The following is a 144,179-nucleotide window of genomic DNA, read 5'->3' on the forward strand; positions in this document are numbered from 1 at the left end:
AATTATTTCCCTCTCTTTCAGTATTGCACTAAATAACCTGCAGAGGGTGGCAAATTAATGCCTCAGAAACATTTTTAATATAACTTTCTTTGAAGGGAAGCAAGAATTCTGTTCATATACTGTAAGCACTGCTTGGTTATCAAAAAATACACCTCTTCCTTTCTGCCAGCTTGTTACCGTTGCTTGATTCACATTTGAGAAAGCAGAGTGAAGATATCAAAGTAGGGCTTTAAGATGTGCTGAAAGTGCAAGTCTCTACAGAGTACATAATGGATAGATCTTTGTGGTAGAAACTCCCCAAGCTTTTGTCATAACAAAATTAATTCCCCAGAACTGTAAAGGGTTTCAATTCTAGAACATATTATTTTCCCCACTTCCACATTGAAATATTAAGGTGGTGAGTTGCAGGAGCATGTCCCACTTTGGGTTATTAAATCTATTGACCTTGGTTCCCTCTTTTCGGGATTGCTGTTTCTGTTGAACTGTATTTTTTTTTTCTGTCAAAAAGAAAAGAGATATTATATATGCCACTGCATGTCCTGAGTGTTTCTCTGGTGCCATTTTGTGGTATTTGCAGCCCTCCTTGACATTATCAAATGGATTGACATTTCAAATATTTGCGGTGCTCAGCGGGCACTAATTCAATGAAGGTGAACCCTGGGCTCCTCACGTTGTGGCACAGCAAGTGGTGTGTGTCTTTGTAATCACAGCTGCTGAAATAAGATCAAAAGGCAATGTGTTGCGAAACCCCTAAAGCTGCTGTCACAGCAGAGAGATGGGGAGAGAGAATTGGAGGGGACCACTGCAGGAGACAGAGTGATGGAGAGCACACCAGAACCAGAAGGCACCTTTATGCTTCTTTTACTCTAGTTAGTGCCCCAATGTGCGTACGTTGTTGCATGTAGATGTTCATGGGAAAGGCTACTCGAGTGTAAACAGTCCTTGCTGTATGGCTTCCAAATAATGAGTATGTATCACCTAGCCAGCACTGCTGTTCCATCCACATCAATAAATTGAATGAATACCTATGAACTGAAACAAACGGAGGTCATGCAGCAGTCATTCCCATGGATTGCACGCCATAAGAATGAAAGAATGGAAGGTCATCTAGTGGTTTAGGAGGATGTAAGCTTTGGATGTGTCCCAAATGTAACTGGAAAGGTTCTCATCTGATTAAATATCGAAGACTGTAACCAAATTGACTCTCCGTGGCTATCCTAATTCAGTCCAGCCAGCCTGAGGTCACAAAATCACTGTGAAACATTTAGCCCTATTCAGGTGTGCAACTCCTTGTGTGTAGGGCTAAATTGGGTAGGGGAAAGTGGGTGTGTACCCATGCCTTGCCCCCATGCCCCCAAATTTTGAAGAGGGTTCTGGAAGAGCATTCAGGTGAATTAAATTACAGAGTTTCTGCAGTCATAAACCCTAAGATGGCAGAGTTCACAATTACAGGAACATTCAGCTGAATATGCTTCCAAAGCTTTCTTTAGAGCTTTGTGCTCAATAAGCAAAGGTCTATACAGAATCTGGGTATGTGGGGACACTGGAGAAAGGACATATGCACACTCTGTCTAACGTGCACGCCTATGGCCCCATACCCAGTTTAGCCCTACACACAAACAGGCCCATAAAGCTGATAAATATGTCTTGGATTCCATCTGATTTCAGCCCTTTGTACATTTGTGTGTGTAGTGGGAAATTGGACCATACCTGCTGACTCAAGTCCCAACATTGCACATCCTCCCAACCTCATCCACCTGTGACATCCATGTAATCAGATCTATAAAGTAGACCCTCCATGCATCCTCCCGCTCACACATAGGGTCCCCTTTAGGGATGGGTGGCCAGAGGGCGCAGACCATCTCCCTCTCTAACTGTAGTCAACACATGGATGACATGACAACCATGTGGCAACAGGGCTTTAGGTGTCACCATTTCAGCTGCCAGAGTCTGATCCAGAGATACCAAAGGCTTCTGCTTTCTGAGGGATATGGCATGATGCTATGGGAAAGGTGGGTGATCACCTGCAGCCTTAACCCCATTCCATCATGGTTGGTAACACATCTTGAGACATAATAGGACCATTTTTGTTGAGACCATGATTGCTTCACTGAGGGCAGGTAAACTGCCATCCTTTTAAAGAGATGGTACCCTGATAACTGTTCTAAACTGAGGGCGATCTTTACTTCATATAGATTTAATAAAGTATTTGTACTCCACACAGCTCCTGGATAAGATATCAGTACTTAAAACTTTTCATCTTTTGTAGTCCTGGTTGGTGATACTAATTTAGATATTGGTATGCTGATGTTGCACAACCCTGTTCCATTAAGTGCTTAAAGAGGGTTATAAACAATGAGCTCATGCAGTACTAAATGATATAGGGTGCAATCCTATGCATGTTTAGACTTTAAAAAGTCCTACAACTCCCAGCATTCCTCAGGCAAAATAGCTAGTTTGGGGTAGCTGGGAGTTGTAGGACTTATCTCTGTCTAAGCATGCATAGGATTGCACCCTCAAGTCCCAGGCTTAAGAAATAAGATTCTTAGTTAAATCTCTAGAATCCCTTTTCTACATAACTGTTAAACTTGCAGATGCCCTATTGCATGTGATAACCTGTAATGTCTGCCAACACAAGGATGGCATAATGACTAGCAGAAAGAGAAGTCAATGAGAGAAATCTTTGGGGTCCGTTTGAATGCAGCTTTGTCTTGCAAAATGAAGGCTTTTGAAGTCCTAGAACTATGAAGAACCCTGTTATGTCAGATAATACTGAGAACAGTGATTGTATGTGCCTTTGTGCAAATCTGAGATTTATGGCATCATCCTGGTTCCACCACATCTTTTCATGACGGGACATTACTTTTTAAACAACAAACAAGGCCCTGGCATATTTTACAAACATATAACCAAAAACACAAGGTTCACGTTTGAAGGAAATATAGTTATGTCAACATAAATCAGAACCACCTCACTTCATTTCCCTGATATAGTCTGGTATGTCTGAGGGCAAAACTTGGCTCTTAAATCACATCCCCATATCTCAAAGAACAGACACTGATTATAATAAGAGAAGGGAGCAAGAGACGCTCTAATCAAAAAGCACTTTGTCTCCATCCACCCTAGCCTGTGTTTCCTGATTGTCTTTATTTTTGTTCCTTGCAATCTAGGAGTCAATTATTGTCATAGTACGACATTTAGCCTTTCTCACATATTATCTGCCAACCAAGAGTCCTGTGGCACATTAACAGATTTATTGTCTTTAAGGTGCCACAGGACTCTTTGGTGTTTTTGCTACAAATGATGAGCCTTCTGGTATCTGCCAACAGTACCTTTTATAACCACCTAACACTTAAAACACCGGAGAGGCTTACATAAGCGATTTCTCTTGGAAATTTCACCCACTGTGTGCATTAGCATAGAAAAAGGAAAACAAGCAAGCAGGAGAGCATCAGGTTCAGGAGCTGAGTGTGCTGCTGGTTGAGTGCTTTGGCACCTACAAAGACGCCTATCAGTGTGGAAACAGGTGCTGCAGCCCTGCTGCTAGAGTACCAGAGGGCATCCTTATTAAAACTAGAGGTAACAAAAGACCTGTTGTAAAGTAAGCAGAATAAGAGGCACACATGCTCACATTGGGGTTAGCACATGAGAAAGAGCGTATTGGAAAACCCACCAGATTTCCTCCATTGGTAAGGAAACAAAGATGTTACTGTGAGAGTGCATAGCAACAGCCATTCTGCACCATGGGGACATGATCCTCAACAACACATTTCACATTTTCTCTTGTGAGGATGGGAGCAACAAGGGCTGTTTAAATCAACTTGGTCAAACTGAAAGGCCTATAGAAGAAGAGCTGGAGGCCTGCAGTGAATTTGCATCAACTTGCATGTCAGTAATATCTCATTTGGATATGATTCTCCTAACCCAGGTAGGATGCTAGAGTTAGCAGGCATGACACACATATTTTATACCTCTGGAGTTCTGAAATTGGTAAGTTCAAATATGAAAAGCTTTGAAGGAACTTTCACAAAATCTTCACATATACTTGGTCTTAGAATTTGGATTTCTTTCTTTTTTTACTTGCTTCATTATTTCGAATCCTTTGGCAAGTTTTTTGGCATGTTGTCTCTTTGTCACAAACCAAATGTGCATTTCTCTCTTTCTCTTTCTCATAATCACCCTCAAAATTTGAGTTAGGGAATGAAAGTCATGTTCCTAGTATTAAAGTGTTTTGTTTTTTTGTTTTTTCACCAGGTGTTTCTACCCATGGTGTTTCTGTGAAGGAGTTTTACTTCTCATACGTTTGCATTTAATTGTTTAAAAATTCTACCCCAGTGTTCTTTATTAAGAAAAAAAAAATATCAAAACAGCCTACAAGGTTTCCAGAATACATAAAACACAAATAAATGCAAGAATCCAATTTACTAAAACCAGTGTCATATAATAAAACCAAGATCAAGATTAAAAAAAAACAATTCATTATAACAGCAGGGAGATAAAACTTTAATCCATGCTAAAATGCTTAGTGGAATAAAGAAGCAGCCTGCTAATAAGTTAGAAAAACAGCAAGTTTTCTATAGCTACAACCCTAAACCCATTTACCTGAGAATAATCTACATTGAGTGCAACAGTACTTGCTTTGGAGTAAATATGCATAAGATTCCACAGTAAATTATTCAGTTCTATCCCTTTTGACATTTGGACAACTCAACTTGAACATGTCATTCCTTGTCTTTTCAATAGATTTATATACTGTATATGCAGGGATTACCATATCTCACTGACTCTTGCCCTATGAGGCTTCAGATAGGACCACTCTTTTAGCATGAAGCACTCCAGCTCCTACATCTTGGCTTGGAGGCTTTTAGCATTAGTATATGAGCAAACATATTGTGACACTCTCCAAATGTGTAATTTCAAGTGTGATTTCATTTATGACCCTTTAGCCTACTTCAATAGCTTCGTTTTCTCTCTCCCAGAAAGCTTGTTGTAAAGCTCTACCATATCTCCACCTTAAGGATCTGAAACATTAACTCCATCGTCCCTTTGGGATGAGTAGTTCTAAACTGAATTCTCTTCAGCTCCTGCTAGCTTTTCCCCAGAAATCAGTGTAAAAGTTACTTGGAGAGCTTTTATGTTCAGCAGTCTGGTTCCACTGGTATTCAAGTGGAGCAGATCTCATCTGTTAACCTTAACACATCCCAAAATGTTCCCCAGTGCCTAACAGATCTAACTCCTTCCTCCTCAAACCTCTGGCCATGCTTATAGAACTGGCAGTAATTTGAAAAGCACTGCCATGAAGGTCCTGGACTTCAACATTCCACTAGGGATGGATGTGAATTTTTCTTCACTTCGTTTTTGATAAGGACTAATCAAAATATGCACAATATCCAGGATGGAAAGAACTTGAGATTTAAGAAATCCAAATTTGGGAGAAGCCCAAACTGACAGATCCATCCATTTTCATCATAGGGTTTTCAGGGCTTAGCTCTTACAAGTCTAAATTTGAATCCCTGTGTATTCAGTCATGTTAGTGCTGAGGGTTGTCACCTCTTTTTTTCTGACAGGCTCCTCATCTTTAATAGCCACGTGGCTTGCAGGTACAATACAGTCCTCTCCATGCTGGGAAGAGTTGTGCCTGATGAATTGGGCTGTTGCAGATCGGCAAGAATTTCTGTTCAGTTTGATTTTGATAAGAACTCCTCAAACATGGCAAATTTCCTCCTATTCAGGATTTTTTTAAAACTTGAGGATTTTTTAAAAAATCAAATGTGATATATCATGGAACTGACAGATTTATCCACCATTATATCCCACTTAGCAAATTCTTCTTCTTCTTCCAGAAGCTCCTGGTGATTATATTTCCCAGTGTTGGTGGAGCTGATGTGATCCACAACCCTTGTCTCCTCCCTGGCACTGAATATCTACTACCCTATCTATGTAACACATGATGTCTCCATCCTTTGCACCAGATTGTCATGGGCTCAGTATTCCTGCCACAAATCAATGAAGACCACTACCAGGTCTCCCCAACCCCACCTGTAGTGATAAAGATTAATGAGAATTTAATTTTTGCTCACAAACCATGCAAGCACACCCCATCCAATGCTCCAAATGTGAGCACAAGCACGTGTCTGCTAATAACATTCACAAGTTGCCAAACACATGCTCACATTCATCTCATTCCCTATTCCCAGTTTGATTTGTACAAATTTCCTATTTTGCAGAAATCCCCTCAGTAGACTGAATCCGACCTGCTTTAATCTGGGGAAAATTCACACAAATGAGAAAATTTGCACAAATTTGGGGAGACCAGCACAAGTTACAGAAGAGTCCCACAAATCTCTCATTTGATCACCACTCAGTTTATACAATTCTCCTGTTTGCGCAAAGCAAGAAATGAATGCAAATGCTAATGGGAATTGGGCACAAGACAAGCAGCAAAATGATGTTCAAAGAACCTTGGCAAACTTGAACATTGCTTGTTTGCCCATCCCTATCTAGAGGTATAATGGGATATCCGGGGCAGAATGAACATGATGTTAATTCCATTCATGCAATTAAAGTACATATTTTAAAAATATATCAATAGCAGCCACAGATAGACAGAGACACAGACTCACTGCTCTTTGCATCAAAAGGGGACGGCTGCATTGATTTTTATGTAATACTTGAAACAGTTAAAAAGGGGGGGGGAAGGTGTGTGGGTGTTCTTAAAGGAGGGTTGTGAGGGGAAATTCACTTATGCAGCTGCCGTACAGAAGATTAAGTGTATTTTCATCCGCAGTCTAGATAAAATTAACATGCATTTTGCTTTTCTTTATCACACTGCAGAATTCCATTTCTTTATTTCGTGGAATGAATAGCCATTGACCTATTTTTATCCTTTCCTTATCATACGGAGGAAGAAGCCGTATATTGCGTGATCAAGCATTGTTCTGTTCAGCGTGGTGGCTCTCCGCCATCTGACTAGGCTGTCTGTGCCTTAATAATGAGCGCCGAGGTCACACACGGAGGATAGATTAACTCTGGGAGGAAGTGACAGAAAAAGTGAAGTGATATAGTGGAGAATGCGCGAGAATGCTGGAGGCAGAGCAGGGTGCCTCCCAGCACAAACACTCAGATGTCATGGTGATGAGCGTGACATAATCAGATGGATGGAGTCAAGGCAGAGGCATATTGCTGGGCAAGCTTAGAAACACCTGTGGCAAGTTAGCCTAACTTTTTCAGAGTTGCACGCCACTGATTATTTTTATTTTACAACCCGTTGCTTACGGGAAAATGACAAAATGTGTCATCACCCAACTCCCTTCACAGTCGCTGCCTGCTTCCTCTGTTCCTTTTGTCCTGTTTCAGGGTGGTTATAGGTGGTAAACAAAATCTTCTTAAATAGAATGATTTCCCCCTGTGCATAAGAAAAATGTGTTTATATGACTGGAGATAAGTGTCCATGGAATCCTGGCTAGGAAGAAGAGATCAACTGGCCTGGCATTCAAGCTTGAAGTCTTCACTGGCCTTGTTCACTGAGCCTGAAGAGTTCCCATAGATGTAGCGTTGGATTCAGTGGTATAATTCCTCTGATGGAACTGCTTCCAACATCAGGACTGGGAGTGGGCTGATGCCCCCTCCACCCACCCACCCACAGCCTGCTCCTCAAAATCTGCTCCAAAGCTGGGAAATCCTTCAGAGCAGCTTTTCAGGTAGCATAGAGTGCTGCAGGGGTGGGTGGAGGAGGACAGAAAGAGAAAAGCCTACTTGCAGACCCTCAGCCCTAGCCATTGTATCTAATGATGAAGGTTGAAGAGAGCTACATTCCAACAACCTATGGAGAGACATTTGTTTTCTATCTCTGTGCTTTAACAGACGTTAGCTTTAACTAGTGTGGCATAGTGGTAAGAGTGTTGGTCTGGGACTCGTAAGATCCAAGATCTAATCCCCACTTGGCCATGGAAGCTGACTGGGTTACTTTGGGCCAGTCACAGACTCTCAGGGTCACTGTGAGGATAAAATAGAGAGGAGGAGGAGGAGGAGGAGGAGGAGGAGGAGGAGGAGGAGGAGGAGAATTATCTAAGCCATCTTGGGTTCTTGGCAGGAAAAAAAGTAGGATATAAATATTATTATTTTTTACAGAGTGTTACTGTTATCTCTCTTTTTTTTAGTATATCTATGTCTGAAAACTACGGCAGCCATAAAGGTCCATATCCCCTTTATAAGAGTCCCCATGATAACTTTGCATCATAGGCTTCAGCTCTCAGGAGGAGGATGCGTTTCAGGTATGTCTCCAAAGGCAGGGAATTTGATAAGAATGGGGTGACCACAATTAGGGTGACCATATTTTGGAAACCGAAAAGGAGGACAATGTGGCCACCCCCAAGGGGGCGTGCCCACCAACATGCCCATCACCCTAGGGGGCGTGCCCACCCAAACATGCCCTTGGTCACAGGTCTGATTTCACAGCACACAATTAAGATAAACCTGTTGTACATAACATCTTAATTAACACAATTATCAGCCGTTGTTACAAAATATACATCCTGCCAATTATAGCAAACAAATTGGAGAGGAAGTCTATGGGTCAAAATGCATTATTTAATAGCAATATCACCTCCAAATCATCCCCCCCAACTCACACAGAAAACTACAGCCCTCCTTCCCCACACATTGCACACATGTACATGTATTCATTCATAGTCAAGCACCCCATGCATCCCATTCAGACAACAATACGCACTGCCAGAACGAGCGAGCGCTCTCTCACACAGTCAGGATTACCCACTCCAAAACACATGCTGGTGCCAGTGTACAAGGGAAGCCTAGATCGGCGCCGGGGATAAGAGCTGGAAGACGCATTCCGGACTTCTAGGAATGCGCCTCCTAGCCCCCGCCCCCAGCGCCGCTCTAGGACAGCTCTGGGAGGGCTGCCACATGCATTCCCAGAAGTCCGGGAATGCGTATAGCAGCCCCCGCCCCCACATTTTGCCCAGACATAATGGGGGAAATGGGGATTTCCCTCCGGATCAGGTTTGCCCCACCCAATTCCAGACCTGTCTGGGCAAAACCAGATGTATAGTCACCCTACCACACTGCAGGTTCTTCTGGTGGACTCCAATCGGACCATAGGTCCATGTGGAACCACCTGGAGCATGCCCTGCAATGACCTCAGTGACTGGGCAGGTTGATAGGGAACTCTCTCAGGTATCCTGGTCCCAAATTGTTTAGGGCTTTGTACGGCAGTACTAGAACCTTACATCTGACCCGGTAGCAAATAGGCAGCCACTGCAGTTCCCTCAGCAAAGGAGTTGCATGCTAGAAAGGCACAGCTCCCAACAACAGCAAAGCTGCTGCACTCTGCACTAGCTCCAGCTGCCAGAGCAGCTTTCTTGTCTGTGTGCATGTGTTACGTTTTTATAAGGTGTAATGTAAATACATTTCATTTGTACCTTGTATAATGTGTTTTAATGGTTTTTAATTTTTAAATGAAAGGAAATGCCTGTCAACCCCCAGCCATCAGAGCCAATGATAGGGAAGTCTGGGAGTTGTAGTCCAAAACATCTGGAGGGCATCAGGTTGCAGGAGGTTGAATTAATTCAATATACGGAACATTGGAGCCTAAGGCACATTTCTGAAAGGGGCTGTTGACCTTCCTTATTTCTTTTAATCATCCCTAAGATTACCTGAGAGTGCTCTCTCAGCAATACCATCTGTGCACCACATTTGAAAAACATGGGTACATCTTGGATTGCAGAAGTAAATCCATTCTGGATTTCCAAAGAGGGATGCATCAAGTAAGAGCTACATTTCTCAGCTTTAAACCTCATATGTACTGAACAGTAATTGAAGGCTTGTGAGCAGCACATACTTTTATTTCTACTGGGCAATGATACATTCTGGGCTAATCTACACCTGCAGGCATTTCGGCACGGAAGAGGGATGCTTCTGAATGTTTCCCAATTCTGCGATTGGCACTCACGGGGCACATGGCACTGATGTGTACTGCAATTTCAAGAGTGCTGTTGCAGGAGCACGTGTGCCCTGTTACGTGGCTTGCGGATATGGATTGGCAGAAGTGGATGGTGCTGGGCAGATGACGTGGCTACTGAGCAGAGTTTTTTTAATGACTCATGAGTCATGCACACATGCTCAGACGTGTAGCAACACATGGGAAGGGATAGGAATTCTGTCAAATATGTGCTCCTGAGCAGAGATATGTTTGTATTAAACAAAAAAACCTAAACCCACTCGTTGGTAAAACGCGCCGATACCTATCCAAAACATGTGTCAGAAATGGCAGACAGGCCACTCCCACACACCTCTACTACCCATGCATACACCCCTCATAGCTGATTGGTTGTTCGCTGAGCCTAGAACTCGCAGCAAACAGCAACAACCTTGCAAAGTGGGGTGGGGAGCACTGCAAACATTCTTCAGAATGGAAGCAAGAGAACCGGAAAAAATGTGTCAAAAGCAATCAGGGATATTCCGGGAAAACTGAGAGGTGGAGCCGAAATCACCATGGGAGCCGGTGAATGTCATGGGTCCCATTAGTGATGACTGCGATTCAATCCTGCAATAAATGGCTGGTTTAGACTCCCCCTCTGATTCTTTTCCAAATTAAAAATGGAGGGGGAATTACTCCTGCATGTACAGAAACTTCTCCATAGCAGCAATATGCTGGTGTGGCTTTCCACGTTCCTAAATAACCCTCATCATGAATCTGCAACCGATTATGAGCAGAGATTTTCTTCCCAATCTCTTGGGTTTCCCGTTTCATTTCAGTGGAAAGTGTGTTTCCACATCTGTAACCATCTTATTATTCTTCATCATTTCCTATGGGGCATTTCAGTATATATATTTTCCCCCCTCTCCAGTGGCCAGCCTCACCGTGCAGCATGTTGTGTTTATTGTAGAGGTAAATGAAGCATGCAGAGCAGCATCTGAAAACAATTAAAACTAATTGAAATGAGCCGTGGCCTCTAGTACTTCCATTAAGGGTTTTCCCCCCTTCTTCTTCCATGAGCAACCTTAGCTGGGAATTAAAAAGAGAAACTTCACACTTCTCTCCTAGTCGGTGGCTGGCTGATGAGTTCAGCCCCTTTCCTGAGCCTCAGACGAACCGATTTTTTTTTAAGGGACAAGGCAAGGTGAAAATGTTGCTAAAAACAGGCCATGGTGGTGCAGGGGCAGGAAATGGAGGTTGGCTGGGAAAGGAATTCATCTAATCCAGGGAGGAGAGCACGGCTTCCTCTCTCTCTTTGCTGTTGCAGCAGCAGCTGATGCTGCTTTATGAATTAATAAAGAGACATCAGCATGATTATGCACACAAGGTCCTTTCATTCATAATTCATACGACCATCCATCAGGCAGCTGCACGTTCAACACAGGAAATCAAGGTTAGGCCTATTTTGCTCTGCTCTTTGAATCACAACTGAAAAGCAAGGCAGGAGGGGTAGAAATGGGAGACAGAATGTTTATCGAAGGAGGAAGAATGAGGAGAGAATGCCTGAGGATCGGAAGGAATGGCTGAAGATAGGTTGCTGATTTATTTATTTATTTTTATTTATTTATTTGCCTGGGTGGGAAAGTGGGAACAATTAAATTCCAAGTGCATGGGTCTTAATGTTGTTTGGTTCAGACGGCATATTTAGGGTGACCATATTTGGGAAACCAAAAAAGAGGACACCTAGTGTGTGTGTGGGGAAGCAGCTTTCTGAGTCCTGCAGAAAGTACGTTATTCCCCCGCCACCTTAAAGAACCCGATTTAAGTGGAGGAGGGGAAAGGATTTCATTCTGCACCACCACCATCCACTCCAATTGGGGCCTTTTCTATAATGTCCACGAATGACCCACTTTCCCCTTTAAGACCTCAATTGGAGCTCAGGGTGGGGGAATAATGTGCCTCAAGAAAGCATGTCATTCCCTCCTGCCATGCTAATGGCAGCCTTAAAGAGGAAGGTGTGTCATTCCAGGACATTATTGAAAATTATAGAAAATCCCCCCTGACACCATGGAAAGAACAAAAACCAGGACAAATCCGGGGAAATCCTGACAGTTGGTCACCCTAGGCATATTGTTTTACAATGCAAGAAGTTTTCATAGAATCATAGAGTTGGAAGGGGCCTATAAGGCCATCGAGTCCATCCCCTTGCTTTATTCCCTAATAGCATGAATACTTCAGAAAGACCTATCAGACCACAGAACAGGGATTTATGTTTTTCCCCTTCCCCACAAAAAGAACACATGTGCTGACGGACACTTGTTCCTGTTAACTACTCTATATTCATAATTACTGAACAGGAATAATGACTTAACTGGATTAGTCACTGTTTGTGACATGGGAAAAAACTTTGTTCAGCCCCCAGGGGGTGAACGGATGTGACTGTGGTCAGGCCGGCAGTATGTCTGTCATTAAAAGTTGTGTCAACAGCTCAGATTCAATCAAGCACACAACTCCAGGCATGTTTTTCACACAAGGGGAGATTTGCTTTCTGAAACACTCCACAGTAGGATCCTCTTCATCCAAGTGAATTTATGATAGCTGCTAATTCAGTTTGTAGGCCATCTTGGATTGGCAAGTTCTGAACCTCTGTCAAAGGCTCAGAATCCCATGTATTGAATATGTGTTAGTTCGTTTACATGATGAATGGGGGGAAAACACCTACACCTGGGAGACAAATGAGGCTGTGAACACCTGTTGCGCCCATAGACTGCATTATGTCACTAAGAATTTTTCCAGGTCTCTGGAAAAGTATTTATTTATTTAATGCATTTCTATACCGCCCAATAGCTGAAGCTCTCTGGGCGGTTTACAAAATTAAGACAATTCAAAGTATAAAACAACAGTATAAAACCATAATATAAAATACAATATAAAAGCACAACCAAGATAAAAACAGCAGCAATTCAAAAATACAAATTTAAAATATAAAGTTAAAACAGCAAAGTTAAAATTAATTTATAGACTGTTAAAATACTGGGAAAATAAAAAGGTCTTCACCTGGCATCTAAAAGAATATAATGTAGCACTTTTTTTCTGTCTAAGGTTTGCACCCTTAATGCACAATCGTTTTCATCACTATTTAACTTGCTATAGGTGTGGCAATGTTTGTCAGATTGGTCTGAAACTAAATCAAGTCATAGACTTCATCAACAAGATCATGGATGCTTAGTTACAAATTATTAGCTCAACAGTTGTCATTTTTTAAAAGGATAAGGATATTTGTGAGGCTCATAATAGCAGAAGATATTTGTAGTGGCAGGGTGTGTGGCTCACTTTAACTTTTCCACCCCTTTAAAAAATAGATATGTGTGCTCTAGGTCCATTCAAGTGGATAAGAGAGAGAGACTGTTTTAAGTAGTTCTCCATTTAAGATTTTGATTTCTCTGGGTCTCACGAATGTTCACTAGGTCCCTCAAAGCTGCACTAAACCTGCCAGTTAATTTCTATGATAAAACCATTATGCCAAGTGAAGCCAATTCATGATGACCCAATCAATAGGACAGTGCAGAATAGAAAACTACAACAACAACACGCCTCCCTTCTTACAGTCAATATAGGATGAAACTCACAGGCAACCAGCTAACCCGACATTACCAGAACGCATGTGGTTTGTGTGTTCCCTTTTAACAGGAACTGCAGCCTGAAAGAAAGCGTCCATCTTGAACTGGTGTGCCCAGACCCATTGCTAATAGGGAGTGTTGTCAAAGAAGGGCAGCTGGTCAACCACTTATTAATTAATTAATTACATTTATATTCTGCCTTTCTTCCTCTTTCGAAGACCCCAAGATGGGATACATGGTCCTCTTCCTCTCCTTTTTAGCCTCTCAACAGCCCTGTGAGATAGGTTAGGCTGAAAGTCAATGATTGGCCCAAAGTCACCTGGTGAGCTTAATGACGAAATAAGGACTATGTCCCCTGAGCCCCTGTCCAACACTCTAACCACTATACTACACTGATTCTCTCCTTGTGCTCCATTCCTTTGAGTGGCAAAGGCAAAATTGCCTCCATCCATGGATGAGACAGGCAGAGAAGCTCTTTAATATTCTTGCATGAAGGTTTGATTCAACTGTTGGCTTTTATATTTTTCCTCAAATTACATTATTTTGATTGGAGACAAACTGTTTGTTCACATTAATAAAGTTCCAAAGAGTAATTGAAATATGTAAATATTCTGCTCCGCAGTGGAGAATGAACTTATAAATTAAAACAGCATGTGCGGTGCGGGGGCGGGGGGCAGGAATCAAAGCTAACCAAATATGCCAGCCATTTTGCTACAACCTTATAGACAACACTAACCCTGTTTGGTGTTACTTCATTTTTATGACTGAGTATTCCAAACTTTGTGAACAAGGCCACTATCATAACTAAAGTGAATGAGTCTTATAGCTATCCGTGGTCTCTATAACTGAAATGTAACTTCTTTTCCACTCTGCCTCCTGTACAATTGTCTGTATCTGAAAGAGCTTCCACCTGATCTGTTTTGTATTATTGATTATAATAGTCTCAGACTATAGCCATTGTCAAGTGCTCACCAGCGAATTGGCATTTTGCTCTGCTTTCACAGACTATAAATAGCACAGTATCACTTCCAGACTGCCCCATGCTGAGGTGGCCCAGGGCTGATTTCAGCTGTGTCACCATACCCTTTGACTCCATTAATCTGTCTTATGCACATACGCACGCGCACGCGCGCACACACACACACACACAAACCCAGCTGGAATTTTCAGTTGTTGATTTAAGGAGCTTTCTGCCCACTGAGTGCTGAAATTGGGATCTGACTGTTACAATGCTTTCCCCTTTTTACAAAATAGAAACATTATAATACTTTGGATAGGAGTATCAGTTTTAATGGTTGAAACCACTAAAAAGTACAAGTTACCAGACTTCTGATATTAATCCAAATATGAAGGCAGATCTATAACTTTGAGCCAGGGTAGTTATTGGGCACTTGCTGCCCAAAACCAAAGACCCACAATTAACATACAGCTCCCCCCTTTGTAACATCTAGTAGAAGTTACCTACATCCTTATCTCATGACATTCTGCCTTTCCTGCCCCTATTCCATATCATTGCTTATCAAAAATGCCACTTGGAGTGGGACAGGGAAATGCAGAAGGTGAGGATGTTGGTAAGTGTTAAGTTTGATTTGTTGTTATGGATGAACTAAATACATGGAAGCTGTTTGACAACTTCTCTGTGCTTTGGATGAATGTTCCAATGGAGCAGGAGGAGGGAGCGACATCATGGTGGTAGACTCTGCCACATGGCTGCATGGTTTCAACATGCATAGCACTTGTCTTCATGATTAAGAATTCATCAAAGGCAGGGTTCTGGAACACATAGAGACCTGCCTAATTACCTTCAGGACTGTGTGTCTAGGCATGTTGTAGATGGTCAGCAGAATATGCATACAGAATATGCATATTCTGGTTGGCAAAATATGCGTACAGAGTCTGCAGTCCCTTGCCACATTAATTCAGTGTGTCCAAACATCTGCACATGGCTCATAGGTATAGCCTGACATGTAGTTCAGCTCTGTGTTTACTCTGTTATGGACTAATTTACAGTACTTTGAGTCTCCTATGTGTGGTCCTTGAGAATATGCCAATGTGCAGAAGGATGCATGCAGAAACACCATTTTGTGTACCGCCTCATAAAGACCACTGCAATTTCCACAGTCACAGACCTGATGTTTTGAACTGCAACTATTATACAAATCTTAGAAGCCTTGTGTACCTCCCCATATAGAGCTGGGTGGCTGTTCAACTTCACACATACCTAGGGTGACCATATGAAAAGGAGGACAGGTCTTCTGTATCTTTAACAGTTGTACTGAAAAGGGAATTTCAGCAGGTGTCATTTGTATACATGCCGCACCTGGTGAAATTCCCTCTTCATTACAACAGCTAAAGCTGCAAGAGCCCTGCCTAGCATGACTGGATACAAAACAGTTGTCCCTGAAAGAGTTGTTTTCCTCTTAAGAGCATAAATGCTCACATTTTTAGCAGATGCATGAGCTACGAAAACAATGGATAGAGCCTGCTGCCTTGCTAACTGAACAAAAGAGAAAGATACACCTCTAATTGTCAGTCCAACTATGTTTGTTCAACTCTACTGTGGAGGCATCAAAGTTCTGTTCTTATCAAGCCCTGTCTCACCTATAATTTGTACAGTGGTTCATTTTCCAACCACAGAAAGAAAAGAAGAAAAAACCTAGCAAAAGCAAAAGTCTTTCCTTTTGATTTGGTAAGAGACCCTTGCTGAGCAGCCTGTAAGAGGCAGTTATTGCTTTTGACAGAGGAGAGGGAGTCAGGAGAGCGTGCTGTAATATCTTTGGCCTGAGAAACTGCTGAGAACTAATTCTCCCCATTTAAATGACCTTACATGGTTCAGTAACAATCTGCTGCAGGAATCACTGACATGCATGATCATTCTATGACTCTTAACCCCAAGGTAATAGAGATTAAGCACTAGTCGGATGAAGACAATGTTGTCTAGTATTGCCACTTTAATAACTACACTATATTATATAGTGAGAGATGATGGGGCTTACAGCACTAAGCTGCCTTTTTGTTATATAGCCGGGATGCCTGCGTATAAAGCTGAGCCTAGAATTTCAATAAACTAATACTAACACACATTGTGTTTTATTTCCATTTTAGTATATCCCACAGAAATTAAATAGTGCCGCAGCAGTATTATACAATATTATTTCAGCACAAGTATATTAAGCAGGGCACATTTAATATATCCCAGTGATATTAAATAGTAGTGGAACAGTATTATACAAGGCCATATCATCGCTGCAATTATAATAGGAATTAGCCACATATAACAACAGCATAGATGACAATTGGAGCACAGGGCAATGTCTGTGGTTAAATATGGGCAGAAATGTAATCTGCCTTTGATAATTTAGTGCCCATTACTGTCATGTTTGGATATAATTTGCCAATCCAATCCTCAAAATTTGCTAAGTGGAAGCACTAAACTTCAAGATGCCTCCATAATGTGAATGTGACCTTCATCATATGTTCCTGACCACTTGAAAAACAGTGGGCCTGTTCAGACAACACACTAAGCCATGGTTCGGCAACTAACCCTTTTGCAGAAAATGGTTAGTGTGCTTGTTTAAACCATGGTTATGTAGCCACCATGGTTAGGAAAGGTTCAAAGCATAATGTTTAGCTCAAAATGCTTAACCACCATGGTTTAGCATATCATCTGAACAGGGTCACTGAGGGAGAGTTTAAAGATGCACAAAAAATGAGGGGCAAATGCAGTCACTCTGTAAGGATCTTATTTTAAGTTATAACATTTTTCATTGCTGCATGTATTCCCAGACACTTATAGAACAATCCGATACTAGTCCACTCAGAAAATTCACCTACTGATTTTCAGTGAGGCTTACACTCAGGTAAGTGAGCATAGAATTGCAGCATTAGAGAATCTGGAATAAGTTATCAGATATTCAGTATCTTTGGAGGGCAGCAATGAGACACTGAAGTAGTGCGAGACACCCAAATTTCCTGCCCTCACACAGCTGGCTTTGGATTCACTGCATCATATGATTTACATAGAAATAAGCTTTCCAAATGGAGTATTTGATATTACTATACTGTTGCCAAGTTTCAGAAAACCCTTCTTACTATAAATATGGTGGTGATGGTCATCATACAATTGCCCCTTCAGATATCCCAATTTCAAGTAGATGTCAACACATACTATGGCAAAATTCAGTGTTGCACAAGCGGACTTTCCACTTGGAGAACATGACTTCATCCTCTCCTCTCCCTAAAGCCCCTTTCACATAACCCCCCAAATCTGCTCCAGAAGGTCTACCCTTCAGAGCAGGTTTTAAAGGTGCACTGAGACTGCAGGGTGGAGGGGGAAATCCTCCTTCTCCCTATTCCACTGAAAGAAACCATTCTATCAGCAGAATGAATTAATTAGATACTCAGCCTATATCAACTGGCATTTTACTTCAAAATATGGCAGCCAGGCTGGTCACCGGTACACCTAGGGGTGACCACATTACACCAGTTTTAAAATATCTTCACTGGCTGCCAATTAGTTTCCGAGTGAAGTATAAAGTGTTGGCTATCACCTTTAAAGCCCTACATCGTTTGGGTCCAGGCTACCTGTGGGATTGCCTTCTCCTGTACAATCCGCCCCACACACTCAGGTCCTCTGGGAAGAATTTCCTTCAGCCAACCAAAACTAGGCTGGCAACTGTTACCCAGAGGACCTTCCCTTCTGCTGCTCCCAGACTGTGGAATGGCCTGCCAGAGAAGATTCATCAACTTAACAGTCTTTTAGCATTTAAGAAAGCTATAAAGACCGATCACTCTGGAAGGCCTATCCAGTGGATTTTTAGGATGCTTTTAGGATGCTTTTAGGATTTTTTAAGGATATTTTAACAATGTATACTATGTTTTTAATCAGTATTTTATGTATTTTATACTTACTGCTGTTCCCTGCCTCAATCAAAATGGAGAGGCGGCTAAGAAATAAAATTATTATTATTATTATTATTATTATTATTATTATTATTATTATTATTATTATTTTCTACAACATATTTTCACCACACATCTGAAGCTGACGTGTGATTAAAAACAAAACCTGGCTAATACTTAGCAGGATGATACAGCTGATCAAGCTATCCTGGAGTGAGAGAATTCAGCTTGGGTGGTGTAGTCATAGGTAGAGTCTCAATGACTAAACAAATGGAATATAGAAAGAGGATACTGGATCCACTGTGTATTTCATATCATACCTGCATTTCATTGTATACTTGGCACTGCAACAATTAGCCATCAAATGATTCCCTGTCATAAAAAAAACACAAAAAAATTGAAAACTTTTCTTTTATGTCTGTCCATTCATTTCCTGTTCTGTACATTTTAACTTAATTGCAACGCTTTTTATGGGAGTTAAGTGCTTTGCTATCTGTCTGCTTATCCATGGTGTACTTTGCATCATTCATAATTCTATATGCCCATGAACTGTGTGTCCTTTTTGCTGAAGGGGGCAAGGTAAAGCTTGATGTTTAGTAGCTATTTAAAAATCTGTGGAATGTTTTGATGTTCTCGAAATAGGCTGCTCCAATATTTCCTTTCTGTGGTTTTATGTTACCTGCTGAAGTATGCACCATGTGCTTCTTATTTTACAGTGTCCCCTGCAATAGGTTTCATATATAATTCATCATCAGTTGCTTTTATCCAATGGTTGCTTAAATGAAGTTTTCACCAATATTTTAAAGGTTTTCAATGTTCCCTACCAAAGTAGCAAGTCATCCAATGGCACCGTGAATCCAATCTCTTTTCAAGACCCATCCAGGTATATTTTTTAGGATTTGCTTCATCCCTGATGTGCTTCCCAAGTGTATTTAATTATATTTTTAACTTTTGTATATTTCTATTTATAGGTTTTAATTGTATATGTTTTAATTTTGTAAAGCCGCCTTGAGGCCCAGTACTGGGCACAAAGCAGGATACAAATAAATAACAACAACAATAATAATAATGAGAAACAGCAGCAGCAGCTTTCTGCTTTTTGTACCTAACTAATCTACTTGTGGCACTTTTTTTTCATTTCCAAGAATACATTCCATTACTCACAGTTATCTCACAACACAGACAGAATTAATCATATCTATTACTAATCACTTACAGTCAACATAGTGTAGGAGCACTCCTATGAAATCCAATGGGTTCTTATCAACACTGCACATTACATTCATACTGTGTGACAGTACTGCACTAATCACTTGGGGTGTGGTTCTTGAAGTTGTATTTCCTACCACTGTCATGAGTGATGATGTTGCCAGTAATGAAGAAAAATGTTAAAGGAAGTTTTTTTTAGGGGAAATACACCTGTCTCAAAATTTTAATAGGTATCAAGAAAAGGTACATAATGGTAGTGTGGGAAACATATTGATTTTGAGCAGGAAGGATCAGAACCATGTTGGATAGGTAGGCCATACAGAAAGTTGCTTCATTTTCCTGCAAATAATCAGTGCAGATGCATCTACTTCCCATATGATTCCATTATTTAAACATTACTAGAAATAGCTTGTATATTTCTAGTAATATACAAGTAAAGGACTGCAGTGTATAAACTGAGACTAAGATTTCTCTATAAAAGGGTCTGCACAGCATTATAGAGCTAGTTGATTGCTTTGATCACACCCACACCCACACACCCACACCCACACACAGAGAGAGTTTTCTTCTATAAAAACAGCATTCAGAGTACAACCACAGTAAAAGCAATAAAACACCCATCATAAAGCACTATACAATCTGAAAGCACAATTTTAAAGCCAGTCACAGCCAGAATAATAATAACAACAACAAAACCCAATAAAAATATTTCAATAGAAGTCTCAGCAGAGAATACCAATGCCAACCAACAATTGTCAGTGTGGGAGACCCTTTCCAGAACAGCAAACTCCAGTAACATCACACTAGTCTGCAGGAGAGATTCCCATCACAAGCCAGTAGGTGCTCTACAAGGCCCTGAGATACATTTACTTGGATTTTCATGTTTAGGAGAATATGAAGGCATACATACATACATAATCAAACATTGGTCCTATTGTGGCCAAGCAATGGGTATTTTAGTGAGGGTATGTTCATCCATTTGAAAGCCAGAATGGTATAGTGCAATCTTCTTCAACATGGTGCCATTCAAATGTTATTGACTGCAAACTGCATCAGCCCTAGCCACAAACATCAAAGCCAAATGTTAGGGATAATGGGGTTGTAGTCCAAAACATCTGGATGGCACCATGTTGGCAAAGGCTGGTGTCATGAACACAGTGCTGGACAGTGGGGAGACCTCAGTTCAATTCCTCATTCTGCCAAGAATTTGGGTGACCTTGGGCCAGTTGCTCTTAGGCTAGTTTACCTCCCAGGCTAGGGAAGGGTGGGATAAAAATGTAATAAATAAGTGTCTCTCTCCTCTACAGTCCATCAATATCGTAGCAAAAAGGGGGCTCTCCTAAACAAAAAGGATTACATTTCTGGTGTCAGTGTTTTTCAAGCAATGCCAGTCTATTGTGACACTATGAATTCTGACTCTCCCTCCTCCTGAAATGGAACAGAGAACACACCTCCTCCACCACCACCTCCTAAATCCACTATTAGTTCATTTCAAATTCATGATGCACAAAATTTTCTGTTCCACATTGCTGACCTCGGGTGAAATCTGGCCCAGGAAGATTAACTTAACTTATCTTGACTGTATGTAGTCTCGTACTGCAGAACAGTGCGTGGCATTATCTCATGTTGCCATTTCTCCTCACCCTCATTCCGGAACATAAAGGGCAGGTAGCACTGCAAAATGTTAAAAGACAAATTATTAGGATCTGATACCTGCTCTTCCCCTATCACTCATATACTGAAGATTCAGTTCTCTGGAGGATGAACTGGACTACATAGGAAATCATCTTTGGTATCAGCCAATCAGCAGAAGACACACTTCACTACCCTGCCTGCTCATTTCCCAGGTTAACATCCTTTTTGATCCATAAATCTCTGCTCTGTTAGATAGGCCAAAGGAAAGGTGGAGCAGTGAAAATGCAAAGGGTTTCTGCCATGCAGAGATCCGTGTGCTTGGAACCCATCTTCGGAGCTCAGTTCCGAGCACATAGTAAAGAATATCAACAGTACATTATAGTAAATACCCTGCTAATGCTATCAAAAGTCTGGTGAATGAAGTGTGTGTGTGTGTGTGTGTGTGTGTGTGTGTGTGAGTGTGTGTGTGTGTGTGTGTGTGTGTGTGTGTGTGTGTGTGAGAGAGAGAGAGAGAGAGAGAGAGAGAAATACCATTTCTGCATGGTGTGTAAAAATAGAATTGTCCTTCTTGTCTAAAAAAAAAAAAATAACCTCACTGACCAACTTTGATGTCCTGAGAGGCAATAATGAAAGAAATAAATCAATGGTGTAAAGCAAGACAAGAAAGGATGAGCCCATAAAACAATGGATTTTCCCCGATCTCAGCCCAGAGAGACACTAAAATCATGGCTCAGAGAGGAAATAAAATTACTTTTGCTTGCCTAAGTGAGAGGAGGAAAGTTTATCGCCAGCTCTGGAAATACAGGAATATTTGCTGACTCCCCAAAATAAGGTGTGGTAGCTGTAGATTCAGATTCACTTGTGGATTGAATACAGATAATCTGGGATGGAGACTACATGTGAAATATTTTTCTAATTTCCCCTTTCCCCCCATGTGGACAGATGTTATTGATCTGCTGAAACTTCCACAGCAGATTAAAAATGCCATCTGCATTAATGTGCAATGCAAGCTCTGGTAATTTCAGTGAAATCCAACCCTGCTAAATGTTACGTTGACATAATGTCCACTAACACACAGTCAAGGTAGAGAAGTTCAGGGAAAATACCATACTTGTACAGACCTTCACTATACAAAATGAAAGGCAATAAAAAGGGACATAATAGTGCTAAACCAAGAAACCTTTGCTTCTTCCTCCTTTTAAATTCTGTCGCACACTTTAAAGATCAGCAATTACAGGCAATTTGTCCTGAGGTCACATCGTGAAGAAGAAAATAGTAGAAAAGAACATTTTTTTATTATCATTTGGCACAGACCTTCAGCTTCATTGCTCCAGATTGAGTGCTTTTTCAACTTTGTAATTTTTCACGTATGTAGCAACAAGCAGCCACAAAGATATTGGAAGGAATGCCTTTCATTAAATATCGGGCATCCATAGCAATCTCAATTTAAGTATTTATACCCCAATCCCACATCTCCTAAATGTTTGTAATGTATATGTTCATGTTCTGGAATCTTGCTTATAAGACTGGAAGAGACCTGGAACTATTTGGCTGTTTATTGCTGTTGTTGTTGTTGTTGTTGTTATTATTACTACTATTATTATTATTATTTCTTTTTAATTGTATTTATACTAACTTAGCTATATGTTGTAAAACACTTTGTGAAGGTGTTTTGCCTTGAAAGTTAGCAAATAAAATACTTAAATAACTCCCTTCATAATTGATTCTTCCATAAACAACACTGAGATTGCAACATTGTCGACTTAACTGCCAGTAACTCCCAATGAACTCAATGGGGCTTGCTTTTAAGTAGGAATGCATAGGGCAACACCGACAGACCAATAAATGTTCCAGGCAGAGCAATCTAAGGAAGTTATGGGAGAGGAAGTCATGGCAGAGAAATGGCCCATTCCAAAGCCCAACAGTGGTGGGGAGAGGTCTACACAGAAAACATCTCCTCCCACATGGAAGTGTGTTGGGGAAACAAGAAAGCTTTGAACCCTGCAGATCTGAAGCCTACCTGGTACTGACCCATCATGCCCTATTTTTGCCCAATGTGGTGCACAGAGGACAGTGGCAGTTTCCACTGTAAGGAGGAGCGCTTACAAGCGTGGGTCTCCCTCTCTCTGTGTGCAGTCCTCCCTCTCTGTAGATAGGGAGGGAAATCTGCACCATCCTATCACTTCTGACCTGCCATCTCAGGCAGCATAAAAATTGCACCCTTAATAGAACCTTGGCTGGGTTGGGTGTGCAATAATGGTGTGGGGTGAGACATGTTTATGAAACAGATTGTCCCCACAGTACAATTTTGCAAGTGCCTTGAAAATATCAAGAATATTTCTGAAATTCCCCCTCACCATATTCCTTCCTGGCATTTGGAGTTTGGAATAACCAAACCCCGTTTCCAAGGTGAAAACTATTAGGAAGATTCCAAATTTTATTCAGAATGCTGTGCATGTGTAGTTTGCCAGAGTTTTCATTCCTTGAATTTATTTATTTTAAAATAATAATAATTATTATTATTATTATTATTATTATTATTATTATTATTATTATTTCTTGCCTCTACATTATCAATGTGCATCATCCAATGAGCATTTTATAGCATGCTCATTACTGGCCACTTACAGATGTTTGCAGGTCCCTTTGATGACGACGTCCACCTCCCATGGCTCTCCCTCTCCTTCTGGTCTTTTTTTCCATAACAAAAGAAGACCCGGGAAATCCAACATTTGGGGGTTGAAGCAAAACGTGGCACCATTTCCTGCTGTGTGCAGGACAAGCAGTGCAATAAAAACAGCCACTGAATGGGCCACGTGGTTTACATTGTTTACTTCCCCTTTCTTCCCCGTGTGAACATAAGGAAGTATTGGGGGACAGAAGCAGGGGAAAGCAACAATAGGGAAATGTGATTCTCCCCCTTCTGATGACACCTAATGTAAGTTCGATGTGATTGTGCACACTGTTTACCTAAAAAAAAAAGAAAAAAAGAAAAGAAACTAAATAAAAAAACTTATTTTTTGCTTGATCTTTTACCAGTGTGGAACCCAGGCAAGTGTAGTGGCAGATGTGTGATCATCTCTTAAAATTTTATTTGTAATGCTGCTTTATAGGGCCGAGTGGAATTAGTGGTGGGGAGAAATTCTTTTCGTTTGCATTTTAATGTGAACTGACCTATTTCATGCTTCCCAAATGAATATGTGAACCAGAACACAATAACATGCAGTTTCTGCACTTCCCTGACTGTATGATGCAGTTCTCTGTTCAAAATAAACAAATAAAATGCATGCATGAAGAAAAATGCATGCAAAAATATGTGCATGTTTGTACACACTCTTTCCTACAGTATACATTGTATAGCATTTCGCCAACTACATGCATTTTTGTACACAGTGCCAGCTCCAGGTTTCTGAGGGCACTTGGACAAGGCTCCCTCCATGAGCCCAATCCCTCGATGAGTCTACCTTCTTACCAGCTGCTACTGCTCCTCATTCTCTGGGCTCATCTACACCAAGCAGAATACAGTATTCCACTATGGAAGCGGTATAAAATTGGTATATAAAAGGCAGGAGCCACACTGCTGCTTTATAATGATACTGAAGTGCACTGACATCTGTTGGGGCCCATGACACATCTACACCAAGCAGGATATAGCACTATGAAAGTGGTATGAAAGGGGTATATGGTATGTGTCATGGGTCCCAACAGTTGTCAGTGCACTTCAACTCCACTATAAAGCACTTTACCACAGCCAATGGTGGGGGAACATGGGAGTGATTGGTCAAAACATCTGGAGGGCCACAACTTGCCCACCTTGCAGGGTTTATCCCGTGCCATTTTATTCTGAGCGTTCTGTTTTTATTTTCTGTTTTTAATCTATTTCTGTTGCACCCGGAGAACTGCAGTTATTGGGCAGTTTAAAGGCAATAAATAAATAAATACAATCAATAACTTCTCGTATAGCTTTTGGGGAGAAATACTGTTGTGTGTGTCAGTTTGAAAGAGCACAGAATTCCTTCCCAACTTTTGTGGTTCCCAATTATTTCAGTGCCATTTTGGTTAATTATCTACATTGTAGATATTTCCCCAAAGCCCAAGAGTTAAATGTTAATGGGATTTGTTTGTCCTGCACTTTCCTGTCTTTCTTTGAGCTTTCGCTACCAGGCATAAGCCATTGTTTTAGTCTGTTTAAATGGTTACTTAATGTATGTGAAGGAAGAGCTTTTGAAAGGTAATATATCATGGAGAAGTAGATCGAGCTACTGTGTACTTCCCAAGGGATCTCAGGCTGCTCTCACATTACATTGAAAACTGTGGCTCTACTCAACAGAAAAGAATGAATGCCTTATTTTATCAAGTCGAAGAGTTAACTCCGGCTGGGAAAAGTTGATGTCTTCACAGGATTGTAAAGCTTGCCTCAGAATCCACATTGTATCAGAAAAGAATGTTATTATTTATAAAGTGATGATGGCAAATAGCCTTGTGCCGTACCATATGAGAACGCACACGCGCACACACACACACACACACACACACACACACACACACACACCACACAAGGATTAGAAAGATTTAGACCCTGTCTGAATCTGGGCCAGAAATCCTAGTTTCAGATGGCATAGAATGGAGACCTCAATCTGATAGGTTCTGGGTCGGTTTCAGAAGATAGTACCCAGGTTACAGTCTGGCACAGCCCAGGCACGTGCCTAGGCACGGTCAGCATCCCTCAGGCGACTTCTGGGGCCAAAACACTCCAGCAGGGCCCATCAGCGCTGATGCCTGTCTTGGCTCCAACAGCACTGATGCCTGCTCGGATCACCCACCCAGCTGTTCCACTAGCCCAGAAAGGATTTGCATCCCTGCCAAAATCAGAGCCACCACCTTCTACTGGTGTATATTTTGAAATAGCTCTAATGAGGAACTGAAGGTAAAGCATAGGAAGCAACCCACCTGGATTGGTACTTCTCCTTCCCCTCCCCTATTTGCTTCCAATTGTCAGATTGTTTGTACATCTAACCCATTATCTTTTGGCAATGCTTTACTAGGATCTCATCCGTCTGTTTCTCACATCAGCTGCTCCCTGATCCTTTTAACTGGAAACACCAGAGATTGAACCGGAGACCTTCTCCATGCAAAGCAGGTGCTGTAGCCCACAACTGTGCCCCCCCCCCCAAATTCACCTAGTGGGATACAAATGTGATAAAGAAATGGCAACATGAAATGAAAGCCAGCAAGCAACTGTTTTACCTGGCAATTTGATTCATCATTGTCTTCTCTCTCTTGATCTGGAAACAGCAATGCTTTACTTTAAGAGTGGCCTACAAATGAGTTATAAAGAATTAATAACATACAAGCAGATAGAGATAGTGTACAGCACTGCATAAAATACCTTAGAAATTATTTATGGTATATTTACAGGGCAGAATAGTTATAACACATCTGCATTACTGGACTGACTTTATTTTAAGGAGGTACATTTCATTACGAATGTCTTGTTAAATAATTATAGAGTGCTGATATCTGCATGGTTACTAGGAATGGTTTACAAAAGAGTTATAACTGGTCTGGAACTATTGCAAATGCATTTACTGTATTTTAAGAGGTGGTGTATTTGATTATAAAATGCTTACTGAACATAAATACGCCATTTGGAATGAAATGTGAATCCCGCTTTTAACAGTAAGTGCATTTTAGACTGGAACTCTGGCTTGTGCTGTGGGGCGGGCGGGGTGAGGAATGTATAAAGCAAATGACCAGTCATTGCCAGCCACATTTTCTGGAATGCCCACAAGAGGAGTGTAGAGGCAATACCCTTTTCTTGTTGCCCCTGGTGGCTTCTTCCAGGTCCACTGTTGACATCTAATAGCTTCATCCCAAGTTCCTGTTTCCCTCGAATTAGCCCCTACAGTGCTAAGCTGTCATCATCATTGTTGTTGTTGCTAGCTAAATTACACCCCGGGTGGCAGTGCTGCTAAAATCATTTGCATACCAGGGAAAGCGTTTAAGGGGGGAAATGTAAAAAAAAAATTAAAAATCAATGGATAACCCAATCCAATTCAAATTTGGTATGCTTAAAGCTCTCCTTAATATCTATTACTATGCCAATTTTGATGTCTTTATCTTTAAAACTTACGCAGATGTAAGCATTTGTTTAATTTGAAGCTTGAGTATCAAATTCTGCTCCTGCGCCCCCAGTGGCCACTCGGAAAACAACAAATGATTCACTCCAAAGCTAGTAGCAAAATAGGTCGGGTCGTTTGCCTTTGAAGAACAATTAATGCACGATGCATGGGAGTACTTCACAGTCAAAGTAAATTATAAACTGGAAAACTTCGGAGTCCTTTGCATGCAATTCACAGTGACTGCACAGTATAACTCTGGTGTGATAAAGCTCTAAGAGTTAGGAAAGACTTTTGAGGTCTGGAAGCCCAGGCATATAAAGATCTATGTGTTGATGCTTCCCCATGACCTGGAACCCTTATTGTGCACACAGGTTTGCTCAACTGAGACGTGTGAATGGGGCCATCGGTGCTGCCCCCTTGTATGTGTGTCGGCTTTTCATGCAGGGAAATAGAGGGGGCTAGAGACAGACTAGAAATCTAGAGTTCCTGCACAAAGCTCTTCACATTGGCTTGTGGCTATGGAGCAGAGTTTTGATGTCAGGTTAGACAAGAGCAAGTAGTAGACCAGGAATGGGCAACTTGTGGCCTCCCAAACATCGATGGACTGCAACTCCCATCTGCCCTAGCCAGCATCACCAATGTCTGGAGGAGCAACATGTTCTCCACTTCCGTAGCACAGGAAGTTCAGAAAGAGGAGCAAATTAAATTAAATTTAAAAATACTGCTCTGAGGATGTAAGTTCCTTCTTGGTTCCAGGCTGCAGAAGTATCTGCACATGATTTCATTAGGGTGAAATCATGGATGTCCTCTGGCTGTTCTTTTATCTGAAGAGCTGTCAGAGGCCTGACCTCTATTTCAAGGGCTGTCCTATCCAATTTCCTTTTAAAGATAAAGAATAATAAAAACTGTTGCTGATCAAGACTTGAAACTTGGGCTAAATCTACACTATTTCTTTATAGCAGTATTGAAGTGCACTGAACTGTTGGCGCACATACCACTGTCATAGTATAATATCCTGCTTTTTATTCACATTCATAATGATTTGACACAAGGTTTAGATCTGGCCCTGGACAGCAGACTGAACAGTCAGGCACACAGGTCACAGTCTCTTCCCCAATCTGGTGAGATGTAGCATATTTCCATTTCATTTAAAAATATATTTCTAAATTTGAATCTATACATATAAATTAGTGCATGCAAATTTATCGTAGAATCATAGAATAGTAGAGTTGGAAGGGGCCTATGAGGCCATTGAGTCCAATCCCATGCTCAATGCAGGAATCCAGTGTTGTCTTTTGTCCTCTTTTTTTGGTGATGCGTTAGTGGTTTCTGGGTGATTCATAAGTTGCCACCCTATATGTTGCACAAGCAGTATGTACTGGTGGATCCATATGCCTACATTTAAGAATTGGGAAGATATATATTCAACTCTCAGTCTGCCTTCCTGAGGTTCTTGTAAATGGGTTTTCCCCTCTAGCATGATACCATTGCACGTGAAATCAGAAGTGCAGAACATCAGGTATAAATAACTTGCAGGAAATATATATATATATATATATATATATATATATATATATATCCAGCAGCTACTTACAGAAAAGACAGAAAATGCTGTTAGCAGTGACAGATTAGTCTGTCAGAAGTGTGTGTGATTCACTCCAGACAGAATTGTTTTTGTCTCGGTCACAATTCACTGAAAATTGACTCTGACAAGTCTGAAACATTCTGAGAACTGTTTAACTCAACGCCCCAGACCTCCTTATTTAAAAACCTATGTTAAGGTGTCTTTTCTAGGGCCTTCCAAATTCATCTGCTCTGTACATTGCCTAGTATAAATATTTCTTTGAGCAAGGCCTGGTTCTTTTAAGAACTCACAATTTTTTTTCCATTTTTATTTTTGTTTTAAATGTAATCATCATTTTTCTAAGTTCTGCAGTCCCATGTAAGTGCCAGGTCATGAATCACTCCATTGCAAAAAAATCACTGAACATCTTGGTCTTTTAACTTCATGTACTTTTGTTTTTATTATTATTATTATTAATAATAATAATAATAATAATAATAATATTTATTTATAAAGCGCCATCGATTTTCATGGCGCTGTACAGAATAAAACAAAAAAAGACAATCTGCCATATGGCTTACAATCTAAAATCACCATAACAGACAGGGGAGGGAGGGGAAAAACCAATAGGGGTAGGGACATTAAAACTAAATATAGACTAGTATGGCCACGCTACGGTTAAAAAGCTTTCGAGAAAAGAAATTCAAGTGAGATTTAAAAACAGAAATTGACGTTGTGGTCCGCAAATGCACTGGAAGAGAATTCCAGGCATAGGGGGCAGCGAGCGAGAATGGGCGAAGACGAGCGAGAGATGTGGAAACTCTTGGGCAGGTAAGAGACATGGTGTTATTGGAGTGGAGGGCACCAGCAGGGCGATGAAGTGAAATGAGGGACGAAAGGTAGGGAGGAGCCAGATCATGACATGCTTTAAAAGTGAGAAGAAGAAGCTTGTATTGGATTCTATAAGAGATAGGAAGCCAGTGGAGGGATTTACTTTATGTGCTTTACTTTTAAAGCTCCATCCGATGAGCATTTTATTGCACGCTCGTTGCTGGCACTCTCGGATGACATCGTCTGCCTCTCGCGTGCCTTCTGCCCCTTCTGGTCTTCCTTGTGCTGTAAGAAGAACCAGAAAAACACCGAAATATTTTTTAAACTGAAATTGCTGCTCTCTCCTGCTGTGTGCAGGAGAAGCAGCGTGTTCACAATGAGGAACTGAATGGCCCTCGGTCACCTTGCTTACTTCCTGTTTGAAAACAGGAAGTAACTGAGTGTCCATGGAGAAGGGACGGTACCCAGCTTTAGCCAGCGTTTCTTCCAAGGTGTGATAAAGCTTTTAGTTTAGCCTGGATAGCAAACAGCCTGGCTATATGGAGTGTGCCTGCTGTGACAATAAGACACAAGGAACACAGAAAGTATCAGAGACTTATAGTAACTCTGTAATATTTGTTTATATGCAAATATGAATGTGGAGCAAGAAGGAAGTAACCACACACCAAATCCTGGATCACATTCCTAAAGAGCAACAGCTGTATTCCAGTTTCAGCCAACTCCAGGTAAAACACTCAGTTGTCTGGATGACTGTCAATAGCCTAGTTCAGATGAAAGTTAAGGGAGAATGACTATTCTGCCACGCCCAGCATAGCCTGGGTGTGGGGAGGAAATTGCGGGCAGGGTAAGGGGAGAGACGTGCCCAATTCCCATTGGGCGAATAGTTTTGACATCATTGGGCTGGGAGGGGTTAATGATAGGCCAAGAATTTACTCAGAAAGGTCTAGAAGCAGGCCAGACTGGATGCCCGATAGGTTACCCCCTTTGCAGATCTTGAATAAAATGTGGCCGTGTTTAAACCCAAAGTTCTGTGTGTCATCTCTTTATTTCTTACATCTGCCTCACAATGAACACGTGGAGAATAAGGAAATTAGGACCGGGTTGCTGCCCTCTCTACCAAATCAAATCAAAGTTTATTGAGGCAGCCAAAATAGGTTTTAGCCAAAGTACACAATTACATCTTGCAGTACAAGCTATACATAATAGAGCAGAAAAGAAGACATATACATGACCAAAGTAATTTATGGGATTATAAACCTCCAAACATTCGTTCAAAAATCTAACAGAGACTATGTGCACACAAAGGATTAGTATGGAGCGGAGTGGGGAGGGAATCCTTTCATGAAAAACTTTTCATGGAAATTTCTTGAATCATACAGGATGAATTTTGAGACATTCATCAAAATGGCTGGATCTGTAGTAGATCCTTTATGGAAGTATGGCTTAGCATGGCAGTGAGGTTAGGTGAAAATCTTGTGGATAGAGGAAGAAGAGAGGAAATAACTCAGACACCAGAGCTTGGGTAAACTAGGGCTTCTTTATTTAAGTTTGGGTAAATCACCCCTCCCAGGACCTGCACGCTCTGTCTCCAGGCAACTAGCCTGCATTATGGGTGAGCCATTCGGCCAAGCCAGGAATTGGGTAAAACCCGGCTCCTTTCTTACACTACACATCTGTGCTTGAGGGAAATCACCCCATTTCACCTCTGCTCAAGCCACTCAAATCCAAGTAGGTGAGACAGTGAGGTCCCCAAAGGCAGGCCGTATCCTGGGTCAAGAGCCGCTCAGCCCCCAGAGGATCAGGCCTCAGAACCTGCCAATCACCATAAAGGTGCCCAACGAGTACTCACCAACGTCATCTGACATCCTAAAATTCCCGCACAACCCTGCCGCAATCTAATTGACCTATTTACCCACCCTCTGCTAAGTTTAAATTCCAGTATGGAGTAGGCAAAAAAAAAATGTACACTAAAGCCAATTTGTGTCAGGCAAAATTCCTACTCAGCCACAAAGAGGGTGAGTGGTCAGTCCCATACCAGGTATAGGGAGGGAGGGAGAGAGGGAGCCAGAAACGAAAGAGGCCTGGGATACATGCATATGCAGGGCTTACTTTTAAAGGCAAGCACCATCCACGTCTCAACTTGTTCAGGTGGAAAAACAGGTAGGTCATCCTCCCTCCCTCTTCCCACCCACAAAAGCCTGCCCCTACCCTAGCCGTGCTGGCATGATGGGAAAGGGACAAGTTCAGAGAATCAGGCACAGCAGTGCCGGGACCCTCAGCAAGCCATCATTTTGTGTAAATACTCATTTAAGCAAATGGCAGCTGTAAAGTGACTATTTACCACATAATATTGCATAAGTACCCTCCTACATCCTTGCCACCATTGCTGGAGCCGTAGCCATAGCCAGGTAATTGCTTGAAGGGAATAGGAGGAGGAGTGTGGAGGATCATGGGTAGGAATAAGAGGGGAGAAGTGGAATTCAGAGGTCATAAAGGTGAGCACTGGAAACCCCAAAGAATTAGGCCATGGCTTGACAAGGAAGTCGGAGGATGATGATCTCATGATTTTATAATCATGAGATCTTCGCGGCCGCCATTTTTTTTAAAAGGAGAAGGAGCACATGAGTACTCATCTGAAAACCGGTGAGGTTTTTAAAAAAATAAAAAATAAAAATCTTTGCCCTCCCCCCACCCCATTCCCATAGGCCAGGTCCCAGCTCCTCACAGTTACTCAAAAGGAACCAGGGCAACCCACGACGCCTGCCCACACGTTCTGCAGTCTCAGGATCATCCTGAGACTGCAGAAAAAGTGGGATAAAAGGGTAGGGTGAAATCCCAGGCCAAGGGAAAGATCATCCCTCCCTGCTCCCGGGATCCCAAGTGCATCATGTGGATGCACAGGGATGATCCCGGGTTATAGGCCTGGTCTAGCCATGGCCTTAGATTTTTGTGTCTGAAAATATGAGTTTTGGTCACATATCTACTTGTTCAAGATCAGTATAATCTATTCCATACTCTTTGTTCTGAAGGTCTCCAGCTATCATATGCCTATGTTTCAGTTCCCCTCTAATCAATGATACTCCTCTGCTGAGGAGGAAGCATTTCATGATCCTTGCAATCAGGAAAAGCATGATAACAGAGTATGATGAAATGTTTACCCATTCAATTACCTCCAGTGGAATGGAGACTCTTCAGTTCTTTCTTCTAAAGTGCCTGGAAATATTTCACTGCAATACAACTGTAGTGTGTTCACATCATACAGAATAAATAAGCAAGCACTTCAAAAGAGAATAAAGGTGTCTGCAACATACAAGGAAGAAATGATTATTGAGGATTATTTACAGAATAAATGACATTTCCTTTATACAGGCACATTACTGAAGACAAACAGTACTCTTACTGCATGTTGTGAAGGAAGAGTAGGATCAAGGTAGTAGGATGGAAATCAAGGATAGATTTTTATTTAGATCAGGCTTTTTATGCCCCTGAATAGATGTCAGAAAACTGGACAGGGAATTTCTCAATGTCACACAAGTTGGAGCAAGAATCCATTCTTTCTCTCAACCTGAAAGGAACATATTTGGGCATCTTACAGAGTTGACTGTTGCTCATGCTGGACAGTCTGCTGTTATGAGTACATCCTCTCTAGATTATAGGTTAGATCCAGAGACCCACCATCAGAAGGACTTTGCCATTCTCTCCTATATCTGCCAGTCCCCAGAGTCCATTAAAATGTCCATCTAGTCCAGTATAGCTTTTCCAGTAGCAGCCAGTCAAATGCCCCGGGCAGTCACAAATTGGGTATAAACAAAATAACTTTTCTACATTACTTGTCCCCAGCATTCAGTATTCATAAGAACATAGGAAGCTTCCTAATTGGTCCATTCCTGCTCATTGGTCCATCTTACTCTGTATTGCCTTCAACAGTCTTCTCCATCTTGAACTCCAAGATAGTTTGAACTTGAGCTCCCATCAGCTCCAGCCAACATGACTAATGGTCAGGAATACTGGGGGGTTGTTGTTCAAAAACAAATAGAAGGCACTGGCAGAGGGTCACTAGGGTTTCAGACAGTCTCTCCCAACCCTAGCTGAACATGCCAGTGATTGAACCCAGGACTGTCTGTACACGAAGCATATGCTACTGAGATACAGCTGGTCACCTTCCCACTATTTTTGAATTGGACCATGGTTCTTTGTTCCAATTCACACCTTTCACCTTTCACAGAAGTATGGAGTAGAAGAAGTGAAAGTTACTCAAACTTCTGCACTTCTGCATTCTGGAAAGAGATGAAGACTAGGATCCACTTGAATGACATTTTTGTGCTTGGCAGCCTAAGGACTCTTTAACAGACATACACACACCCTATTGCTTTTTAACCCTTTCCCTTGTTGTTTTCTGTAATCTAAGTTAACATTTGCAGAAGTGCAATTTTGTATGTGGGTCCCTTGGAAGTGGCTGAAGTGGTTGATTTCCTTTCAGGGAGATAGGCAGGGCATTCAGGATTAAAAGCCTATGTTCTATTATTTCTTGATAACGAGTTACTGATCATGCCTGTCTTTTTTTTCTTTCAAGTATACATTGTTTCTAACAGAGCTCCATTATGATTTCACATGCAGAGTTCAACACAAAACTCCATTTTGAATTTCTCTCACAATGCAATACAGACTCCACCTTAGATTTCTTCTAAGTACAACACAGACTCCATTTTCAAGTTTTCACCCACACTACACATACAGACACACTAGAGAGAGAGATAAGGAGAGAAAGACCAGACAAGCAAAATTGCATCAACCAAACAAAGGGATTTTTATGTGCATGCACTGAATATTTCTGTAAAAGTGCAAATTAACATATACTGCAGAGGAAGCCAGGCGCTATGTGGAAACTTCCTAATAAAATAGTTGAGAAAAGTAGAGCAACGTGAATTATTCATAACCAAGTGCAATCCCCAGAGTGCTGTCGAATGGCACAGAATCTGCCTGTGCTACTAGCATATATACGAAGGGATGTTTGTCTACTGGCTAGTATGGGAGGGAAGTGGCAGATATTTCCTTGAATGTTCTCCTTAGAAGAACGGGTCACCATTGTAGTAAATATTATCCCAGGCGTTTTAACACTGCTGAGGAGTATAGGAATTTACAACTGAACCCAGTGTATCCTGAACTTCACCTTATTGATTCTGGATTTTTTCCCCCCATTCAAGAGGAGTGACAGGCCAGGCTCCCGTTGGGCTGGAACCTTATAGTCCCAATACACACTGAAGCTCCGGGGGTAGGAGGCAGATATTCTAGCCCCTCTATTATCATTGAGTGCCTTTATTTTTATACTTCTGAGAAGAGGTAGTACAAAAGATGAAACTGTAGATGACTTCAGTTCTGTTAGGTTAAAAAAAAACTGATGCTGAAGGGATCTGATGCCTAGTGTGAACTGGAAAGAAGACATACCTGTTAACTTGACAGCAATGTCTTGGCAATGTTTAGTTCACCAGTGACACACAACCTCCTAGCAACATTTCAGTAGCCTGTGGACTTTGGTCAGAATTCTCTACGTCTATGATTTTCATTCATCTTTATAATAGGTTTCCAGGGCTAGATCTACACTAAGCAGGATATAACACTATGAAAGTGGTTTTAAAATGGTATATGGAATGTGTTATTACACTTCAATACCTTTAAGCAGTAGTGTAGATCCTGCCCAGCTCTCACGATTTCTAACCCTCATGGTCTGAAAATGTGACTATGGCTCTTTCTACACCTAAGGATTATCCCAGGAAAATGGAGGGATCATCCCTGCCTGCTCCTAGGATCCCCTGTGTGTCATTTGCATGCACAGGGATGATCCCGGGATGAGCTCTAGAAAAATGGCTGTTGTAGAAAGGGCCCGTGTGTCTATAAAAATGCCAGATAATGGAGGGAAAGAAAGATGATGATGACGATGACACAACTGTCCTAATGTAAATCCATTGTAATCAATATTTATCAATATTTTTCAAGGCTTTTCTAAGATTCATAATGTAACTAAGGGCACATTCAATAAATGGATACTGTATTTTCTTAGGCCCATTAAAGCTCTTTGTCCTCTCTCCTTTTGACTTCTGAGTTTCCCCCTTGACCTCTGTCCTCAGCAGGTATGCAGAAAACAAAAACATTTCACCTGCTCTGCTTTCTCTTGATGGCTTTTGCTGCTTTGCTCTGATGTGCAGCTTGGGCAGTCCATGGCAGGCAGTTGAATGCTAAGAAGGACTTGTCAGTCCTTCAGATTGGAACTCCAAGGTCCATGACCAAATTGTGTTGAATTGATCCATGTCACCAGTGCCTCAATATCACGGATGTTTGAATGACACCATACCACTGTGTTTGACCTATGAAGAGTCATAAGTATAGTGGTGTAGTGGAGCCAGAGTTTGCAGGGATGCAACACTTCCCAATCAGCAGGGACCCTGGTGTCATCTGCTGCCACCATGCCACGTTCCCTCTGATTTTAGCTGCAATCCTCACAGTAGCTGCAGGGAGATTTTTAACACAAAGTACGGCCAGATCTACACCAAGCAGGATACAACACTATGAAAGTGGATTGAAACTGTATATGGAATGTGTCATGGGCCCCAACAGTTGCCAGTGCACTTCAATACCATTATAAAGTAGTAGTGTAGGTCCTACTTTATCTTGACTGGGCAATTACAATCCATTAGGTTTACAAAAGGTCTGGTCCTGGTGGAAATTAAACTGCTAGAACTGGTTTGTTGATATTTATTTATTTATTTATTTATTTATTTGTATCCCTCCCTATAGCACTAGGCTCTCAGGGCAGCATACAGCTGCCTGCAGTTTGGGATTCTCCTTGGTAGTGTCGCTATGGGGACTATCAGTCATGATGATTGCCTGTATCACAAAATTACCACTACACCATTGTATAAAATAGAGGGGTACGGAAGGTCAGTTTCACTCCCACTGCCCACCTCTTTTTGTACCGGAGGTCCTGTCTGCACTAGGTGGAACCTATGTACACATATCCCAACAATACACATAGAATCTGCACGTATAGTATGAATGTATGTATGTCACTCCAAACTGGAAGAAATAGATCATGCATACAAAGGATGTGCATGTTGGGATGTTTATGCACATGCTGCTGTGCAGATAGGAAGACCTCAATAGATAGATGGGCAAATGGGAGCAATCCTGCTCCCATTACACATACATCTCTATAGCTATGCACAGGAGCCATATTAATAAGGAGTATGGATTGGCTGAAGACCAGCAAGAGCGTATCCAATCAATATGAATGAAGCAGTAAATGTGATCAATAATCAAGTGCAAATGCATACTGCATAAAGAAATTCACTGTATTTCCAGCTGTATTCAGCTCTTCTTCAGGGGATATTAAAATTCAAAGACAGTCTCAGTTACATTTAGCTCTTGTGATGTGCATGGACTATCAACTACTTATACGTCACTGAAATTGCTTCAGATTTGTCTTGGAACACATTATAATAAATCTGAATGTATACCCAATTATTGAGCTAGAGGTTTTTATTTGCTTCACCTGGATCAGTTGAGAAGATGTTGAGCCTTTTAGGAAAGTGGTTGGATGACATTTGCTGCTCATCTATGTGATTAGAATTTGGCATGGCACATGCTACATTCATGAAAATGATATGGAAATTCTGTCAATTTCATGTAGCCAACACATCCAAATTAACCACAGCCTTCTAACTCTTGATACACTTCTAAAGTGCTGAGCAACTGGATGATGATGATGATGATGATGATGATGATGATGATGATGGTGATGATATTAAGGGTTTTTTCATTGTTTTCAGAAAAGCCAAGCTGCCACAAAAGAGTGAAGAAGCAAATTATTCTACCTGATGCCTTTCTCACATGAAGTTTCATTGTCAAATCCTTAGACCTGATTTACTCATCCCTTTAGCTTACTTAAATAATCTTCACAAAAAGCAACTCTCAGACCACTGTAAATTTCCAAACTCCTGCTTCAGGGTGTGTTTCATCTTTTGTAAACCTGCAGCTTTACATAGGTGAGTAATCATCCATGCCCTAATAAAGTGGGTAATATAATTCCGAATAAAATGTGATTCTTCTTCTGATGAAAAATGAGCAAAATAATTTTATGATGATTATGACACAACCACAACCACAAGAACAGAATAGCACATTTGTTGGGCTCTTCTTCCCACCCTGAATCACACACACACACACAGAGGGAGAGGGAGAGGGAGAGAGAGAGAGAGAGAGAGAGAGAGAGAGAGAGAGAGAGCGCAAAACAGTAGCCAATATTGCTTTTCTATAGAGGAATATCACTTGGTAATTGCTTGAGAAAATGGCAATCCTGATTTTGTTATGTGGCATTAGCAAGCAGATGGTGTTCTTGAAAACTCTCTCCTGGCAAAAGTAAAATTTGAAAATTACATTTCATAGGATTTTTAACTTGACAGCTCTATAAGCTGAAGAGTAAATACATATTTAACATGTTGGTTAGGGCCAGTAGTGCACAATAGATATGCCTATATAATAAGATGTTTCATTGTCAATGGACTCACACAAAATAATGAATTCTACTATCTGGTATCAGCAAGAATGAATTAAGATATGCATTCATTTCTTGTTTTTTGGGATGTGTGTGTGTGTGTGTGTGTTTAATTCTAATTATTTTTGTTCCTATTTTTAAATCAGAGATGGCCAAGCTGGCAACTTCTGAGCTGGATCTAATCTCTGAAAAACTTTTCTTTGTCTCCAGAACAGATTGTAATCAGCTGCAAACTTCCTACATGAATTGGCAACTTCCTGTTCCCACCCCACTTCATGCTAATTACAGGACAGAGAAAACCCATACTGGGGATGAGGAATGGGTGACCTTTCAGATGCTGAACTTCAACTCTGAACATCCCTTACCATTGTCTGTTGCTTAGGGCTGATGGGAACTGCAGTCCAACAATATGTAGAGCCAAACATTCAGCCTTATCTATGCTGGAAAGACTATAGACTACCCTGATATTCTGACATAGGTGAAGTGTGCTGGGATGGCTTGGCATCATTGGAGTTGTCACTCAGTATGTGGATCAAGCCCTCCTTGACTTTGTAAAGCCAACCTAGTATCTTTATAAATACAATTATCCACCAAGGATTTTGACTAATATGAGGCAGGATTTTATATATACATATATTTGAATAAAGTTTCAGACTGTTCAGCATTGAGGACCCCTAAAATCAAAACCTGTTATCAACCCAAGTGCCAAATAAGGCTTTGCAACTACATCCTTTGATAGAGGCATAGTGACAGTGAATTATTTAGCCCTACTTAGAGCTATAAGAAGAAGAGAGACAATGGAGTTCTCTAATGAAACTGGCGTGATTATTTCCAAGAAACTTGTTTATGGAGGCTGAATGTCTGATATAGCTTAAGGCAGATACAGACTGTCTTCAAATGCATTCTTAAACATATTAATATAAAACACTCTGATATGCCTACACTTGACAGAAGTAAAAGCTAGGTCTTCTGAATCTTGCCATGCATTTCAGAGTGTCTTCAGAATTCTTTGACTAATTTGATATTATGCCCCAAGACATTCATGCCAGTAAAGAAATACTCTATCATCTGATTAAAATTTAAGATATCCCATGAATGGTTAAGACAGGTTTTTTTAAAAAGGAAGACATAAAAGGGGAAAAAATCCATACATAGAATGATATTACTTTCCCTACAGGATGCTTTTGGCCAACAAACTCTTAGAGCTCTTTCCAAAAATGTGGGACATCTTCATGAAGCTTGAGCTGCAATCCAATACACCAGGAATAAACAACCTGGCTCCCGCCAAATGTTTTGATTCCCATAATCTTTTACCATTGACCATACTGGCTGTGGCTCATGGAAGTTGTAGTCCAAAACATCTGTGGGGTACCAGGTTCCCTACCCCTGTTATACACGCTTAAGAAGGAGTAAATCACATAGAACATAATGTGATTTATTCTTTAGTAATCATCTGCAAGATTCCACTGCCTATCAGGTTTATGTATCAACTGATCGCCAAGGAAAATGGAAATTCTACATTAGCCAGAATATATATATTTTCTCTTTTTTGATAAAGCCAATTTATGTTAATTTGAATTTTAAAAATACATAACAATTTAAATCCGCACCAATATAATGCAAAACCTATTACACATTTTAAAACTAAGATATGATTATCAGTAATTTAGATCAATATTATTAACAACACATTTCCTATATATATATATATATATATATATATATCTCACATATTTCGTGAGTAAATCAAAACATAAATATTTACAAGGTTGTTAAAATGTACTATGTGAATCCTTAAAGATCTGTGTGCTATTCTTTTGAATTGAGTTCAAATTATTCTTTCATTACATTATTTCAAATTAGCTTTATCTATTAATGGATCCATTTCAGTCAGGTTTCAGGCCTGGTTTTTCACGGAAACAACCTTGCTCATCCTGTATGATGACCTATGTTGGGAAAAAGACAGGGGGACTATGAATCTGTTGATTCTCCTTGATCTCTCAGCAGCTTTCGATACCATCAACCATGGTATCCTTCTGGAGGGTCTGACTGCTTTGGGAGTGAGAGGTACTGCATTGCAGTGGTTCCACTCTTACTTGGCAGGTCAGCTCCAGAAGGTGGTGCTTGGGGAACATTGTTTGGCTCCATGGATTCTCTAGTATGGGGTTACACAGGGGTCAGACTTCTCCCCCATGCTGTTTAACATTTACGTGAAACTGCTGGGTGTGGTCTTCTGGAGTTTTGGAGTGTGTTGTCATCATAGCTCTATATCTCTAACTCATCTTCAACAGGTGAGGCTGTGGATGTGCTGAACCAGTGCCTGGCTGCGACAATGAACTGGATAAGGGCTAATAAATTGAAACTCAATCCAGACAAGACTGAGATGCTGTTAGTAGGTAGTTCTTCTGACTGGATAGTGGGTGTTCATAGAATCATAGAACCATAGAATAGTAGAGTTGGAAGGAGCCTAAAAGGCCATCAAGTCCAACCCACTGCTCATTGCAGGAATCTACACTACAGCATACTTGACAGATGGTTGTCCAGCTGCCTCTTGAACCTGTTCTGGTTGGGGTTGCACCCCCTCTGAAGGAGCAGGTTCATAGCCTGATGGTTATCCTAGAACCATCTCTGTCACTTGAGTCTCAGGTGGCCTCGTTGACACAGAGTGCCTTCTATCAACTTCGGTTGGTGGCCCAGCTATGCCACTATGCGGACAGGGATAACCTGGCTTCAGTTATCTATACTCTGGTAACCTCCAAGTTAGATTACTGCAATGCACTCTACGTGGGGCTGCATTTGAAGACGGTTTGGAAGCTGCAGCTTGTGCAAAATGCAGCAGCCAGATTGATAACGAGGACCTGGAGGTTCGAACATATAAGACCTACTCTGGCCCACTTGCATTGGCTGCCTGTACATTTCTGAAACTGATTCAAGGTGCTGGTTTTAACCTATAAAGCCTTACATGGCTTGGGACCACAATACCTGACGGAACGCCTCTTCTGATATGAACTGACCCATACACTACGCTTAACATCTAAGGCCTTCCTCCGGGTCCCTACTCCAAGGGAAGCTCGGAAGATGGCAACAAGGGAGACAGTCTTTTAAGTGGTGCCCCCCCCCCAATTATGGAATGATCTCCCCAATGAGGCTTGCCTGGCACCAACATTACTATCTTTTCAGTGCCAGGTCAAGACTTTTCTGTTCTCCAAGGCATTTAATAGCGTTTAACAGCATATGCTGTTTAAATGACACCTTAACATCAGTGGGGCTCATGTGCTTTGTTGTGTGCCAGAGTTCTATTGATTACAGTGGCATTTAGGCATGCCTGACCTACTTGGGATGGTGCCCAATATACATTTTGAACATTATTAGCATCATGCACAGACTTAAATGTCCCCATGAAAATGTTGCATATATTTTTTCCCATTAGGTACTGATTTTTTAAATGAAGCCCTTGTCAGCACAAATTTCTTCTATGGAGTCTGTGTAAACTGATTATAATTCAATTAATAAACCTAGTAAAACAAGTCTTATCAGGAAGTAATTGACTATAACAAATGTTCTAAGAAGGCACCATTCACTAACTGTCTAGTAATTATCTAGTTTGCGCTTATCATTAGTGTTTCCCATTTGAAGATTTTTTTTTTAAAAAAAATGACAAGGTAAGGACTTCAATTGCACTGTTGTAAACAGCAGTTATTTCTGATCAGTGTTGCTGCATGGTAGGCAGAACAATCGTACTTTGGGCCAAGGGTTGGGGGAAGATTGGGTAGCAGATCTCCCATACCCAAAGCCATGCTGAGCACGGGGAGTGCAGAAGGCAGAAAGGAGGGATATTTTCTTGTGTGTGTGTGTCTACCCATGCTTTTCCAAACTGATTTTCTCCCTTCCTTTGGATTTCCTCCCACTGATTGCAATGGCAGGGAATTAATTTATACCAGCTCCAGGTTTACCGGCAGTTTATGGGTGTGCTAGAGGAATGGGAACGCTTTGGATCCTGCAGATCCCTGCAGATCCAAGCCTTCCTGCATTCGCCCCATGACACATTGTCCAAGGCCAATGAGGTGAGGCCAGTGGAGGTTTCTGTGGCAGTTGGGAGAGGGTTTCTCAGTTAGATCTCCCCAATAAAGGGTGGACTTTAGGATTGCAGCCTAAGCAATATAGCACATATATGTCCCTGCTCACAGCTTTCCTCAACTAGGCCTGCCACCTTTTTTAAACTAGAAAATTGTGGAAAATCCGGCCTTTCACCATGTCATTGACACAAAATCAAGGGGCCTATGTCACCTTAGGGATGCCATTAATTTCTGGAAAGCCTGTTTCCATTGCTTAATGGTTCTTATAGCCTCTACCTAGCATAAAGACTGATCTCTTCCGGCATGCCTACCCACCTGAATTTTAAATTTGCCTTTTAATAATGTGCTTGCTTTTAGTGATGTATTGGTTTAAAATGTTTTAATTAGTTGTATGATATTTTCATTTGTGTTGTGGCCTGCCTCCATCCAGAGGGAGAGGTGGGTAATAAATAAATTATTATTATTATTATTATTATTATTATTATTATTATTATTATTTAATTTGCATTTATTTAGACAACAAAATAGTAATATGCATGATAAAGCAACTTCTCCTTATTGGTTCCTTGTTCTGTGTCTAACATATTTTTTAAACTAAGGTCAGAATGGCTGGACAAACTCCTCCTTCAAGGAAAAAGAAGAAGAAATAACCCTGGGCAAGATCTGTCCATCATAGATTCCCCATGCATTTAGGAGGGAGTGTGAATGATAAAAAATAATAATACCTGTAATATAAAAAAAAACATAGTATTAATTGGCTATCATTTTATGCCATCTGAGAATATTTGCAATTGATGCTTTCAATTCTGTGTGACAACTGTATCCAGACTGGAAAAAATACATTTTCAATATATTGTGTTGTGTTGAAGATGTATTGCTTTTCAATTGTTTTTGCATATTTGTATTGTTCTACCCTTAATGGTAGTGCAAAAAAATCATTGAATGTATAATAAATGAACAAAATCGCTTTCAACCAATCTTTGTATATCTGCTTCTCGGAGTTGGTTTTACTGCAATGAGCTAGATTAAAGCAAAACCTTCAGGTAATAAAGACACCCTTTTTAAGGAATGAAATGCTTAACTTCCAGGATTTGAAACAAAAATACTGAGAAGAGAATCACTCTTCATGGAAGACCCAGCTGTAGAAGCTGGACTAACTACCTGCAAAGAGAAAGAAACAAGAGCAGAATGATTGAAGTGGAAATCTCTCTTTGTTAAGGAGCAAAGAGCAAGTTGGAATCCTGACCCTGCAGTGGTTTGAAAACTGCAGAGTGCAACCCTAGGCTGCACTCTTAAACATGGTGCAGGTTAGCTGATCTGTCATTCAGAGAACAAGAGCTATTTTAATTTTTGTTTTAGTGGTAAATTAAACTAGGCCAGTCTGGTATTGAGAGTGCTGAGGGGTTTTTTACAACCAAAATGTTCTTTTTAAGGCTAAGAATGATTAAAAAAAAACTTTTAACCTAGCATGGATGTGTTGCTTTGGAACGAGCTTGTTTTCCATTATGCACTTGATTAGAGGAAAATTCCTTTGGTGGGTTTAACATGTTACCAATTTATTAAAGTTTAATCTAATACAAATATAATTGCCTGTCTACATTTTTCCAAAATACTATGTGTCAGTGAAATGGAAGAAGATAATAATGCATTACAAATCCAGGGGTACTGTACATTTTTATTAAAACAACAATGGTTGAAGGGTATTTTCATGATACACACTATGAATAACCATGTCTGAAAAGGTCATCAACAACAAAAGACCAAGCTTGTAAGCAAAATACATACAAGGTTTCATATCACATAGACAAGAATAACCTGTTTCAACAAGAAGAAGAAGAAAAAGAAGAAGAAGAAGAAGAAGAAGAAGAAGAAGAAGAAGAAGAAGAAGAAGAACTCATCCACTACAATATATACACAGCTGTGTAAACTATTGCTATAGCTAAAATAAGCAATGCATCTTAGTATATCATACTGCTGCAGAACACTTTAATCTTTGTTCCATCCAGTTCCTATGCCATCCGAGTTGTTTTGAGAATAGTTTTGGAAAAGCTCTTTGCTCATTAGATCATCTTTGTGTAATATCACATATGCCGTACACCTTTGAAATCAATTATTTTCGACCTAACAGTAGCCAGAAGCTGTATGGCTAATTAACAAGTTGAACCTGAAGATCCCTCTGCTGCTTCTCATTAAAGAGTTCAGTAGAACTGTTGAACAATTTAGAATAAGCCAACACAACTGAGTATACTGCTTTGCAAAGAAGGAGACAGCTGTCCATATGGTAATGATTATTCAGATTTTGTTTCTGTGAAACATAAGACATGAGGGTTTGAATGGCTGCTTAGAGCATCTTGCCTATTCATAAGATTATGAGAATGTCTAATGGCAGAATAATTCAAGAAAGCTATGTTGAAGATTATTAACATAGCATGGTGTAGGAATCAAGCCCAGCTTCAGCTTTTTGTGATATCCAAGATATGGATCGTCCGTTGACTCCTCTATTCCCATATTGAACAACAAATAAGCCCTATTCAGGAATGATTAAGAGTAATTACGTCAACAAGTTAGCAAAGATGGAGCTCCTGCACAAAGTAGCTCTGTCCCCAAAGTCATGCAGCCCCTACTCCAACGTTGTACACAACACATATCCATTGTGCTGCAGGGAGAAGCTATTGGGGCTCAAGTTCACATGGAAGCTTCCACACATATAGTTGTGCATGCAAAGGCCTCCTTCCAGCAGACATTGAACACCTGAAGGAGAAGCTACATGATGACCATGACTCATAACAAACTGTTCAACACAGCTCCATCATATATTAGAAAGCATTCTATGTGGTGCAGAACAAAGGAGCAAGGAGCAATGGTCAGGCAGTTCCAGCTGGACTCTCACTAGAAATATGAATCTCCCAGGGCAGGAGTGGGAAGAAATCAGATCTCCAAACATTTTGGACTTCAACTCCCAGCATTTCTGATGGTTGGGCATGCTGTTAGGGCAGTCCTCACTATCTGGAGATCTACCTTCTTCCCATCCCCTGGCTTTAGGAACCCAATCCCACTTTTGATGAGGAAAATCCTGCACGATGGGCAGAGATCCTCTATTTCCCTTGCAACTAGTCATCATCTGACACTGCTGCAGGAATTATGGCTGGGGAAAAGCTAATCTGGACCAGATAAGAAATAAATGAGGTTGTGTGTATAGTGCACTCCAGGTGTTTTAGACTTTAACTCCCATAAGCCTCAGCCACCGTGGCCAACAGTGAGGACTTATGGGAGTTGTAGTACAAAAGACCTGAAGGGCACCAAGTTGCCTACCCATGAGCTCCACATTTTAAAGCCAAACGACTATAGATTTTGAACACAGTTGGTTAGCCTGCTTTTACAGCCTTCGGAATGCTTCAGCAAGGCACACAATAAGTGATATTTCTGACGGAAGGACCTGTCAGCTCCCTCATCAAGATTCTGCCAAAGTCCCAACATTATACATACCACATCTGTTGTGTTTCTAAAAGAAAAGACAATTGTACACTGCTAGACTTTAAATCCCATTGGAGACAGTTGAATTTATGTGCATGTATAAAGCTTCCTTATGTAGAGAAAGACCATCGATTCACCTAACCCAGGTTCATCTACTGTAATGGAGAGCAGCTCTCAGACAGGCATTGGATTAACTTTGTGCAGGATTACAGCCATAATTCCCAATTTTTAACAGCTTTCCAAAAACCCATTTGGAGACAACTCCAATGTCCTGATCTTCAAAGGACTGGTTTCTCTCATCACCGATCATCTCAATAATTCTATGTCAGTGGCCAGAAGAGCTATTTCCTGATCATATTTCACATGAATAGAGCAAAGTGAGCATGGGCCAAAGCTGTGTAAAAAAAATCAAAACAAAAACCCAACCCTAAAACATCTTGTGTCTTGCAGAGCCGGAGAAATAAATTCAGTAACTCACTCATAAATCCCCATCCTGCCAATCTTATTCTTAGTCATTAATTTTTATGCAACTGACATCTAAATGGACAAGGCAGGGCTCATAAAAAGACCTTACAAGTCAGCTCCATAAAAGCTTTGCAGCAGATTGAAAGTGGGCCAGAACCATGTGTCTGCTTGAACTAATGTCAAGAAAATGCCCTTCCATAGATCATGGATTTGTCATGGAAGTCATAAAACATTTTGCTAACGCAATTTTAACTGGGTTAGTGTAGTGCCCATAATCAGCCACCATGCCAGGAGGCTTTTCAAAAGTGGTGGTAGTGGTTGGGCGGCGGGCGGGGGGGGGGGGGGAGAGAGAACTAAAAATGTTCAGGCAAGGGGAATGATTTAGCCTCAGAACCATTTGAAAATAACTGGCAACAGCTTTCCACCAATTTTCTAGAATAGGTGTAATGAGTGTTGCTGGCCCGAGTAATAACTCAGTTTTACAGCACGTTCCAAAAACAGATGCCATGCTTGCCCTCTTCCTCTCCTGCAACACGCCGTTTGCCAGGCATCTCTGAAGAGTTCCCCTATGCCCAGAACTGCTTACGTATGCCTGGATGAAAGCTGGTGTTGTGCCTGTCATTTTCTGTTCTGAGCAAGCCAGAGGTATGAGCCAGATAGCTAAGCCAATCAAGCCCACCACCATCCACAGATGCTGTTTGGGATGAAAGGGATATTTATAAATATGTTTCTGTTGAACCTACTGCTAAAGCAGCATGTCAGTAATCTCCCATAAAAGCCGGATCTTTCTTCCAAAGATAAACAACATGTGCCATTTGGAAGTCACTGTCATTGGGTGCAGTGATAGCCTGTGTAGTATAACTGGATTTATTTATTTATTTATTTAAAAAGAAAGCAATAAAAGGGAAAGGGGAAAAGAAGAGATTTATAGAGAGTAACAATGATCTGGGGATACTGACTCATCATTCCATAAGGAGAGCAGGAACAATGAGAAGAAATTTATTTATTTCATTTATTTAAAACATTTCTTGGCTGCCTTTCAGGACAAAGCCCTCACAAGGCGGCTTACAATAAAATACATAAAATATTGTAAGCAAAAAAATACTAAAAGTATTAAAAGCAATAAAACTGCAATTAAAACAATAAAACCAACAATAAAACCAACAGGAACAATAGCAGCAATAATAATAAGAGCAATAACAATATGCGAAGGCCATAGCAAAATAAAATGTTTTTAAAGTCTTAAAGTTTCAATACAGTTGTTAAAAATTATCTATATATAAGCAGCAGATTTGTGGTTCAAAACATCTGTGGTAGTTTGAGGTGAACTATCTGTATTCTTGACCCTTGTCCATCCTAGCTTATTAAAGCTGATAGAGAAGAAATGGCCAAATGGGTGGGGGAGGAAATAAAGGCTTCCTTGCTGGAGGGTAGGGTGCAAGATATGCTAAAGCTGTGATGGGATGATTATTTTCAAGTCCTCTTTGGACTCCATCTTGGATAACTATCAGCCTGTTTCTCATCTTCCTCTTTGTTGGTGCAAGGTGCTCAAACATGTGGTGACAGCACAAGTCCATATACCGTTCCATAAGTTTCTATGTAGGTAGTAGAAACTCTTAATACATGTCTGGAGGCTGAGATGGGCTGGATGTAGGCAAAACACGAGACTTTATCCATACAAGGCAGAGATGCTCTTGTTAAATATCAGAATGGGCTAAATATTTCAATTGACAAGTACACATCTTCAGACCTGGATATTCTGGATAGGGTGGCACTTCCTTCTATGGAATCAGGTTCATAGCCCGGAAGCAGTCCTAGTGCTTTTCCCCCTGGATGTCCAGACTTAGGTGGCTGAGCCCAGGAGTGCACTGCTTTGGATGGTGTACCAGTTGAAGGCCTTCTTAGAAAATGCAGATTTGGCCACACTCACACATTTTAGTCACATCAAGTTTGGATGCAGGTCTGTTGATGTATGCATGGAAATAGTAATCTTTGGATGTTTCCCTAAATGTTCCTAAGGGTGAAACCCTATTTAGTAGCTCTCCACTAGGTGGAAGTGTCCAATCTGAAAGGTTTCTGAATTCCTAAGCAATAGTGGTGTTTTTCACCTCTCCAGCCTGCTTTTTAAAGCTTTTCCTCTTGATGGGACTCTGAGATCATCTAGAGGAGTCATGCTGTTGGGACAAGGAGAGGGGTTGGGCTGGAGAGGCCATGGATTTTGCAGAACTTGACCTCTCCTCTTCCTTCCCCTCCCACCAGAATACCTCCTTTTTGACCTCTCCAAACTCATCCAAAGCCACTTTTGTGACCTTGGAATGCAGGTGTCATGGCTCTTTCCATGGCAGCTGTGGGGGCAGTGGGGCAGGATTGGGCCTTCAAGTCCCCCTCTAGAAATCATTATAGTGTTTACAGTTTCAGCAGGGGGAAACTGAGACCACAGGATTGCACCTTAAGTGTACGATAATTTGTTTTATTCCCCCTCTTCCCCCTCCCCCCCAGGTAGCTAGGATGGATGACTTGAGTAGAAGTACTTATGAGAGACTGGTCAAAAGCGACTTGTTTTAAAATGTCAGGGAGACTCCAAATGCCAAATAAAAATAGAGATAATCAGACCATAGTGCAGTGAGAACACAGTAAGGAGAACACAGTAAGGAGAACACAGTAAGAATGAACTTCCCACACTGCACTGCCAGAAAGGAGTGTGCAGAGGTGTGGAAAGACACACAGGAAGGAAGTAGTGTCGCCTCTAGCAATTGTCTGAAGATCCTTAAAGAGATATTTGCCTCCCTATTTCAGAACCACAGACCCTACCTTATTCTTATCCATCATTAGACAAACAGCATATTCATCATTCAGAGAATCAATAAGCTGTCCCTAAAAGGAGGTATATCGGCACCTGGGGAGAGACATTTATATTTAACGTCAAAATGATTTATTTCGTAGTGTTTGTGTTTATTGAAATGAAAGGAGAAATGTTGGCAACCACAGTCGTCACAGGCCCGACGAGGCACCTTCAAGTGTAAGCATCCAAACTAAATATTGGTCCTCTGCTCCATTAGATGATGTATCTCTTACTCCCAGTGCTGACTGGCAGCATTCCACTGGTTATTACAATCATGTTAATTGATTTTCTTACACAACAGCAGCACATAATTGGAAATGCCATTGGTCATGTGAAAGAGAAAATGACTTGGCACCGTGCTATCCTTGTGGACTATGGACACTAAATTCAAACTCACAGTTGCTGCCCAGAAACTTCAACAGTTATAAATGACTGAATTACACCAGCTCCAATAAATCATTATTCCTGACAATGATATGGGCATGTATCAGTGGAGTATAAATTGATCTAATTGAATTTCTGCTAGTTTAACACTAAGAGCTTGTAAACCCTGTACTCCACCAAGAATGCACACTGAGGTAAAGCTGTAAGGCCACAGATTATTTCTATTCTAGTGTGTCAGTGGGGTTCCCTTGCCCTCCCCCCATATGAATGTAGGTTTCTCCTTTTCTTTGGGATATCAGAAACTGTCACAACAAAACAAAAATGTTGAGAAACGATGCATGGCTTGAGGATCCACTACATGATTCTTTGTCCATATCCTTCTATTGCCCATTTCAGGAAGTGTTGAGTTTTTCATTTAGAATACTTAAGAAGGCCTGACTTTGTGAATGTTGACTGAGGCCATAGCTAGACCTAAGGTTTATCCCTGGATCGTCCAGGGGTCAAACCTGTTCATCTAGGTGACACACAGGGGATCCAGTGCTCAGGCAGGGGCGAACCCTGGATGATCCCAGGATAAACCTTAGGTCTAGCTGTGGCCTAACTCAGTGAGCTACCAGGCCCCCGTCTATATGACAGCAGGATTGCTTCTCATTTGATTTTAACCCAAATTTTCATTGATTCGAATCTAGGTAAGGAGTGTCATACTGCAGCAGCAGCAGCAGCAGTTTATCTCCTGATATATATATATATATATATATATATATATATATATATATATAGTAGCATAGTTATTAATGCGCATATGCACAGTATCACACATACAATGCTATGGGGTATAGGTGAGCGATTGTAGTATAGTTATTAATGCGCATATGCACAGTATCACACATACAATGCTATGGGGTATAGGTGAGCGAAGGTCTAAATTTTATCTGTGGAACTCTGCAGATTCATATGAGAGCAAAACCGGGGGCTTAAAGGAACAAGGCAGCAGAGGATGCGAGAGGGGGACTGAACACGTCTCCTCTCTCCCCCTGCCCATTCCCCCTTCTTTGGTTTGGTGGCACTTTTCCAGCCCCCGAGTCCAGGGTGCTTGGCTATGGGAAGGGGCACTTCGATTCCCACCACACAACCGCCTGGGTCCTGCATGAAGCAGGGAGAAGCGGCTGCCTTGGCATCAGGGAGCACGCTGCGCAGTCTGCCACAGACTCACAGGGAAAGTAGGCTGCCCGGTTCGGGACCATGCCATAGCTCCACAGCCATCAGCTCTGCCCCTGCAGCTGTGCTGCATTTTCTGCACACCTGTGCTTGGGGGGGGGAAGAAGGGGGCCTTCACCTGCCATCCCGTGCCCCCTCCCCCCAGTCTTGTTCTGGTGATCCAGCATGGGCATCGTGTACAAGGAGCTGGCTGAGAGCTGCGATGAGCGTGCCATGCACTGCGACGGGATCGCAGACTACTTGCAGAGGAGTCCCTTCTTTATTTTAATTTTAGAAGCTGTATCTGCCTGTTCCTTTTACAGGAGGAAAACCAAATGAGGAAAGGAACGAGGCAGCAGATGAGGATGCAAGGGAGGAACTGTAGACGTCTCCTCCCTCTCGCTGCCCATTCCCCTCTCCAGACACGAAACGGTGTGAAGGAACAAGGCAGCTGATAGGTGGGAAAGCGGCCAATCATGTTGCCCTGCCCTCAACGGTTTGCCCACATGTCAAAATGCGAATGTGAATATGCACATTATCACGGTAAAAAACCTGGTGCTACTGCAAATGGATGGCTGCGTCATCATTCCTGAAACCTTAATGTGCATTTAGGTCAGGGTAAACAAGCTGTATAGACAACCCCCAAGATGCAACTCTATAAAACAGTTTGCAGAGCCAGCACAAGCTGAGGACTGGGTGTGTAGTGCTGGAGTGATTTCTGGTTATACTTCCCTAGCTGATAGTTGAGGATTCAGCTATAAGCTGTTATCTTTGCATAATCTAATAAGGCAGCATTTCTTATGCTGGGAAGCAACTGATCTAATTCCCTAAAACTGAATTCAATATTTGTAATATATTAGCACCTACAAAGTGAGAGGAGAAAATGAGGCGATGAAATTCCACTTAGCTACAGAACAGATTGAGCTACAAGTTCAAAGCTTCATGCTGCTACTTTTATGCTGAGCACACAGGAGTTCACCAGAACATGTCAAACATCAGCAAACATTCAATAAGCTCCCAAACTAGAACATATCTGAGTCACCGGTTGTAAAATAAACAGGGATGCAGCAAAAGCAATCGCTAGAGTAAATGATGGAGTGGGAAGTTAAAAAGCACTGCTGCAAACCTGCGTGGCAAAAAACAATTGTTCCATTTCTTGGAAAATTGGGTTTGAAATGACAAAATCTTCTACAGAGAATGCCTGCGTATGGAATCGTTACAAGCTGATAAAGAAAAATCCAGACCTGAAATTATCTCTCCACAGCTTCCAACATCCTAGGCATAGCAATAAAGAAATAACACTGGGGCTTTGCTGTGTTTTGATGGGGTTTGAAGCCCATTTTAGATTTAGACATTCTATGTTGTGGATACAGAAGTATACTGCGCCTAAGTGTAAGTTACAAAATGTTCCACTATTGAACATTAGCCTATACGAAAGATAAAGTGTTTCTGATGTACAAATAATGGAGGAACTTGTACATCAAGTTACTGCTGGCTTAAAGTACTGGATTTCAGCCTTATGCTATTGCTTAGCTGCAGAACTCATACTGATTTGCAAAGAAGTGTTTGATCATGTATGCTCTAAAAAAAGGATACTGAAAATTTAATATTTATTTATGTATTTATTTCATTTTTATACCGCCCAATAGCTGAAGCTCTCTGGGCAGTTCACAAAATATCATATGCATTATATCATATAAGCCAGTGTGGTGAAGCAGCTAGAATGTTGGACTGGGAGTCAGATGATCCGGATTCTAGTCCCCACTCAGCCATGGAAGCTCACTGGGTGACTTTGGGCCAGTCACTGACTCTCAGCCCAGCATACCTCACAGGGTTGTTGTTATGAGGATAAAGTAAAGAGGAGGAAGATTATGTACACCACTTTGGGTTCCTTATGGAGGAATAAAGGCGGGATATAAATGTAAAATTAAATAAATAATATTGTCAAGGAACAGCACTGTTTCTGTTTTTCTGATGGCCAGGTATCTCCTGCCATACTTACAAAATAAAGTGTAATATAGGGAGATTTATTTATTTAAAACTCTGCCAAGGTGGCACTTAAACAGATCAGATTATAGAGATGCTGGAGAAATTCAAACAGACTAAAATGATTTCAGATTTCTTATCCCTCCTTTCTGCCTTCTGCACTCCCAACGCTCAGCATGGCTTTGGGTATGGGAGATCTGCTATCCAATCTTCCCCCAACCCTTGGCCAAAAGTATGATTGTTCTGCCTACCATGCAGCAACACTGATCAGAAATAACAGCTGTTTACAACAATGCAATTGAAGTCCTTACCTTGTCATTTTTTTAAAAAAAAAATCTTCAAATGGGAAACACTAATGATAAGCACAAACTTTAGATATGACTTCAGATTTCTAAGAATCTGACCTGCAGAATCCATTGCAGAGCAGCCTACCCAGGCTGTGCAGAGCCTGTGGACTTCCCCCACTCTCTCTCTCTCTCTCTCTCTCTCTCTCTCTGTGTGTGTGTGTGTATGCCAAATTTACACAAATCCATTCGCAGGAAAATACCTGGTTTTTTGCTGAGAGATATGACATGCTGGAAAATATATGCAGGGAAAAGTTAAATAGAATGGGGGTCAATATGCTAAATCTTATGTACTAACATAAATTACGTAGATTGTCACAAACTTTCTTATAGAATTATTTGCATATTTTTCTGCATGACAAAAAAAAATAATTCGTATCCATCTATGAATGAATGCTGGAACAAACAACACTGCACAATCCATGAAAGACGTGCGAGACAGATCTCACAAAATCTGGACATCCTTAAAGTTGTGTCAGACATATTTGTGGGCCAAATGTTGCTTTCTTGCTTCTCCACAGGCAACTGGTGAATATGCAAAATGTCTCTTAACATTAGAACAATTGGAGAAATGCATTAAAATTTAAAATATATTTGAAAAAAGACTTAAAACATATAAAAATACAGCAATACTATTTTGCAAACTTAACGGAACTCTAAGTAAAATACAGGGCTTCCAGTAACATCTGAATCAGCACCATTCTTCTACTTCCATGTTTATGGAAAATATAGTTCCCATCAATAAAGGAAAGAGTTAAGCACTAAAAATGTAAGAACGTATCAAGAATTTTGTTGGAGCAGAGCAATGGTCTATCTAGTACAGCAACTGGATGCCTCTGAGAAGCCTCTAGAAATTAACACAAAATTTGTGCTTGTGGCATATAAGTATTTGTCGACTGAACAAAAATAGCAATCCTTTTCATATGCTCCAAATGTCATGGTGTATGCTATCGGAAGAATCCTTAAGTAACTTGACTAGATTCATGGTCCAGCCCATTTTTCCTCAAACGTGTGCCTTCCAAAGGCAATGGTCTGGAATGCTGGGAGTTGTAGTCCAAAAATCTGGACAGAACTGTGTTGGGAAAGGCTTTTGTAGTATATAATATTTTTAGTTGACACATGACCCACGCTAACTACCAAACCTCTTTTGGCACTAATTAAAATTTGTTAGTTTTCCCCCAGTGCTTTCTTTCATAAGGATGGGCCAGAATTGTCCAAACATGTACTCACTGCTCTTCTTGTGCCTGATTGGCATTTGCATTTGCAATCACTGCTGGCGCTGAATGAACGGGAAACCTTCAAATGTCCTCTCTCAGGCACCTCTCATGGGGAAGAGGGAAACAAAGCAGTGGGAAGGTGCTTAGCACAATAATAAATAAGTAAATATATCAATAAAATGCCACAACAGCAGCCCACAGCTTGCCCAGCCTCAGAGAGGACAGGAGACTTGTAGGACAAGGAGTAGTAGGTACCCCTCCCCCGTTGTCAGTTGGGCACATTGGAGCGAGTTCAGTCAAGGCAACAACAGCTTCCCTATAGGCTAAGCTATGTGGCTTGGAGGAGGAGACCCCCTTGCATAGGAAGCCCAGCCAGCCAATAGGAGTAATAGTTTAACTGAAATAAAGAGGTGTAGAAGCTTACTCACTGAAAGGGCCAGCCCAACAGCACTTTCACACTGTGCAGGACTTCTATGAGTATGTGCAGATATGCACAACCAACCAGCCCTGCACTCCCCCTCGGCCAGAACCAGCAGTAGCAGTCAGTGTGAAACAAAAACAAATAAAACAAATAAAAGAATATTTGAAAGAACAATTTTTGAAAAAAAGGCTTTTAAAAAGGATTTCCTAAGATTTTTGGACACGCGCACATTGGGGACGGAACAGCGCAAACTGCCAAACAAAAAAAGGGGGGTCTTGTCTAGATGATGGGTTGTCTAGATGATGGGTGGGTTTGCAGTAGCGGCAGGTCATCTACATGACGCAGCTGCCAGTGCGAAGCCATCCAGGGGCAAACCCCAGGAACTCCACAGAAAAAATGTCAGGCACTTACCCCAACTTCTTTGGCTGTGGAGGCATGTCACAGCTGATGGTGCCCCCTGCTTGGTCACCATCAGCTGGGCAGGAAAGGGGACAGACCTCGGGGAGCTCAGGAGAGCCCCGTGCATACCTGTAAATAAATAAAAAACGGGGGGGGAGGAGGAGAGGAATGGGGCCAAATTTTTTATCTGTAATTTTTATCTCCCCCCAAATTTTTTATCTGTAACTGTGAAGCTTCAAATTTACAGATATTTAAAAAAATAAAAACTGAGGGAGGGGGGAAAGCAACAGGCAGCCAGAAGGAAGTCAGTGGGAAGAGAGGTGATTTGGGCACCATGCATCCCTCTCTTCGTCCCCTTCTGGCTGCCTTGTTCCTCTCCCATCCCACCCCCTGATGTTCAGTGTGGTGGCGGCGGCAGCAGCAACTCTGCACTTGTGTTCCTTCCTGTGCAAATGCCAGGAAGGAGTGCATATGCGGGAGCCAGAGGCCTTGCAGTGCCAACATGGTGCCATCAAAATGGGGGCTGGGTCCCCCTCTCTCGTAAATAAATTCAATTTGCAACAAATGCTAATGGTATCTTTGCTCTCTCTCTCTCTCTCTCTCTCTCTCTCTCTCTCTCTGTGTGTGTGACTGAAATGAATGCCACTAGACTGAAAACCCCAATGAGTGTGGAAAAATGATTGGCATTCCTTCCCCTGAACACAACGATTGGAGGAGAACATGGTCACAGACAGCGCTGTGGCAATTCCTTATTGGTTAGGCACAGATGTCAATATCAATTATCAAAACTACCCCACCCCATCACCCTCTGTTCCTTATTGGGAGGTTTTCAGTTAGACACACCACACACACTAAATGGTCTCTGCTCTGAAATTAATTGATGGGTTTAGAAGCAGCCAATCTCTGCTCTGGAAGATTGAATGCTATGTGGATGTTCATGGTTACCAGACCTTTCTGGTGCGGAGTGCACACCCCTTATATATGTGCATATGACTGCAGCCTGAAAACCATACAAACAGGAGAACAAAAGTCTCTGAACTCTATTTTTTCATTCATTTCGTTTATTACATTTCTATAATACCCAAACGCTCTAGGCGGTTACATCTTAAATCATAAGTTGCTTTACTGTTATTCCTATTCTACTCTTAAGGCAAAGGTATATTATTTTTCTTCCAGGCGTTATGACAAAAACATGCCAGTTAGCATTACAGGATCTATTTTTAAAAAAAATTACAAAGAAGAAAAATAAATGCTTCCAGTGCTGGGAAGTCATTGGTCTTATTTCCTTAAAAAAAATGAAATCCACATTCATAGTAAGTTATTTTAATTATAGTATCAAATGACCCAGTTTGATTAGAAGTTGGAGATCAGCTGTTGTAAGCTCTGAAAGGTATGTATGTGCATTCCAGACTTCAAGCAATTTCTCAAATGAGTTTGAGACTTCAATTAGAAAAGAGGCACTTATGGAGGAAAGAAAGGCACTTATGGAGTGGTTTCAATCATGATGAAAACTGCAACACATCATGGGAGATATAATGAGCTTCTACCAGAACCTCATGAGCTTAAATCAGCATCTCGATCCCCAGCTTAACTTTGCATTGAGAGTAAAGAAAATCGCTTAAAGACAGAGACAGATGAGTGCTGAACTCCTTAAAAAGACTGCTAATATGGACACATATCACATAGGAATTGACAGGGCATCTAGAAGAATAAAATGTTGCCCAGACTCCTGGTGGTAGAAAGAAGGAAAATAATAATAATAAAAAGTTAACGTCGTTAGGAATTAATGGCTATGTCTGTGATGGCATTATTATTCTAGGACTGAAATGGATATGTCGTTTTATACTGCCTGTTGCTAACGCAATGGTGTGGAATGCTTTATACCTAAAACAAAATTCAGAGATTTCATTGCCTTCCTGGCAAAAGCATACCAATAATTTTCTCCTTTTTCCATTCCACTTGTTTTCATTCCCAGAGTTTTATCATATGGGTGCTTCACTTACTGATGTGCTGAGCTACGAGAAGTCTGATCTGTTACTGTCAGGTTTCTTATACATAGAGAATAGAATGATAATGCAAGAGGGGTGCAAGGTTTTTTGTTCTTGTGTTTTGATTTAGTAAAATGGGTAACGGAGTATAAATTAGTGCTGTGTTGAATCCAGCCCTCTTATTTTCAGGAACTTTTCTCTCCCTGAAAAAGAGACATTGTTTTTTCTGCCTCAACTACAGGAGAGAGAGAATTTTGGAAGATTTTCTCCTTGGAGAGGGGAGCAGCATTTCTACATACCTTTTTGAGTGTAACCAGTTGTTGAGGGGACTTCTTTCTAATTTTTATTTCAAAACGAACAAACCCAGCACTTGGAGAAGCCTGGCAGTTCTTTCTAAATCCTACTGGACCATGTGACCTCGCCCTCTCCAGGAGACATTCAGGAAGTACTCCTGGGCTCCTGCAAGTGACAGTGGTGTTTTTAAAAAATAAAATAAAACTGACTACACTTAAAAAGGTATGTAAAAAAAACCACCCCTATGGAGAAAATTCTCTGAAATACTCACCTCTCCCTGCCTCTTTGACCAGAGTTTCCTCCCCACCCCCGCACACACACGCACACGCACACACACACACACACACTATGAAATGCTGGAAATGGAAGAATCAAAATTTTCAGCACAGCACTAGTATAAATGCTATCCCAAAATGATTAATGTGATATATTGCACTAAGACACACAGCCTGCCCATCAATAGAAGCCTCCTCATTTGGCCATTGCCAAGGATAGTTAGTTTGATGAATACAAAGGAGTGGGTGTCTTTGATAGAGAACTCACACCTCTGGGATGAGCTCCCAATGGGGTTCCATCCCTTCATTGCAGTTTTTCAGGAAATCTCCGAAAAACCACCTGTTTTTGCTGGCTTTGGGTTTATTCTGATGCTGCTGGTTTTAGGCACAAAACCACTGTTTTGATTGAATGCTATTGTTTTGTATTTTTTTTTATCTCATATGCTGCCTTAGGAGGGTTCCACACTTAAAGGCAGCCTTAAAAATCATTTTAAATAAATAATAAATATGCCATGTCGACATGCAAAACCAAGATTATAGCTGGTTAAGCAGCAGTACTACTTAAAAAGACATAACAGAGGGTGGCATAATATGGGACACCAAACTGAATGTATGATTTTCTGTGGCAAAGGGAAGGAGACAAATCCCAAAGTAGGCATCAGAACTTAGCATCCTTTGGACCCAGAGCCAATCCTCATGTAGCAGCCAAGCATACTAAGGGGACACTAGAAATGTGCACCTTCAATTTTTTTTTAAAAAAATGCATTAATTAATCTTACTGCGATCATGTACTGTCACATTAAACAGTATTGTAATCAGTCACTAGGGCAGGATCTACATTACTGCTTTAAAGCGCTTTAAAGCAGTAATGTAGATCCGGCCTAGGTGTCAGAATTCCCTAACCATCACATATTTTTGCAATGAACAATGTTTGAGGCCAAGGGGTGGTCTGAGGAATAGAGGTAGATAGTTGTCCCCTTCCCTCTGATTTGGGGCAGTTCCCCACTCAGGGATAGGGGTGTACCACAGTCTAGGGGTCCCAGTAGTTGTGGCTTCACTCAGATGGGGCATGCACAATGGGTCCAACTCCGACATCTGCATAACTTTGCTTGAAGGCTCCACTGTTTCAAACTAAGGGCTATTCCACCTGTGCAAACTTGGTTCCATTCACTAGTAATATCATAAAGGAGGGACTAATCAGTTAAAAGCATTTGCTTTGCTTCTAGCAAGATGTGCATGATACGCCATTCTAAAGTGTACGCCATTCTAAAGTCCACGGGCAGAAGTTCCTAGTCTTGATCATAAACTCCTTCTTCTTAAGGATTCTGTTGTGGTTTTATTGTATTGTTTTAAATTGCAATCACTTTGAGGGCACTCATAGGGGGAAAAGATTTATAAATACTACAAATAAATCAATAAATAAAATCAACCATTTTGTCACCCATGTACAGGTTGACCATGCATCAGATATCCAAATGTGTCCATCTTGCCCATTAAATACCTAGTTATCCAATCCCACATACTAGAGGCATTTTCCAGCAGAGCTTTGCCCTTGTGCTGAGAAAAAGGGGTTGCTTCATTGTCTCTTCAGGAGGGGATCTACACAGCGTCCTGAAGGTGCTTGCGTGCGCCTCCAGTGTGCCCAGAAACTCCTTGTGTAGATCCTGCCTACCTGGCCAGAAGAGGAGGAGGAGGAGGAGGAGGCGGTGGCCCTTCTTCTTGCTGTTATCACGTTCCCCCAGCCCGCTCCGCCTCGCGTTGCCAGCCCCTTGCTTGCGTAACTTCACCTCCTCCCCCCACTTGGCCATGCTGCCGATCTGGGTTTGGGGTGAGGGTCTCCTGGCCCGCCCGGCGAATTCCCCTCCCTCAGCCCCAACAGAGGCAGCTCCCAGGGAGCCGGGGTCTCGCCGCCGCCACCGCCGCATGGTTTCAGGCGCTGTCAACCGCCGCCGCACCAGGGGAAGTTCTCCCGGGCTGTCTGGGGCCTGACAGATGGTGTCCCGAAGGTTGGAGAGCTCGGCGGAAGAAGCCGCCAAGCCCAGAAACTTTTCGCCCCGTCCCCGCGAGGGGTGATATGGGGCTGCCGCCGCTGCCTCCTCCTCCGCCTCTTCTGGCCAGGACAGGGGAGGATCTACACAAGGAGTTTCGGGGCACACTGGAGGCACACGCAAGCGCCTTCAGGACGCTGTGTAGATCCTCCCAGGGGCTCACACAGGGATCTCAGAGAACTGAAAGGAACATTTGGGTTCAATTCCTAGGCTGAAGGATTTACCACAGCACGAGGCAAACATTTCTTAGTACATAGGTTAGACCTCGGCATCTACAATACTGAATTTTCACCTTTTAACAATGAGATCTCCTTCATTGTTTAAAAATATGTTCTGTTTTAAAGTGAATTTGGTATTACCAGGCTCCAGCCTTCACCAAAATATCTGATGTAAAGATCATGGTCAAAGGATGGTCTCTGCTAGTATAATTGGGTTGCCCCTAAACTATCCAAAAACCCACTCTGGATTTAATAATATGGCATAGATAGAAAAAAGATTATTCTCTATGGGAAGAAAGTTTCGACATTAAAAAAAAGAGAAAATATGTGTTACCAAATCAAAGGTTTCATTGATTCAATAATGGTACCTCTAATGGGATAATGGAGAGCCTATAATAGGACCAAAATAAAAGCACAATAGTATGCATTCACAATAAATATGCAAGAGTTATAGTTCTGCAGCAGGAAGGAAGTAGGGTGGCATCTAGCAGCTTGACCAATGCCCTTTCAGTCACAGCATATTTCATCTCTCTTCTTTCCAATATTCCCATAAGCAGAAACCTTTGCTTGCCTTGTCTGTTAAGCTTAGATTTCTTTTCTGTGAGCATTTCCCACTCTGAAAATGTCTCAGTGCTCTAACTTGCTCTTCTTGCTACTGCACTTTAACTCTCAGTTATGGAAGGATTTAAAGCCAAGAAAGTTTCAGTGGTGAGGGAAGGGTGGGGTGGGGGAGAATCCTATCTTGAATGGAAGTAGCACCGGCACCTTACAAGCCGTACGAAATGCTTCAAAATTGTCCCTGGAGTCAAATTTCCTCTTCTCAATGGTCCCATTCATTCATACTGAAGAGCTGTTCAAGTGTTTTGCTCTCAGTTTCCAGAAGCATTTTTAACACAGATGCGACTTTTGCCCTGTGTAAAGAAACAACATGGATTTGGAAGGTGCAGTTTGTGCAAAATGAAGCAGCCAGACTGATAACCAGAACCAGAAGGTTCAAACATATAAGACCGATTCTGGTCCTCTTGCATTGGTTGCCTACACGCTTCTGAGCCCAATTCAAGGTGCTGGTTTTAACCTATAAAGCCTTACATGGCTTGGGACCACAATACCTGACGGAACACCTCTCCTAACATGAACCTACTCGTGCACTACACTCAACATCTAAGGTCCTCCTCTGAGTGCCTACTCCGAGGGAAGCTTGGAGTATGGCAAAAAGGGAGAGGGACTTTTCAGTGGTGCCCCCCCCCCACATTATGGAATGATCTCCCCAACGAGGCTTGCCTGGCACCAACATTGTTATCTTTTCAGTGCCAGGTTAAGACTTTTCTTTTCTTCGAGGCAGTTAACAACACATGCTGAGTTATTTTTTTAACTGACCCCAGAATAGTTGTTTTTAAATAGATATTGCTCTTTTTATGCTTTTTATGCTTTTAAATTTCTGTATATTTGTTTTTAATGTTTACTGTTTTTAACTTTTGTAAACTTCCCCGAGAGCTTCAGCTATGGGGTGGTATATAAATGTAATTAATAAATAAATAAATAAATAAATAAATAAATAACCCACCGATGTTTCTTTAAGAAGCACTTGCTGCCAGCCCCATGGAATTCTCAACTCCAACAACCACTCTTGGGGGTGGGAGACCGGCCCTTTTGTACCCACTGTTAGTGCTGCCATCTCAGTCCTTGGGAGCAGTAGTGCAGTTAGGTCATTTTAGAGACCAGCCTTACAGGGTCTTCCTCTCTAGATGGTGAAGTCTTTTAGTCCCAAATGTGCTAAAACTGCCCTACTGCATTTGGGGACCCTCCTGTTGCTTCGGCTCCTCCTGCTCCTCCTGCCATGATGCCACCACTGTTTGGAAATTCCCAAGTGAATGGGAATGAATGCCAGAAACTGCTAGGCCAATGGGTGAGTTGTTTGCAGATAACTTGAAGGCACCTGTTAGATGAAAGCGACTCTTGTGATAAGTCATCTGAATCAGTGTGTGTATGTGGGGAGGGGGTGATAGACAAAAGGGTACTTGTTTTCTTCCTCCATGAGTTTCTTCTTGTAACTACTCTTTGGTGTAAATTGCAATTCTCAGGGCTCCTGGCCATCTCTCCTTCTTCATTTGTAGTAAGTTTCCCATTGTCTGAACTGTGCAAACATAATGGCTGCACTTAACCTTGCCTTCAGAAACTATTTGTTTTCCTAGGAGCTATGAACTCCCAATACAATGCAATTTTCTTTCAAAGTAGCAGTGTATGTGTGCTTCTTTCTATACACGCACCAGTTATATGCTGAAACTACACTGATATAACTTACCAAACAAATATAATGCTAACAACATCAACCCTTTCTCTCCCTTCACCCACCATGAGTTTCTACAGATCCTTGTATCTACATTTTCATAAATCATGATGAACCAATGTCAAAGAAGGACCATGGCCATTTCTACACCAGCCCGGAAATCTGGGCTTGTCACCGCTGAGTCCCTGTGTGCCTAAATGATGCACAGGGACTCCCAAGGGCAAGGGGAACCAGCACGGGTTTTCTCAGGGATAAACAATCCCTGTGAAAACCCAATTCTTCCCATGGTCTCAAGATCGTCCCAAGACCACAAGATGTGTGGGCACCCGTCCTGGCTTCTTCCTCCTCCCCGCTAGTAGTGGGGGTCAACAGAGGAAGGAGCCGGGATGGGAGTAATCGGGGGTGGGGAGCAGGGTCAGCCTTTTTTTTTCCACTGGAGCACAAGTGCACTCCAGCGCTTTTTTTTTTTAAAAAAAAAAGGCAGCCACAACAGGTGCTATGCCCAGGGTGTTCCGCAGCCATATGGATGCAGGGCAATGATCCCAGAAGCAGGTAAGTCCAGGATCATCTCCCCTGCATCCCTCTACGCCCTTATGGTGTAGGAAGGGCCCATGTCTCTGGATGCTGGAAAGTAGATGTTATATTCAAGGGCTTGGAATAAAGAATGTATTTTCCAACATCCTGAGATGTGGTCTTTCATTGTCTTTGGTTTGTTTTGGATTTTTTCCAAGGGTGTTTTGCTGTTTGTTTGTTTGCATTCATCATAATTCATCATGAGCATAACATATGCTTTCCAGACACAGCTCTGTCCTTCATGATCCCATTCATCAGCCATTTCAAAATCTTGGTCCAGGAAATAGTATTCAAGTGCAATGTGATGCACTTAAGTGTCCACTGCTGCCATATTCCCTTGCTGTTATGTATGAAATTAAGAAAGTTACTCATGTTTAATGAGATGTTTGCTTCAAGACCTGAGGCCATTGCTTAAGATAAAGGCTCTTGCAGGAATGATTAAATGGCACTTCCAATGCTGTACTTAATTCTCATTAGTTTATTACTTCACTATAACTTTATTAGCGGTCAGAAAGAGCTACAGAGTGGATGGCTATTAATCAATAGATGGAATCTTAAATACAGATGTAACTAGAGTATCAACCTCTGAGAACCTTCCTTCTTGTGGAAAACACTGAGCCTTTAATTTCAGTAAAGGATTCCTCGAGCTATGCTATTAGGGCAATTAAATTTATCGCAGAAGAAAGGAGCAGAAAGAACCAGAAATGGGATTTTAAAAGATTGAAGAACTCAGGAAACCATCTAGCTGAAAGAGGTAAGAGAATATAAGGAGGAAAGATTCAATTAGATATAGGAGGAGATTTGGGTGGGGGGTGAAATTAGCAGTACGATCCTATGCGTGTTTACTCAGTTGTACGCCCTACTATGTTAAATGGGGCAGGAAAGCGAGCTTAGGACAGTGGAATGAAAGGTAGCTGAGAATCTGTGAAAAGCAGACAGAGGAGATTTTACAAAACCTCACATGCCTAATCAGGAACATTACTGCTTGTTTAGGCAGGTTGGGAAAGACAAGCCAATTCACTGTTAAGACATCCAACTTTTTAGACAAAGTTCTCACTGAAAAATCCTGCATGTGTTTCTTTATAACCACTGGGTTTTAAAAACACGATGCATAGACTTTGCAATGAAAATAGAGCATAATGTTTTGTTCACTTGGATTTTTTTTTAAAAAAAACTCAGTTCAATAATTATTTAATCTTTTGTAGTGGCAGTGAACACCTGAAAGCCTATATAAGTGGCAGAGAGAGACTGTTCTTTCTCTGCGGAGACTGAATACTTTCTTGTCAACATTTGCTCTTCATTCGCTGTAGAGAATAAATGCAGAAAAGCATCTTTGAAAGCAAGCAGTTGAATTTAAAAGAGCTGCTGTTATTTGACTGCTTGCCAATGGAGTGCTATTTACAATGTCTCAAAGACAGCACACTATCCTAAATTTAGGAACAGTTTATTCATTTTGTGAAAAACAGGAAAGAAAATGTGCTGTGCTCCCTTTCTCCTGAAAAATGGTTATAATAATCAACATTAAAAAAAAAAAAACCCACAGAAACCGGCAGTGGTTCTATATGGTTTCAAGCAGGGTCCTTTCCTAGCCTGCCTGGAGAAGCTGGGGATTGAATCTAAGGACACAGCTAGACCTAAGGTTTATCCTGGGATCCTCCAGGGTTCGCCCCTGCCTGAGCACTGGATCCCCTGTGTGTCACCTAGATGAACAGGTTTGACCCCTGGACAGGGATAAACCTTAGGTCTAGCTATGGCCTCACACCGTCTGCATGCAAAGCAGGTTTTCTACCACTAAGCTACAGCCCCTCCCCATATCCAGAAGAATCCAGAGGGGATCCTGTGGAACAACATGGGAAGTGGCATACAGAGGGGGACCACAGGGGGAAAGGGGAAGTGGTAAAAAATAGCTTCCACCTTTCCCTTGGCAGAGGGCTCTACTAGATCAAAGACTACTTCCATTTGTAGAAGGGCACAAATGGAAACCCCCAATTTTTAAACTAGGTTTACATTCTTCTAGATGTAAAATAGTGGGATCTTTTATTACTTCTCCTCTGATACCAACCTACCCATGTATTGAGGTCCTCTTCCGAGGCTCTCTTTCAGGTGCCCCACCATCGAGGTGAGGTGACCAGAGAAAGAGCCTTCTTAGCAGAAGTGCCATTTGTGGAATTCCCTCCCCAGAGAAGTCTGCTTGGCACGTTATCTTTTCAGTGTTCCAGGAAAAGACATGTCTATTCTTTTGTGCACTTAACATGTTACATTGCATTAACATGTTGTAATTTCTTATAGTTCATTTTGATTTTTGTATTTTATCTTGTTAATGCTTTGTTGAAGGACACTATGTAAATCTTGTATGTAAAGAAATAAAATGCTGAAATATTATGTGATTAGAATGGATTCATTTTAATGTAAGATTTCTTACCGGTTAAAGTTAACGAATCTAAATGGATAACTTTAGCTATATGGCAAGGCATAACATCCCTTTCTCATTTTATGCATCTTTACAACAGCAGGTCCAAGAAAAGCTGTGCATTGCTGACTTGCTTGACCTCTTCCAGTTAGGCTTTGGATGTTACAGGGCTATTGGTTTAGTCATAGCTCTGTTCAATTATTACCTGGACCACAATAAGAGAAGATGTAATGGGCTCGTTTTGGTCTTTGGCATTGTTGATCATGGAGTGCAAGCTCTATGACCAGCAGCAGCTGGTGAGGTGATTTACTGGGAGGTAGAAGTAGACCAAGGTGAAGTATAATGATGCAGCCAGAACCATCCAAATACATAGGATGTACATCTGAAGACTTCAGGAGCTCTCACTTATGCCAGGGTTGCCCTCCATGCATTTACATCTTAATGCAATCTTCAATCTCCAGTCCTCTGCCAGGTAAAAGTGGGAAGGATGGTTTTTGTTCTCAATAAGGAGGTCGCCCAAATTTGTTGATGTGTGATTGCTTATCTCTCCCCATTGACCTTCTCATGCCCTAAAGATTGCCATTTTGTCAGTTTGTACCCAATGTATATATTAGCTGAAATAAAGTATTCATCACAATGAGGATGCTAATTTCAAGATGTTGAAATTTGTCCCTTAGTACAGGGCAGATGGCAACGCTTGTCTTTCGATAGTTTTGAATTGACTTTGTTCTGGGCCTCTGATGGACTGAACTTAACGTGGCATGCTCTGTTTAGAGCAGTGACCAGGGATTCTTTCTTTCTTTTTTCATCTGTAAGACTTGTCTATTAAACTTGTAGTTGGGTTAGGCATATTTTTGAGCAGCAAGATTTAGTTTATTGGAATCCATCTAATACAGCAGTGGCACAATGTAAATGCTGAGTATTTCTTTTCTGTCTTTTGTGGCTTAGACAATGACAACTGTTATTCTAAGACACAAATATAAGTAGATAGAGAGTCTCTGTTTTCTCAGTCAAATATATTCATCCCGATCCATATAGTTTATAGGAAACTTCAGTAAGAGACTGCTATTGACCTAGTCTGAAACACTGAGACAGTGATTTGTCAGCAAGCCTTCAGCTACTTCTAGGAGGGTTTTTGTTGTACTGAGCCAATTAAAACCTGACATTTTGTACCCCTGGTAATGAAAATGGAAATGAATTGGGTGGGTTATGTGTGGTGGGGGTGGGGGGAGAGTATGCAGGTCAATGAAAATGAAAACCTACTTAGACCCTGAGTTTACTGTTGCATTTTTTAACTCTCCCCTGCTGCCATGTTAGAACATATGAAAAGACCATGGACAGTAAGTAATAGTGTCCACATGGTAGTGGGACCTACCACTAACAAAAGGAGAACCTAGTGGTCCCCAAAACAATCTGAAATGACCAGAAAACCTTGTTTTTGGAAGGGCACAGAACAGCAATGCTCACAGAAGGGAGCTCTGTTGATCAGACCCATTCTGGAAACAGGCATTTCCACTAGTTTCCATGGTAACTTTTAGAAATGGCAATTCCCCATTGCACAAGTGGTGGGTCCCACAAGTACAACAGAACCACCAGAAGCAGAGCAGCATATTTTGTTTCTGTATGGTTTATTGACAGTTCTACCATTCTATATTTCTTTATTCAGTTCAATGTCAGCCTTAATTTTTTTATAGATGTGAAAAAATATGCACAAAATATGTTCTTGATTCCAGTTTGCATTCCATCTTAACATTCTGATTATATTGCTACTTTGATGCATTTATAGATTCCATTTGTGGCCCCATATTGTAGAACTCAGTTCATATTAGGCTCTATTGCTCCCCCTTCTCCAAACACTAGCTATAACCCTTAAGAAACTGGATTAGGCAATGGGCAGCCCTGGGAAGAACCTAATTTGGCAACATATTTGGACATTCTACTTTTTCTTATGCATGATATAAATTATATGTTTTATTTGTAAATCATTCTTAATCAACCATTGTGATAATGCTGAGAATTTGTTTTTTGAAATCTGATATTTAATTGTCTCACCCAGATCAAACCATTGGTTTCAAGTTAGAAAAATGTAGGCACATCTAAATTCTATTAAAATCAATGCTATTATGAACACACACACACCATTTGGTGTTTAAAATCAACTGTAGAATACATGCTAAGTTAAATGTTTGGGCACTGGCTGTGTTTGTCTGGTTTGTACCATATTTATTAGGGGCTGTATCAAATTAGCCCCTCCCACTGATAGAACAGATGATATCAGTGAAACAGAGAGGGAGTGATCTCCCCCTTCCCATTGCATCTCCACAGAAACCCTCAAAATCTTCTCCTGGGGGGTTGGAGGACCCTCCAAAGCAGATTGGGGGCAGGCTGCTTGAGGGAGGAGAAGAAGAAAAGGATGTCCCAGAACACCAGTGTTCTGTTCTGCTTCTACTATGGCAAAAGATCATCCAGAGTTCAGAATACTATATAAGATTGGGTTCTCAGGAAGGTCAGGATTCAGGAACAATCAGCAAGGGCAGGTTTTCTGAATGGGAATGCATCAGGACCATGGAAAGCTCCAAGAGTTGCTGTGAGTGGAAACTAGACAGGCTTGTCTACATGACGCTCAAGCAAAAACCAGAGAAAGACTGGGGCTTAAAATAGGAAGTGACGAGTCTCTAGGTTGGTTAGTCCCACCTCTGCATCTGCTGGGGCTTTGACATTTAAAGGGGCCTGATCTGTCTAACAGCCTCAGATTCTGGCAATGTGCAAGTGGTTGTGGGCGGCATACTAGTGCCTCCATGGCTTAAGTGCTCAGAGTCTGAAGATGGTAATGGAGCCTTCTCTGGATGCAGGAGAGCTACTCCTAGGAGTTCCTCTGGAGAACTGGGTTCTGTGGAGAGAAAAGTTTCATAAAGGCTTTCTATGGCTAAGTCTTTTCCTACTGAATCCAGAGCCTCTTCTGAGGGCAAGGGATAAGACCCCTCTGAGGATGATACTTTGGGGTACTGGTCCATGACAACAAGATTTCTGGATTTCACCCTGGATTTCACCCTGGTTCATTATTACAACACACACACACACACACACACACACACCACCCTTTTCTCAAAATTCAGATTGTTGAGGCTATGCTATTAACATTCTGGTTAGTACTGGGCCGAATCCCACCCCATATTTTCAGGAACTTTCTCTCTCCCTGTCAAAGACGTATTGTTTTTTCTGCCTCTTTTGTGGGGATTTGGAGAATTTTCTCCTTGGGGAGGGGGATGTTTTCCACATACCTTTTTTTAAAGTGTAGCTGGTTGCTGAAGGGCCTTCTCCATCTCCAATATGCACTCAAGAAGAACTCCTGGAGTCCTTAAAATGCAGGGGGTGTTTTGAAAAAAGAAAAAGAAAGGAAGAAGCCCCTTCAACAACTGGCTACATTTTAAAAGGTATGTGAAAACTCTGTCTTCTCCCCAAGGAGAAAATTCTCTGAAAGTCTCACCTCTCCTAGCCCCTTTTGCCTGAGTTTTCTTTGTCTCCTCCCCCCCAATGAAATGCCAAAAATTGAATGGACAAAATTTTCTGCCCAACACTAATTCTGGTATCAAATACTATAATTTGATTTAACAGCCTTCTATAAAACTTGTGTGTGTGTGTGTGTGTACACTTACACACATATTTTGGTGGAAGCAAGGTTCTCCCCACCACCACCATTAACAGAAGTTATTCAATGGGGTCATTTTGGTAGAAATACTTCAAAGCAAACAGCAGCTCAACAGCTGCTTAATTTGGCTGTGACACAGCAGGCATTTCTATGAATACGTGCAAAGTAAATAAAGAACTACTAGTCTCTCTCTCTCTCTCTCTAGCTAGAGCCATAGGATGTTCCTAGGAATAAGATCCATCTTTTGCTGTAGCCCTGTTCACAGATTTATAGATGCCTGTGGTCTTTTAATTAATCCTTGCTGCTGAGTTCCATGACATGTAGCATCTCTGCAAAGCATCTGCTTCTAGTCAGCTACTGCATAGGCAGTGCAGCTTAGCAGCAGTGCTTAATCAGAGGGTATGAATGAGCGAGGGCTGCATTTGCAGTGACTTTCCATTGCTTGCTTTGGAAAACAAACAGCAGTCTAGCTGTTCCTGTCTTGCCTGCTGCTCATTAACGGCTGAGGGTTCTAGGGAAAACCCAGCCAGGAAGTTTTTAGGAGGCAGAAAAGAATGCACAATAAGTTTAAGACACTGGTAGAGAGATCAGGGCATCTCATTCAGATGTGTGGCTTAGTTTACGTGCATCAACAAGAGATGTGTGTAAATTATCCTCCCCCCTATCCATTCTAATATCATGCTTTTAGGTATGTGGTCATGTAAATATCCTCCATTCAATTTCTGGCTGGAGATGTAGTATAGTAAGCCCTATATGGCTCGGGACCAAGTTATCTGAAAGACTGTATTCTCCCTTATGAGCCTGCCTGTGCTTTGAAATCTTCTGGAGAAGCCCTTCTTTTAGTCCCACCATCTTCACAGACGTGCTTGGTGGGAACATGGGAGAGGACCTTCTTGGTGGCTGCTCCAGTGCTCTGGAACTCTCTTCCCAGGGAAGCTAGACTGGTTCCTTCCTTGATGGGCTTTTGAAAGCAGGCAAAAACTTGTTTGTTCCAGCAGGCCTTTGGAGAATAATCTGGTCCTCCATCTATGTTAAGGATTTGTAAAATTGTCATGTATTTTAAACTTTTATGTTTTAATATTGTATTTTTTTTAAAAAAATTACATTTCTTTTCCTAGGTTTAAAATGTATGTGTTTTAAATTTTGTAAGGCCGCCTTGAGGCCCAGTATTGGGCAAATGGTGGGATACAAATATAATAATAATTAATTATTATTATTAATAATAATAATAATAATAATAATAATAATAATAATGTACTATGCAGAAAACACATTTTATATCCTCATCTGTGCTTTGGTATAATGTAGTCTACGGCAGGAACCATATGAAGGTGCATGTGGATATGTGCATATGTTGGTTGCATGCGATAAATGTAGAGAGAAAATAATCAGACGTGCATCCCAGTCCTACGAATGCTGAGTGCATAAACCTATCAGTGGCTACTACTCATGAGGACTGTATGCTATCTCCAGTATCAGAGGCAGTATCCGCCTCTATACCAGTTTCTGGGGAACACAAGTGGAAGATGCTGTTGGCCACTGTGCCAACAGAATGCTGGACTAGACAGGCATTGGTCTGATCCAGCAGGGTTCTTCTTATGCTCTTAAGTCCAAGAAAATGTGCTTACAATTCAGGGCTGTAGCTCCATGCTAGAGCACTTGCCTTGCATGTAGCACATCCAGTTTCAAATCCTTGGAATCTCCAAGTAGGAATGGGAAAGAGCTGTTTCTGAAATCTTGGAAAGCTGGTCAGTGTAAACCATCCTTTCCTGACCTGATGTCCTCCATATGTTTTGGACTACAGCCCCCAGGATTTCTGACTACTGGCCATGTTGGCTAGGGCTGATGGAAGTTGAAGTCAAAAACATTTGTAGAGCATGAGGTTGAAGAAAGCTGGTATAGACAATACCAACCTAGATGGACCAATGGCCTGATTCAGTGGGCCGGTGTGCATGACATGAGGGTGGTTAATAAACCGTGGTGGTCACATGCCATCTCATTTCCCTAATTATCCTCACTACCTGCAGATTGTTGTGATGCCCAAACTTGTAGATGGCACAAGGAGCCATGGCATGGGGCCTGAATTGGCTTAAATAAGCCATAGTAGGCTGCAGTGATCATTTGAACATGGTCAATGTAAGGCAGCTCCTTATGTTAAATGGATGTTCAAATCCAGCCTCAATGTAATGTTTACATAGAGGAGATGTCATGCTGACCACCACCACTACTCCCACAAATTTGTAGTATCAGATTGCATTGCATATTGTACTTCTAAATAGGTTTTCATGGATCTGTAGATGAGACTAGTATTTCTGAGTATACGGTTTGGGAGATAATGTGGGAAATGGTTTTAAGAGTATGATCAGATTAAATTGAAAGATTATGCCATTCTTTAAATGGTTCACAAGAAAGAGAAACTGAAACACAAGATAAATTGTTCGTAGACAAGACTCTCATTGTTAGCCATGGAAGACAAAGTCCATGGAACGGTTTTGTTTGTCATTGCCAACAACCATGGAAGAGCCTGTGGTTGTGTGTTCAGGGCTTTACTACTCAATAGGGATGTCAGAGGAATCCACAGTGGACCTGCAAATATGCCAAGGCAGAGGCCTAATCTTATCTTCCCTAATGGCAAGATTCCACAACGGACCTGCTTTTTTCTGAATCACATGGATTCTGTGGTCTTGTGAACTAGTTTTCAGCCTTGAGGGGGATTTGTGCTAATTCACATTAGTGCTAAAGAGCATTAGCAGATTTGCACAAGAGCTCAACACACAAGTGCACATAAATTTAGCACTAACTTGCATTAGCGCTAATGCAAATTAGCACAAATAAAATAACATTGTTTTTTTTTAAAAAAAAAACTGTTTCTGTCAATTAGAGGACAACAGAAAGAAAGATGCATGACAATCTGCGAGACAGACAGACTGGATTTCACAAAACCCATAAATCCCGACTGCTCAACTGTGTCTTATTTTCTTCCATACGTTAGTACTACAAGCATGGTAGCAGCCTGTTCTTTTTCTAGTAATAACATTTCTTCTAAGAAATACACAGCAGTTTGTATTTAATTCCAGTGTGGCTAAAGGCACATACACCAAGGCAAAGGCCTAATCTTATCTCCCCTAATGACAGGACCAACTTAATGGAATCAAGCATTTTCCCACAAAAATGGCTTTATTAATAATCTGTGTCATCCCGAAGTTCTGTGATTTATGGCTCTGGGTAGAACTGTGAGGAAATGCCTGCGCTACTGGAATCATTGTCTGTTTAACCAAGGCCTGAAGCCAAGCTGTAGTACTACACACAGTAATTACAGGACATAAATGAGCTCACCAATCTTCAGAGGTTTTCCTGCTATTGCTTGAAGCCTTCTTTACATATAACCAAATATCTCACTCACTTCACAGTGGATGTTGAAAAAATTAAGATTTGAGAGGGAGTATAGCAAGAATCTACATTATATTAACTAACAAAAGGGTTGGAGGAATATGTTCTTACAATACCTTCAACAATTATGAGTAAAAGATTGGTGAAAGACTGTTGTGCCACAAAGAAGTCATTTAGACTAAAAAAAAAATCATGTGGGAAAAATCACCTGGGATAAGTTTACTCATCTCTAGTTTGTTTGATATGCTCTCTCTCTCTCTCTCTCTCTCTCTCTCTCTCACACACACACACACACACACACACACACACACCCGGGGCCTCTGTGTGTGTGTGTGTGTGTGTGTGTGTGTGTGTGTGTGTGTGTGTGAGAGAGAGAGAGAGAGAGAGAGAGAGAGAGAGCATATCAAACAAACTAGAGATGAGTAAACTTATCCCAGGTGAATCTGTTATTTCCTCAGATAATAATGAACTCACACATGCAGGCTGAGATGACTGTTCTCTCTTAAAATGAACTCTTGCTCCATATATATAAACTTTTGTGCATGCACAATAACCAAGTGCATCTTGGGGACTGTAGTTTGGAAATGCATACTGTAACATGAGATCATGCACCATCACATTATGTACTTCCTTCATGATTGATTGTCTTCACATGGCCTGCCTATGTGATGTGTTGCTTACTCATAGTCTCTAGTTGCTGGTGGAGAGAAAAAGATGGAACTACAGACTACTACTACTCTTTCTCATGGAGCTGGAGCTGCAACAGAACATTCAAGGGTTAAATATGTGATACATATCACAGATGCCTGATATAAATATGTGTGTGTGTGAGTACAAAAATATAAATGCATATGCATAATACAGTGAAATATTAAGATTTTTTGAAATATCATTGACAGTATCTACATCCCAGGCATTTCACTGAGCTGGAATTTTGTTTTGTTGTTTATTCGTTCAGTCGCTTCCGACTCTTCGTGACTTCATGGACCAGCCCACGCCAGAGCTTTCTGTCGGCTGTCACCACCCCTAGCTCTCCCAAGGTCAAGTCTGTCACCTCCAGAATATCATCCATCCATCTTGCCCTTGGTCGGCCCCTCTTCCTTTTGCCTTCCACTTTCCCTAGCATCAGCCTCTTCTCCAGGGTTTCTTGTCTTCTCATTATGTGGCCAAAGTACTTCAGTTTTGCCTTTAATACCATTCCCTCAAGTGAGCAGTCTGGCTTTATTTCCTGGAGTATGGACTGGTTTGATCTTCTTGCAGTCCACGGCACTCTCAGAATTTTCCTCCAACACCACAGTTCAAAAGCATCTATCTTCCTTTGCTCAGCTTTCCTTATGGTCCAGCTATCGCGGCCATAGGTTACTACGGGGAATACCATTGCTTTAACTATGCAGACCTTTGTTGTCAGTGTGGTGTCTCTGCTCTTAACTATTTTATCGAGATTTGTCATTGCTCTCCTCCCAAGAAGTAAACGTCTTCTGATTTCCTGGCTGCAGTCAGCGTCTGCAGTAATCTTTGCGCCCAGAAATACAAAGTCTGTCACTGCCTCCACGTTTTCTCCCTCTGTTTGCCAGTTGTCAATCAAGCTGGTTGCCATAATCTTGGTTTTTTTGAGGTTTAACTGCAACCCAGCTTTTGCACTTTCTTCTTTCACCTTTGTCATAAGGCTCCTCAGCTCCTCCTCGCTTTCAGCCATCAAAGTGGTGTTATCTGCATATCTGAGATTGTTAATGTTTCTTCCTGCGATTTTAACTCCAGCCTTGGATTCGTCAAGCCCAGCACGTCGCATGATGTGTTCTGCATACAAGTTGAATAGGTAAGGTGAGAGTATACAGCCCTGCTGTACTCCTTTCACAATCTTAAACCAGTCCGTTGTTCCATGGTCTGTTCTTACCGTTGCTACTTGTTTGTTATACAGATTCCTCAGGAGGCAGACAAGATGACTTGGTATCCCCATACCACCAAGAACTTGCCACAGTTTGTTATGATCCACGCAGTCAAAGGCTTTAGAATAGTCAATAAAACAGAAATAGATGTTTTTCTGGAACTCCCTGGCTTTCTCCATTATCCATCGGATATTGGCAATTTGGTCTCTAGTTCCTCTGCCTTTTCTAAACCCAGCTTGTACATCTGGCAATTCTCGCTCCATGAATTGCTGGAGTCTACCTTGCAGGATCTTGAGCATTACCTTGCTAGCATGTGAAATAAGTGCCACTGTCCGATAGTTTGAACATTCTTTAGTGTTTCCCTTTTTTGGTATGGGGATATAAGTTGATTTTTTCCAGGCTGATGGCCATTCTTGTGTTTTCCAAATTTGCTGGCATATGGCATGCATCACCTTGACAGCATCATTGTAATTAATATTTATATTGGACACCCCAGTACAATGGAAGGAAGCAACATGCAGTCCTGTGCAGAAGGACTTAAGTTTCATTTCCTCCACTGCTTTAGCACGATGCTTTCACTGTTCTGGTATCTTTCTGCCACTACCATATGTTGTTGCCCCTTGAAGACGGTAGATGCAGAGTTTTTCTTCCTCTCCCCCTTGCAATCCCCAGCATGCCTCCCAAATCTGCTCTGGAGCATCACCCAACCCCCTAGAGTGGATGTATGGGGTGCGCACAAGGGGCTTCTGGGATGGGGAGGGGGGGTAGAATTAGATCCACTGGCATTGTTGATTCAGCTGGTGGTAAGGCACCATTGAAATACAATGTGGCATGCTGGGCAAGATTTACACTACTGCTTTAAAACAGTTTATAACAGTAGTGACAACTGTTGGGGCCCATGACGCACATCAGATACAGTTTTCAAACTGTTTTCAAAGTGTCATATCCTGCTTGGTGTAGATCTGGCCCTGGACAACACAATTAGTAACAACACAATTTTAGAAACAAATACTGACACTGCAAAGGGCAGTTATGCAGAGGGATAGTTTTGAATGTCTGGTGCTTAGTCACTAGGTTTTGATATGGAATTCAATCTGTGAACAGCCCTAGTTACGTGTACAAAAGGCCAAATTGAACATTCAGTTGTTGGTTGTTATTTTTGTTTAAAAAAGGTAAACTGAGCAGACTTGAACAAAAGTATATTTACAACCCCCTCCACTGAAAGGTCTACTAGCTATGAAATCAGTGTCTAGTGTTATTAGTATGAGTGGGGGAAGCAGGGAGATACTGTTTCTTTTTCATTTGCTAATAAAGCATAAGAGCGCTATCCCCCAGTTTGCAGAAAGCATAGATTCGTTGGAATATCTTGCGAGGGATGTGTAGAACATTCCTGAAAGTTCAAAACTGTCAGAAGAAAATGGCTGCTTTGAGGAATGCAGCCCCATGCCACATCCCAGCAAGCTCCCATCAACATTCTACAACTGTGTCACACTTCACATCCATTGCGCACAAGTTGTTTGCTTGGGCAGCCTACTTAAAATCTGCTACTGTCTCACCTGTGTGAGCACCACTCCTCTCCACTCCTGCCTCCTAGAATCATAGAGTCATAGAGTTGGAAGGGGACTAGAAGACCATAGAGTCCAACCCCCTGCTCAATGCAGGAATCCACCTCAAGGCATACCTGGCAGATGGCTGTCCAGCTGCCTCTTGAATGCCTCTAGGGTGGGAGAACCCACAACCTCCCTAGGTAATCGGTTCTGTTGTCGTACTGCTACAACAGGAAGTTTTTTCTGATATTCAGGCGGAATTTGGCTTCTTGTAACTTGAGCCTGTTATTCCGTGTCCTGCACTCTGGGAGGATTGAGAAGAGATCCTGGCCCTCCTCTGTGTGATCACCTTTCAAGACTTTGAAGAGTGCTATCATGCCTCCCCTCAGTCTTCTCTTCTCCAGGCTAAACAGGCCCAGTTCTTTCAATCTCTCCTCATAGGGCCTCCTATACGCTGTGGATCTGCTCTGCATTCATCTGCCCACTGCACCTGCATGCTCCGCTCAGCTCCCCAAGACCTCAAGACAAAATACTCTGCCTTATTCCCCTCTTTTGCTGTGATTGGCTTGGGGAAACCAACCACAATACAGCTTTTCATTTAATTTGTTCACTTGAGCATCGCTAAAAAAAGTTCCTCAGTGAATCCCATGCTTGCTGCTGTTCAAAGCTTCTCCAAGGAGGAGCAGTAGATTCCACTACATGCTCCTTGCCTCCCTGCCTGTCAAGCAAGTGGTAGGAATAATGAGAAAAAGGAGGAGGAAGAGGAGCAGCTGGTGAGAAGGGAGACTCACTGAGGGAGGGGGCATGGAGGGTGTCTTGCCCAAGGCCCTCAGACACTGGAGCTGGCACATTGCACAGATCTTCCTTCCGGTTTTGGAATATAAATTTCAGAAAATACAAATTGACACTTTGGGTATGTTAAAAGGGGGTGTTCTGAAATAGTGCCTTAGCTTTCTTTTTGCTAAATCATTATATGTAATGTGGGTGATTCCTAGGGATGTCAGAGAACTCCGCAATGGTTTTATATGAATTTAGGGGGGGGGGTGGATTCTGTAGACCATTTTTAAAAACTTTTGAGGGGAGATTTGTGCATTAACGCTAATGCCCATTCGTGCAAGTTTCCATTAGCGCTAATGCCCATTTGCACAAGTGGAATGAAATCCTTGTACATCCCTAAAATATAATCTGATTCCATCCATGAGTGGATCATGGAACAAAAGACACCTGCCAATCCACGAAACACAAAACCCATACATCCCCAATGATTCCCCTCGTTCACCTCATATTGACAAATACATGTAGGTAAGTGCACGTATGTAAAAAGTGCATGTCCTGGGTTTTAGTACATGTTTTCCATATGCCTTCAATATCTGACTTGCCAAATCAAACTGTACAATTTCAGAAAAGCTGCAGCTGAACAGACCAAAATTACAGCATTCCCTAATACAGCAAACATAATTAACTTTGAATTATGTGAATTAACAGTGCCTGACAAATTATCATTTAGCTCTGAAATTAAATTCTTTCATACCATTAGATTTGTTTGTTAAGCCCAAGTAGGCAAAAGTAGTATTTAATAAAGTAATAATGATGCTTTTGAGAGAGTGCCTTGGAGAAATATACGGTTTTATCTAAAATAAATCACGGTCATGCCATTATTAGCTCATTTACAAATAGCATATACATTTGGATCTGCATAATAGATTTTCAAAGAAACTTTAACCCAGCAATAGACTATTCAGTCTATTAAAGCCAATTTCCTCTATTTTCATCTTTTTAGATATAGCTGACTATGTCATATGCGATATAGTTAACTATCTATATCACATATGACATAGTTAACTATATCTAACTATATCTAAAGATAGTTAACTATTTTTAGATAGTTGCTGTCCTTTACTTTCTTAAAGTCAAATAAATAGTTCTAGTAAAATGCCAAAATTCAGAGTCCAAATACAGTTGCAAAATAGTGATCAGACTTAATTTTACCATGTATCTGCACTCAATTATAAATCCAAATACTATGATATGATTAGCTTCACCTCTCATGAGGCAATTACAGGTGACCAGATTGTCATATGATTCCATGAACAATGTGGAAAACTACCATTTCACAAATGGGAATTTGTATTGATCTAGAATGATGACTCAAGAAGAAATACATTATTTTAATCATTCTTTATTTTGCTCTTTCTTTTGTAGGTGGGTCACACAAATACTATTATTGGCTTGTATGCAGAATTCCCATGTGGAGAAATCCAATCCATTGAGATCCAATCCACTGAAGCATTAAATCTGCCCATTTACCTGAGAGTAAGGTCCAATGAACTAAGTGGGACTTATTTCTGAGTAGACATGCATAGGATTGCACTGTAAATTAATCATTGAAAAGACAGAAATCTGCCCCATGCATTGAAAAGTTTTCTATGATTTTCATCTTATTTCACCAGTAAAAGAAGAAGAAATAAGCATGAATGGAATATTCTCATAATAATATAAGCTTTGATGCATCTACTCAAACTTTTTAATTTTAATTTAAAATGTTGTAATGCCATTATTACCAAGTGACCCAAAAACATCAGTTTAGTGATATGCATTCCAGATGTTTTTAGTAAAAAAAAAAAAAGAAGAAGAAGAAGAAGAGAGAGCATAAGCGTAATTTCTTTGATTGAATAGTTTAAGATGCTTGATTTTTTTTCCTTTGGGATTTTCAGTGTTTCATTTATTAAACATCCCCACAATGTTTCATTGATAAAAAAAAATCTGCTCTGCCTGGCTCAAGTCCATAATTCCTAGGAGTACGACTTAAAAAAAGAAAAAAAAGAGCACAGACAGGTTGAGAGATTTTCCAAAAATGCAATACCCCTTTTCACCCTGTGCTTAACTTCCTTTACTAAATAAGCTTGTTGCTTTTACAGTAATGAGTCACAGCAAACTGAGGTAGATACCAACATTCGTGACATTTTGTGCTTTAATTGGTTTGTGTTTTAAATGTAATGTTACTAATAACTGAGACAAGTTTTCTTGTCTCAACTATTAGTTTTGCATTCCAACACCAAATCCAAATGGGTGGGAAATGTGGAAAGAATTACATCTTATATGTGGGGACAAAACCTCAACAGCCACTTATTCCAGGGCAAAGCAGCCACATGAGGATATATGGAGCAGAAAAGCAGCACATGGGAGAGAGTGTTTAACCCTTGCCCTACCCTGGTTTCTGTCTGCAACTCTTCACCCAGAAGCTTCTCCTCCCACCCTCTGCAGGGTGCCAGGATTTACCCCAGATGGTTCCAGGCTTATGTCTGCAAACCTTTAAGTGGTACTCCTGAGAGGAGAATTGCAGCAGAAAATAGTAGGTGAAAAAAGGGCTACACACACATTCCTGACATTGTGCTACTCTGGCCTAAATTTCCCCCAACCAAAGCTGACTCTACCCCCCCCACACACACACACACACAATAAGCAGCCATCTGGGTTTTATTATCTGCATTTACATATAACATATCATTCATCGTCTCAGTCAGGATGATTTTGCAAGCTTGTATTAGCTGGCCTCTGGTTTCTTCGCTTTATCTTATCAAACAAGAATCTAGATGCTAAGCTCTAGCTCCTTGTTGCTACAGGAAATTATCTTTACTTCCAACATGGATGGACATAATCCCTGTGTTCAAAACAGGGGCTCTACATGATATAATTCCTCTTTCCCTGTGAAAACCAGGCACACAATAAAGGTGTGAGGAATGAGCAGTATCGTAAAATCATGCAACCCAAAATACTGGATTTTAATGAGGTACGTATTCATACTCTATTGACCTAACTTGGTTCAGTGATGAAGAGCTTATCATAGTGCCATTGCTTAATGGGGTGCTTCGAGACATGGGGGGCCTCCTAGCCCACCAATGAGAAGGCATTGCGCAGCTATTCCATCTTTTTTTCCTGAACTGATTTTCCATGGTAAGAGAAGAGATGAAAGAAGTTGTGAGGAAACATGGGCAGTTACAAGATACCGATATCTGAATCCCCAGTAAAATTATGTGAATGAGACAGGCCAATGATACAATAAAACCCACGCATGTTAATTTAATTAAAGATATTCACATTTAAAATAATCTATGGACTTGGCTGAACTAATCATGCGAAAATAGATTAGATAACTCTCAAAGCTTTTCTACTTTAAGCAAAAATCCTCACTCTTACCGGGCTTTCTTCTTCCAGAGTCTTTACGGATTTCAGATAGCCTCCTTTAGATGTCGAACAGGTGATTTGGAATTGAAAACTTCCATTCTCAGCAATGTTCTATACGTTCAATGAAATAATGCCATCTACTGGCTGAATTGTAGCCTTTGGCTGGCATTACACACTTCTGATACAGTGCAATTAACTGTTATTGCAGCTTATCTCCGATCTTTCTGAAAGCAGGATAAAGGGGAAAAGTACAGGAGACATCTTGGAGGTTGACAACATCATGTAGAGGGACCTTCTAACCTCTGTGCATGACTAATTACAAATGTGCAATAAATCACTCATGCAGAGAAGCTCTCAGTATGCGATGTAGCTTTCCTAATAGATTCCAAGATGGAATAGGTCTGAGTAGACTAAGACCATTTCTACACCAGCCCCATGTAGAGGGAGGGAGCATCTCATGATATCCTGATTGCAAGATCCTCCCCTTAGTCCAGCCTGCATTTTCGCGCTGGTGTAGAAACGGCCTAAACTGGGGGCCAGTGACAGCTCCTTCGCCCTGCTGTATTCAGCAAACATTACGAATATATTGGGAAATCAACAAGTGGAATGTTATATATTGAAACAGGTCGTCAAAAGCCATTGTTTTGCTGCAAGTTGGCAGACTGAAAAACAACATACAGGTCATGGCTCCAATTCCATTAGTTGTTCCCATTAGTTGATCAGTGCTGAGATGAGGCATCTGCAACAGGCTCCTGACCTGTATCAACTGCACTGCATAACGTGAATTGACAAATAAGGCATTCTGTAGGTGTGTGCTTACAATGCAAAAAACAAACACAATGTGAGAATGAAATACATTCTCATTGCTTTAGTTTCTCATGGTGAAAAGAAGGAAAAGATGTGGTAGAAAAACCCAGAGATTGACTAATCCTCCTTGGTTTTAATCTTGAAATGACAAATACACTTTGTGAAAATGGCATCAGCAGTCTTATGCAGTCAGGGGAGGGACTATGATAAAGTTAAAAGGCAAGTATTATTCCTACCTAAAATATAGAGTTTTGGAAATTTTGCCAGATACTTGTGGGGGGGGGGGGGAGAGAGAGAGGATGAAGAAGCCAAGAAAGGATGACAAAACTTTGAAACAATAACAACTTGTCCCTAGTCCCAGCACACTTGGGGGTCCAGAAGCACTCAAGTAGAGTATCTAAGGGCCTTACTAGACCTGCCGGCTTATGCCGGCAGGGAGGCAGGGACGAGGCACGCTAACGTTAGCACGCCTCCCCTGGGCTTCCAGACGGCAGAGTCGCAGGGAGGACGCAAGCTCTGCGTCGTCCCCCATTTTTTGTTTTTGTTTAAAGGGGCCACGTGTGGCCCGAAGACGGCATACAAGGTAAGGTTTTTTTTTTTACTTTTTTTTTTAAATGGGGGGGGGTGAAGGATGGCAGGGTGGGTGGCACGGGGGAGGGCAGGTGAGATCGCGCGGCGCACCGCCCGAGCAAGCAGCCGAGCGGCGATCTCACCCGCCCTCCCCCGTGCCACCCACCCTGCCATCCTTCGCCCTCCCCTCTCTTCCCCCCCGCCGATGTGCACAGCGCTCCTATGAGTGCTGTGCCAGGCAGGTCTGCGGCTTTTCGCGGCTCCTCGCGAGTAAGCGAGGAGCCGCGAAAAGCCGCGGAAGTCGCTAGACGTTCCCCAGCTCCGGCCTGAGGCCGGAGCTGAGGAAAAGGCGCACCATAAGCGCATTCGCTTATGGCACGTTAGAGGACGCCTCACTGCGGCCTGCCACTGGATTCCCCTGTGCGTCATCTGGACGCACAGCAGGGAAACCGGGTCAGAAGGCTCGCTAAGGCCTCGTCTAGGAAGTCTAAGAGCAATGGAAAGATGAAAAGATTAAGACACCTTCATCATCACAGACAACCATCCAATCCACACTGATCACCACATTTCTGGAATAAATTTATTTATTTATTTATTTATTTATTACATTTTTATACCACCCAACAGCCAAAGCTCTCTGGGTGGTTCACAAAAATTAAAACCATGAAGAACATAATAAAACAACCAACAATCTAAAAAAAACACAAATACAAAATACAATATAAAAAGCACAACCAGGATAAAACCACACAGCAGAAATTGATATAGGTTAAAATATGGGATTAAAACAGCAAAGTTTAAATTTAAGTTAAATTATGTGTTAAAATACTGAGAAAATAAAAGTTCTTCAGCTGACGACGGAAGGAGTAGACTGTAGGCACCAACCGAACCTCTCTGGGAAGCTCGTTCCACAGCTGGGGTGCCACAGCAGAGAAAGCCCTCCTCCTAATAGCCACCTGCCTCACTTCCTTTGGCAGGGGCTCATGGAGAAGGACCCCTGTGCATGACCTTAGGGTCCCGGCTTATTTTACCCATTCTGTAATTTAAAATGTTTCACCTCAGAAGTCAGATATCCACTCAAATACTTCTCTTTCACATTTAAAAAAAGTGAACCTGAAAAATCAGTCAATGTGCACCTGAAAAATCCAGAAGTCTGTAGTACATGACCATTATTAGACAAATGCTACCACATCAACTCTACCTAATTTTTCTGACTGATTGTATGAAACAATATATGTCTCCACTGCCGTGTGGCTGGTCACTATCATGATTTGCAATGAATCCCACGTATTTGCATGCACCTCACAATGAATTAACAAAGCAGCCAGCATGAGATAAACATTCATCAGCCATCTGTATCCACCCACAGACTGAACTCTGGTCCACTTGCATTTCAGTTTTTCTGGTGGATATTTCCTTTTCTGAGTCAAACATTTGAAATATTGTTAAACATGGTGGAGTTCATGACAGTAAATATTGTATTTGTCAGTAAATATTGTATTAGTTCACAGAGCAGAACAAAACACCATATGTATGTGGTTGTTAATGAGTTACAATTACATAATTATTAATCTTATGGGGGGATCTCCTTTGTAACCCCAAAGAGAAGCAAATTGGTATACTTGGCATTCATGTTGAACTATATCAGCAGCAGCTTCATCTTAGAAGCTGTTTGGCAACCCATATCAATTTCTTCTCTTGGCTGTCACTGAATTTTGTTGCACTTTTCAGTTAGAATTCTGTTCTGTTTGGGTTTAGGCTAATGTTTAGCATTAAGTTGACTTTGGTAAGCAATTGTCATCTCAATAAGAGTCAAGATTAACCTTAGCTGCATAAAACCCATCATGTGCATCTATAGAAGCCTCTAACATTCACATATCTGCTGAGGGAGATATTTCCCTACTAATTATATTGTATATTGTTCATGTATTTAAAAAGCTGTAATGATTATTATATAATAATTTCAAATTTATTTAGCCATTTGAAAAGTGCTCTCCAGCTTTTGGCTTGGGTACCTGGAGGGGAGCAATCCCCCCTCCTCTATCCCATCAAAATCTGATCTGGCAAACCCTCAAGAGCAGATTTTCCAGTGGCACGGAGAGTAGGTGGCTGGTGGCTCCAATATCAGTGGGCAGTGAATCCTCTCCGTGTTTCAGTCACAACCAGTCAGAACTCTAAAGTTTCTATCCAAGTTGTGAAGCTTCCAAACTTTAGAATTCGGACTGATTCTTACTGAACCCTGGAGTGGATTCGCCACAACTGTTGCTCCAGCCTTAGTCCCTCAGGCAAAGCAAGACAACCAATTGAGTATCCACACAAACTCCCCCACTTCACCTCATCCTTCTTGTCTGCTTGATCTGGAACTTGACCACCAACCTAGTCTGACCCTGTCTTTTGCCTCTAGCACTTTAGGTCTCTCCCATACCTCATAACCCAGCTGCAGCCTTACTCAGAGTTTGGCCAAGATCTAACAATAAAATGTGTCAAAACATAAAAGCTTTTTGACTTCCTCCTGGAGAAATTCAGTACAATTGTCCCCCCAATTTCTGTTCCTATACCAAAGCTCAACTAAAAACTTTTCTTTTTCCTAAAGCTTTTAAAACTTGATGTTGTGCAGACTTCTACTGTTACTTTCTACTGTTAGTTTTTCCCTACCCTGTGCCTGCTTACTAGGGATGTGCTCCGCTCCGATTAGGAGCGTAGAAGCAGTAGCGGATTGGCCTGCTCCGCCTTACCCAGAGGCGGAGTAGGAGCGGACCGCGGACCCCCTAGAAGCAAGGCGAAGAGAAGCGACCATTTTTCGGAGCTCCGAGTTCAGGCGGAGCGCTCCGGTCGCCATCTTGAAAACATTTTGCCATAGGATTGCATTGCGGCAAATAATCGCGCATAACTACGTTGTTTTTGAACCTATCGTTCTGGAAATTCTTGTGCACAGAGAGTCGTGGATGGGGGTCATTTTGAGACCACTCTCAACTTTCTGCGTTGTCTGGGTCGCGGGCTATATTTTTGTGAAAATCGGGTCAACCGCGCGGCTCAAACTGCGTTTTCGGCTTTTCGCCCATAGGATTGCATTGAGGGAAAGAATCGGGGATAACTGGGGGGGGGGGTTAAGCTATCGTTCTGGAAATTCTTGTGCACAGAGAGTCGTGGATGGGGGTCATTTTGAGACCACTCTCAACTTTCTGCATCGTACGGGTCGCGGGCTATATTTTTGTGAAAATCGGGTCAACCGCGCGGCTCAAACGGCGTTTTCGGCTTTTCGCCCATAGGATTGCATTGAGGGAAAGAATCGGGGATAACTGGGGGGGGTTAAGCTATCGTTCTGAAAATTCTTGTGCACAGAGAGTCGTGGATGGGGGTCATTTTGAGACCACTCTCAACTTTCTGCATCGTACGGGTCGCGGGCTAGACGTTTTTAAAAAATCGGTGGGAAAAATACCTTTTTCAAAGGGCTGAGGGGCAGAGTCAGCTCCCGGTCATGATGATCCCAAAGTTGGAGGAGGGCATAGGCAAAACAGGTAACTTGGGATTCTGGGAAACTTCTCTTTCTTCATCTGAACGGGCTTTTCCCCGTGTTTTTTAACACAGTAGCCCCACCAAATGCACAAACACAACCTGAAATCATATACTAAGCCAAGAATAAGAGATAGAAACACAGCACTGCTCCCCACCCTAACCTTGGGGAACAACTGAATCGATGTGGTGCAAGGGGATGAGCTCCCCTAGGGCATCTCATCGTGGACGTGCCCCCACTCTCTCCTGCACTGGAAGGCCATTAGAGCCTTCCAAAGAGAGTAAAACGGTGGAGCAATGCCTATCATGAGTTGAAGTGAATGGTCACTTTTCAGTGGTGGAGCAATGCCTGTTCTGAGTCGAAGTGAGCGTTTTACTTCTTCTCAGAGCTGTGGCTGTCAGTGTCTTGAACTGGCAGCTACTTCCCCCTCCCCCGGGCACGTCCCCCTATTGCTGGTAAAAGACAGATATAGCCTTTTAAAAAAAGTTCTTGTTGTTGTTTATTGAGCAACACTGCTGCTTTTAATTCCACCCCTCCTTTGTTTATTGATTGATTTATTCCATTTTATATGCATTACTGGCTTATCCTTGGCTCACTTCCTTATGCCCCCAGAAATGCCAGCTGCATGCCTGCCTGCCTTCCCTCCCTCCTCCCCTGCCCACCTCGCAGGGATGGTGTGTGTGGGGTGCCCGATTTTCAAAAATTCGCCAAAAATCAGGGGATGATGGGATTGCTTTGAAACTTGGCATGCGTGTGTATATCCCCATGAGGTGTCATGGTGCCAAACATGAGGTTTCTAACTTGAACAGAAAAAAAGTTGTATAATTTTTTAGCTTTCAATGCAAGCCTATGGGGGGGGGAAACGGAGCTCCGGATCCGGATCCGGAGCTCCGGGCGGAGCGGAGCGGAAGTGGGCGGAGCGGGGGCGGGGCGGAGCGGCCCGATCCGGAAAATGGCGGATCTGCAAGTGAAGCGGAGCGGGGGGTCTGTGCACACCCCTACTGCTTACCCTTCCCTGTACCTGTTTGCATTCTCTTCCCCTCCTTATTGTTTTACTATGATTTTATTAGATTGTAAGCCTATGCGGCAGGGTCTTGCTATTTACTGTTTTACTCTGTACAGCACCATGTACATTGATGGTGCTATATAAATAATAATAATAATAATAATAATAATAATAATAATAATAATAGGGTATCATCAGATGAGTGTTCTATTGCATGCTCATTGCTGGGCACTCACGAATTATCATGGGTCCCTCTCATGACGTCGTCTGCATCCCGTGTGCTTCCCGCCCCTTCTAGCTTTCTTCGCGTGACACAAAAACACCCCCCAGTAAGTCCAACATTTTTTGAGATAAAACTTGCCACTATCTCATGCTGTGTGCAAGAGAAGCAGCACGATCAAAACAGCCCACTGAATGGGCCATGTGCATGTTGTTTACTTCCTCTTTTGAAAGAGAAAGTAATGAGGGACAAACATGTGAACGAAGAAGCGATGGTAAGGAAATGCAATTTCCCCCTGTGTGATGATGCCCTTATTGCATGCTCATGATTGGTCACTCATAAAAATTGCAGGTCTTTTATACAACATTGTCAACACCCAGGACATCTCCCATGGAATCCATTGGAAATTCCGCCATGACAAGAACCACTTTTAAAGTGGTAACATCCTGGCTCTGTCTCGTGGAATTAAACAGAGAGGAAGTATTCAATTCAAATGACATGGTCAACCCTCCCCATGTAATATAGCCCGTAATAATTGTGCCAAAGAGCAGGAAGCACAAACACCCTGGGTAAGAAAAGCAGTTTCCCCTTAATGCAAAGTTGCCCATTGGGTGGAGAACTGTAAGAGGACATTTACATACAGCTCTGTAACCAATCTTCTAAACAGCAGTGGACTGGAAAAAATCCCTACTAGATGGCCTTCTCCTCCTATAGCATTCCAAGAGTAGGAGCACTCCAAAGAATACAAGCACACCAGGTTGTTTTTCTGTGTGGTACTTCAAAAACTGAACAGATCAAATTAGTTTCTCAGTGTTCTAGTGTCAACATCTTGAATCTCAAGAAGCGATTCTAAAGATTGTTCTGACACATTTGACATTTCCAAGTATTTTGCACTGGCATATTTGATAAATTGCAGCAGGTGAAATGGATGTTCTTCCCATCCAATAGAAGAATATGATAATTTCTGACAAATTCTGTCCTAATTTGGAGGTTGGTTATGGCATGGGGATAATGAAACATTAAAAGCATCCATCGATATTTCTGAAAAGCAGGTTCTTCAGTGGTAGGCAAGCAGATCTCACCTCCCCCCCCCCCCGCTAGCCAACAATCCAATTCTAAAGATAAAGCTGCAGTGCAAACAGTACAAAGCATCAGTGCAGCAAAGGTAATAGATAATGGAACAGAGCTATATTGAATATGGCTTTTCCCCCCTGGGCAGCATGTTTTTGTATTCACAGATTGGATCAGAAGAACAATCCCATTAAGTTAACCTTGCTTACATAAATCCAAACTGATCTTCTCATAATTCATTTTTTCAACATTTCAAATTTTAAACAGTGACAGTTGATGCAAATTAATTCTTCGGAAATCTTTGAAAAAATCGACATGGCGATTGGGCATGGGGGCAGCTTGAAACTGAACCAAAACTTGGAGGTATGAAAGTCAGTGCCCTCGTTAGATCTATTACAGAACACAAAGGGCATGTCTACCTCTATGGGCTTTCCAGGATGGGTGGGGGGAGGATCCTGGGCTTTCCCACTTCCAGGATCCTCCCCAGTGTCCAACTGCCAGCACGATATCCTGGAAGGAAAGAGTGACGTCCGGCATGGCGTGGTTTGTTTGACTTTTGCACAGCAATGAAGGCGCAATCGTGCACCAAAACATAAGTCGATTTTTTTACAAAAAACACCAAGAGCCATCGCTGCGATGGCAAAGCAACTTCCCCCCTCACCCCTGATGGGCATGGAGCCCCCTCACAGAACTTCGTGCCCGGTGACAGAACCCCACTGCTCGTGGGAAAGAAAGGATGGCCCTGAGAGTGGGTGCCACACCACCCATGGACCTTGGGGTTGTCCCAGGATCATGGAAAAATTTGGGGAAACCGTGGTCCCAGTTATCCCAGGCAAAGTGAGTGGTCATCCCTGGTTAACCCCGGGATCCCCTGTGTGTCATTGAGATGCTCAGGGATGACCACATGACCAGCCCGGGATAAGTGGCTGGTGTAGACATGACTATGATATGGCCAAGAATTTTCTCAAGCATTTAAACACTAAGTGTTATGATTCAACACCTAGATAAATATATTTATAAGGTATTAAATGAATGAATGAACCAAATATATAATAACTGATAAAATATACCCACATACAAAACTGGGAAGCAGATGCAGGAAAGAAGAGCAGCAAGTTAATTTTCAAGAAGTCCAACCTTGTGACCTGTTTGACAATCCTGAAAGAATTTGTAATCCTTGCTAATATTTATAAAAATTACATGAAAATCCTATGCTCACAGCACGAAAAGAATTTATCAACAGAGATTTGTCTGATTTAGGATTTAAAAAAATGCAAGGACATGACATTGAACAGCCTACCACATAAAGACCGATTACAGTATCAGGTAAGACATTGCCTTAGTGCATACCAATATATTATTATCAAGTGTAATATGCAAAGTGTAGAGAACCCCTGCAGCCATCAGTTCTAATCTGTGTGTAATTACCTGTAAAAAAAATCTGCATAGGTTTGAGGTTTCAAGGCACTGGCATACTCCATGACCAACACCTCCTAATAAACATGCATGATCAGTAACAGTTCTGCTTTCTTAGCACTGATCTTTTAGAAATATCTGCAGACACAAAAGCTGTAATGAAGAATAAAGTATACCCTGTGGAGTATTACAAGGCAGTACATTCATTAAGCAGTTCTTATGACACCATAAATGTTTTAGACAGAAGACGGGATCATAAAATTACAGGCTTCCTAATACTCCAGTAGAGACTGCTTTACCTTTTTTATATAATGTAGCCCTGCCTTTCTTTAAACAAAACAAAACAAAAACTAAAATGCAACAACACAACGCGGTTTTAATTATCTGTACAAAATGAAACTGAGCCTTTGGGACAATGGTAAAAATGTCGCACCTCATTCTTGTTTAAATATGATGCTGTGCAATATTTAAAGTATCATCCATCACCAGTGTCACTTTAGAAAATAAAGTAACAGTCTCATAGCAACATAAAGGGAGGGAGGATTAGGAATCTGTTAAGTTCAAGCAGTTATCCGTGTTAAGAGAATGGCTTCAGAATGTTTGCTTGAAAACTAGAAGGCAGCAACAGCTGTTGCCCATTGCAGCTGGCAGGGTGGATAATCGTAGGTGCCACCAAGGGTAACTGGTAGAACCAGGTGATGGAGCACCAGAACAAAAAACACTACTTTGAACCCACATTTTTCTTTCTGATTTCACACAAACTGAAGCAAGCAACATGTCCCACAACAGAGATTCCGATTGCAAGAGAGAAGGGGTGGTCTGATCCCAACAGCACACAAAACCACTATATTGAACCCTCAATTCATTTTCTGCTCCAGCATCAAACCATTTCACACCAAGGGAAACTGAGGCTGAGTTTAACAAATTGGGGGGAATTGGGGTGGATCAGGGAGTGTCCTGGCCACACTCTTGCATCCCCTAGATAGCAGGTTCAAGGGAGGAGAGAAATGAGAAAAATAAAATTTAAACATTACAGAAAAATAGTGAAGGGTAGGAAGTAGGGCTGTGCATGGATCCCCCGATCTGCTTCGGATCCCAATCCACAACTTCTGGATCGGGTCCGTTCTGCTCTGCGCTCATCCGCCAGTGGTCTACTTTGCTTCACTGTGGAGTTCTGGATCCAAATCGGAGCTCCACAGCAGTGGCAGCACCAGGTAAGGCGCCCCTCCCTCCTCCCTCCTTACCTGTGTCCATCCGCGGTCCAGTGGCTGCTTCAACTGAGCCCGAGGACTCAAACTGGAAGACCAGGCCTGGTCTTGCGGTTTGAGTACTCGGGCTCAGTTGAAGCCACTGCCGGACCACAGACGGACGCAGGTAAGACCCTTCCACCCTGCCCTTTACCTGGCTCCGCTTGGGGCCTACACTTCCAGGTTGAGCCGTGGGCTCTAGTGAAGCCAGCGACGGGCCGTGACGGACCAGGTAAGGCCCCCTCCCCCCTGTCCCTTTACCTGGCTCTGCTGCCGTCACCGCACAGGCGGCGGTGGTGGCAGAGCCAGGTAAAAAAAACCTAACGCACACAACTTACCTGGTCCATCATGGCCCATTGCCAGCTTCACTAGAGCCCACGGCTCAACCTGGAACTGTAGGCCCCACTTGGAGGGAATCTACATGTCGTACTGAAGGCACTTGCATGCGCCTCCATTACGCCCCCAAAACGAGGGTGTAGATGGAGAAAGAAGAGACGGAGGAAGAGGCGGTGAAAGAGGTGGCTGGGGAACTGGCTGCGTCCTTGCCACCGCCACCTCCCCGCCAGCCTCCTGCTGCTGGGGTAAGAGCCACCCAGGTCGGAGAGCTCGGCGGAAGCGGAAGCCGAGCTCTCCGACCCGGGTGGCTCTTACCCCGGCAGCAGGAGGCCGGCAGCGACGGCGGCAAGGACATGGCCGGTTCCCCAGCCGCCGCCGCCGCCTCTTCCTCCGTCTCTTCTTTCACCGCCGCCGCCTCCCCGCTGGCCTCCTGGTACCGGGGTAAGAGCCACCCGGGTTGGAGAGCTCAGCTTCCGCTTCCTCCGAGCTCTCCGACCCGGGTGGCTCTTACCCCGGCAGCAGTCGGTTCCCCAGCCACCGCCTCCACCGCCTCTTCCTCCATCTCTTCTTTCTCCGTCTACACCCTTGTTTTGAGGATGCACTGGAGACACACGCAAGCACCTTCAGTACGACGTGTAGATTCCCTCCTGGGGCCTACACTTCTGGGTTGAGCTGCGGACTCTAGTGAAGCCGGCAATGGGCTGCAACGAACCAGGTAAGACCCCCACCCCCTTGCCCCCTTACCTGGCTTTGCCACCATTACCGCATGGGCGGCGGAAGCACCAGGTAAGGCCCCCTTACCTTTTTTTGGAGCTCTGGATCGAGGTGAAAGATCCGCCTTCATCTCGATTCACTCCATTCCGCTCTGCTGCCCCCCTGATCCCCTTCGTCTCCACCTTAAGGGGAGGCAAAGCACCCCGATCCGCTTCTGCTTCTCCAATGCAAAGAGAAGCGGAGCACAGTCCTAGTAGGAAGCACCTAGCCTCCACCATGGTCTTGCTCTCATGACCAGGACATATAGCATAGCAAGGTCGAGGCAGCTGCTTCCCATGATCACTCCCTCACTCCTAGGATAATAGTTTAAACAAAATAAAAATGGGGGGAGATATATACACATATATAAATCAATTCCTCTCTACATCTCTCCCTGTAACGCTGCACACACAGAGAGACAAAAACTGAAAGCCACAAAAGCAAACAGCAATATAGCTCTGGTTGCTGCTTCCCTCTAGAGCCTTGACTCCATGAGTTGCCTCCTCTCTCTCTGTCTATCCCTGCTCAGTAACAATGATGATGATGATGATGTCTCCCACTGCTATTCTGGCCTAGAGGACAGTGACCGTTGGTCATGGGCTATTGGCTAATCTCCTAAATGCCCTGCTTGCCCCCACCCAAAATTATAGCAACAAAGCTGTCTCCTGATTGGCTTGCGGGAAGCAATCAGCCTGGGAAATCTGGCAGAGCATCTGGAAGGGATGTTGTACCTTCATTAGAGTATGCCTGAGTCACACAGAGCATGTGCACAGGTGATGCATCATCACAAGATGAGCCACAAGGGGAGAAACGATACTCAAGTGGCATGCAGATACAGAGTGGTGTAAAAGCCAGAATGGAGCAGAATGGGCTGGAATGGCCCCCTCATTTTTATTTTAAATTCCAAAAACAATGACATGTGTAAGAGGCATTTGAGAACACTATTTTAGGACTGAAACCATTGCTATCTTGTTATTAATACTCAAAACCCATAATGCTCAAACCCCAACCAGAACAAAATGGAATGGTCCGAAAAGTCCACTTCCAAGTGAGTCAAATCAATGAAATTCACCAGCCACACCTAACTGGCTGGAAGTGATGGAATAAGCCCCCAAAGTCCACAGAAACTACAGTTTGGTACCTGTTCTGGTCAATACACATTATTTTTGGAAAATGAGCCGGAATGCCAACATCCAGGGGAGCCAAACAAACTAAATTTACCAGCCACACATAACTAGATGGTATGATACAATCAATTTTCTCGAATACAGGCCATTGCCCTGAACAGGTACTGCAACATGATTTCTGTGGATATTTTGTGATTGATTGCATTCCCCAACACTACCAGTTTAGCTTACTTGAAAGTTGACATTCCAGACTGTTTTCTGTCATGCAGACTATTGCCTGGAATGGATACTGGAATGTGGTTTCTGTGGATGTTTTGTGGTTTAATACTTCACTCCCATTTAGTCATGTGAGACTGTTGAATTCCAGCTTTTACTCCATCCCTGCATGTGTATGCCAGCAACAGGAAGAACAGCAACGAAGAAGTGAGGAGAAAGGCTAGAGGTGTGTGAAAACCTCCCTGACTTGCTTCTGAGCCCCACTCAAGTAACTTGGTTGTCTGAGACAGGAAAAGAGAATGTTTGGGCCCTGCTGTGGGCTCAGGCAGGGTGGAACCTGCCCCTGCTAAAATGACGGTAACTCACAATTAGCCATAATGAAAGTGCCAGAAGCTGGTTATGGTCCTTTTAAATTTCATGTCTTTATATGGTAGGATGGATTATGTTCACTCAAGAAATATGGTGATGGGCTTTGCACTTTAATTGGTCTTCAGGCTCCTCTAAATGAGTGATTTATTGCACACTTGTGATTGGCCACTCGTGGGATCAATTTCATGATGTCATCATCAACCAGGACATCTCCCACAGAATCCTCTAGAAATGCCAGGATAGGAACAATTTTTAAAGTGATAATAGCAGGAAAACAGCAGGATCTTCCAACACTAGATGCCACTTTTTCAATAGATCTCAATGGAACTGAACGAGGGGAAGTATTCAATTCAGACCCCTTGTTGCCCCACTCCTCCCATGTAATGCAGCCGATAACAATCACACCAAAGAACCAGGAAGTAGAAAAGCCCCAGGAAAACAGTATGATTTCCCTTAATGTAGAGGCACTCTTAAGGTTCTCCCATGTTTGTTGGGATCTACTTTCTAATGGGAAGTTGACTTGGGACAACTTTTAGATCTTTGCTAGTCTTATGTTTCTATGGTTGAACATTCTGGATAATCTGCTCACATAGGCATATTCATCACTTGGGAGCTCCAGTATCAGGTGATTGTATGAATCAATGAATGAACTACTACAGGTCAGACATCACAGAGGGAAGTTTCATATCAGCTCAAACACATTTTTTTTCCTCATGGGGACAGTTTACATATTCAGCTGCGAGTCATCCAGTGTGGAGTGATGAGAGATTACTCCGCAATTGATGCTGTCAGCCTTAACAATGCTGATCACTTGTTGAAGTGGTGAATGAAAGGGTGCCTGGATTCAGTCCACTGCCCCCGTTTGGTGCTTGTCAGAGCTGTCAGCCTGGACTATCTGAACCATGCACTCACCTCCCGGTACTGAAAGCTGGGTTTCTTCCTGCTGGGAAAATTTGAAATGAATTCTGCTGACTCAGTAAATTTGGCTCGTGCACATTAAGCAATCTTCAGAGCATAACTCATCCTTTATTGCATGTAGGACCCAATCCCAGAAGACCAATCACTCTGGAAAGTCTGTTTCCTTACACAGATTGCCTTTGTTGGATACTGCTGTGTCTCTATCTTGTTTTTAACATGGACCATTCTGTATTAGATCTCACTTTGCGCACGCACACACACGCACACACACTGATTAGATAGAACTGTAATCTACTCTTCAAAATATACAGTTTGTGAAGGTTCTGTGTCCCAACTATGCTGCTGTTATCATTGTCTAGACTCCTATCCAATTGCCCAGAAATACCCAAAGATGGGATAAAAGACCTGAAAAGAAACCAAATTAGAAAGATGTTACAAAATGAACTTCATAAAGAGGATCATGCTTTGATTATATATGACTGTCTAAACAATGCTTATGTGCAACCTGATCACAAACCAGTTATGTCAATGAGGTTAAAATTGCATTCTGATCCTAAGCACATTGGGCAACATCCACCCCCTCCACCTTCCTGCAGCCTTCTGCCCCCTCCCAAAGCTGCTGAAGAGAGGCCCCGCCCTCTAGAGTAGAGTTTGAGGGTGTGGCGAGGGGGGTAATAGCTCCCCTCCCAGTTATGCTAAGGGAAGCCATTCCTTCAGTGGAAGGAGTTAATTGGATGCAACTCATATGCATTGCAATAAACCCTACTGCTGGAGTCTCCAACACAGCACCCATGGCCACCTCCAGCGATGCCCCTACAGCTTTTCACTCCCTACTCCTTTCAAAAACTTTTTTTTTAAAAAAAAAATGTTAGGCACCAGGTTCTCCTTCCTGTTCAGTGGGCAGATGAGAAAACAAGCCAAAAGGGTAAAGGGGAGAGAAGGAGTGAGGCTGTAGTGTGGGGCACAGAAAGGCTTTAACCACCCCCACCTGATCAGGATTGTCCCCCAATTACAATTTATACTGCAAAAGAGTGATCCATTAAAGTAGATGAATCAAAGTAGATTAATAACTATTTTGCAATATACCCCCAATCTAGGGTCTCAATCTAGGGATCAGGACCGCTGAAAGCACCCCACAGGAAAAAAATGGAAGAAGTTATTTATTTATTTAATCCATTTATATATCAAATTGATCAAATAAATATATCAATTTATCTAAAGATATCTCTAAGTGGTTTATAGAAACAGGTTAAAATTATGTACAGATACCAAAATGCATCAGTGAACATCAAAACTAAAAGCCCCACACTAAACAAGCAAACTCACTGAGCAGCACAATCGTTCAGGAAAGACTTGGGCAAAAAGTTAGGCCTTGTAGACGCGTAAAACATACCACAGTTGACATCTGCAGATCACCACCATGGAGAAGTGGCCATCATCGTGCAGAAGGCCCATTTCCACATTGCCACCAGACCAGATGGCAATCTGCAGATTATGGTACTACGAGCAAGGCCTCCTCCAATGTCCTTAGTGATTCACACAGGTCTATATCATGGGAGATGCTCTGCCAGGGAACTTGGTTCCAAGTAGTAGTAGTTTATTATGTCCACAGATATTGTTTCAAGTAGGGCTGTGCTCCGCTTCTCTTCGGTTCAGAGAAGCAGGAGCGAGGCGGCCTGATTCGCCTCCGGAAAAGGCGGAGATGAAGAGAGTCGGGGGCTGCGGATTGAGGCAAAAAGGATTGCCTTAATCCGGAGCTCCGCCTGCAGGTAAGTGGGGGGAAGGGGGGCTCATCTGGCGCCACTGGCACCGCCATCCATGCGGTGGCGGCACCAGGTAAGGGAGCAGGAAGGAGGGAAGCTTACCTGCGTCCGTCGCGGGCTTCAATTGAGGCCCCGGTTGAAGCCAGAAATGAAGGCCGAGGCCTCTTCCGGCTTCAACCAGGGCCTCAATTGAAGCCCATGATGGACGCAGGTAAGGGGGCAGGGGGCTGGCCTACCTGGTGCCGCTGGTGCCGCCATCCATGCAGCGGTGGCAGCGGTGGAGCCAGGTAAGGGAGCAGGGAGGAGGGTCGCTTACCCGCATCCGTCGCGGGCTTCAATTGAGGCCCCGGTTGAAGCCAGAAGTGAAGGCCGAGGCCTCTTCCAGCTTCAAGCCGGGGCCTCAATTGAAGCCCATGATGACAGACACAGGTAAGAGGGTAGGGGGGTGGCTTATCTTGCAGCAGCGCCACTGTTGCCCTCCATGTGGTGACGGTGGCGAAGCTGGATCTCGCTCCATGGAGCGGAGCGGGAGACAGGCAGAGCGGCGCGAAGAGGATCGGGCCTGATCCGGATTTTCCAGATTGGGCCACGAAGCAGATTGGGGAGTCTGTGCACAGCCCTAGTTTCAAGTTAATATATGCTTTTGTCCATAGACTAAGAATGGCAACAGACTACTAGTCCTCATGTGGCAGCCACTTTAAAACTTAACATGTGGCTGTTCTACCTATGTGGCCACAGGCTACAGATGACTGCCTCTCAAGACAATGCATTTTAAGTGGCTGCCACATAGTTACCTGCCATCTGCTTCTGTCGTAAATCAGCCTACATCACCAGAGTGTTCAAGTTTAAATGGCTTGTGAATAGCAGCCATGTAGCATAATCATGTTTACTTGAAAAATGAGCAAGGATATTTATCATCTTTAAAAGCTGTGGGGGGATCCCCTGTCCTAAGATCCGAACTGAAACATTTTGTTCTCATTCACAGGAAGTGGCACAAACATCACTTGATCCAAATAATTTTTAATACGAGAAATCAAAAGATTTATTCAGACTTTCCCCATGCATAAAGTGGAGGGGACACCCCATGACCTTCTTCTTCCCAATGTTGCTGCAAGTTGTCCTTCCTCCCATGTTTGCATGTCTGCAATGGGGCACATCCCTGCATACAATCCTGTAAGCACAAGCACTCCAAATGATTGTGATGCCAAATCACACACAAGGGAAGTCCAGAACATCTGGAGGACACCAGATCAGGCTACTGCCTCATTCAAAATCGAGAAGCAAACATTGCACTGGGACCTGCTTATGAATGAATGATCACTTTCTCTAGATTTAACTTTCCTAACTGAAAGGTCATTACATTACAGTGAGGCTTATGTGGTGTTTCGACTTGTCCAACGTGAATCGTGAATCACAGCAAACCTGGATGCGTCACATGGGTGAGCATTACATGGCTCAGAGGTGTGGAAACTGTGAGCAGACCCAGTACCATCTTTGCCTTGCCTGTTATTCATCTCAACCAATATAACAGAATTAGTCCATTCCTGCATTGCAAGCTCTTTCATCCCATAGTATCTGTATAATGTTTGCTCAGGAGATGTTTCAATGGTCTTTGATTATTCAATTAACAAAGCTTATGTAAAGGTTAGGGTACTATGCCTATAACCTTAAGAACAGAAGTACTTTCACAGGGTGAACTCATTCCAGGGATAACTTCCTATGATAGACTCCTTATTTTGGGATAAATGTTCTAATGTCAGAGCGACTCATGCTACAATGTCTATTCTGGGGGTGAAGGACATGTGGCCCTCCAGACACTGTTGGATCACAATTCCCATCAGCCTTGACCATTGACATGTTAGCCAGGTCTGCTGGTTCTTGGAGTCCAATGACATCTGGACAGACAGAGGTTCTCCACTCCTAGCCTATAATCTTAAATTGTTGCACCTGTGTCCTGCTTGTGGATCCCAGATCGACAGCTTGTTGGCCATTGCGTGTGTGAACAGAGTGCTGGACTAGATGGACCCTTGGTTTGATCCAGCATGGCTCTTTTTATGTTATGTTCTTATGAAATCTGCAGAGGGCCTTCCCCATTTCTAGCTACAGCTTCAGTTGTCAGCACCCTAGGCTCCTATGGCTCCTATTATGCAGTATCATGTATATATGTATATGATTAGTCAATGGGTTTGACATATACTCCAGCCTTCTTTTGGGTGCCCTGGCCACTGCCTTGTGCTATCTAGTGAAAATGTTGTAAAGTACCAACATCATAGGATTGTAATAAAGAAAAAGGACCAACTCATTTGAGCATGTGCTATGACACATACCAAAGACAGAGCCTTCTAAGTAGCTGCACCCAGACTTTAGAATTTTCTACTGTGGGAAGCTTGTGCAATCTTTCACTGACCCTGTTCAGACAACATGCTAAGCCAAGATGTTAAGCATTTTGAGCTAAACATGACTTAGCATGTCATGTGAACTACTCCTAACCATGGTGGCTACGTAACCACAATTTAAACATGCTCTCTATCCATTTTCTGCAAAAGATTTAGGGGCCTAATCATGTCTTAGCATGTTGTCTGAACAGGCCCACTGATGGCCTTCTTGCAGACAAAAACATTTTTATTTAAAGAGGCATTTGGTCTACAGAGCCAATTTGTTTTGCTCTGCTGTAATATATTTTCATCTATATTCTAATATAATTATGTTTTAATTGGCTGCCAGTTTTTAGATGCTCATCTGTTTTTAGATGATAGTGCATTGCTTATTTGTTATGTTCCTTTCAAAATTATTTATTGTGGAAACCGTTGTAAACTTGGACATTTTTAATGAAAAGATGGGGTATAACTGTATCAATTAAATGCTCAATAAATAAATCTCCAAACTACATGAATCAACATACACAATCCAAGTTATACAGCCTCATTGATTATCATGTAGAAGGTGTAATGTAGAGTGTCCTGAAGTGAACAATGGATTATTCAAACAAGAAGAGCAACAAACAGCAAGAAAATGCTAAAAAAGAAAAAAAAACCCACCATACTCCAGGCCTCTGATTTAGGCAGGATCTACATTACTGCTTTAAAACAGTTTATAACAGTTGTGACAACTGTTGGGGCCCAGGACACACTCCATATACCATTTTCAAAGTGTCATATCTTGCTTGGTGTAGAGGGAAATTTCTTCCATCCCAGATATAGTAATGAGACATACTTAAGTCTGAGCAAATCCTTATCCACGAATTCTTGGCAAATGAAATTTTATTGGGGAGCCATTTCAGGTAAATATCTTGAAATACAGGAAGTTAATAGATTATCTGCTTTATTTGTCACTTCATGGATTTTCCTGACCAAAAACCTAAATAGATCTGGAAATTCAGAATGATCTGTCTCTATGCTAGTGTAGTATAGTGTAGTATAGAGCCGGTGTGGTGTAGTGGCTAAAGTGTTGGACTGGGAGTCAGGAGATCCGGGTTCTAGTCCCCACTCGGCCATGGAAGCTCACTGGGTGACTTTGGGCCAGTCACAGACTCTCAGCCCAACCTACCTCACAGGGTTGCTGTGGTGAGGATAAAATGGAGAGGGGGGGATTATGTATGCTGCCTTGGGTTTTCTGGCGGAAAAAGGCAGAATATAAATGCAATAAATAAATGAATAAATAAATAGTATAATGGTCATACTGTCTGGGCATGATGGAATCCCACATACCTGGAGGGTTGAGGGAAGCTGTATTAGGAGAACACAATTTTTATTTTCAGGGTTGTACATGTTCTGGAGCTGAGAACTGGCTAATGCGTTCAGTTATAGCCGGCTTTTTTAGGATTAGTAACTTTGGTTGTTACATACGCATTCACTAGAAGCGTAGCGTGCCTATCTGAGAGCAAAATATGTGTTGTGGTAATAAAGATGATTCCAAACACTGAGCCATAGAGACCAGTAAAATTACATAGTATAAATAACAGCCTGGAGTAGCAGCATATGATTTGCACTGCAATGAAGCAACAGGAGCCTCACACTGATGACCGAGTCTATCACTGATTCATCATCAAGGCTTTGCTTGGTAGCTGTTACCTTGTGGAATGACATGACAAATAACATTTGTGCAGCCTGCTTAGCTTACTGATATGCATCACTGCCAAGGCACTGCTAGGCAAGCACCCTGCTCAACTTTGAGTAATTTCACTTGCCTAATGCTCACTCAGATATGCTATTGCTAAAGCATTTTTAAAAGCTGCATCTGTTTCTGTTAGTTATCTGCAGCAGCAGGTGATATCCTGTATCTCATGACAATTCGCTTTTCATGTGCAAATAGTCGCACGTTCTTATGCTGATCCTTATCTCGTTTGTCCTCGCAGGATTTCTAGGGCTGTGTAGCCTGATGGTTTGGAAGTGGTGACAGGTAAATGTCGAGGGGGAAGGCTTCACTCCAGTAAACAATTCCATGGCAAATGGAGAAGAGGAAGCGAAGGGAGAAGAACACAGTGAAGTGGTAGTGAAAGCGTAGAAGGGAGATGGTGTGAGAGGCCACCCCAGTACTAAGCTGAAAGGCTACACTTGAATGGCAGGGACATGCTGCACATACAGAAAGCCATACTAGTATTCTATCCCTACATTTTATACAGAAAGGATTTTTTTTTAAAAAAAATGCAAATAAGTAAATAGATATGGTGGAGTCCCTAGCATTGGCCAATTGGGTGGCAACTGTGTTCAGTCTAACATTGAAAATGCCAATCAAACTATCTTTTGTATTGGGATCCCTTGGCTAGAAGTTATCAATATTTTTGTAATGTATGTTGTTCTCTGCCATGATATTATTATTGTTATTATTATTATTATTATTATTATTATTTCTAGAAGTAGAAAATGAAATAATATCTGAGACATGCATAAATACCCTGAATTGTGTTGCAAGATAAAAAAGTTAAAATAACTCCGCTTCGTTTCCAAATTCAGTCCAGCTTCGAAAGTTGCCAATCATCACTCTTCTCTTTAGCCCTCCCAAAACACAACTCCCCCCCTTTTTTTTTTCTTTGAAAAAGAGTGACAGCAGGCCTTTGGAGAGCTGGGTTTCCCAAAAGCCACTTGGGCTTTGCTTCTTGGCACACTCCCAGCATTCCAAGGAAGATAGGGATCAGATCTCTTGCCTTCTCTTTTCCTCTGGCCGGAGTGCTTCCACTACTGCTGTCCTAGTCAGGTGAGTCTTGTTTAAATCATGGTTTAGTTTCTTTTTAACTGTGCATATTTATTATTATACTGTATGTTTTTATCTGTACGCCACTCTGAGATCTTAATGATATAGGGCAGGATATAATTTTTTAAAATAATAAATAAATAAATGGAAATATGAGGTTTGGGGGGATGGAGATAGGAAGGGGTAGGTAAGATGGGAATTCCTCTCTGACTTGAATTTTAATCAAAGCTGATGGAGAATGCAGGGCTCTTCTGGTGTTTACCGCTTCTTTGCGTAGGCATTATGGAGTTAGTATCAAGGCACAAGCCCAGCATGCCAATTTAGATGGCCATTACCAAGTGGTAATTTACTACAGTGGACACACCACTACTTAGCTTAGTGAGCTGCCCAACTGTAGCATCTGCCCAGTCACCAGATGGTACAAACATAAGTGCTGTTCAGGATTTCTAACTGGGTGTATGCAGCTCTGTGTGTATGTGATTATATTTACACCTACACAGATATGCATACATATGAGAGGATATTACAGATAACCAGAGAGCTTCGGTGTGGGGCAGTATATAAATGAAATAAATAAATAACTAAAAGGAGGAGGAGGAGGAGGAGGAGAAGCAACAGCAGCAGCTCCTTACTTGGTGGAAAGTTCAAGTCAGGACCTGATAAATGTTCAACTGTGTTAAATAGTCCCAGCAGTCATGTCAAGTGTGGTGAGGCGGCGTCAGTGCAGCAGATATTGGAGATGGAATGCACGTACAGAAGAAATTAGTGGAAAAGCTCACATGCTTTGGAGTTGTGTGTTGCTTTTATTTTTCAGTTTTGACCAGTCTTCTTTTTTTTTCTTTTTGACCTCAGTATAAAACAGCTGTCTTTGCATGATGAAGAAAAAAAACCAAGCCATCGTGGACTTCAGTTAATCATCTTGTACAAACTTCCTTTATCGCCACACGAAGCAGCAAACTCCCTGAGTGACCCTTTGATGTGTATCGCAAGCTGCATGCGTAGGCAAGGGCTGTGCAAAATTGAATAGATTCTTTCTCAACTGGCCATGACCTCTTGTCAGGAATTTTATTTCCGAAGTGTTCCCTCTGCTGCACCTTTCCCTTATTTATTTATTTATTTATTTATTTTCCTTCTTCAAAGCTAGTATTTCTTGAGAGACAAGTGACAACAGGCACTGAAGCTGAAAGTGATGGCAGCGTAGGATGGGAAACAACTCAAGCCTGTAATTAATTTTCTTTCTTTAAACCCCCATCAATAATATTAAGTTGGAACAGTTGTGACAAGGTGGAGCTATCTTCTAGCCCATTTCTTGTTGCAAAGGTTACAATATCACTTGTACAGTGATTGTGAGGGGCGGTGGGTGGGAAGGAACAAACCATCATGCAGAACAACGAGCAAGGGCCTCTTGCTTAACGCAGTCTCGGCAGGATGTACCATGGCAGAAATAATACACTGAACTTCAACCGGAAGAAAGCCGGAAGGCCACAACGTAGTTCATGTTCATCATCTTGGAGAAAGGCTGCTTTGCTCAGGATGCAGATGGATTGAAAGAAACTGTCCACTCATTAGGATTACGTCCTTTCCTTTTGAGGCTAATTACTTACTTAGCTTCCTACTTATGTACTTCTCGATTATCCTATGCCAGGAAAATCTATATAAATTATGTGTCATGCAAAATGGGCATGTCTTGCTTTGCATTGTTCCTGCTGCTACCACCATCTTATATTACAAAGATCAAGTTTGACAGGTCATTGTCCCAAAGGGCTTTAAAGATAAACCCAAGGGAAACATCAGAGGAAGGGGAGGGAAATGGAGGGAGAGGTGAGCAGGGGAAGAATACATGATTGCCCTAGTTGCACAAGCTTTGACATAGTTAGAGTAGGGTATTTGGACTAGGCAGGATTTCTAAAAGCTCCATAGAAACATTTCAAGTAGGGGAGGGGGTTCCAGGCATATAGGGCTGCAAGACATAAAGGGTCTTGGTGACTTTCAGGGATACAAGAGCAGACAGATAGCAGTGGGGGGTTTGTGCCTTTACAGAAAGGCAAGGAGTTATACAGGTCTCTAAAACCTGGCTTTTGACCACTGGGGATCTTGTTCATCTACCTTTTGACTTCTGGGATTTGGGCATTAGTTTCCCACACATTTTCAAGCATATCTTTGTTGAAAAGTCTAGAGTGACTTACAGCAGGGTTGCTTTATACAGAGAAAGTGTGGCAACACAGAATTTCGTATTGGAAGCAATAAATACAGGGTGGAGCCAGTTTAAAAGAATTTCAAATCAACTGATTTTATTATAGCTTTTATACATGTTGTCAGAGAAGGCTATCTTTCACCATTTAAGTACATGCACCCCCTAACGCTGGGTGTGTGAGTGTAGCTAAGTGAAGGCATGAAATTTGATTACTTGTTCCCTCTCTGGAGGGACATGGTTCTTGCTGCAGAGGGAAGAGGAAGAAGGAGGAATGAGGAAGAAGAAAGGGGAGGGGCAGGAAATAAGTACTGATCAAGCTATAGCCCATAGGTGATCATATGGCCGGATTTGCCCGGATTTGTCCGGGTTTTTGATGGCAAATCCGGGTGGGGGGAGGGGAAATCCAGTTTTTTTTAGAGCAGCTCTAATGGGAATTAACAAAAATGCTTATACCTCCGTCATTTTTTAAGATAAAGACATGAAATTTGGCACAATGGTAGCACTTAGGAAGGGCTTTAGTCATATCAAATTTGAAACAGATCTGTTCATCCATTGATTTTTAAGGATTTTTTTAAAAATTGAGGTTTTAAAATTATTTTTAAAATCGTCATTTTTAAAGATAAAGAGATGAAACTTTGCACCATGAAAGGATTTAGGTAGAGCTTTCACCACACCAAATTTGAAACAGATCTGTACACCCATTGATGTTTTAGGATTTTTTTTTTAAATGAGGTTTTAAAATTATTATTTTTAAAATCGTCATTTTTAAAGATAAAGAGCTGAAAGTTGGCACCATGATAGCTTTTAGGTAGAGCTTTAGCCATACCAAATTTGAAACAGATCTGGGGCCAGTAGCAAACCCTGTTAACAACAACAGCAGCTTGCAATGAGTGAAGATACAGTCAGAAAAGATATTTGAGGGAAGGGGAGAATGTAACACACAGAGTACAGCAAAAGCTTCAAAGTACAGCAAAACCTACAAAAGTAGGAGTGAGTGAAGTTAATTTCATATACATTGAATCTCTCACTTGTTCTTTATTTCAGTGATTTTAACATTAAGATGTTATGTAGAACAGATTTGTCTTAAATGTGTGTTGTAAAATCAGACGTGACCAAGGCTATGTTCGGGTGGGCACGCCCCCTTGGTGCTGGACACGCCCCCTTGGGGGCGACCATGTTGTCCTCCTTTTTGGTTTCCAAAATATGGTCACCCTACTCTATTGGGTCCTAGTGTCTGGAAGCATGTGGAGTAGTTCCTCTTACCCAACAATCCTCATGACCATAAGAACTAGAAACTTGTTTTACTCAAAAGAAAAGAAAGAAAACTACCTATGCTTCTCATTTGCTCATTGCACCGCTGCTTTCTAAAATTAAAAAAGAGAAACAATTCTGCATTCATTCAAACCTTATATATGAACATTGCAAAATAAGTAAATAGGTACAAATTGAACTGATTTGTATAGTCTGTTTAAATTGCTAAATTTCAGACATTTCAATTCAAAAGTCAGATCGGTTGTGCATGTGTGCAGAGAGTCTGGAGATACTGGCCTAATCTACACCTGCTATTTATCCCAGGGAGGTCATGAGGTCGTCCCTCCACATCCAAATGACACACAGCTGATCCTGGGGTGAACCAGGGATGAGCACTCAGTTCTTCTGGGATAGCTGGGACTGCTTTTTTCCTGGGGACCATCCTGAGCTCCGTGGGCAGTGTGGCTCTCCCTCCCAGGGTCCTCCCTCTTCCCTGTGAGTAGCAGAGCTCAGGAAATGGACGCAGAGCTGTGGGGAGGGAGTCCATGGGCATCAGGGGTGAGGGGGAGAGCATTTTTGCCAACTTTGGGATGGCACTCAGTGTCTTCCAGAGCCAAGTTTGTTGGGGATATTTTTTTAAAAAAAATCTCACCTTTGCGCAGGATCGTGCCCACGCAATTGCACAATGTCTCCTCTCTCTTTTTTAAAAAATGTCACCTCAGACCATCCCTCTAGTCTTTACTTCTGGGACAACTTGCTGGCATGTGGCCCCTGAGGGACAATCCCAGAAGTGGAAAACTCAGTGATCGTTCCTCCCGACTCCCCAAAGGGCTGAAGGTGTAGATGAGCCCACTGTGTGTGTTGTGTGTGTGATGTTTTTCTCACAACAGGGCAGTGTAAACACAAGGGAAGAGATCTTAAGAAAGTGAGGAATTACTTTGCAGTGATAGCAGAATCCAGCCCATAATATTAACGCTATTACATTTTCAAGCTATGTATCACAATTTCCAGGACCTGCCTATTAAAGAAGAGAAGCTGCAAATTAGCTTTTCTGTGATTTGCTCTCCTGGCATGTAATAGAATTCATCATTTAGCTGAAGCTACCTGCATAGCTGAAAGGCAGCTGAAACTTACAGGATGTATCATTACGAACACCTAAGGTTACTTGTCAGAAGGGTACACTTTATCTCAGAGAAACAAATATCCAGTGCTTTGCCAGCTGTGAAGGAAATTATTATTCCACTATTCTAAATAAGAGCGGCTACGTGCATGCTAAGATTACTAATCACAGCCTGTTGCATTGTCTAGTAAAAATAATTTCTTGCCACTGGAGTTAACTGATGTTCCAAGAAAGTAACATAGTCTGTTCTTGGCTGTTTCCATTCTTCTTATTTTTTCATGTATAAATATTGATTGAAATGTTTTAATTTTTTTAAAAAAACAAAATCCACCTGGGCAATAGAAAATCAGTAGAATGTCTTTCTTCCAGTTTTTTTTTTTTTTTCGGTTCTATTTGTAGCTCTCATTCAGCCTGCCTGGAAAGATGCAGATGTGGAAATGCTGAGATCTCTCAGCATTTTGCTAAAATTTCTTGCCCTCTGTTTGTGTCCTTGGGGCTGTCTATATGTAGGGAAAGCCCCACGGTGGCTGCAGTTCTGCGCTTTGCAGCCACCACAGGGCCTTCCCATGACGCTGCAGACTGAAAATGTCAGGGATTTACCTGGACTTTGTCAATCAGAGCGACATCAGTATGGCACTTCCGCCATCTGATGTTGCTCCAGGGGCAATCTGGGGGCAGTGCCTGGTGCAAGGCCACCAGCAATTGGTCGCCTTCCATCAGGAAGTGGACAGGGGCAGCTCTGGTACCTGGATGGTGGCCCTGAAACCCTGTGCTCCCTCCTCAGCATCAGGGTTACCTGGGAGAGACTGGCCGGCGAGATCACATTACGCCAGTCCTTTCCCAGCTTCATTGGCTGCCAGTCCAGGTCCGGGCCCAATTCAAAGTGCTGGTATTGACATTTAAAGCCCTAAACGGCTTGGGGCCAGGTTATTTGAAGGAACGCCTCCTCCCATATGTACCTGCCTGGACCTTAAGATCATCTACAGGGGCCCTTCTCCGTGAGCCCCTGCCAAAGGAAGTGAGGCAGATGGCTACTAGAATCATAGAATCATAGAATAGCAGAGTTGGAAGGGGCCTACAAGGCCATCGAGTCCAACCCCCTGCTCAATGCAGGAATCCACCCTAAAGCATCCCTGACAGATGGTTGTCCAGCTGCCTCTTGAATGCCTCTAGTGTGGGAGAGCCCACAACCTCCCTAGGTAGCTGATTCCATTGTCACACTGCTCTAACAGTCAGGAAGTTTTTCCTGATGTCCAGCCGGAATCTGGCTTCCTTTAACTTGAGCCCGTTATTCCGTGTCCTGCACTCTGGGAGGATCGAGAAGAGATCCTGGCCCTCCTCTGTGTGACAACCTTTTAAGTATTTGAAGACTGCTATCATGTCTCCCCTCAATCTTCTCTTCTCCAGGCTAAACATGCCCAGTTCTTTCAGTCTCTCTTCATAGGGCTTTGTTTCTAGACCTCTGATCATCCTGGTTGCCCTCTTCTGAACACGCTCCAGCTTGTCTGCATCCTTCTTGAATTGTGGAGCCCAGAACTGGACGCAATACTCTAGATGAGGCCTAACCAGGAGGAGGGCTTTCTCCGCTGTGGCACCCCGGTTGTGGAATGAGCTCCCCAGAGAGCTCCGCCTGGCGCCTACACTGTACTGCTTTCATCGCCAGCTGAAGACCTTTTTATTCACTCAGTATTTTAACATTTAATTTTCACTTAAATTTAAATTATACTGTTTTAACTCTGTATTTTAACCTTATATCAATTTTGCTGCGTGGTTTTATCCTGGTTGTGCTTTTTATATTGTATTTTGTATTTGTGTTTTTAACTTGTTGGTTGTTTTATGATGGTTTTAATTTTTGTGAACCGCCCAGAGAGCTTCGGCTATTGGGCGGTATAAAAATGTAATAAATAAATAAATAAATAAATAAAAGCACAGGTTTTCAAAGGGAGGCAGCACCAACTCGGCGCCATAAAGGCAGCCCATTTGTTGCTGCTATAGCTACCACTCAAGAAAGGAGAGGTTCAAAACAGCATGGCAACTCCTGAAGATGGGTCAGCCACTAGAAATATATTGATCCAAAGTCTGCACAAGCTGATGAAAAGAACCTTAATGCAATGTTCATTTTTTATTCCTCCCTTCAGAGATCATCTCTAAACTCCCCTTCCTAATAGTTCCATCACACCTACTACTTTTATCCGGTTTGCATCCACCTTTCCCCCCTCCATTTCCTTAGCGAGTCGCGCGCTGGGCACTTTCACATCTGAGCATTGTTGTGCTCTTTCAGCTCATGTATCTTTTCACATGGAGCACTACTATGCCGATGAAATATCCCACCCCGACCCTTATGTTCTCCTTTCCCCTCCAGTTATTTATTTTTTTTAAAAAAAAATCTGCACAAATACAATAGTACAGAAGCCTGAAACTGTGCAATTAGAGTAAAACAACACACTATACTTCCCCCCCCCCCAAGATCATATTAAACAAATTCCATGGCTGTTTGTAGGAGGAAGCAGGAGGGAGTGCATGGGCCAAGACTGTTGCTGCCGCTTGGCTTGAGAAAGGTTTACAGGGAGGGAGGAGCGAACATACACTGCATTCACTCCATTTCTAAAAAAACCCAAGTCTTTAACTGCGAAGCTTCACAGTTCTAGGGAGGCATTGGGGGTGACCGACCACCACCACCACCCCTGTCCCAGTGCATTTTCTGCATTTCTTTTAAGGTGAAAATGTATCCTTGGTCATGCCTACTCAGGAGTAAGAACATAGAGTTAAATGAGACTTCTTTCCCTCCCCCTTCATGGTTGAGCAGTTGAGTGGAGAACTGCCCCACCCTCCTCTTTTGTCAGTGAGACCACCCTTAGACACACATTCCCCCAACAAAGAACGGGATGGTCTGGTAGTTTGCAAGGACAGCAATACATGGGAGGGAGAAGTGCATTTATTTCACATTGAGGGGAAAAAAAACAGACTTTCCCCTCTCCAAAATGAAACAAAAAATGGAGGGGAAGAGGCTAAATGAGTGCAGGAGAGGGATGACATCATGTGAGTACCGCGCTGCAAAACCACATAGCACAGGGTTTCAGGGCCACCATGGCAAGTGAGCGATAAATCACTGGTGTAATGGAGCTCTAAGTTTTCTGTCACTAAGTGCCTCTAAATTGCAACAATCACTATACCTGCTGTACACAAAGGGTTTCCTCCATAAAAGCAGTAGCCTCACCATAAGGAACACTGATTCAGTTGCTAGCACCCATGGCTGTTGCTGTCCCAAATACAGAGAGTGGGAATGGATTCCAAGTCCAACAGCAAGGGGGTGAGGAGTGGACTATAGTTGAACGTCATCCTGGATAAATCTGATTTCAACATCACTGGGCATCTTTCTCATAGCGGATGCATGCACACATGCATGCACACACACACACACACACACACACACACTCAAAGGGCAGATAAATTAATATAGGTACATGAAGAATATTGTAGTTTTAATTATGGTTTTCATTTTTGTGACCCACCCAGAGAGCTTCGGCTATTGGGCAGTATAAAAATGTAATAAATAAATCTATATAAATAAAAATGAAAAAGACCGTTCATTACTGTCGTTATATCTCCGAAAGTTCTTCACCGATTGCTTTGAAATTTTGACACAGCGTTGCGTTCGAATATGCAAGCGTTATTATGTAACTATGTTCTCTATGGGGTCAAAGGTTTGTCTTAAAATCAAAGAAATAGACCTCCTCAAAACCAGTCCTGCTGATCATTGTGACATCACCAACCAGTAGGCCAATCCACTGCCTCTGCCTCCTCTCCTATTTGCATGTACTCTCGCAATTGGCTGAGTGAATATAGATGTCACACCTGTGACAGTTACATGTTCTGAAGAAAGGTAACTGCCAGGAGTTTCCAGTAACCTCCTCACCGTAAAAACATGCTTTTATATCTCTGAAAGTTCTTCACCAATTGCTTTGAAATTTTGACACAACGTTGCATTTGAATATGCGAGCGTTGTTATGTAACTATGTTCTCTATGGGGTCAAAGGTTTGTCTTAAAATCGAAGAAATAGGCCTCCTCAAAACCAGTCCTGTTGATCATTGTGACATCGCCAACCAGTAGGCCAATCCGCTGCCTCTGCCTTCTCTCTTATTTGCATATTCTGTCACAATTGGCTGAGTGAATATAGATGTCACACCTGTGACAGTTACATGTTCTGAAGAAAGGTAACTGCCAGGAGTTTCCGCTAACCTCCTCACCGTAAAAACATCCTTTTTTAAAAACCAAACAATTTGCTTTACTTCATCCAAATAATGCCTCGCAGAAGATCACACTTAGGTCGTCGTACTCGCGGAGCGGAAGCACTGCGACGAGAAATTGCAAATCAGACTGAGGAAGAACGGGCATCAGCAAATGAGAAAAAAAGAAAAAGAATGCCTCAAATACGTGCCAAGGAACCAGCCAAGCAACGTTCAGCCAGACTTGAGGATGCACGGTTGCGAGCACGGCAATCGCGTTCTACAGCTTCAGATCTGCTTTGTTCTCAACAGAATGAATGCGACAGGCTGAGAGCAGCTGAAAGACGTCAACGAGAAACAGCACATCAGCGTCAAACACGACTCCATGGTAAACAATCACATGATTACAATCGCCTTGCATTCCGGTACAACCCAGCTGATGATTATAGTTTGAGGCGGCATGTTCTCACCGGCACTGTGACTGAAGTGTGTCCTTATTGCAAGGCTCTTAAATTTAATGGAGAAACAAAAGGAATGTGTTGCGCTGCTGGAAAAATTAAACTGCCTCAACTTGGAGGACCACCAGAGCCATTACAAACTTTGCTTGCCGGATATACCGCAGAATCAAAGCATTTCCTATCTAACATCAGGAAATACAACTCATGCTTCCAAATGACGTCGTTCGGCGCAGAAATCATCACAGCTCCATTTATGCCAACTTTCAAAGTCAAAGGACAAATTTATCATAAAGCCGGCTCCTTCCTTCCATTTCAAGATAGTCAACATAAATTCCTACAAATGTATTTCATTGGTGATGGCAATGATGAATTGAATGCACGCTGCGGAATTTATACCAGCATAAAAAGGTCCATCGTTTCAAAACTGCAACAGCTACTTCACGAAAAAAACAATTTAGTACATTTGTTCAAAACAGCAATTGACATGATGCCATCTGATACACACAAGATTGTTATTCATGCTGACAAAACGCCTGCTGGAGAACATGTGCGAAGATTCAATGCTACAACTATAGACGAAGTGGCAATTAGATCAATCTTGACAGGACCTTTCAAAGGTGAAGATGTCCTCATTCCTCGCATTCCTATGATTCCAACAGATATGCCATTTCAATTTAAGAGATTGCAATTCCCAATTCAATTGGCGTTTGCAATCACCATCAACAAAGCTCAGGGCCAATCTTTAGAATTGTGCGGTTTAGATCTAGACACAGATTGCTTCTCACATGGACAATTATATGTTGCGTGTTTTAGAGTCGGCAAACCAGACAATCTCTATATCTACACAGACAATGGAACAACTAAAAATATTGTATATCCACAAGCATTGTGAAATTAAACATATTAGAAACATCCGCTTTGTCTTTTCTTTCTTTTCAATTTAACCAGACTGAGCCACAGCAACGCGTGGCAGGGTACAGCTAGTAAATAAATAAATATAAATAAGGCTGTCTATGAATTAAGATCTGGCTTGGTGGCCCTTCTCCAGATCCAGCACCATCAAACAAGAGGAGGGTAATGACTGGAGATAGGGCCCTCTCTGTGGTGGCACCCTGAGTTTGAACCTCTTTCTGTTCAGTGTCAGTTGAAAACCTTTCCCCACCACTCCAGGTCTTAGAAATTTCTTTTATTTGGTGAGGTCACTGTCGCATTTTATTATTTTATATTTTTTACTGAAGGGACTGTGTATGTATTTTATATGGAAGCCGCTCTGAGAATTTGCATTTAATTTTAAATATAGATAGATTTAAGTATTTCAATGTGTGTTCTTAAAACACATACATTCACCCTAATCTTTGGCTCTCTCCTACTACACATGATGTAAGCATCACATCATGTAAGAATTTGGTAGGCATTGTGTTATGTCTAAAACTATGAATCACATATTAAACAGACATATGGACACTTTTGATTGACTTCGTAATATTGGCCATTCTTCACAGTGAAGAGCTGTGTTGTTTTTTAAGCAGTTGGGTGTTTTATGTTTTACTAATTTATAACTTTGATTTATCATGGCAGGTTCACCTGAACATGTAACGATCATCACAGTTGAATGTAGCCTGTGAATAAAATGGAAGACAATTAATGAATATGATTGGTGTTCTGTCCACAAAGCCTGTGTAGGGTGCATTAAAATTATGCCTGCAGTATCTCCTGATGTGAAGATAAATTAAGCCTAATAATTATTTGTCTCATTATTTATTTATTTTGGGATTGTAAAACAGCACCTTTAGTTTGTATTAATAGATGAAGAAAAGTTGTATACAGACTAGGGTTGAGTGAGGATTTTGTCTCAGTTCAGTTTTAATAATTTACCCAAACTCACAAAGTTCTCTGTATTTGGGACAAAAAGAACTTGAGATTTAAAACATTCAAATGTGGGGGAAACTGAAACAGGTGTTCTGTATTTGTGTTGTACCCTGCCTTGATCCAGTGGGAGAGGCAGGTAAGAAATAATAATAATAATAATAATAATAATAATAATAATAATAACAACAACAACAACAACAACAACAACAACTGGTGCTCCTTCCTTCCCCATTTTCTTATATGACTTGGATAGAGCATCAGCAATTCTTACCTCTTTGATCTGTCACCCAGGGTTGATATATATCTAGTGGTGGTAGTAGAGCAGCAGATGGCTACTAGGAGGAGGGCTTTCTCTGCTGTGGCACCCGGGCTATGGAATGGGCTCCCCAGAGAGGTCCACTTGGCACCTACAGTGTACTCCTTTCATTGCCAGCTGAAGACCTTTTTATTTTCTCAGCATTTTAACACTTAATTAAACTTAAATTTAAACTTTGCTGTTTTAATTCTATATTTTAACCTATATCAATTTTTGCTGTGTGGTTTTAATCCTGGTTGTGCTTTTTATATTGTATTTTGTATTCATGTTTTTAAATTGTTGGTTGTTTTTTTGCTTTTCATGGTTTTAAATTTTGTGAACCGCCCAGAGAGCTTCGGCTATTGGGCGGTATAAAAATGTAATAAATAAATAAATAAATAAAATAAAATAAAAAATACTTCACTTCTGGCAACCAACAAGCACTTCTGTTTCCATATACAGAGTCCAACGAGCAAGTAACAAATGTTCTCTCATCCCACATCACTTGGAGAGACATGGATCATGCCAAACCTATATAGACAAACAATGTGTTCATATGCTTATAAATCAAAATCATTTAATTCGAACCTAACCTAGATTTCCAGGAACATTCATCTTATACTCTAAATCTTTGAAACATACCACTATATGAACAGAAACATGCCCATGAGATGCCTGTGCACACCATGTTAGAAAACATGAAATGTAGTTATGCCCTTCCTCTGCTAGATGCAAGACCTGGGTATTTACTGCTTCATCTCAGGACCCCTTATTGTGCCTGTGGTGTTCCTACTGTGCTTTGTTTTCTTTTTGTAACTGTTGCTCACGTCTTACACGGCCAAGACTGAATGAGTTGACGCAAGGTTCGTATGTCAATGTGAACAAAGTGACTGCATTCTCTGCCTCCGTGCTCAGCATGAAGAGTATTGCACTGTATTTAGAAAGTACCTAATGACTCCTTACCTTTTCTGACAGAAGTATATGCCTATAATACGTCCTGGTTAAAATACTGACAGACCCATGAAAACTGATTGTTTACATGCCTCTTTTTCCCCTAATGCATTTGTACCTCTCAGAAAATGCCTTTGCAATGCAACTGTGGGGATTTTTATGTGAGCTTTTCAAGACACTTTGCAATTTCCAAACCCCAGACTCTGAATGACGTGTTATTATCTCGTAGGCTGTGGGATCTTGCTCCCCAATCAGAGCTTTTATGTAACAAGCTAGTGAAATTAGAAATATGATTAGAAAATGTGTCTACATTATCTCAGGCTCAGAGACACTTCTATTGCTTCAGCTTTTCAGGTCCCAGGGGAGGTACCTGAGATTAGTATCTATTACTGGTGAAGTTACATTTGGGAATAATGGTGGCATGAACAGGTGAACTAACCTTATTATGACGGCAGCTTCAATACTGAAGACGTGCATCAGATTCTCCTCATGCTATTGTGGTACTCATTCTAATGCACTGCTGGTGCCAGCCATCCTGGTGGATTGCCAAAGGAAAAGACCTCAGTTGGATTAAAGTATGATAGGAAAAGGCTTTTTGGTTGCCAGGTATGTTTGTGGAAAGCCAGTTATCCCAACCTCTAGATGATGATGATGATTATGTGGGTCACCATAAGCCTGACTTCACATGCCACAGAAAGAGGATGTAGGCTGTACCACTTCAGACTAAAAAAGTGGCTCCCATTTTCTGTGGAAGAATTCCCTGCAACTAGAAAAGTAGCATGACATGAAAGAGGATGGTCTGCAATCATTCTCTGGAGTGTGTATGTTTGTTTAGTTGCAGAGAGGTTTTCACATCAGGGATCATTAAAAAAAATGGGATCACCTCACCTGCAGCATGAAGTAGAATAGTCCACTTGACAATTTCAGGACTCTTGGCCTTTTTCGGTTGCATGCATGACTAGGGGCATTGCTAGACCTACCTGCAGAGCGGGGACTATCTCATGATATGATGATCGTGAGATCCTCCCCCTCAGTCTACACATGGCGCATGACATCCCGAGAGGAAGAGGATCCCGAGACTGTGGGAAAAGTCGGGATAGAAGTGGTGCCCGTCATCCCAGGGAAAGGGAGGGCTCATCCCTCCCTGCCCCTGGGATCCCCTGTGTGTCATGTGGACGCACAGGGATGATCCCTGGGCGATCCCTGGGATATCGACCCATTTAGCCATGGCCCAGGTCTTAGTAGTTGACCATTGTCTTGCAATGATAATTACGTTCACTGATGTAGAAGTCTCTCATAGCTATCTCCATTTAAAGTCAACCAAATGTACCTAAGTGTTCCTATGCCTGATTTAGGCAGGTCATGTGTTACTATCATGGCACAGAAAGGTTTGAAAGAAAACACACACAACCCCACCCCACCCCCATTTTTCCCCACACTGTCCAAAACATACAGTAAAAAAATGGAAAGGCCTTGTCCTAAAATAAACATTAAGCGCAGAACTCGTTTTCATCAATGGAATGAGCTCCCCACTGAGGCCTTCCTGGTGCCAACAGTGTCATATTTTTGATGCCAGATAAAGACCACCCTCTGCTCCCAAGCATTTAATTGTATATGATGAGGCATCTATGTTTATTTTATAACAGGTCTATTTGGGAAAACATTGTTTATTTAAATTGTTATTAACCATTTTCATGGTTTTGATTTTTCTATGTTAAATTTCTTAGACTATTTTTATTGTTGTATTTTGTATTTTTATGAACTGTTGTAAGTAACTGTCAGGGCAGAATATAATAATAATAATAATAATAATAATAATAATAATAATAATAATAATAACAACAACAACAACTTTAGCAGCCAAGCAGCTCTTAATTAAGAAACCAGACAGCTAATCCTGCAAAGAAGAACTACCACAGCAGTGTTTCTTCATTTTAGGATGAAGAAAACAGTTGGATCAGGCAGAAAGACTTGGGAAATTGAATTAGAAGAAGAGCACTGAGAAATTTCTTATTTATTTACAGTATTTGCATACCACTCCACATCTAAACAGATTCCAGAGTGGTAAAGTATCAGATGTAGGCAAATATAGAAACTGTGAACACATTGGGCAGCATTGCACGTCATTTTCTCTGTTACTTTTAGTGTTGACCTCTAAAATAGAAATAGAATTATTTTATGTGCAGTACAATTCTATGCATATTTACTCAGATCTAAAGTTCAAGTATGGTCAATGGGGCTTACTTCTAGATTTGCAGATATAGGAATGCAGTCTAAGTTTAGTTGGAGTAATTTCCAGAGGGGTAGCCATGATAGCCCTATTGCAGCAAAAACAAAAGGGTCTTGTGGCATTCACTTGCTCATCTTCCAATTTGACATATGCTATCTACTGTCAGCATCAATGCTCTTTCACATTCCACATAGGGCAAACAGGCCAGTCTCTATGGAAAAGAATAAATGAACACAAACTGGAATCAGAAATGGCAATATTCAGAAACCAGTGGGAAAATGCTTCAGCCCGTCAGGTCACTCTCATGACCTTAAAGTGGTGGTTGTGGAACAAAGAAACTTCAAGGGGAAATTAGCATGCCAGACTGCTGAGCTAGAATTCATCAACAGGTTCAATTTTATCACCAGAAGCTTTTTAAAATCACACTGCATGTGTTAATTGGCTTACCTACTGCCAGGAAGTTTGCATGATCAGCATCAACTGTTTTGAGAATGCCCACTATAAATAATGTGATTGTCACTGTCTGTACTCTTTGCATTTAATTTCCTTCTGGACACTCTGTGTTCATATTTCTCTCCCCGTCACTACCATATGTGTAGCTAAACTGCATGTGATGAACTGGGTTATAGTCCATGGAAGCTTATGCCAGAATAAATTAGTTGGCTTTTAAGGTACCACAAGAGTGTAATTTTAGTTTAGTTAGCTACGTATATATATAACCCATTTTTCAATCAAGGTCAGTTTTCAAGACAGTTTACAACCATCCCCACATATAATCCAGGGCAGGATCTACACTACTGCTTATAACGGTTTATAATGGTTATGACAACTGTTCAGGCCCAGGACACATTACATATACAGTTTTCATACCATTTTAAAAGTGTTATATCCTGCTGGGTGTAGATCAGCCCCAAGAGACAGTAGTAATTAATCAAATTAAGAGCAATAAGCCAAGACACGTACAAAAATTCAAATTGTTACTATTACCAAAGCACAAAATAGATAATGATCTGTGGAAAATTTGTGAATTTCTCTTAATAAAAAAAACTCTTCCCCAGAATGTGGATAAATATTTATTTCCCACCAATTGTCTTTTTTAAGCTATGAAGCCTGAGGTTACAGTTCACTATATTGGCCCATACTGCTGAAAATAGCAGCTTTCCATGTCCTTTGTAATGTCACATTCAAGCTGCCATCTTACTCCACGTTCTGGTATCATTACAAATGTTTGGATCCAGGCTTAATCATAACGACAACAGAACCATTGAAATACATGGGACATAAGTTAGTCAAGGCTTTGAATGGATCTACTCTAAATATGACTAAAGTGGATCCAGCCCAGTGCAGTTTTCTCTTTTCTGCCCAATTCCACATTACTGTCTGCCACTGGCAATGGTGCCAAAATGTACAGCACCGTGATATTAGAGGATGAGATAAGTTGACATGATGGAGGGAGAAAAGTAAACTCATGGAGGCTCCATTTGCAGAAGCAGCATACTTGGTAAGCAAAGTCCCCCACTGTGCCCACATCAAGACACATCTGTTTTGGGGACTGGAGTTCAAGTTTTGGGACAAGAGAAAATTTGCGCTCCAAATGCAGACCTTCTCAGTCAGCTTACAGATAATTCAAACTACTCATCAGATGAGCATTTCATCCCATGCTCACAACTGGCCAGTCACAGATCTTCATGGGTCATTTCAATGATGTGGTGACCCTGCCACACAGGTCTCCCATTTCTTGCATTTTAAATAATCCACAGAAAACCCGACTTATTTGAAATATGCTCAGATTTCCTGCTGTGCGCAGGAAAGTTCCACTATATAAAGGACATTGGCCGTTTCTACACCTGCCTTTTCCCCCAGGATCATCCCTGTGCATCCAAATGACACACAGGGCATCCAGGAGCAGGCAGGGATGATCCCTTCATTTTCCTGGGATAATCCTTAGGTTTAGAAAGGGCCACTGTTCCCATTGTTTGAGAGTTAAAGCTAAAGCAAGCCATGTTTTATTTGAGGGTTCTATAACCCTTAAACAACCCCTGCCACCTGGATTCGCAAGCTGGGTACCATGCAAAAATGGTGCATGTGGACACCCAGCACAACGCAACAACCCCCACTGGCAAATAAATCTGTAGCAGGCAGTCATTTTATGTGAACCAGCCCTTTGTTTCCTGTCAGCCATCTGGTCCCTTCTATCAATGTATTTTACATTTAAAACCCTAATGCAACCTTGTCTCTAACCAGATCTTGCACTGTTATTATTTCCTACAACTCCCTTTCTTGTTTTTCTCGTTTTACTTAGATTGTAAACACGGAACCAGGGGCTCATTTTGCTTTATCCACACCACCTACTTCATATGTGCACCCTAGAAATAATAACCCACATTACGTATGCCCTATGAATTCAGTCCTTGAAAAATGCAGCCCAAGTGAACACCTTATCACCTTAATGGAACATATGGGCTTATGTGCAAATGCACTGAAATTAAAGGAGGGTGGGCAACATCTTTATTCATAAATTGTATCCTTGAGTATAAACTAGGAATTTAACACAAGGTTTGATCGTGTGGTGCAGAGTGGTAAGCGGCAGTTACTGCAGCCGAAACTCTACCCACGGCCTAAGTTCGATCCCAGCGGAAGCTGGTTCTCAGGCAGCTGGCTCGGGTCGACTCAGCCTTCCATCCTTCCGAGGTCAGTAAAATGAGTACCCAGATAGCTGGGGGAAAGGTAACTGCGACTGGGGAAGGCAATGGCAAACCACCCCACTACAAAAAGTCTGCCAAGAAAACGTCAGTGAAAACAGGCATCCCTCTAGGAGTCAGCAATGACTCAAGTGCTTGCACGAGAGGTTCCTTTCCTTTCCTTTCCTTTCCTTGACTTACTAGATAATAACAGTTTCCAATAAGTGGCAAGACTTTTTACTATGCTTCCCTAACATATACACTCTTTTTCTTCTCTCTCAAAGCTATCCAGTTATATAATCTAATGGGGGAAAATAGTGCTATGTTAAAAAATGAAAATATATTGTCACTCCAAAGCATGGAATGTGATTCTTTGATTTAGGAAAAAGGGGATGTGTAATATTTAATAGTTGAACAATAGTTCTGAATTATGTACACTACCAACTGTTTAGACATTCTTTTGTTATTTGTATAGTACAGCATACATCAGCTATGAATCTTAGCTCTATAGTTGCCTCAGGTTTTTACTGCGGATACAAATGGAGGCTGACAAATTTGATGAAAACTCTTTAAGCTAGGCCATTTTAACCTCTTACTAGCTTTGCCCGTTTCAGAGAAAGGGGATCAAAAGCTATCCCGAGGGGTGTGTGCAGAACTGTGGCTGCAGAATCCAACTAGTCAGATCTAGTAACATCAAGAGCGATGCATTTACATTCAACTGAAAACTAGAGCAAAGGAGAAGATGGGATGGCACATGCCTTGTATTCAGGCTGCGCTTCCTTTGCAGATTTACCTCACATAACCTCAGGCTGAGCATGCTTTGTAGAACAAAAATAATTTTCATTCACATATTTATTGTTGTCATCGCATGCATGGATTTTACTAAGTTACCAAACAGGTGCGCAAATTGGAAGGAGGAAACATCCTAGGAGACTCTGTTTTAGAACTCCATTAGCAAAAGACTGTGCAAACGGTTGAAATTTTGTGGTACTGTTCTAGACTAGTCTTTCCCAGCCTCGTGCTCTCCAGGTGTTTTGTACAGACTGCAATATCCATGATTCCCAAGCAGCATAGCTGAAAAAGATGGGAATTGCAATCCAATACATCTGGAGAGCACCAAGTTGGGGAAGACTATGCTAGATCATATTTCTATGCAGTAAGATGTCAAAAGCATTGCTGCAATGAGAAGACTTACAGAGATCAGCTGATCTCCTCTGGCCTATGGGTGTGAAGTGGCTTGCTTGGCTGTATAGAACATTTCCCCTTTGCCATTAAATGACTTGTTCACCTACCCTTCATCAAAATGAAAAACCCCTGCCAATTCATGAATTTAATCCAACACATTGCATTAATTGTGGCTTTTCATGGCTCATCATTCAGCACCCAAGCTGAAAAGTGAGCCAAACAAAATATGACCAAGAAAACCGAAGTATTTTGGACCCTGCTGCATCTATTTAATTCTGTGTGCATGTATGAGAGAGAAAGAGAAATCTTTTGCTAAATCTTATGTTAGAATAGAAACCAAGTCTGGGCCCTCAGGGGAGAGGGTTCCAGGTCATCCATGCAAGAAGCAGGGGACTCTGCCTCTGAGGCAGAGGCTGAACAACTCTCTAGACTATCATCATCTCAAGAGGCAGGCCAAAGGAACCCCTGTGAGGAGTGCCAATTTACAAAGGAAGTCCTTCTCACAAGAAGACTTTTGCCAGAAGGAAAAGTCTTCTTGTGAGGAGCTGCAGGAGAGCCCTGGGTGGATCTTTGGAAGCTCTGGCTATATAAGCCTTCAGTCAGAGCTTATCAGTGGCTGGAAACAACATTGTTTTAGTAGCTTCAGTGCCTTGTAGTCTTGACCTTGTGTCTTTTGTGCTGTTGACCTTTGGTTTACATCTCTCCATTTTCAAGAACTAACCATTTATTCCTCCATTCTGCTTTCTGTTCTTTAACCAGTTACTGATCTATAAGAGGACCTCTCTTTTTATCATAGGATTGCTACTTTTTGGTGAGGGACTTTATCAAAAGGGTTTTGGAAGTCCAAGTAAATGACATCTACTGGATCACCCCTTTCCACATGATATCTTTGCAGGATTCATATTGGTTCTTTTTCAGGAGGCCTTCCCCTTTTATACGATTGATAATTTTATCTTTAATAATGCTTTCCACCAATTTGCCCTGAACAGATGCTAAGCTAACTGAAATGTAATTTCCTGAGCTCCCCCTTTTTAAATGGCATTAAATTTGCCACTCTCTAGTCCTCTAGTAGAGGCTGATGCTACGTATGTGTCAGAAAATCGATAATTTTACATTTGATTTAAGAACACTCTGATGAATATTACCTGGATTCTGTGATTTGTTTGTTTCAGTTATACAATAAGGCCTTCAAAGCCGTTTTTGTAGAAAGGTGGGATAAATATTTAATAAATAATTGTTATCATCTGTCACCATTACTTGCCTCAGTTCCTTAGACTCTCTTCCTAAAAAATATCCGTCCAGGCATAAATATCTATTCTAAATCTTCCACAGTGAAGGCAGATGGGGGGGGGGGGAAATCATTCCACTTCTCTGCAATCTCCTTATCCTCATTTAGCACTCCTTTAACTCAGTTGTCATCCAATGGTCCAACTGTCTCCCTAGACAGTTCCCACTTTCTGATGTATTTAAACAAATCATTATTGTTGGTTTTAATGTTATTAGTGATATGCTGCTTAGAGTCATTTTTTTTTAAAAAAAAATGCATCCCTTCTTGGCTATCAGTAATAATAGTATGTCAGTTAAATACTGCTAATTTGAAGCTATCATTAAATAGTGATTTAGTAAGTAAACATTTGTCATTTTAAACAGGTATCATAGCACGAGCTCCATCTGGACAAAATCAATATTTTCCAAACTGTGGCATTTTTCTCTATAGTTAGAGATACTACAGCTGCGTTCCTCTTCAATAATTGATGTTTTAAAATCTGCTCACTCTACAAGTTTGCTATGGAAATATCTGAAAATAAAGAAAATTATCTCATAAAATTGCAGGTACTGACAGTTTTAAGAAAATTAAGTATTTGCCCTCTGTATGTGATGTGTATCCCTACACTTGGAATGACAGCAAGAGCTATGAACTCCTTGTGGCGTGCCCATCTGTTCTAAATCCATAATGCACACTTTAACATCCAGGTCCATCTATGTAACTTAATCCAGCCTAATAACAATATGCACAGCTGCATATATGAGCCTCTGACTGATCTACCATGAAATCTGCACCAGGACTATCTATCTCCTTTCCCTGAGTCTGAGCCTAGCAGTTGCAGGTTTAAGAGCTCCAAGGGGTCAGCACAAACAGGGATCAGGCAAAAAGCAAGGTCTCAAAAGCCCAGGTCACAGGCAATAAGGTGCCAAGGAAACACAGTCCAGAAGTACTCAACATCAAGACTCAGTTAAGGGAAGCTGGGTTTAGGAAGCCTGATCAATTCTCTCAGCCTTATGCTGCTGGGTTTTTTTACTCAGAACTTGTCAGAGCCACACCCAAGCCTCAGCTGTGAGATGTTAGTGTCTGCAGCTGAAAAGGTCCTCCACGTGAGCAAGCTTCCCACTTGCAAATAGACCTTTTCTCCCAAAGGAGGTCTCTGGCTCAGTGTAGCACTCCTTCTGCAGTCTTTTCATGGGGGTGTCTCCCGATGTCTTGGGGTTTTCTATGCCTCCACCTCTGAGGTAGAGTCCTTGTCCTCCACAGGTGATGCCATCATGGTAGTCAATGCTGAGGGCCCAGGCACCTCCTGATCTACTGGCAGAGCCTGGGCATTGCTTATGGTGGGTAGTTCCTCATCCTCCAGCTCTTCCTTTAAGGAGAAGTCTTCCAGGAGGGGCATGGCACTACACTTGTGATTTGATTCTGCCAGAAAAATTCAATCTGGTGGACTCTAATAAGAGAGGTCTCCTGCCTTATCTTTATTTTGTCTGGGTTCTAATGCCTCTCTTTGTCAAAGGCGTCACTTTAATAATAACTGTAAAATGATAAATATATAAGTTTTAGTGATACTGCTGGAGAAGGACTTGTAAGATGAAAGACTACCTCAAGAGCTATGGACAATCTAAAATTCTTATAGGATGGATTCTTATAGGCCTTGGATGACCATATGAAAAGGAGGACATTGCTCCTGTATCTTTAACCATTGAATTGAAAAGGGAATTTCAGCAGGTGTCATTTGTATGCATGTAGCACCTGGTGAAATTCCCTCTTCCTCACAACAGTTAAAGCTGCAGGAGCCCTGCCTAGTATGACCAGATACAAATGAGGGCAGGGCTCCTGCAGCTTTAACTGTTGTGTGGAAGGGAATTTTACCAGGTGCTGCATGCATACAAACAACACCTGCTTAAACTGTTAATTTTTAACAACTGTTAAAAATACAGGAGCCCTGTTCTACTTTTCATATGTTACCCACCCTACAAATTGTGTGAACTTGGCCTAAGAATGCATGAATGTAACTGTCTACTCAGACTTTTCTATCAAGCCACCATTCAGTCCTGGAAGCCTGTAGCACACCAGGAATTCACCCTTTGAGCTAGAATCTCTCTCTCTCTTGTGCTGGGAGGAGGACCACTACCATTTGCCACATGTTGAATGTTGTCAGTATGATTTCAAAGGAAATTCAGCAAGATTTCCCTTAGGAAATCACCTAATATGAAAGAAAACAGTCGCATTGTTTGTTATTGAAGGAAGGAAATAAAATCTGATCCAATAAGCCAGCCAAAAACCACCTTTAATATCCAGTATTATTAAAAATGTAGAAAGAAGAGGAGGAGGGGAAACTATGTGCGTTTGAATCAAGGGCATCTCAACTTTGATCAAATATGGTTTAGATCCTGTAAACTGAGTTGGAACACAGAAAAGAAGTAAAAGGAACTCAATTATGACTTCATGAGACAAGGGGATTATCACTAGCAGCTGCATAGCAGTGGTTGACTTCTGTTATTGATAATCTGATCTAGAGCTCAAATTATATTACTAACATTACAGAATTCTACTGTCATAGAAAAATCACTCTCTAGGACATCTTTTTTACTTTGAAACTGGAGATACTTTGGTATTGTTATGAATACTGGCCAAACCTGCCAGCCAGATCTGGCAATACCTCTCTTTTGTAAGAGAAATTACTGGTTCAGTGGCCAAGGAAATATCGCATAATGGGAGCTAATAGCCAGGAAAGAGCCAGAATGTCCTTTGGGGTTCTGAATGGGGGAAATCATTGGGGTGTGGTCAGAGAAGTGGGGCATGCATAATGATAAAATCAATCACTCCATTTACTATTGAGCCTTCTGCTTCTGTCACCAAGGTAATGTGATTAGAATCAAGGTGAAAGAGGGTTGTTGTTTTTAAAAAGTATTATTAGAATCAAGGTGAGAGTTTTTCTATGATTTCTCTGCTTTCAAGGGCTGTGGTTTAGTATATGGACAGCAACAAGTGAGATGTCAAACAAGTTGGACCTGTGAATCCTCACCTCTTTACTGGAGAGTGCCACCTCTCCATCCCAGGATGGTTTTACTTCACAGCTCCCTATCCTATGCCTGCTACTACAAGGATAGGCACTCAATTCCACCCCCACAAAGGCCCAGCAGATTTTTCCCATGGGATATAACACGTAGGAAAATATGAATCCTGAATCACATGAGAAGGGGCCAAAAAGCAAACATACCCAGATGGGGTGGTTTGAAATAGGTAAATAAACCAGGGAGGCTTAAGCTGCCTTTCCCTCTGCTGCTCCATTCAGAATTTAAGCCTCATAAGGTTACTTTTCATTATAAGCAAAAACTCCCAAGACTTTGGCCCTTTCTACTCCTAAGGATTATCCCAGGCAAATGGAGGGAGCACAGGAGCACATACAAATCTATTGCAATGGTGCTCAGAAGAGAATGAACCTCATTCATATACAAGGGACTTCTATAAATTATATTTTCCACTAAGCCAAATGCTCTGACCGTCGGACAACAGAAGTCTTATTGCTTGTTAAAGGTTCACATAATTACAGTACTATTTTTATTTATTTATTTATCATATTTATACCCCGCTCCTCAGCCAAAAAAGGCTCTCAGAGCGGCTTACACTTAGCAAAAAAGACAGACAGTACTATGAGTTTGGGGTTTAGCCACAATATAATTTAATTTGTAATTTTTTATTTTTTTTTGAGAACACAGTGATAAGACAAATTAGTCAACACACTTATTTTGCCTTAGATCAGGGGTGGGAAACCTTTGACTCTCCAAATGTTGTTGGACCAACTCCCATCAGCCCCAGCCAGCATGGCCAATGGGAATTGGAGTCCAGCAACTTCTGGATTACCACAGGTTCCCCATCTCTGGCTTAGGCAATGATTCAACTCTTGGACCAGAAAGTGAAATTCAGCATAGCAAAAATGGTTACATAACCTGTAGAGAGTTTTTACATAACCTGAAGAATGACCAGCTATTCACTTTCGGTCTCTTCAGTAAATCTTTCATTGCCTGACTTCCCAGAACGAAAAGGATAAAGGATTATACATACCCACTCTTCAATTAGTGTTAATTGTTTTCCAGCACTTTTCCATGTACAAAAGTGTTTTACAATTATATTCTCATTTATCCTCACAGCTTTGTGAGAGAAGTTATACAGAGAAATATAGTAATTTGTCCAAGATTGCTTAGTGATCTTCATGGTTAAGCAAGGATTTGAATTGGTTTCTTTTTCCTCAGGAGGTGGGTGTCAGCAGTAGCAACTGTGTTGCCAGTCTGGCCACCATTTTGCATCCTCCATAATGCCCTAGCTTTATTCCAGGGCATTTTTTGTGGTGGTGGGGGGAGTGGAGGCAGTAGTGTCCACCACACTCAAAAACTGTGAAGCATATTGAGAGAAAATTCTGCCTTCTTTTTCTGTGGAGGTGAGAAAAATTAAAATCTCAGACATTTTCTCAGAGAAATTCTTTTCAAGATACTGGCAATTATATCACTTCAAGATATCGTCATTTTACCAATTACTGTAATTTATTCTGCCCGAGTGACAGAGCACTCCAATTTCAGAGGTTCCAATCTATTCAGAGCCCTTCTGGGCTCTTGATGGACTCACCTTCCCAACTCACTGCTACACACTCAACATGCCTCTTCTTCCCCCGCCCCCATGAGGTTGGACTTCCAAGCTTGAAAACCTCTGTGGTGGCTAGCATCAAACAGGAATGGGGTTCCAAAATTGGGTGGAAAAACCTTCAAGGTCAGTCCCTTATCTAAGACCTCAGGGAGTTTTTATTTCCTATTAATCCTCTGGCTGCTCATGGGATGTGTCCCTGAGAAATAGGATTGCGCTCTAAAAGATTATTCAAGCAAGATCATAGCTGTAATTCTGACATCTTCCATATCATAACTATTCCACTATTTCCAGCTATAAATATTTAATAGTACAATATGGTACATATCTACATAGATATAGGTCCCATTGAGCTCAATTGGGTTTATTCTTAGGTAATTTGTTGTAGGATATCAGCCTAAACCACTCATAAATGTTTAATCGGGAGCCAAGGTGGACATCCTTATGTGCATCCAAACTGGCATAAACACTCTTAACATTTTCTTCTTGAAAACTGACTTCTCTTAAAAGCAGATAAATCACAATTAAATGAACTAGGCAAAACTCTTCTCCCAATTCAAATGGCTTATCCACGGAGGTTCAGTGTCCATTTATTTGTTAATTACAAGTGGAACTTCCTCTTAGGGTTGCAGTAAGAATAAATTGAGTCAGGGTTTCTTTTATGCCAGACTCAGGCCACAGCTAGACCTAAGGTTTATCCTTGGATCATCCAGGGTTCGCTCCTGCCTGAGAACTGGATCCGCTGTGTGTCACCTAGATGTACAGGTTTGACCCCTGGACAATCCAGGGATAAACCTCAGGTCTAGCAAAGGCCTGAGTATCCTGGAGAAGCTTATACTTATTACATAAAATGTAAAAAAAAATACATACATAAAAATATTTTTGAATACATGTGCTTGAGATTCAATGGTACTCAAGCCACTGCTAACATTAATTTATATGAATGTCATTTTTTTCCCCAGTAGATGCCTGTACAAGCATCCTTTTCTTATTCATACAAGCACATACATAGGCTAATATTCAAGACCTTTCAAACACTGCAGGGTATTAACCAATGCACAAGCGGAGTTGAATACCGTTTACCTATGACATTTTAGCCTCTCAGAAGCTACATGTTCCTTTACTATAGGATTAAATCAAGAGTAAGTTTACATCAAAATACAAAGAATGTTTAAAGGGCATCTGGGAAAGCTTCATATCATTTAGAAGTGAAGACAATGAGCGCAGCTACACTTTAAGGAAAAAAAGATGGGTGAAGTGGAATAAAAGGTAATCATTTCATATAATGTTTGGTTTGATACATTAATTTGTACTATATTGTATTCTTGAAGTTTGCTTAATTTTGTTAGCTGCCAATGCAAGGTGGGATAGAAATATGTTAAGTAAAGAAATTAGAGCTGTGTGCAAGTGGACTCTTGAAATTCTCCATCCTATTTGTTGGCTGAGAATTTGGAGGACTATTGCACGAATTTCCCTGGAGATGGGGAGTTCTCCAAGCATTTCTTGAAAGTTGAGCTCGCTGCTAGCAGTGGTTGCAGCACTGTTCTTTCTTTTTACCTCAGAGTGTTTTGTGCAGGAGGTGGGGGGGGGGGTTTGCTGTCACAGCAAATGACAACAGTGTGTCAGTAGCCTGGGCCAGGCATTATTCCAGGACATGTTAGGAGGAAAATGACAGCTACTAGGGGTGTGCACAGCTTGCCTGCTCCTCCCCGAAATTCAGGGTGGAGCTCCTATGAGAGGATTCCCTGCTCCTATTTTCAGGGTGCCTCTGTCTCCCCACACAATTAGATTACCAGGCAGAAAACGGTTCCATCAATGGGATCTTTACATTTCCATCACTTTTAAAGATAAAGAGATGAAACTTGGCACCCTGGTAGTTCTTAAGCATCACTTTAGCCTTGTCAAATCGGATGCAGATCCCTTCCTGTCTTGATTTTTAGGATTATTATTTTTAAAATCTCCCCTCCAACAATTCCCCACTCCATATGCGCGCGCGCGCACACACACACACACACACACACACTTACTTCAGATGTTCTTCACCTTCTCTCAAGAGATCTTGCAGAACTTTATTTATTTGTTGCATTTCTATACCTCCCAATAGCCAAAGCTCCCTGGGATCATTTTCCTTTGGTAGTGGAGGATCCCAGGTGTACTAGATCTTAAGATGCTGCACCTTCTTCAAGCCAGCAGGCAGTCTCAGGCTAGCAGCAGCGCTAGTGCTGTGGGCAAGGCTCCTGCCCCCCTACCCATAGGCAGGCCACAATGGACCAGTGGGGAATAGGCAGAAGGGGCTTCAAAATCCCCCCATATAGGAAAGTGTTAGGGAAAGCCGATGGAACTTTCCCATTTCCATGACATTCAGTCAGCCTTAGCTGCAATGTGAAAGAGTGCTATGGGCTCTTTCTGTTTATATAATTTGCAATCCCTCCCCTAAACTATACGATTAGAGGGGGGACAGGGAGGAGACTGTGGCTATTGGTTAGCCACAGATGTCAATCTCAAAACTACCTCCCCCTCACCCCTCAGTGTCTTCCTAATATGGAAGTGTTCAGTTAGTTGTCCACCATCAACATGAAATGAACCCTCACATTGCCTAAAATCCTTTAGATATGTATCTCTTCAGTGCTCTGAATTATCTTCTAACTGCACCGTGGGTTTCTGTCAATTTTTGAACTGCCCCCTAACTGCACCACAAGTTTGGAGGTCCATCAGAGTGCAGTCGAACCTCTTGATTTTCAGTGTGCCCCAACAGTTATAAGAGCCCTTCAGTACCGCTATACAGCAGTAGAGTAGATCTAGTCAAGGTAGGAAATCTATAGTAACAATCCCAGTCAAAGTTAAAAGATCGGTATGGACAATTAGGGCAGTCAGAAGTTTCTTCCCACCCATAGAGCACAATGGCTGCGGAATTCCCTGCTGAGGGAAGCTAAGTTGGCTGCCTCCCTGCTCTCCTTCCACTGGCAGGCAAAGATGTTTTTATTCAAGCAGGCCTTTGGCATGTAAGCTGGTTTGTTGGTGTGAGTGGTGTTTTTATTCTGCTATTGTTGTACTTTTAATGTATTTGTTTTATTATTGTTTAAATCCATTTTTATTTGTCTACAATTGTAAACCACTTTCTTGGTAGGAAGGTTGGGTACAAATCAAATGAATAAATATCTCAATGGCACTCCCAAAAGCACTGTGGCTGAAGTGAGCCTTGATAAAATAATGCCATGGCTGAAAGCATGGGGTCACGAAACTTCGTCCTTGCCTTTCGCTCCCTGCTTCCTGTCATTTTGCTTTTCTGGAGAGCTGGGCCCAATCTCAATGGAAATGGTTTCAGAAGAATTTTCTGGTTATATCCGGATTTTCATGAAATTGATTTGGCTTGTCAGCAACATGCAAAGCATGAAAAGTGGATTATATGCTACCTAAAAACCCACTTTCAGGGGTCAAACAGCCCTTGAAACCACCATAGTTTGGAGTTGGGTGGGCAGAGTCCAGCAAACAGAACTGAACATCATCAACTGCATAGGTGCTGCTCAGAGAATGAGAGAGGCTTGCTACCCACCCTTTTCAGTGCAGCCCTACTCAGGGAAGTTTAATGGAAGAGATGAATTACGTCCCATAGTTTACAGCACACCACTCCCCTCACAACGACCATGACTATGCATCATTTGTTTGCATGCAGCACCAGGTGAAATTCCCTCTTCATCACAAAAGTTACTGCTGCAGGAGCCCTGCTTGGCATGATCAGATACAAAAGAGGGTAGGGTTCTGAAGCTTTAAGTGTAGTGATGGAGAGGGAATGTCACCAGGTGCTGCATGCATAGAAATGACACCTGCTGAAATTCCCCTTTCAATACAACTGTTAAAGATACAGGAGCCCTGTCCTTCTTTTCATACGGTCACCCAGGGCTGGTGCTACCATAGAGGCCACTCAGGTGGCTGCCTAGAGCACCAAGCTAAGAGGGGCACCAGGCACAGCGCAGCACTCACGCACATTGGCTGTGAGCCAGCCCGGCCTGAGGATTTAGCTGGGCCTGGGCAGGTGAGATGGTGCCCCGTGCCTGCCCAGCCAAAGCAAAGCCGGGGACGCTGGGGTGGGGGTTGGGCGGCTCCACGTTCAGGCTTCTGGAACGCGCCTGGAAGAGAGAGAGAGAGAGAAAGAGAAAGAGAATGTATGGGTGAATGGGGTGCATGGGGTCTTTGAGTGAATGCATGTGTTCATGTGTGTGTTTGTTTGGAGTGAGTGATGTTGAGTGTGTGTGTGTGTGCGTGCGTGTGTGAGTTAGGGGGGATGATTTGGAGGTGATATTCCTATTAAATAATGCATTTTAGACCCATTGACGTTCCTTTCCAATTTGTTTGCTATAATTGGCATGACATATTTCTTGCACTTCAAAATAAATTTAGCAGTTTCAAGTTTTGTGCTTCTTATTTTTTCCAGGTAACATATGTTCTTAAAAATCAAAGTTGGCATTTTTGGTGAGTGTGTGTGTGTGTGTGTGTGTGTGTGTGTGTGTGTGTGTGTGTGTGTGAAAGTAGCTCACCTTGCCTAGGGCACAAAATAGTCTGGCACCGGCCCTGCGGTCACCCTATTCCCTACCTTCCTCTGGAGTCATTTCTGAATGGGTGCCAAAAACAGGAACAACAACCCATATTTACTTTATTCAGGCACTTTTCCTCAGTTGGTTGCTGAATTCAGCAGCAGCAGCAGCAGCAGCAGGAGGAGGAGGAGAAATAAGGCTGCAACCCTATATACACTTACACTTAGTTCAGTTGGACTTACCTGGAAGAAAGTCCAACTGAACTCAATGGAGCTTACTTCTGAGTAGACATGCACAGGATTGCACTGTTGATGTGATCAAATAAATGTAGACTGTGAGCCTGGAAGCCATGACCTGTCTGCTTTGCCTTATGTACAGCACTTAGCACATTTTAGGTGCTTAAAAATATTAAATGATGTTTATGATGCAAGGCAGAATTAGGGCAACAGCTTGACGAGAACTTCAGGAGTTCTTACTGGGTATGTTTGTATGGCATGGGCATGTTCAAAAATGCAAATGCAAGTTATCAAGTTCTGACAGGGATATGGAAAATGACCCAATGAATGCAAGTCTGAAAAAAGCAACCTGATGTCAAATTGAAATCAATCAGCTCCACAGACTAATTCATAATTTCATTTGGAGGTGTTTATAGATATCCCCCGCACACACACACACCCTGAACATGCAAAATGGCCCATAGGGTTGTCTAGCACTCTCAGGATAGCTAGCAGTGTGGTGCATATAGATATTCTGATGTCTGCACTACAGTTCTTCTGTGAACCCCAAGCTAACTTCATCTCTGCTTTGGTAGGGAGACTTCTACTTCCCATAGAGTAGATCCTAACAGCCTTGTCTGAATGGTACCTTACTGCACAAATACATCTGATTTATTCTCTCTCTCTCTCTCTCTCTCTCACACACACACACACACACACGATCTATGTATGTCTAAAACACATCACTGAAATAAGAACTAAGTTGAACTGTTGTTGTTGTTGTTGTCGTCGTCGTCGTCCAGCATAACCTCAGGGGAATGCATTTCATCATATTGTGTATTTAAGACCAGGTTGATAATTCATCCTTTATCCAACCTTCTCTCTCTCTCTCCCTCCCTCCCTCTCTCTTTTTCTGGGGATATCCTCCATGATACAAAGAGAATTTCAATGCCCCATGCTTTAGTGCCTTTGTAAACATCCCTCTGTGTCGTCTTTGAAGAAAGCAAAGTCTCTCATTATGGTTTGTTGTATGTATAGTGAATTGTACAATGGTGCTTTGATCATTTTTGGAACCTCTGGGCAACGACCGTAATATGAATAATTTACTATGCAGATAATTAATAGCTGGGAAAAATCTAGTTCATAGCAACACTTGGCAACCAACTGCACTTGATATTATTAAACATATGCCTTATTTTACACTTTGTGTTTACATATGGAAGCATAAAAGAGATGTTATAAAATGCAATTCACCAAGACAAATGTAAAGTTTTATGCATTGTAAAGAAAAGCCACATGTACAGACATTTGGGAGGAGCCATAATTTGCTGGGAAAACAGGCTTTGCATTCCAAAGGTTCCAGATCCAACCTCTAGCATTTCCTGTTAAAGAACAGGCAGAGGGCTAAGGAAGATCTCTTCCTAAAACCCTGGAGAGTTGCTGCCCCTTAGAGCAGACAGGACTAGGCTAGATGGTCAGACAGATGTAGACTAGAAAGAGAACCTTCACAGTGGCGGTGCCCTATTTGTAGAATTCAGTGTGATTCCATTCCAGGTTTCAGTCACAACCCAACAGAACTCAAAAGAAGCTATCCAAGGTGCTGAACCTGTTTTGGGGATAGCTGAACTCTGTATTCTGTAGTCTAGCTAGTTCTAGCTGAAATTCAGAATGGATTCACAGTCCTGAAAATGGAGCCATTGGTAGAATTCTTGCACCAGGAAGGCCCACTTGATCCCCCTATCACTATCCTGTGACATATCTATCCTCCTGGGCATTTTCATGTATTATTTGAACATGTTGCAATCATCTTATTTTATTCCAAATCTTGGTAATCTCCCTTGCTTTTGTAAACTGCCCTGAAAGCTTTGCTAAAGGGCCATATATAAATCTTTACTAAATGCATAGATACGTGGGCCATTTTTCTTACGTTTTTAAAGGCAGCTTTATATATTCATCTCAGCAGTGAAAAAATGGTGTGGGTCAGCCCCCCTGGCCACTGATGATGCATGCTATGGCCATACCTACTTCTGCTGACACACATGGTGGAAATCAGTCTTGTGCCAAATATTTGTATCCTTTTATTCCTGGCAATTTATGGGGGTGGAGGCAAAACAAAGGATTGTGTGGAAGAGGTTGGGAAGGGAAGTGAATTTCAAAGAAGTATCTAACTGGGGAGTGGGGGGCAGGGAGTTTTATTTACCTTATTAGGGTTTACCTTTTATTTTTAAAATGCCATGTGTGTGTTTGCAGTGTCGCAACCTGAAGCAGTTCATGAAACTATGGGTCATGTAGTTTGTAGTGCAGATGTACCTTAACTCTCTCCAGGCCTAGTCCATTCTGTTTTTGAATGTTAACATTTCGAAATTAGCATATTGTAGAGAAGGGATGAACAACCTGTGGTCCTCCAGATGTTTTGCCCCAGAAGTCCCATCAGCCCCAGGCAGCACAGCCAAAACATTTGGACAGTCACAAACTGCCCACCCTTGTTGTAGAGACAGGGCAGCATGATACGAGGCTGCAGTTTGATCTCTGCTGTGTCTGGTAAAATTATATTCCGATTTTAACAAGGGCATGGAACTGCATTATAACAATTATCTGTGGCTTCCCAATGTGGAAAGCTGTGTTTACAGTTTTGAAAAAAGAAGTTTACAAATCGACCAGAAAAAGAAGAACCCAGCACCGGTTTTGGTGTAGGATAGGCCCTGATCCAGACACTTGCACATGCTGGTTGTGTGTTGATTCTGCTGTGTATGAGAACTTCTCCCCTTTTTCCATTTGCTCCCTCTACCCAAAGCAGCAGAGTGGGCAAAGAGTTTGTTCCTTGCAAGGAAGAATATTGATCCATAACAGAAGAAATCTGACATATACAACTGACTCAACAGAGATGGAATAAGAGACAGAATTTTTAAGCAACTTCTTTCATCCTTTCAGAATTATCCCAGCCATGTACACAAATCCAATATTAAGGCTAAAATATTTCTAAAGCCATCATGCAACAATGAGTTCTAACGCAAAGACATAATGTATCCAAAAAAAAATCTAAGGTTATTAATACACAAAAGCAAAATAAGTCCTACAGTATAACCAGAAAATGTTTGGGGAGGTTGAGAGAATCAAAGGCAGCTTTGGTAATTTCTTTGGCCTTTTATTTCTTCATAGTGTGAACATGAACTTCAGAAACTGTTTGCATAATTTAAAATCAGGACATCTATTTGTGTCTTAATAGTCGTTCCGATACTAAGGTCTGATATTTATATTGTAGTGGATCTGAGCATGAGATGTTTCAAAGGAAACTTGACCAGTAGGGATGGATGAATATCTCTATTTTGCTTCAGTTTCTCATTTTTCCAGTCTTGTGTTTGGCTCATCCCAAATTTTAAGGTTTTTTTTTTTAATGTGTATGAACATTCATATGTATTTTTGCTCCTAATAGATGCAAGTTTGAAGACGCAGCCAGTGCGGTTCTCTGTGCTGGCTGTAGGGGAGAGGGGTACACAACGGAAGAGTTCCCATAGGAGGGAATGGGAGGAGACTGGTGAGGCTGGTTTATGAGGAATCCTCCGGCCTCCTCAGCCTCCTCTCCTCCCCCTCTCTGACACCTCAGTTAGACGGGTGGGAAAAGCTGTCTAGCTGAAATGCAGAGCGGCAGGAGAGTGGAGGCAAAGAGTCTCTCTGTCGCTCCTCCCACTCTGTATTGGATGGCCATAAGCCTCTGAAGATTGCATCCTGAATTGTAAACCAAATTCATTTCTTCCCCATCCCTAGTTCAGTTCCTCAATTCCTTGCTGGCCTTAGGGCAGTCACTGTATCTCAGACGACCCCCTCCTCCATCTGCAGCACAAGGCTGTTGATAATCAAAACTAGAGCTGGGCACAAGCGGCCTCTCAAAATTCTCCCACCTGTTTGTGGGTAGAGAAATGGAGGGGGGGGACAATTTCACCAGATTTCTGCAGGGGGAGGAGAAATTTGCCAACAATTTCTCACAGGTAGGCATCACCATTGGCAAGGGTTGTAGAACAGCTTCCTAAGGGTTTTTTTTTGGGGGGGGGGGTTGCACTGCCACTGCAAGTGGCAAAAGCATCAACTGTGTTGGTGGCCTGGCCCCCTATTTGCATCCTCCACAATGCCCCATGCACCTAGCATCACTCCAGGACATTGAGGGGAGGGAATGCAGCCACCACACACACATAAAATAACGGTAAAGAAAATTTGGGGGAAATCTGAAAAGTGTCCTTTTATTTCTAGGAGATAAGAAAAGAAAAATCTTAGGAATTTCCTGAAAGCGTTCTTTTCCCATGAAAGGGGTTTCCATTTTTCTGCCTTAATCTCAGTCTCATTCAAAACTTATTTTGAATGTCTATTGGTGGTGTTTTTGAACTCAACAAATCACTGTGAGGTTGCTGAGGGTACTGTCTATATTTTCTGTTTTATTACACACCTCACCATTGCTCTACAGTCTACCAGGCTGCCTTCACTTCCTGAGCTGAAAAGGCCCTATGGAAGGAATAAATATATTATGTTTTCCCCTTGATGGGAAATGCAGGAAGCCAAGGAGGCTCCAGGCTGTCAAAGAGGTGACTGTACAATGAAAGACAGGACACTCAGACACACCCCTCATTCATCTCATAAGTAAGGTAAGCACAAGAACCCTGAACCAAACCCAGGAGAATTTCTCCAAAATTTGTTCTCCTTTGAATTTCTTTTTGAAAGTAGTTTCCTTTCTTTCCAATTGAATGAGAATGGTGAAAATTTTCATTAGAGGAATTTTTGGCACAACACTAGTTGGAAATGGTTGATAAGTTCTCTCTGCCTGAGGTCTAATGGTCTGGTGATGCTGGCAGCTGGCTTGTGCCACCATAACATCAACCTAGTTTTGATGAGTTGTACAAATCAGCAAAACTTGTGGTCCCCAAAGTTCTCCAGCTTCAATTTGGAATCTTGTTCTAACTCAGGTCTGTATCAGATTCTGAACTTAGGTTTTGTTTTGTTTTTCCTTTTCACATGAATATCTCTGTATGTTTTTGTGTATATTTTTCCAATTGTACATACCAGTTGTGCACATCTTTGAAATATATACATTCTTTTCACTGATTAAGTGAATTTGTGTGAATTTTTCAAAAATATACATTTTTTTTTCATATACATTTTTCACAAGTACAGATGCTGTCAAACACATTTTTGGACTGTGAATTACATTGTAATCTTGCAAATGTATGGACTTGGACCGCAGGTTGTGTCTGACTCAGTTCCACCTGGAAGCTAAGAACTGGGTTCCTGATCAAAACCAAACTGAAATGAATTTCTCATACATTTCCCATTCTATGCACTCCCAGCAAAACAGTTGAGAAGTAAAAACAGCACTCGGACAGTAAGAGCTAACGGTGGGATCACCTCATTCTATTGGGAATGGCCTGGGTATGTGGCAGGGCAAGGTATTACAAAGCCAGCTGAGGGCTGGGTGGAAGAGAGATCTCAGTAAACAAACTGTGGGATCAAACCATGTGAATTATTTCTCATTTTCCTATGTCCTGTTATTTTAGATCAAATTTTGAAAACTGAAGAGTGCTGTAAATTTGCATTAAGGCCGGATTCGCAAGACCCATTGGTGGTGGCAACAGAGGGCGCGTGGCAGTGTGCAACCCAAGCTGAAACAGACAAAATAAATGTATGATCCAGCTCATTATGTTATCAATAAATATGTGATCCTGATCAGGTCCTTCACATGATACCACAACCAAGGTGAATGGAACTAACTGGGGATTTTAGCCATAATACAATCTTAATTCAATTGGCACAGAGCACAGAAGGGTTGCTTTCAATCCATTTTCGATAAAATGTCTTGAGATTGGGAAGTCAAGACATGAGAAATGCTGGCTTACAAGTGGAACTCCATAAATGGAAGCCAATCAAAAAGTAAGCGAGAAAATGCAGAAACACAAAAGAAAAGCATTAAAGCTTTTCTTTAATGCTTTAATGCAGAGAGCTCTCTTTAATGCAGACAGCTTCGGCTATTGGGCGGTATAAAAATGTAATAAATAAATAAATAAATAAAGCAGTGATACAGATATATGTTAAGATGAATGCCTATAAAAAAAAGTAACCATGGCAGGGACTTTAGATAAAACAGTGTTATGATTCACTCTCTTTATGGAATAGATTTTCATTTAGAAAAAATCTTTTGTTTCTGAAATACAATAGTTAATTATCCAAAAATGCTGAAGATTTCCATTTATTTGTTTCACGTTACTGCACATGGGCCCTAGAGATCTCATATGGAGAGGGAAGGGTTTCTTTTTGTTTTGTTTTTTGAAAAGCACTTTAAATTGGGGTGGGGGTGAAAAGAGAGAGACTAAGCAAAAACAAAACCTTAACTTCAGAATTAAGCTTCTGCCATTGCCAACCTCTTCACTTCTAGTTTCCCTTCCCACCCTTCTGTAAGGTTATCGAACTCTGTGCTGATCCCTCTTTGCTGTCGTTCTGCCGGCATGTAAAGACAATTTGATTCAATCCATTCTTTGGCATGTAAGCAGGGCTAGATCTATGCTAGTGCTTTTTTTCAGTATGAAAGTGCACTGATAACTGTTGGGGGGCACATTTCACATTCTGTATACCGCTTTTCTCGTGTTTTCCCCCACTTTTTATTCTGTATTATCCAAAATGACAAATGTCATTGTGTGCATTGTGTATAAATGTGCAAGAGGCATATAGCATCACCATGATGGGATCGTAGCGATATGACACCACGTATGGATGGTTTTAGTAAGCAATTAGGCAGATTTGTGGAGGATAAGGCTAATAATGGCTACTACTCAAGATGGCTCTGTATTTCTCCCACATCAGTGGTAGGCCTCTGTATACCAGTTGCTGGAGAACACAAGTGGGAGGGTGCTATTCCATTCATGACCTGCTTGTGGGTTTCCTATTGGCATCTGGACATTGTGGGAACAGAATGGTTGACTGTATGGGCCTTTTTTCTGGGGTTTCCTCCTCCTCCTCCTCCTCCTCCTCCTCCTCCTCCTCCTCCTCCTCCTCCTTCTTCTTCTTTTCTTTCTTTTTTCTCTCTTTCATTTAAAAACACTGATGTAGCTCAGCTGAGTGCCCAGGACCTGCGTGCTCTGGGATTGGGGCCACAAATATCCCTATGTAGGCATAATTTTTAGTACAGTGTCATGGTAACCATATTATGTTAGTTCTTCCCATGGTCTTTTTCAACCTAATTTCTAAAGTGAGTGATAAGCATGCTGTCATATGGTGCTCATCCGCTTCCCAGCAGTATTTTTAAACCCTATTTCTGGGCAAAGAATTTCAGGGATGCATTTCGCTGAATTGCTCCAGGGGTGGAGCAATTTTCCAAATTGTTCATGGGGTGCAGAACCTCAAGCCCACAGGCCAAAACTGGGGTCTCCTAGATTACCATACTTCCTAGATTCTGCTAGTAAGAGCTTTAAGCTAAAAAAATAATAATCAGTTGATATTTTTGTGCTGCCCCATTTTGCCTTCAGCCCCACCCCACCACTGGAAGGTGGCTATGAGAGCTTCTCGGAAATTGATTTTAGCCCTTGGACTGAAAGAGGTGTTACAAGAAAAAACTTGGGGGTGGGTTCCTAAACGAAATATCTTCTATGAAATTTTGGCTCAGCTCTACTTAAGAACGTAAGCAGAGCCCTGTTGGAACAGACCTCAAAGGTCCATCTAGTCCAACATTCCCATGGTGGCCAACAGAATAGTTCTGGGAACTTCATGCCCAGGACTTGAAAGAAATAGCCTTATTTATTTATTTATTTATTGCATTTATATACCGCTCCCACAGCCGGGGCTCTCTGGGCGGTTTACAGAAATTCTCAAATTAAGATTAAAATGAGTATACAAAATGAGTATCTAGCCTTCTTCCACAGTGTGTGTTTGTTTGTTTGTTTGTTTGGCCAGCATCTAATACTGAGTGGCAAATTGCCTCTTAACCCAGAAGCTCCATCTGATCTACCATCTTGTCCCTTCCTGTAATTTTCTTGCCCTCTGGAGCTCCGTAAGCCTAGCAATGGGGCCATGTGCTGCTGCTCATAAAGAGGCTGGGAGGGAGTGCACATATAAAGGTTTTGAATAAATGTCCTTTGAAAATCCTGCCCTGCCTCACTGTAGGTACACGAGCATTAGCAAGGTCATTTACAATCTCCCATTACATCATCTCATTTACATTGACATTTCTCTACTAGTACTTTATACCTAAAGACATAAACTATAATTATTCCTGTCAGCTGGTTGGGAGGGCATCCTCTTTACAAAGACAAAATGCATTACTTAGGGAAAAGAGATGTGCATTGGGGAGGAAAATTAGATTGGAGGATGAACTTTCATGGAATACCTGTAACCGCCATTCTAACTATTTAATTAGGGCCACATCAGGGTTCCTTCTAGCTAGTGCTGCCACTTGATTAGTGCATCCTTACTTCACATTTGGTATATACATTTTTTTGCCATTAAGGAAATCAATATCTGAAATGGGGAGATGTACTATTTTCAGAACTTTACGAACCTACAAGAGAGGAGCAAATACAGCCTCCCATATGTCTGCAAAAGCTTGGTGAAACCAACTAAAGGATCTCAACTGCTCATGGCAATACTTTCTGAAGTAATAGTTAAATGTTAGTTTTTGGTTTGCATAATCAAAATAGGCTTATTTTAATTGTGTGGCGTGTTGGTTGTGATTTCCACAATCACTGTCCAGACACAGCTTGTCGTGTCGTCTGAACCTGTGTGGCATGACTTTTTGAAGGGGAAACAACCCTCCCAAAATCCAGTAGGGTTATTCCAGTATACTTGGTCCAAGCTGGTTCCAATCCAAATTGGGGTTGGCACACTTACTCTGGAGTAAAAAGGAAGGGAGGGCTCAGCTACTAACAATGTAATTAACTTAACGTGCACTTTGATCCACAGACACCAATTTGCCAACCTGTTTCCTGGCTATCAACTTGGGAGGGGCATTCTGATTATTTTCAGGATGTGCATGCAGAAAGGATTCTAATTGTTTTTGGGGAGGAGTGAGTTACTGGTGGCAGCAGCTTTCCCCCATGAAAGCTGTCTGTGAGGGCTATTTTTTGGTATTTCCGTATTGCCCCCTTTGCTTTGGCACCACTTGAATATGGCCCTCAAAAGCTTCTTCATAATTAAATTCAATCTTCTGGCTGAAAGAGATTCAACACTTTTGGTATAAGTCTTGCCTTGTGGTTATACTGTGGAATTCACTAGCCATTGGCTCCCTTGCAGTTTTATTATTTTAAAAATCTCATTCAGTTTCAGCAAAAACAGGTCTAGGAATCTGAATCTCACACTCTGTGAGGAAAAAGAGGACACTATAGCCTCAGTCATTCCCCAATCAGATGACTAAGAGCTGCTGAGAGCTGCATGCTCTCATCCATCACTGTCAATTCTGCCTGTGAATTGCCATGAATTGCCCTGTGGTTGCAGAAGTGAGATTTCCTGGTCTCCGTCTCTGGTCTGAGAATGAAGAACTGCTGGGAGCTTGACCCTTTGCTTCCAGCAAGAACATGAATCAACAACTGCCACATGTTCTCAGAGTCACAGCGAACAGGCACAACTCATTGGGGAGCATTCAAGGAATAAATAAGAAAATTTCATTTCTTTTTTCTTTTCTTCTTTTGCCCTCATTTTTTTTAAATATATATATAAAATTTAAAATATTTAAAATATTGATGCAAGGCGCTCTACTTTACAGGTAGAGTGCAGTATAAATGCAATGGATAAACTACTCTTTCTTTCACTTCTGGCCCATGACCTCACTGAGGAGTCCCCAAATGCTCTGTGATCCACACATGACTTGGGGTTCGGGTACTCGTAGAAATTCCATTCATTTCACTGTTGAAAGCAAATCATTGGGAGGTAGAAACTGCATGCAGTGGACAACTAAGCTTTGTCCACTGAAGTGATTAGGAATACTACACCTAGCAGTGAAGGGTGGGTGTCTGTGTGTTAGATACATATGCCTGAAGTATAATATTGGATCAAGGCTCCTGTTCACTTCTGGCAAAATGGGGGACAGAACCTAATTTATCATAACAAAAGAAAACAACAACAAAAATCATGAAAGCATCTTAATTTGTCATGTAATGATTTAAAAGTAAAAACTCATTAAAGTAATCTTTCACATCACCACTATAATTCTGTTTATTGACTGTGTGGAAGATTGTGAAAATGAAAAACAAAATACATAAAATCAAACAAAATCCCTCTTATGGTCTCATAGACCTCAGTCATTCTCTGGAAGCCCATGTATTTTTTAACACTGTGAATAGATCCTGTGCTAAGAATGGATAATGCCCATCTTTTCCTCATGTACTGTAGTTGGCAGTCTAGTCACAGCAAAGAGAAGGAGAAAAAGAGCAAGAATTATATCAATGTCCCATTTAAACTGGGCAGAGTATATCACTTTTAAACAAAGTGATGTTATATTTCTTCTGGTGCCACACATTATCTTCAGAGACAGTGCAATTTAGCAGAGAAACTTGCATACTGTGACACTTGGGCCTGACCTGCAGTAACTAGATTGTTTCTATCGGAAACAATGAAACCTGAAAGTGGTTCATTATCCCAGGATAATGTGAAGGTTAATGTGTGTCATCACCATACTGGTACGAGGCTTAGGTTTACATGAAATCATCTTCTGTGGAACTCTGGTATAATAAGACTCTCATTTAGCTATACGTTCAGTTCTGGATAATTTATTTAGCCTTGTAGCCCACCTGTAGGACTTAGAGCAAGTAACAACCTTTAAGATCACATTTTATATTCTCAACAGCCTTGCAGGGTATTTTACCCTTTTTACATTTTACAGAGGGCAAAAAGAAGGGTTGAAGGAGTGACGTACCCAAAATGATCCAGTGTGTCCCTGACTTGTGTAACTATAATTATTATTCTTCAGGGATGAAGGTGAATACATTATTAGGAGTGGGGCTGTGCACAGCCCCCCACGATTCACCTCAGGAGTCTAATTCGGAGCTTCCAAATTGGCCCCAATTTGACTCAGGGATCCTCAGAATTGCCTTGGTGCACTTCGGATTCGGTTCCAAATCTGAGGCAGGTCAACTGTTGCAGTTTCCCAGTTGCCTGGGAAAGATGGGCATGAGGGCAACCAGGAGTATACAGGACTCCTCCCATGTCCTGCTCACCCCCCAAACCCAAGAAGCTGTTTCCCCCCCATCTACAGGACTTACCTGAAGCCTCCGCTCATGCTGGAGAGCCCCCCTGTCGCTCAGGAGAGTTGTGCTGACCTGCCATAGATCTACTGTTGTAAACTATGATAGCCAAGAAAGGCCACTTCTGGCTGCCATATTTTACAAAAAGTAGAACTATGGTAGGTCAGAGCAGCTCTCCTGGAGGATGGGGGGGGGGCTCACCTGTGCAAGCAGAAGCTTCTGTTAAGTCCCACAGTGGGCAGCGGCTGGCCCTCTGGCCGAATCGGCCCACTTCGACTCAGATTCAGGGTTTGGACCAAGGCAGTGCACAATAGGACAGGAAATGATGACTTTCATGTGGTGGTGGGGGGGCAGAAAACAGCTAATTTAGAACAAATGCCACAGCAGGAGGCAGCTCAAGTTAAAAGGGGATGAGCAAGCAATGGATGCCCATGCAGGAGTGAATCAGCCCTGAACTGTGAACAATAATTAGGAACAATGTCTATGAGCTTAATTTGAATAAATAAGGGAGGAAAACATATTCCAGATGCTTTTAAGTAAGTTTCTTTAAAAAGTAAGCAACTGGATTTCCCCAGGGGGGAAACTGATGTGAAAACAGAAAACAGAGTTCATTTTCAGAGCCAGTTTTTTCAATAAATCCTTATCAACCTTTACTGCAAACTTATTGTGATGTTTTGATGCCGATCTTCTTTGTGCTAGTTTCCTCCTTCCCTTTCACACTTCTTGGCCTCATGTACTCATATAGTCACTTAATCTCACTGTCTGTGGCCGTAGTTCTAGCATAACACAAGCTAGAGCTGTTTCTATCCAGACTTTACTTGCAGCGCAGCCTTTCCAAAGGCCGTAAACGATTCTGGTAAGCTTCACTCTACATATTAGTTTTTAGTAAAGTTGTTTTGATAAAGCTGGTGGGGGTGGGGGCAGTTTGCCAGAAATATCTTTCTGCATTTTTAGGGGTTCATTAATCTTAAAGTGAACCATGTCATTTTGTCACTGGTAAGGCAATGCTAATAACTGATATAACATCATAATACATAAATAAAATCACATGGGTGGCAGTAGCCAAATGGATTAGAGAGCACTGTAGTCAAATGTTGGGATGAGTGAAAATTTCATTTTGGTGTTTTTTTTTTTGGGGGGGGGAATACCCGAATATGCGAAGTTCTCCATAGTTGGGTCAAAAAGAACTTGACATATATTATTATTTTTTAAAAAGAGAAACTGACAGATTCATCCATCCAGGCTTTGAGTGCTTAGCTCTGAAATGGATGTGAGGGTGATCTGGCTGCGACATCTATCACCCCATTGATCGCCAGGGTTAATTTGGCTGATCGGGCTGGCTAGGCGGGTGTCCCCTCCCTCCCTCCCTCACCACTCCATGTGTGTTCCTCCCAAAACTGCACTCTCAGAGGAAGAGGATGACCATCCCAGATAGAAGGAGTGTGCCATTCTTTAGTCAAGTGTATAGCTTTGCTCTGAAAGGTCTGGGTTCAAATCCCTGTGTATTCGAACAATATTAGTGCTGAATTAGGGTTGCCAACTCTTTTTTCTGACAGGCTCCTTTTCTTTAACAGCTATATTGCAGGCAGGTTCCATGCTGGGAATAGCTGTACCTTCTGAATAGTGCAGATGGGTGAGAACTTTGTTTTTCATTTACCAAAATTTTCTAAGTTATTCATATGCGGGGGGAAAAGAACTTGAAATTTTAAAAAACTGAATATGAGAGAAAGCAAAATAGACAGATCTGCATATCCCCCAAGTCAAATGAGGACAATGCCATTGGGCATGTCTACACCTAAGGGTGTTGCAGGAGGGAGGAGGGAGGATCGCGGACTTACCTACTTCCACGATCCTCCCCCAGCTTCTTGGCAGCCATGTGACATCCCAGAGAGAAAGAACGACATCATGGCCACCTTTTTTTAAAAAAAGGAGCTGGGACCATGGAAATGTCAGGAAATCCACAGTCCCAGATATCCCGGGGAAAGTCCCTGGTCATCCTGGGTTGCCCCTGGGATCCCTTGTGCATCATATGGATGCACAGGGATGACCTAGAGATGACCCTGGAATATCTGACAGGTGTAGACATGCCCATTGAGGGAAGGATAAATGGAAGAAGGATAAAGGCATAGAGAAGAATCAGTGTCAGCTAGAGATGGTGAACCCCAACATCCAGTTTGGCGGGGGGAGTCCAGGCTGTTTGGGGGCCCTAGGACTTCCTGGGAGCCCTGCCGCATTTGGTGGAGTTTGCGGAGTGGTCCCCCAGCTTTCTAAAAGATGCAACAGGCTAATGGTAGCCACCATTACCCTATCGCAGGAAAATTACAGCCATACTGGTGTATTTCATAAAGTATTTCATTTACTTTACATTAATTGCAGCCATTAATGGCTATATTTACATAAAAGTAAGCGCTTTATGGCTGCAAATGATGTGAATTATACCACTTACGGCTGTAATTTTCCCACACTGGGCTAATGGCAGCCACCATTAGTCTATTACATTTTTAAAAAAATCTGGAGAGCCCCACAGGCACTCTTGCAGATGTGAAGGTGAGTGTGGCTGGTACGCTGCAGACTCTGGAGGTCTTATTCTTTGGCCTTATTTGAGTCCACAACGGATTTCTCCAGCCACTGTAGTGTCAGCCCAGCATCAAAACAGAAGTCAGGTGATTTCCCACCCCCCAAGGCATTTGATAAGCTGCATTAAAGATAGTACTTTCCAAGTGAGCAAAGAAATAAGAGAAGGTCTGGCACAGATCCAGCTTGGCCTGCTCATGGTCAATTCTTCAACTCCAATCTGTCTGCAGTACAACAGGCCATGTTGACTGTCCACCACAATGCAGTCTGAAGTCATCATCGGCAAGAGACATGCATTTTCACCTATGTCAAAACAAACAATTAAACTCAAAATACAATTAAAAAACAAGCAGCCATACGAATGTAAGTTCTGGATCCTGCTCAGAGCTCTGATCTTTTCTGTGGCTCCGTTGCCCACCATCTTGCTTCACTGCCCTGCATTTTCTAACCATTTGACATATGCCTGATTAATTCCATAGTTTTACATTCTATTAGGAATACACAGTGTTCCATATGTTCTTAGCCTGCCTTCGTTCCTTTTCCTCTCTACTTCAAAGCAGAGACTGAACAGGCAACATCTGGTGAGGTCTCAGAGGGATTCAAATACGGTAAGCCTAAATCGCTGACAAATGCAAGTGCAAAGGAGTGCATCTTTTCCCCCTTTATACTGTGTTTCCTCCACACATTCTAGATGCCTGTTGAGGATTGTTGCTTCCATCCACAGGGACAGATACTGTTCTGGGGCATAAGTGTGTGTGTGAAGCATCAGATCCTTAATCCATAGAGCTCCAGTTCTAGATTTCAGGGGATAAAAGGAAGCTGCATGCTGTGTCCTC

Source organism: Elgaria multicarinata, chromosome 4, assembly GCF_023053635.1.
Source record: "Elgaria multicarinata webbii isolate HBS135686 ecotype San Diego chromosome 4, rElgMul1.1.pri, whole genome shotgun sequence".
Classification (NCBI taxonomy): domain Eukaryota; kingdom Metazoa; phylum Chordata; class Lepidosauria; order Squamata; family Anguidae; genus Elgaria; species Elgaria multicarinata.